Raw genomic sequence first — 144,179 nt, 5'->3', positions numbered from 1 at the left:
ACGTGGCAGACGTGCTACAGGAAGGGCTCTGGGGAAGGAGGAGCTGTGAGGAGGGAAGGCAGGTGGGTGGGTGGGTGGGGGTGGAAGGAGGGGAGGAGACTGCAAGAGCAGGGGAAATGCACAAGGAACCAATGGGGGAGGCACACCTGAGAAGAGTGTAGAGCAGGGGGGCATTCTGGGAAGCAGGGGCTGGTGACGAGAGGTCCCACCCACAGAGGATTTCATAGCTGGTCCTGAAGGGTGAGTAGGTCTCAGTGTGCAGCCATCAGGGTCATTTGTGGGTTTGTTTTGTTTTTCTCAGCTAATATTTGACCTAAGGCATAAAATCCACTCCTGGTTCCTTCATCTCCTGTTCTAGATCTTTTGTTCAGATTCAAATGAATTTGGTTACAAGAATTCTCAATAAAGCTTCTCTGGCTGCAGATCCATCACGGATGGATCACAGAGCTGCTGTGTAATGTTCACTGGGTAAAAATGAATCTCATATAAATAATATACAATATCTTGTACTAAGAAGTAGTATGTAAGCTGGCAGGCTGCTCGATGATTGCCCAGCAAGCACAAGGCTCTGACTTTGACCCCTGGCATGTGTTAAATTACACCAAATTTCATGCTGCACAACAGTTAAAATGGTAAGGTTGGCTGGGAGCTGGTGGGTGATTCACATTTGTAATACTAGCTCAGATCGCAGGAGGATGAGATCTGAAGACTGTCGTTCAAAGCCTTCCCAAGCAGGAAAGTTCTTTAGATTCTTAGCCAGCAAAAGCTGGAGATGGAACTGTGGCTCAAGTGGTAAAGCATAAACTTGAATAGAAAAAGGTAAAGGACACACTGCCAGAACCTGAGTTCAAGCCCACACAAAATGATAGTTTTGTGTTACTTTACTACAATCAAAATTTTACTGTGAAAGAATAGTGTAGTTAATGAAAAACAAATGTGTATTTAATCAGTATCCTGCATTTTAGTTATGAAATCTGGCCACTCTTTGTCCAGCAAAACAGCTAAGGCCACTGGGAGGGAGAAAAGGCCACAGAGGAGGCACAGCTTCTGCCCCAGGCGGTAGGAAGTGGCAAGGCATATCAACTGGAGTTCCCTACATTACTAGATGGGCCACATCACAACTACAGAAACACAGAGGCAAGATGTAGGAGTATTCATTTCGTCAGCAAACGATGCTTTTGAAAGGAAACCCTGTTATTACTGTGGATACTGTTGTCAAAGGTAATTCCTCCAGCCTTACTAGCTTGCCAGCTTTCAGTAGATGAGACTTTTTTGGTAAGGTGCTACTAGTTATTGGGCATCATGCTGCTTGCTATATGTTAGACTTTGTGCTTTATCCTCATCTGATCCTCACAATTGTTGCAGGCATATTTTCAGTGTAATCTGAGGGATAGGTAGTCTTAAAACTGCAGTAGGAGATTTGGCTTCACAAACCTACTCCTTAGTTACACAATCTCCAGCAAGTACCTTAACTGATTTGTGCCTATTTCTTCTCTCATAAAATGGAGATAATCATAGCATAGTCGTGGTTGGTCTCTCTCCTCCTCTTCCTCTTTCTCCTCCTCCTGCCTTCTCCTTCCTTCTTCCTCTTTCTCCATCTCTTAAAAAATAGATGATCCTACACTGTGCTAGCCACCTATTTCATTTTTGCCAGTATCAGCAAACTTAACTCAAATACCAGGTACGAGGCTCTAGAGGCATACAGTCTATGACTCTTCTGAGAGAAAAGACACACACATGAGGAAAGAGTCAAGAGTAGAAGAAAGCTGAGCCAAAAGCCATGTGTATGCCCACAGGAGTTAAGAATTAGAAGCTGGGTGCCAGTGGCTCATGCCAAACCCTAGCTACTAAGGAGGCTGATTTGATGATTGCTGTTGGAAGCCAGTCCATGCAGCAAAGTCCATGAGACTCTTATCTCCAATAAAACTACCCCAAAAAGCCACAAGTGGCACTGTGGCTCAAGTGGTAGAAAAGATTGCTTTAAACGAAGAAATTTAGAGACAGTGTATATATGTGTATGTTACTAAGGACTGAACTAGAGGCTTTGTATGTCCTAGGTAAATCCAATTTTCCATTTGAATCATGCCCCCAGTGCTTTAGCTTTTACTTTGTTGCTGTTGTCTTTTTAGCTAGAGTCTCTTGCCTGCCCACTGCAGGGTACCCAACACCAGAGATGTTTTCAACCTCTGGCTTTGGTAAAGTACTTCTGGAATCTGATCAGATCCCAGCTGAGAGATAAGACCAGGTCAAGTCAGGAATGAGTTACAACCAGGCATAGACCAAAAGGAACAGAGCCAGAGGTTAAAAACATCTCTGGCTGTAACAACACTGGATAAGATACGGAGCATCAAAGTTAAGGCTGCCATGGACGGAGAGAGACAGCAATGCAGGTTAATTCATTCAACTATGAAGGAGCTAGAAGGAACAGATAGGAGGAGTGACTTAGATGACGAGGCCTGGCTAGAAAGTTTTACTGCCTCAATCTACTTTCTCTTGATGCAGGTTCCAGCCAACACCAAAGGCTGAATCAAGAGAAGGAGGAAAGCCGGAGGGTAAAGAGGGGATAATGGGAGCATGAGTGGAGGTGGAGCAGCTGACTGGTAGATGGCTGGTGAGAGGAGAGGGAAGTGGCTGGGCCTTATGTAGGAAGCGTGCAGACAGGCTGGCCACAGGGTGGCTCACATCTGTAATCCTAGCTACTCAGGAGGCTGAGATTTGAGGATTATTCTTCAAATCCAGCCCGGGCGTGGGCATGGAAGTCCGTGAGACTCTTAGTTCCATTAACTACCAGAAAAAATGGAAATGGTGCTGTGGCTCAAGGGATAGGGTAGCAGCCTCAAACTGAAGAGCTCAGGGACAGTGCCCAGGCCCAGAGTTCAAGCCCCATGACTGACAAAAAAAAGAGGACATATGCAGGCATGTGGTTGTAGTCAGTGCAGCAGTAAGACAATCAGAGGGTGAGACAAGGTGAAACAAAGTGCCCTCTCCAGGGCACCTGTGGCCAGATCTCCAAGCTATTCTTGCAAAGAACACAACAGGTTTCTCTTTGATTTGGGGAGGCTATTGGGGGAGGTACTGGAGATCCAGGAGAGTGAACTAATTGCCACTTGGAACGTTTCAACAAATCTGTGTTTAGAGGCTGTCATAGTTCAAAGCAATAAATGGATGATGGATGTGGATGTTGCCAAAGTGAGGAATGGAGGAAATCTTTGGACTTTAATCATTTATCCCTAAGTAATATGAATGTGTTTTTCTTCCACACGTTGAAGATGAAGTTCTTACTTTGGGGAATGCACCTAAAGCCCCTGAGTCCTGAAAGCTGACCTGTTCCTGTTTACCATTTACAGGGACCCACCCGCCTTTCTCCACCACTTCCCACACTGTTTAGGACATCACAATCAACAGGAGGCTCACTCTCACTGATTATCTCTTGCTTCAGAAAGGAGTAAGGGTTAGGGATGGGGTAGAAGAAGGAATTTCCCAGGTGAAATCTCACCACAGTCACAATAACACATAGAGGTTTCTAGAAAACCCTCGGTGTTGAAGAAGCAGCCACCAAAGATAAAATGTGATAGGAGATAGAAACACACACATACACTGAAGATTGAACAGGTTACAATGTATGAAAGACTCAATAGAGAGAAATGTGTCTTTGAAAACAGTAAGACAGGAGAACCCCACACCCCAACACAGGATACAAAGATCAATCGGAATGTGCCTGGGCTTTCTCAAAAACCTATTAACATGTCAAATGTCACTTAAGAAAAATTCCAGGCATAACACAAAACACTACACTATTTTAATTTTATTTGCCCTGTAGGATTTAGAGTGAGCAAGATGGAAGTTGTCACCAAAATGGTTGTAGTCAGGTCAAGTTGGATCAATGCATGGTATATGTGTATACCATTAGTTTACTGCTTGTGGCTTCTGTAACATTTGTGAGGTGAGTAAGCCATAACCTAAAAGAAAGACTATCACGACTTCACTCTCTTTTTTTCTCCTTCTCTTTAACCCTAGTTCTCCCTTTTCCTTCTCCCTTCTTCTCTTCCTCTCTCCTCTCTCCCCCCATCCCCTCTCTCTTTGCCATTCCTGGGCTTGAGTTTAGGGCCTGAGCACTGTCCTTGAACTTTCTTCAAGGCTAGTGTTCTACCCTGAGCCTCTGCACCACTTCTGGCTTTTTCTATGTATGTGGTACCGAGGAATTGAACCTGGGTCTTTGTGCATGCTAGGCAGGCACTCTACCACTAGGCCAAACTCCTGCTCCCCCACCCTCTCTCTTTTATTAGTTGTATGGCTTGGATTCTGGGCTTGGGCTCTTCAGCTCAAGGTTACTGCCCTACCCCTTGAGCCACAGTGCTACTTTCTGTTTTCTAGTGGTTAATTGGAGATAAGAATCTCATGCACTTTAGTACCTGGGCTGGCTTTGAAGCATAATGCTCAGATCTCAGCCTCCTGAATAGCTAGGATTACAGATATAAGCCACTGTGCCCAGGTCTTCCTCTCTCTTTTTACAACAAGTTATGCATTATTAGAGAAAGGCATATTCCAATTACTTCCATGGTGTTTATTGGTTGGTTGGTACCAGGGTTTGAACTCAGAATCATCCACATACTAGGCTTGTTTGCTCAGCTGGTGCTTTATCCCTTGAAGCATGCCTGCAGCCTACTTTTTCGTTGATAATTTTAGAGATAAAGTCTTATGAACTTATCTGCCCTGGCTCACTTTGAACTGCAATTCTCTAGATCTCAGCCTGTTGAGTGGCTAAGGTATCGGGTATGAACCACCTGGCACCAGGCTTAGCTCTATCTTCTTTTGCGGAAAGATAAGTGTGATTTTCTTACTTTCCCAAAAGGAAGAACTGAAATCTGTTTGATGTATATTGATAGAAAATGCAAATTCTACTTTTTGAGCAAGATGGGAAGAAAAAGTCATTTCTTCAACGTTTCTTGAGATAAAACTTCAGGAAAGAGCTGCTTGATATGGGTAACTAGTTCCAGCCAAGTTTCTAGGGCTTGACAAGGTAGAAAAGATAGTCTAATCAACAAATATCCACATGTAAATACATGAAGTTAGAGCTTACTTTATACTCTGCACAAAAATTAATTAAAAATGAAAAAGATCTAATCATAAAAGCTGTAAAACTCTCCCTGTGTATGTATGTTGGTCAGGATATTTTTGTTTCTTCAAAAGTTACCTTTAAGTAGTTGTACCAAGAGGCTTCAATTCATTTATGTCAATTTATGTGTGCCATATATCTTGATCAGTGTTCCTCTAGCCATCTTTCAATCCCAATCCCACTTATCCCAAGTTTCCTAGTTCCAGTTTCACAGGAACTAGGAAATGTACCAATGCACATTGGTACTATGACTGTCTTCCCTCATTACTTACCTCTTTCTTCATCAGAACCCTCAATATCCACGATCTGAGACAAGACATGTTTAGCTTCCCAGTATTCTGTTAAACTGCTCATTGTTCAGAGGAATTACACCATGAAAACTCATTCCTCTGTGTACTATAGTCAGCTTGACGTATATATGTATGTGACCCTGTATGTTTTCATGTATATTTCTTTTCTTACACCTAACTTCCACGTATTAGAGAAAACATGTGCCCTTTTGTCTCTCTGAGTCAAACATATATATATATATATATATATATATATATATATATATATATATATACACACACACACACACATATATATACATACATATATATGCCTATAAAACTTTTAGAAGAAAATGGTGGAGGAATCTTTTTTTGTGTGTGGGTCATGGGGCTTGAACTCTGGGCCTGGGAGCTATTGTTGAGCTCTTCAGCTCTAAGTTACCGTCCTACCCCTGGAGCCACAGCTCAACTTCCTGGGGGAGGAATCTTTATGATAACAGATTGGATAATTTGTTAAGTATGACACTAAAAGCACAGGCAATTTAAAAACTTAGATAAAGTAGATTTCATCAAAATTAAGGGCGTGCTGAGTTGGGTGCTAGTAGCTCATGCCTATAATTCTAGCTACTCAATAACTTGAGATTTGAGAATTGTGGCTTGAAGCCAGTCCAGGCATGAAAGTTTGTGAGACTCTTATCTCTAATAAACTACTCAGAAAAAGTGGAAATGATGCTGTGGCTCAAGTGGTAGAACAGTAGCCTTGAGGCAAAGAGGCTCAGGAACAGTGCCACACACACACACACACACACACACACAAAGGGCTCATTTAATGGTTCAAGTGCTAAAGCACTTGCCTAGCACGCAATAGTTCCTAAATTCAAACCCCAGTACAGCCCCAAAATAAAAACATTTATCCACCAAAGAACACTACAAAGAAAATGAAAAGGTACGGCTTGAATGTGGTTTGTCCCTTCTGTGTAGAAATTTGCCTCCCAGTACAAGAGTAGACAGAAGTAAAGGGACTTATTACTGGTGCATTAAGACAAACTAATGTTTCCTCAGAGACATGGATTAGTTACTGCAAGAGCAGATTCTCATAAAGCCAGCCTGAATCTAATCTGTTGCCTTTCCATATGTACTGTTCTCTGCCTTTTTTTGTCTCTTCTGCCAGGCAATGGAGCAGCACAAGACCCTCACCAGATGCAGCCATCTGTTCCTGCACTTCCAGACTCCAGAACCATCAATCAAAACAAACTTTCTTTTCTTTATGAATGACCTCACCTCCACTATTCTGCTTTAATGACCAAAAATGGACCAAACAAAGATGGGAAAAAATATTTACTGAGCATATATCTGAAACAAAGTTAACATCTACATTTAATAAAGAATTCCTGGGCTGGGAGTTTGGCCTAGGGTAGAGTGCTTGCCTAGCGTGCATGAAGACCTGGGTTGGATTCCTCGGTACCACATACATAGAAAAAAGCCAGAAGTGATGTTGTGGCTCAAGTGGTAGAGCTCTAGCCTTGAGAAAAAAATCCAAGGACAGTGCTTAGGCCCTGAGTCCAAGCCCAGTACTGGCCAAAAAAAAAAAAAGAATTCCTATACGCCCCCCAACAAAAATACTCCCAAATAACTCAATGAAAAAAAAGGCAAAATGCAGCCAAGTGTTCTTGTTTTTCTAGCTATTCAGGAAGTTGAGATCTGGAGGATCACTGTGCAAAGTTAACTCAGGCAGATAAGCCTGTGGGACTCCATGGCATTTACCCAAATGTCCAGAAATAAGGCCATATTAAAGCTACTAGCACAACAATGTTCATTGCAGCATTATTTACTATAGCCAAGATATGGAACCAACTCAGATGCCCCTCAGTGGATGATTGGATCAAGAATATATGGTACTTATACATCAATGAGTTCTGTGCTGCCGTCAGAAAGAAAAACATCACCCCATTCATAAAGAAATGGAAAGACTTGGGAAAAATCTATTAAGTGAAGTAAGCCAGACCTAAAGGAACATAGGTTCAATGGTTTTCCTCATTTGTAATAATTAGTACCCTTCTGAGACTCTCAGCAGAGGATTACAATAGCTCAAAATCTAGGTACCTAAGGTCACATAGGACTGAAGAAATTCACCCCAGGCCAATGCTGCTGTTGACTTGGCTTTTCATGGTCCCAGCTCTAGCTTAGGAAGCCACTTCCAGACAAGGATGGGACTAAGGATAAGTATTTCTTCGTGTAGTCAACTATCTTGCCAGCAAGTTAACATAGCTTGGACTATGGGACTTATAGTCTAGGGTAACATGGGCTGTCAAATTCAAGGATGTAGCTAATTTATACCCTAAGAACAGAAAATTGATGTACCTTAGGGTAATGAAAAAAGTCCAGTAGTAGTCCAGGAAGGCACCAAAGGAATCTCTAGAAACAGGGAAGCCACTGTATACCTTGACAAAAATTGAAGTAGAACCTCACATGAACTGATGGCACTTGCCTGAAATACCAGCAGGGACTGGGAAGCTGAAGCTGGAGGATTATAGATTCAAGGCCAACATGAGTTCCACAGTGAAACGCTATCTCCGTAAAAGTGACTCAAGCCTGTAATCCTACCTAGTTAGCAGGTGGAGATGGGGTTGAGTCTGAGGCCTGCCTGGGGGATAAAGAAACTTTAGACACTGCAACTCAACCAATGGCTGGGGATGGCAGCACATGCTGGTTATATGATATACAGGGGAAGTACAAAGGCCGGTGACAGTGGTGTGCAACTACCAGCCCTAGCAAGGTGGAGAAGCGAAGGTTGGAGGATCATAGCCCAGACAGACCAAAGCATAAAGCAAGACCCTCCCTGCCTCAAAAATAACTCCCATAGAAAGGGGATGGAAGCTTGGCTAAAGTAGTAGAACGCCTCTCTGGCAAGTGAGAGGCCCTGAGTTTAATGCTTCATACTACCAAGACATTTTCATAGAAAACAACAACAAAAACCCTCAGTGATGTCCACTTTGAAGGGAGATGAGAATTTCTTCCCTTCTGTTGATCTGTTGGTGATACATAAAATCCTCACTAGTCAAACTGCTGGGCCCCATGTTTGATAATGACCACTCTGTTCTCCCAGGAAAGTCTGTAGGTCTATGGCCTTCTCTACAACCACCATCACCATGAAACAAATGAATGACGGTCCAAGAAAAGAATAAAGAAGTGAAAGGAAGACCCAGCCCAGCTCATGTTTTACTGATAAAAGTAATAAAATGAAGGACAAACTGGACTGGATTGTTATAATATTATAACTGTTGTTTAACTTGGTGAAGACACTTTGTTTAGCTGGGAGAAAGGGAGTGCTTAGATTGGTAATAAACAAATAAAGGTGCAAAGAAATAGCTCTTGCGTTTGAGTGATTTATAGTTCTCAAGGCTATTTGCCACGTACTTTTTTCCATAGAAGTTTGTAAACCCCTCAGGCACAAGCATGACAAACATGACTTTCTCCTTTTGATGAATAATGAAACCACAATTTAAGTAACTGAAAGAACCACAATCACATTGCTCAGAGAGGCAGAGAACAGATTTCACCCGGATTTGATCCCCAAGGCTCTGCCTGACCTATGTTTCTCCTTGTTGGGGGTGGGGTGGTCACGCTTTGGAAAAAAATAATTCCATCCATGTGTTCAGCCTGGTCTACTCGGTAGAGAGACTTCTTTTTCATTCCAGGTGTCTTGTTTTTGCCTTGTTTTCTGCAAGTTTTAAATTTTGTACAAAGCATTCGATTACATTCTAAAATGTGTAACACAAGAATTCATGTTTTGCTGGGCGCCAGTGGCTTACCCCTGTAATTCTAGCTATTCAGGAGGGTAAGAGCTGGGGACTGCCATTTGAAGCAGGCCTGGTCAGGAAAGTCTGTGAGACTCACAGTTTATCATTTGTACTTGGCCATATTTCTGTGGATTCTCCTCTCCTTAAGGCTTCCCAAGATACTTTTCCTGGGCTTTTCTTTTCCCTTTGGATTCTTGCATTTGCACATAAGTGCACACAGCACTCATATAAGATGTTCTAAGATGCCTGCATGATGCTCAGGCCCACAATGCAATTTGCAGAGCTTAAAGCAAAATGGGAAGTAGGATTCAGCAAAAGGTAGGGAAGTTGGTAACTCTTTTCTTTGAGCACACCATTTCCTGGGCCCTTGGTGGACAGGCATTCCACCAGGAATTGCAGTTGTGGTGTCAAGCCCTGGGACACTGGTAGGTGAAAAGCCCATGTTTTGTCCACTGAACAAGCTGTGACACTGAAGGTCTAGGAAGGGACAGCCACACCTTGCCCCAAGTGAAACATCTTGGGGAACACGCCCAGCTTTATCCCTGTCTGTGCCTGCACCTAAGCCAGAGGAGATTAGTATTGGAACGCAGTTCACAAGTACTGGTGAGCACAGAGGGGCTGTCATGGTGAGTGGTGTGGAGATGGGAGAAGAGAGCAGACCTGGACTGGGGGCCAGGATCCAACTCTGCCTTCAGGAAGCTGGTGGGAGGTGGTCTATAGATGATCAGTCTTCTATGCATGCTCCACGGTCTCATTCAGCATGACTTACAAACTCCCAGGTAAATCATTGCCTGGAACGATTGAATGTGTGTTAGGTAGTACACAATGACTGCATTCATTAGTCCACTTGGGCTGCTATAACAAATAGCCCAGGGTGGGATTTTAAATGATGGGATTTTTTTGTTTGTCTGGGCCTGGGTGCTTGCTGTCCTTGAACTTTTGTATTCAAGGCTAGCACTCTACCACCTGAGCCACAGCTCCACTTCTTGCTTTTCGTAGTTAATTGAAGATCGTAGACTTTTCTTCCTAAGCTAACTTCAAACTGTGATTCTCAGATCTCAGATTCCTGAGTAACTAGGATTACAGGCATGAGCCATCAGTGTTCCACAGTAGTAGAAATTTTTTTAAAGTTTTGCAGGCTGGAAATCTAAGATCAAGATTCAGCAGGAGACATCAGGTATTGTGGTGCATGCCTGTAACTGGAATTAAGTTCTTGGGAGGTGGAGATATGAGTCATGAAATTGAGGCCACTTAAGGTAAAAGTTAGCAAGACTATGTGAAAAATGATAAAGGAAAAGGACTGAGGTCGTGGCTTAAATAGTAGAGTGCTTGTCTAGCATATACACACACATACACGCATGTATATATGTCATATGAGCAGAACTGATGACTTTTTATTTGTTTGTTTTGTTGTCCCATTGAGTTTCTGACTGTGTTGGAGCTTGAACTTTCACTGGCTAGGCAGGCACTTTACCACTTGAGCCAGGCCGTCTAACTCAGAATCAGGATTGGTGAGGTTTATCTCCTTGGGTATAGATGTCTATTTTTATTTTGTGTCTTCACACTCTCTTTAAAAAAATTTAAAAAAAAATGTTTTTTGGCTTATTGAAGCAGAGTCTTGCTGTGCCAGGTTGACTTCAAGCTGCAGATTCTCCCACCTCAGCATTCTGAGTGCTGGAATTACAGACCTGCAGGACTTTATTCAAGTCTGCTGCATCCTAGTGATCTCTCTCTCTCTCTCTCTCTCTCTCTCTCTCTCTCTCTCTCTCTCTCTCTCTCTCTCTCTCTCCCCCCCCCCCTCTCTCTCTGTCTTGTCAGTTGTAGGTCTGGGCCTGGGCATTGTCCCTGAGCTCCTTACTTCAAGACTAGTCCTACTTTATCACTTGAGCCACAGCACCACTTCCGGTTTTCTGGTGGTTAATTGGAGATAAGAGTCTCACAGACTTTCGTGCCTGGGTTTGGCCTTGAACTGTAATCCTCAGATTTCAGCCTCCTGAGTAACCAGGACTACAGGCATGAGCCACTAGCATCTGGCTCCTACCTTTCTCTTCTAACAAAGACTCTAGTTTAGGATTCTCTTTTTTATTATTGTTGGTCATGAAGCTTGAACTCAAGGTCTGGGCACTGCCCCTGAGTTCTTTTACTCAAAGCTAGTGAGTTACCCCTTCGAGCTGCAGCTCCGCTTCTTGTTCTTGAATAGATAGTTGGAAATAAGAGTCTCACTGGACTTTTTGCCTGGCTTGGCTTCAAACTGTGATCCTTACATCTCAGCCTTTTGAATAGCAAGGGTTACAGTTACCAGCCATAATCACAAGATATTGAGGGAGAAACATGGTTAAAACAGTAGAGCACCTGCCTAGCAAGCCCAAAGCTACGAATCTGAGCCCTAGCAATACCAAGAGAACAAGAAGAAAAGAAGACCCTTTGAGATATGAATTTAAGGGGAAACACAATTCAGCTCCTAACAGGCCTATACTGATCTACCTCACTATCCACACTTTTCTCACCAACTCTGCTGCTCTTCTCCTCTTTCCGACATCCAGGCAGTTTCCCAGCTACTCCACCATTTTCTCCTTCTCTCTCCTTTCTGACTTCAACTGGTACTTCATCAGATAGCGCACTGTCTCCTCACCCAGCCAGCTTTGCTTGTTATGTGAGTCGATCCTGCTTTGGATCCTTCACTCAGAGCCCATGAAGCCTCCAGCCAGGCTTCTACTCTGCAGCTTGAGGCATCTTCAGCTGCTTGCTCACAGACCACATATGAAGACATTCCTCCATCTCAGATCCAGGGCATGAAACAACCAAGTTTTTCAGGCTCATATTGGATTGTGTCTGTAATGGGCATCTTTGGGTTTTCTTGTGTCTGTTTTTGATCTGTAGCTCTGCTCAGATGGAGTAAATCAATGACTATCTAAGTAGGAAAGCAAAAAACTCTAGATTCCTTAAAACATAGAGAGCAGCTTACATGGGGATGGGAGAGCAGAGAAGACAGACAGAAGATGGTGAAGAGTAAGAATGGGAAGGAGCCACACCCTAGAGTTGAGGCAGGAATCTGGGTCTTCTGTTACTTGGGACACCCATCTAACTGAACTCCCTATATGAACTGTGTAGAACCAAGCTAATTTTACCAGTAAAATGCATCTTGATCAGTGTCATCCCTTCCATTGTTATCTACACCGCTGTTACTCCTAGGCACATGTCAAGCTAGCCAAGCTCATGACCCACCAACATATCTCTTCTTATATGACCTGGTTTGAAGACAATTTGCACACACAGCCCTTGCCCTCCTTTGGGGAAACAGAGCTGTCACCTTGGCCTTGCCCTGAAATAGATTCGGGGGCCCAGAAGAGTAGCCCAGCTATCTCTATTCACACAGCAAGATGTAGAAGCATTTTTGGTAAACTGGAGTGAGCTAATCACTCTACTTGCTTCTTGTGCCTGTAACAAATGTCTGAAGCCTCAAATAGGCGGTTAGACTCCCAGCCCCCACTCATGTCCAGGTCTTACCTCTCCCCTCAGCATGCCTCCACCCTCCCCTGGTTCCTCCCTGTGTATCTCTGTGAACAAGACCCAGCAAGTCCTTCCGAGCCCACTGCTTCACTCCTGAAGAGAATAAACAGCTCCCGCCCTGGCCTGCCCAGTGGAATTTCCAGCGCTCTTTACAGAAGCCCTGACCCTTTGTACCTGAGACCTTTCCCAAACTAAATCCCCTCTCTCTGCATCTGAGGCTCAGATCACATTCCTGGCTTCTAAAACCTTGCTTAACTATCATACTAGTCTCTGACAGACAGGGTTTTCCTACATCTCCAGGCTTCTCTCTTAGAGCTGCTGTACTCTCCTTTTGGAAGGGTAACTCCCTAGAGGGCCTTTCCTTAGCAGGGCCAATTTCTCATGCTGCTGTTGCCTGGGATACAACCGTAGTGACTGAAAGGACCTATGGGTTGATGCAGAAGTCAACCTATATATCTGAAAACCTGGCCCTGTTCTGTCAATAATGCTGGGCAAGTTGTTTCCCTTAGCAGAGGCTCAGTTTTCCCATTTATAGAATGGAATGGTGTGGCAGGCTGGAAAAGACCTCCTTCCACACTGTTCATACTCCAATCTCTAGAAACTGCCCATGCTATCGGGGAGAGTCTTTGCAGATGTGATTAAGGATCTTGAGATGAAGTGATTATCCTAGTGGATCTTAAAGGCCATCACAAATATCCATTCAAGAGATTACAGATACACAGATGAGAGCAGTGATCCCAGAGGCAGAGACTAGAGTGACTGGCCACAGACAAGTCAGGAATGCCAGTAGCTACCACCATCTGCAAGAAGTGAGAACCGATTCTCCCTTAGGTCCTTAGAACGTTCTGCTGAGGCTGAGCAAGGCTCTACTGCTTGAGGCTGAATTGTCTCCACCCCAAATTCATATATCGAAGTCCCAACCCTCACAATTCAGAATACTGCCAAACTTGGAGAAAAGGCCTTTGAGAAGTGAATCAAGTCAAAGTGAGACTCATAGGGAGTGGCTCTGAGCCAAGAAATGATGTCCTTATAAGGAGAAGAAGACACACCAGGGATGTGGTGCACCTAGGAAGGGCATGTGAAGTCAAAACAATGGGACAGCAGCTGTCTGAAGGCCAAGGAAAGGAGGCCTTGGAAAAAGCTAACTCTGTTCCCATCTTGGTCTTGGTCTTGGATGTCCAGCTGAAGAAATTTCTGCTGCTTAAGTCATACAGCCTATGGCTCTGTGTTACAGCAGCTTTCACAAATACGCATACCTTCCAACACTATGATTTCAATCCTATAAAGTTGATTTTAGACCTCTGGCTTACAGACTATAGGAAAACCATGTGCTATATTCAACCTGAATTCAACTTGAAATAGTGATAGACTTTATTTCCTCTATAGAGTTCCAGAATTTTGAAGAGCAAAATAATGAAATCAGAGAAATACAATCACAACCTGATTTGAAATAAAGTCGGAAAATTTCAAAGGCAGAATGCTCTCCAAGATTAAGCAAATGTACAAGTATCCTTGTTCTGAATAGTAGATATCTGCAATTAATACATGGGAAAGAAAAAAATCACAAAACTGTAAGCTTAAGGGCAGTTAAAAACTGTATTTTTAAATAATAGATCTAAAAGTTTTAAATTATAATACATATATTTCCACATCTCACAAGATGACTGACCCTCTTAGTTTGCTTAGTTAGAAATGAGGGATTTTGTAGGATATGTGAAGTTTTAGTATATAGCATAATACACAATAACCTCAATATTATCTGAAAACTCTTCACATCAATTGTAATTTTTTTCTTTCTTCTTTCTGTTCCCTATATAGAATAAAGAGTAATGTTTTAAAAAAGAAAGCCAATTTCTGTTGTTTCCAGAAACCTAGCTATGACACTCTGCTATGCCAAATAATACAGTTTATTATAGACTCTGTCTAAGATCAAATGTCATAGATAGATTTGGCATGGGGGCATTTTTGTCAGTCCTGGGGCATGAACTTAGGGCCTGGGCACTGTCCCTGAGCTTCTTTTTTGCTCAAGGCTAGCACTCTGCCATTTGAGCCACAGTGCCACTTCCCACTTTTTTAAAAGTGTACTGAGGAATTGAACCCAGAGCTTCGTGCATGCTAGGCAAGCACTCTTTATATCTAACATTACAGAATATTCTTTCTTCACCAGTTCCTAAACATTGTTCCTAAATTATGCCATTCAATTCTATGAGAATATCTTTAGTATGGATACTACTATCCAGGCTTATAGCTAGGGAAATTGATGTACAAGAGATGAAAGAGTTTATCCAAGGACATGACAGAGCTCCAAGATAAATCCAAGGTGTTGATATTCAATCCCACCTTTAATCCCTAATAAACTCCAGAAGAAAATGAATCCACCTTTTCTCAGTTAACTTCAAACGTCCACAGTGTGTTGAGCAGAGCTTGGTGTCACTGGATAGACAGATGATGGATGGATGGCAGTTTCTGCATTCCAAAATAAAAATCAAGACAATGATCCTTCAGAACTCTTTTATCTGGCTTCCCTAGCTTGGCTCTGTTGCTATTGCTGCTACTGCAGTTCTAACCTATCCATCACACAACACAGCCTCTCTGTACTCTTCCTTTTTATGCTAGAGCAGAAAGAATCAGCAGCCTCTAATGCGTTTTGCCTTTCACACACTCAGCAGTAGCTGTGTCTCCTCCACTCATCATCTATCACTTACCAATGTGGATAGAAGAAACTGAAATGCTTAGGCACCTAGTGGGAGAGGGGTGTACCCAACCAGACTGTGGAAATTGTGTTGGACATACTAGATATTACTGTTATTCCAAAGTACACAATAGGAAACAAATCTACAGATGTTAACATACTTGCCAAAAATCAGCCCCCAAAATAGTGTTAGTTTTTACACACACACACACACACACACACACACACACACAAAACCAATCAAACAAAACCAAGAATTACTATCATAAATAAATAAATACCCCAAGTTAGTACTAAAAGAACCCAATACAAATAGAAAAAATGGGGCTAGTTGTATACTCTTAGTCATATTATGTAAATTCCCAAAGCTAGATTTCCTTTGTCAGCACAAAGAGAAGACTATCTACCCAGTCAGATCTACTGGACCACACAGAACTCCATCACTCAGAGCTTCATAGGAGAGAAGACTAGAATCCAGAACTACACGTTCCAGACATGGATGAGGGTAGATCTTGTCTCATCTCAATAGGTTCAGATCTTTCCTCGGAAGACAGTACATGTAATTCCCTTCCACAACAAGGAAGGGTCTCCATCAGAGATGGCTGATCAGCCTCCTAACCCAAACCCCTCCCCCAACTGAGTAAAACCCTATACCATTTTTTTCTTTTTCTTTCTTTCTTTTTTTTTTTTTTGCCAGTCCTGGGCTTGAGCTCAGGGCCTGAGCACTGTCCTTGGACTTTCTCAAGGCTAGAGCTCTACCACTTGAGCCTCAGCACCACTTCTGGCTTTTTGCTATGTATGTGGGGTACCGAGGAATTGAACCCGGGTTTTCGTGCATGCTAGGCAAGCACTCTACCACTAGGCCAAACTCCCGGCCCCCTATACCATTTTTTAAGGAATCAGGAGAACATTCACCTGGCAATTAAATTCTAATATATTCACTTGTCCCTCCCTTGGGATAAGAGGCCTAATCACTATGGGAAATAATCTCTTTACAAAAGTGTATATTTCATAACTTAACCCTTACTAGAAATATTCACCTATGTACTTTTGTCTTCAAAATACTCAAAACACATCTGAATAGAGTAAAACAGCACTTCAAGTAGAGATCTACAGTTACATTTTCACTGAAAGTACAACAAGCCAATCATGTGTGTCATAATCCTAGGTTTCAGAGGTTAGGTTTCCCAACCTGGCACTATGGATACTTTGGTGGATAATTCCTTATTTTAGGGGTTGTCCTATGCACTGCCTGTGTATTGTAGGGTGTTTGAACCACCCTTGTTTGTACCCAGTAATGCCAATAGTGTCTTATCTCCAAGTAAAGGCAATATACAAAATGCTACAGACTCAGGCAAAGTTCCCCTTTGGAACAAAAATCATTCCCAGCTGAAAGCCATTATTCCAGAAACAAGATTGTGGCCCATCTGAAATTAAGTCTTTTATGGTTATTTCTACTGACAATGCTAATGAATTCAAGTTAGGGGTCCCTACCTAAGGCCTTGGCTGAAAAGAAATTATATATATATATATTTATATATTTACATACACACACAATAAATCAAATACACAAAATGTACATACCTTTAAAGGAAATTTTTCAAAGTTGGTTTCTGAAATGTGATACTCAATGAATATTTTCTGCATTGCCAATATTTAGGTAAGAACTAGGATGGCACTCCAGAATGGATCCATTTGATTTCTTGTCTCTTCTTTTACAATGGTGCCTTCCAGTTTGGCATGTCTGCAATCTCAGCAGTTGAAAGGCAGAAGCAGAAGGGCTAAAAATGGGAGTTACAGAGTTGTCTTGAAAATAAAAAGAGAAAATAAGGGCATAGCTCAATGAGTAGAATATTTGCTTAATATACACAAGGCTCTAGATTTAATTCCCAGTACCATAAAAACAAAGTAAAATAATCAAAATAAAATGAGATTTTTAAAAATGCTATTTTCCAAGACATGTCACCTTCTAATGAAGTGTTTTCTGTTATTCAATTTTTGTGCAAAGAAAAAAGATCCCAATGAAGACATTCCTGACCAACTTGTTAAAGTTTATGGAGAATGAAAAGTCTGCAATGTGTATAAAATGAAGTAGGAAGCTTGGGGAAGAATGAAAAGAAGCTGGCTTCACTCAAGGCTATTTGAAGCTGAGAAAAAGCTAATTGTTGCTGTAAATAACAGGCTCAGCAGAAAAAATGATTGGATTAGAAGCCAAGAATCCATCCACTGAAACAGTTTTATGAGTCAAACTATTGTGGTTCAAGCCTATAAGCCTAGCTTAACTGGAGGCTAACATATGAGAATCATAGACAGAGGCCAGTCTGGGCAGAAAAGTTCATGAATCTCTAGCTCCTGCAAAAATATCTACTGGAGCTCTAGCTCAGCTGGTAGAGTTCCACTCCAAACAAACAAGCCCAGCAAGTACAAAGCCTTGAATGCAAACCCCAGTACCAGAAATACATACACACATACATACATTTTTTTTAAAGTTTGTGACTTTAGAGGTTGCCAATGTGTTTCCTTCCCTCTAAGAATATTTTGCCTCTGAGGATGGGCAGGTAGACAAACAAATCAGATGGGTGTGAAAACTAAAAAAAAAAATGGGGTTTGAGGAGCACAGAGCAGGAGCCTGCTGCCCTGTAGACAAGCCTGGTAGTGGGAACATGTGATAATCACTTGCACTCAGAGATGGGTGTGAAAACTAAGAAAAATGGGGTTTGAGGCCACCAGGTCTGGAGAAACTTGGGACTGGATCTGTTTTTCAGTTTTATTGCTTCACTGCAGTCTCTCCTCTTCAGCTTTCATTGTTTTCATCTATAAAATAAAGAAATCATCCACATGATTTCTAGGTTCCCATGGAATGTCTAGCTCAAATTGTTGCCTGCAGGCTACCACGGACTGGTTTTCTGAGGTTGTGTTATGTCTTTTTTTTTTTTGCCAGTCCTGGGGCTTGAACTCAGGGCCTGAGTGCTATCCTTGGGTTTGCTCAAGTCTAGAGCTCTGCGCACTTGAGCCACAGCACCACTTCTGCCTTTTTCTATGTACATGCTGGACAAGTACTCTACCACTTCAGGCCCAAGATTTTCTTTTTTTAATGCTGGTTCTGGGGTTTGAATTTAGGTCCTGAGCACTGTCCCTGAGCTCTTCAGCTGTGCTCTACCACTTGAGCTACAACACCACTTCCTTGATTTTTTTTTGAGTGCCTCCCTCTATAGGCTAGGACTAGCCTTGTACTTGTGATCTTCCTGTCTTGGCCTCCTAAGTGCATGTGCCATCATGTTTGACCTTTGGATGGATTTGAATATTCTGATGGATTCAGTAGTTTTCAAGAAAGTAATAAGTTCTAGACTCTAGAAGTTTCCTTCTGAGGTAATAATCAGCCTGTTTTAGAAAGAGTCTATAGGTTATCATTCCACCAGGAGCCTGTGGGTAGACCTCCAAACATGCAAGCACTACAAAGTGAATGTGCATTTAAAGCAAAAGCTAATTGTGACTGTGTAGTCTGAGCCAAAGAACTGACTTGCAATCCCTAAACTTGACTGAACTGGAATGAAAGTTTAGTTACTTGGGCTATCCAAAGAATTACATCGAATTTAATAAGAACTAAACTTGGAAAATGTTAATAACAATCACAATAAGAGCAATCATTGCTTACAATATGTCAGATAGTACACTAAATAAACAACAAAAATGTCCTTTAATCTGAGTAATTTGTCCCAAGTCCCTCAACTACCAATCAACAGATCTGGAATGAAATCCAGGTTGGTCAGAATCCTAGATCCTTGAGTAACTGTCCCAGTATGCCCTTAGGGTCCCGGGTGGAACCCAAAGAAAGCTTTTACTCATCATGTGTGCATCTGTGGGGCTGCTCAGAAGGATCACAATGTTCCTGATTTCAAGACCTTTGGGATAAACTTTGCAGAGTCTCTGAATTCATTACCCTCACTTCTGGCTGTGCTAATGTCCATGCCAATATTCCTCTTCCCCCATCCCTACAAGTCTCTGGGTTATGTTAACATATCTGGCTTATAAACTCACTGGATCTGCATTTTCTTTCTTTCTTTTTTTTTTCAAGTCCTGGGCTTGAGCTCAGGGCCTGAGCACTGTCCTTGAACTTTCTCAAGACTAGAGCTCTACCACTTAAGCCTCAGCACCACTTCTGGCTTTTTTCTATATATGTGATACCGAGAAATCGAACTCGGGTCTCCATGCATGCTAGGCACTAGGCCACTAGGCCAAACTCCCAAGCTCCTGGATCTGCATTTTCTAACCATTTCATTTAGTGCCCTTCATCTTCAAGACTGCAGGAGGGTGAATCAGCAAGTGGACTGAATATATAAGGCCAACAAAGACATATTACAAAAATATAATGTATAAGCTATTTATACTACCCCTGGCTTTGAAGCACACTGGGTTCTTCTAGCCCTTTTCTGAGTCTCAGCTCCCTTGCCTATCCAATGATGAGAGTAAGTCCATCATCTCAGGTTGTTTTATACTCCCAGAGGTCATGCCTCCACCAAGTTCAGCCAGTGAGCACTCCAAATGGATAGGAATAGGTATCTGTAATGCTCTCATTGACTGCAAGCTTCATTCCTTCTCACATTTACCATACTGGGCAAAGGGATACTATACTATTTCTGATAGACTCAAAACCTTGCCTGCTTCTGGAACTCTTCTGACAATGTTCCCTTCCCATTGCATGAGCAGAAACAGCTCAAGTGAACTATGCATACAACTATGTACACAACAGCAATTGAGGCACAAGGGACTATACTCCATAGAGCAGAGCATCAATTGGAGAGAGGAGACAATACTCACAGGACATGGCTATCAGAACACAGGCTCTATGTTGTATATACACAGGCAGTTATATACAGGATAGTTGTTGTGTGTTACCTGAGGATCAAAGCCAGTGCTTTATCCAAGCCCAGGACAAAGCTGCATCAGAGCCTTGAGAACCTAAGGAATCATTGGGTGTGTAAAAACACCAATAATCTTCCAATGTCAGAAGTATCTTGTTGGCACTAGAGGTAGGTGCTGTTGCCCTGGTAATGACAATGATTTGTGTGTGGGCTGCTGTTTCTACTCTCAGAGGGCAGAGCTCATGTTTGGGCTTATAGGGTGTTTCCCATTCAATAAACAAAAAGTGACCATAACAGGATTGGGGCAAAACCATCAAGAGAAAGAGCACTGACCTGGAGGTCATGAGGCCTTCATCCTGGTTCCGTCATAACCATCAGCTCCTTGCATGGCCTTGAGCAGGTCCTTTGCTCTTGTATTTGTAAACTAAGAGGAGTAAACTGCACAGGGTTTTTCAAATTGTGTTCCATGGAAGCTGGGGTTTTCTAAGTTCTGGACCATACAGACATCATTGAGTAGGACAGGGAAAGGGTGGGCTGTCATTGCAGATTATCTCTCTTTGCCTGACTTCAACCAAAGGGGCCTACTTATATCTTCTTTGCATAGACTGTGGTTCTTTTGTAGCTTCCTAGACAAATCACCTAATTTGTTATACCATGTGCCTTTTATACATAGGAAAGAGTCCACGGCAAGTGAAAGAGTTTGGTCAAGGTCACACAGTGAGGGATAGAGAGAGTCCTAATGTTTCTTTTCTCTCCTCCTCCTCTTCTTCTTCTCCTCCTCCTCCTCCTCTTCCTCTTCCTCCTCCTCCTCCTCTTCCTTCTCTTCCTCCTCCTTCTCCTCTTCCTCCTTTCTCCTCCTCCTCCTCCTCTTTCTCCTCCTTCTCCTTCTTGTCCTTCTTCTTCTCCTTCTTCTTGTGCTAAAAATCGAACCCAGGGCCTCCAGCATGACAAACTCATACTCAATCTCCAATCCCCAAAGTCTTCTTGCTGATAATGACAACAGTCACCCAGGGAGAAACTTTATCGTCATGTCTTCCAGTCTTGAAGGGGAATTATGATTTATAAATTCTTTAAAACTACAAGCTGAAAATAGGGCAAAGTAAGGGCCAAGCCCCACCTATAGTAAAGTATGCCTGCATATCAACTCTGCCAAATGCCACGAGACATCTGGGCAGTGTCCAAAGGAGACACTAGCATTGTGGTTGGGTTCTTGACAACTACACTCCCTGCTTATAAAGAGGGGTGCACACATCAAGAGAAAGGGGCCCACTGGTCACTTTGGGAATGTTCTAGAGTAGTTACCACTCACTCCACCATTAGCCACTGCCAAGAAATCATCATAACCTCGAAATCTTCTTTTCCTTCTTTTCTCTTTTATTTTTCAGTCAAAATGGACTTTATTTGAACAGAAGGTACACAGAGACACTATATACTAGCTCATCATATCTGTGTGTGAGAGTATGTATGCCAGACCTGGGGCTTGAATTCAGTGCCTGGATGCTGTCCCTAAGTTTTTGTGGGACTTTTTTGTTTTGTTTTGTTTTCCCCTCAATGTTAGCATTCTACTACTTGAGTCACAGCTCCACGTCCAGCTTTTTAGTGGTTAACTGGAAATAAGGGTCTCACAACTTTACTGCCCAGGGCTTGCTTTGAATCTCCATCGGATCTTCTTAAGGTCACAGTCTCCTACGTAGCTAGTATTACAGGCATGAGACCAAATGGTTCTTCACTTTTACATTAGGATAGCATGTTTGTTACAATGGATGAGCCAACATGGATATGTTATTACTAAGTAAAGTCCATAGTTTAAATTAGGGTTTATTTTCTCTTTTTCTGTTTTTTTTCCCTTTAAAAACTTCTGCAAGCTTTTGTTGATACTTACATTGTACAGAAATATATCTCAAATGACTTAAGTTCAACAACAAAGGGCAGAAATTATGGCATCCAGACTTTTCTTCCACTGTCATCCTAGGATTAGATTACTATTTGATATATATGTCAGTTTTTCTAGGCTTTGTTCCACATAATTTGTACAGACTTTCATCATTAGACTTCTTAAACCTATTAGGGGAGAAAAATCATACCTCAGGCTAACAAATGTCATCAAATCTACTGGGACACTGTTTGAGAACAAAGTCCAATTGAGTACTGGTCCTCAAAACAGAGGTTCTCAAAACATTAAGGGTTACGCTTATTATAAATTCAAATGATTACATTGATTGAAATCTTAATTAAGGAAAGTTTAAAATTAATAATGTGCTTAAAAGTCAAGCCAATGTTACAGACATGTGATTTCAACCCAAATAGCTTCTATGTTTAGAAGCACAAAGAAAGAAGGAGGCAGGGAAGAAGGGAAAGGGGAGAAAATAGAAGAGAGAAGAAAAGGGAAGGAAAAGGAAAGTAGAAGAAAAGGAAAGGAGAAAGAAAGGGAAAGAGAAAAAAGTTTTGCTTTTAAATACGTTAAGAACAAAGCATAACTGGGTGCCGGTGGCTCACACCTGTAATCCAATCCTAGCTACTCAGGAGGCTGAGATCTGAGGAACACAGTTCAAATCCAGCCCAGGCAGAAAAGTTGGTGAGATTCTTATCTCCAATTAACCACCAGAAAACCAGAAATAGTGCTGTGGCTCAATGTGGTAGAGAGGTAGCCTTGAGCTGAATTGCTCAGGGACAGGGACCAGGCCCTGAGTCCAAGTTCCATGAAGCCAACTTTGCTGTTCTCTGAATCCCTCAGAACTTGCAAACATAGCTTAAAAATGACAACTCTTAAAGCCTACATTTCTTTTTTTTAATTTAATTTTATTTTTTTCATATATTTTTAATTGTAATTAATAGAAGGGTTACATAATATTTGCCAGATAGATGGTGCATTAATTCCCATACATTGATACCCTTTCACATGTCCTGGTCCCCATTTCCCTCCCCCCCACCCCCACCCTTCATCTTGTTTTCCCCCATTCCCTATCCAATTTCAAATAACCAAATACAAATATATCCCATATATCAGGTAACAAAGTGAGATACTGTAACAATATGAGATAACCAAGGGACAGCAAAAGAGATGAGAGATAACATAGTACCTTAAGAACAACAATCATTCATTATATGAAAGCCTACATTTCTATTTTAGTTCTTTCCCATTGGAACTCTGTATGGTATGTTTTATGCATGCTGTTCCTAGTTATGTTTGAACAACTTGGACTGTTCTCATCCTTAACAGTTATTTGACCCTGACAATGACTTCTTTTCATTTGAAAGGACTATTGTTTCAATTATGAAGTAGGAAAAACCACTGACTGTGTTAAGAGTCACAGCTAACAGTATACATTTTATTTCTATTTGTCTACTGACACAATTTAGTTGGGAATTTTCATTATATGCATACAAACTACTCCATTAATCTCACCTCTATTACTTTCTCTTATCTCATTTCCACTCATTTTAAAACAATTCCAGATGGTTTCATTGTTCTATTTTCTGACAGGACTAGATATGCACACAATGTATCACTTTCTCTCCTTTCCTCTCTCCTTCCCAAGCCAAACTCAATGAACTTCATTTCTGTTTTCACACATGTATTTTCAGACCTCTTCACATGTTTCATTCACACTTCCCGTTCTACCAGTATTGTCCCCAAAATGTCATTAATTTTTTTTAGCTATACCAATGGGTTTCACCAGCATACTCTTAATGGAAATTAGAGGACATCTGGAATCTGGTATCATTTTTATGATAAACTTACCAGCTACCAATTTCTTGATGATTTGTATTAGCTCTCATTAGTTATACTTGGAGGGGTAAGGATTTCACTGTTACATTTCCATGTATGTTTATAATGTATTCCAATCAAGTTCACCTCCTCATGTCTAGCCAGTGGAACACTCATTAAAATTCTTCCATAATTTTTCCATATTAGTATTTCTTAGCAAGTTAGTAAAATTATACTATTTGTTAGGAGTTAATATCACTTGTTGAAGAGCATAAAATAGCACATGGTTTCTATGGAGTTTAGCTAGCACACGCTGATCTCATTCTACAGCGCTCTGTGGGTCTGTCCTCCCTGCTAATCCTCATGTTTTTCCAAAAGAGCCCATGAGAGTAAAAAGGAGAACACATTCTCTTGCTCTTCTATAAAAATAAATTAAGTCCAGGATTCATTCCTCTCTTCCTTTCCTGTGGTATGAGTATACAAAGTCAGTATAATGGTGTATCACTTTATTTGAGGGTTCCAAGAGAGATCTCATGGTAAGGGAAGAAACCAATTAAAGGACTACCAATACAGGGTCAGTAATGTATAAATAGTATTGTGTCAAATGGAATTATCTTCTGTGGAAGAAAGAAAAAAATTGATGTTGCAAAAAAAGCACCCATCTGTATGAAAAAGAACACAACATGAATGGAGAGAACATTGTGGGAAGTAGTTGCGATTGGATATGATTCTGGCAACAATTTAATAAAATAGTTACACATAGTTAGACTACATGAACACTCAATGAGGACAAAAAGCTTTGTCTGGGGGAAACTGTAGACAACATTGCACTGCACATAAACCAAATTGCATTGTTTTCCCAAATGTGAAGTTTCATACTGTGAAAGAGTTTTCCCTACATGCACTTCGATTTCACAGCAAGAATGGAATAGGAGGGAGGGAAGAAAAGGAAGGGAAGAAGAAAGGAAGGGCACAGAGAGGAGAGGGAAGATGGAGAGAGGAGAGTGTGGTAGAGTCCTAGTGTCCCTTTCAAGGGCATTGTGCCCAGTGACCTAATGATACCCCTCCCCCACAATCCACTGTTTCTAATATGCTGGTGACCAGGTATCTGCCACATGGACCTATGGGAGACACTTAAGACACAAACTCCAGCAAGCATCTAAACATAGAAGAGCACATCATGCAAGCTATCTAAGCCCTTGATGTAATAATGCATTCAATTCAAAATGATTACCCTATCATTACCTGAGCTTTTACTATTACTAGGGCTTTCTGCAACTGCAAGGTGGTGGTTATATAAAGCAGGAATCTCTGCACTAACATCTAGAAAGCAGTCACCACTTTCCATGTGTATGTTCTTTTTGCATTTTTTCTTCATTTTTCTTAATCAACTCTGCCGTTGTTTGCTGCTGCTTAGCAAGATTAGTGAAAGCAAAATTGTAGTCACGGAACATAGCACTTTGGCAATCAAGGCATTGAAAGCCTTCAATCTTTTATGGGGGGGGGGTGAAGAAAACACTGTACAACATTCAGGACTCAGATTAATAAACAAGGTGGCCACAACTTTTCCTAATGAAGATTTCTCAGTCAGATCATCATAAGAGATCTGACTTAAGTTTGTTTCAACACTACCATTTTAAAAAAATTATAAGCTTCTATCTGGCGAATATAATGTAACCCTTCTATTAATTACAATACAAATATATGAAAAAAATCATAAGAACTCAGTATGAACTAGAGATGTTAGTTCATGATGTCGGCCTCACTATGAATGGATAAGTGGTCAAGGACTCAGTGTATTCTTAAAATACCCCAAATCACTGTATACCATGGCTTCAATGACCGAAGCAGCATTGGATCATGAACCCCGTTCTCTGTTTAGAGTGTGAATGTGTGGCTCTCTTCAGGGTAAATTATGTCCTGTGAACCTAAATCTCTGAATGGTTAGAGATATCTAGTGAACTTACCTCTGGCAGTATTGCCATCTTGCTCTAAACTCCATGAACCCCATTCTCATGGGTGACATTTTTTGCAATGAAACACGATTCATGGAGAACTGGTTCGCAATGACTGAGTGAAGCTTACACTTCAGAATTTCCAGAGTTCCTTGACTGTCCCATTCAGTACCTGACATTGAGATATCCAATGTATACAAATACCAACAGCAATCATTTGTATGCCCCCCAAAACATACTGCTCCATATTGGAAAAAAATGTATTTGGAAGACTACTTCTCAGAAACCACAGTGTGGAAATCCTCCTCAGTAAGAAGCCTTATGAAATCTTTACATGAGTAAAAGGGACACTGAACAAAATCAAACCCTCTGTGGTCCCTACTGAGCAGCGAACCAGACCTCTCAGGGGGAGACAGTAGCTTAGTTCTCCTCACTGACACCCTTTCCATGAGCCCCAGAGTCCTCAGGATCAAGAGTCAGTCTGACCTTGGTTTACAAGACTGTTTCTGGTCTGACTCCTTCCTCACTTGCCAATACCATGTCTCATTGCTCATCTCTCACTTGGTGTTCCATTAAAAAAAAAAAAAAAAAGGAACAAGGTACTGTTCCTTTTATCTTTCCCTCAGCTACTCTTCCTTAAGATTGTCTCATCTCAATTATTGTTTCCTCACTGCCACATGTATGCATCATAGAACACTTACAAAGCTCTCTCACAATGACCTATCTGCATTGCATACTGGATCCTCAGTTCCAGAGGGCAGAGACTCTTGTCTCCAGTACTTAGCGTCCTTGGTACATTGTGCGTATTGACAACCTCATAGTCATCACTTAATGAAAATATTCTGAAAGTACAAGCTCTCCTTGACTCTCCCTGGACCAGATGTGTCCTCCAAGTCACAGGCCAAAGATAAAAGTTCTGGGTGAAGGATGGAATGAGTTGAGTACATACCCATCTCCTTATTCACCTGGGGCAGGCCTTTTCTAATTTACTCACAGGTCTTAGCAGATTGTGCAAATGGTGCAATTGGGCAAATGCTTCCCAATATTCCATTGGTCAGGATGCTAGAGACTACCTGAAAAAACCTGCCCTATATGTATAATCAAAATTTTCAAAGACAGGGACCGGGAGTTTGGCCTCGTGGTAGAGTGCTTGCCTAGCATGTACGAAGACCCGGGTTCAATTCTTAGCTACCACATACATAGAAAAAAAGCCGGAAGTGATGCTGAGGCTCAAGTGGTAGAGCTCTAGCCTTGAGAAAGTCCAAGGAGAGTGCTCAGGCCCTTAGCTCAAGCCCAGGACTGGCAAAAAAAATTTTTTTTCTGAGACAGGGACTGGGAGTTTGGCCTAGTGAGTGCTTGCCTAGCATGAACAAAGACAGGGGTTCGATTCCTTGGTACCACATACATAGAAAAGCCAAAAGTGGTGCTGTGGCTCAAGTAGTAGAGTATTAGGCCTTGAGACAGCCCAAGGACAGTGCTCAGGCCCTAAGTTCAAGCTCTGGGACTGGCAGAGACATTCACTGGACACACAGAATACTCATTTGGCACAGTTTAAATAAGATTAATGTAATGTGGCTGAGTACCAGAGAGTAAAGAAGAAGTGGGACAACTTACTGCATCTTTATCAGAAAATGGATGGTCCACCCGAGTCAAACCGCAAGCATTTGCTCAAAATTGACTTAACACTTTTCTCAAAACATATCAGATTATTGCAAAAGCTGTGCTATTCAATTAGAAGAAGAAAAATGTGGGGGGAGATGAGGAGGAGGGGGGGGAAGAGATAAAACAAAATAAGGCATCGATTTGGAGTTGAGAACAAAGAGTCCTGGGATTCATTTCCACATCACAGTCACTGGAAAACAACCCTTTGGAAAATTCTTTTTCCTTAACAAGTCTATTTATCTTGTCTCATTGTATTATTGCAATATAAAGTTCCGGGCAGCCTTCTATACTGTCTAAAGCCTGTGGCCAATTTTTTGTCATTGTTTTGTTCTGAGAGCTGGGGATCAAGCTTGGGAATACAAGGCAGGCAAGGGTTCTACCACTGATCTCATCTTTAGTTCTTGGTTTCTGGGATAGGGTCTCACTCTATAGCTCAGTCTCATTTTGAATTTGTTATATAGACCAGGGTAGGCCAAGCTGGCCTCATATTCTTGATCCTCCTACCTCTGCAGGAGGATCCTCCCCAGAGTACTGGGATGACAGATTATTTCACCTCTCCATGCCTCAGTGTTGTTGTTTTTTTCTGAGCAAATAGCACTGGTGATAGTACCTGACTCTAGGGGTATTATAGGAGTTACATGGACCAATATGTACAATATCACATAGTATCTGGTACTTATGGACAAGAAATAATAACCTATCATTAGTAAAGCTGAGTGCAAAAAATTTTTCCAGGAATTCCCCAAAGGGAAATGAAGATGAAGAAAGCCATTCCCCAGGTTTTTCTCTGCAGTTCCCATAAACAAGCACAGCTGGGATTAGAGCTGGTATTAGAGGATTGGGTTTTAATACTGTCCAGGGACAGGAAATAAATTCTAGATGCTGCAGGAGGTGGTGTGTTGGCAGTGAGATAGTAGCATAAAGCCAGACCTCTGGAAGGAAAACATCCTTTTAAAAATTGTAGAACATAAAAACCAATCTCTAGCATAGCAAAAGAGGGGGCAGAGAGGAAAGAGGAGGAGAAGGAAGAGGAGGAGAAGGAAGAGGAGGAGGAGGAGGAGGAGGAGGAGGAGGAGGAGGAGGAGGAGGAGGAGGAGGAGGAGGAAATAAGAAGACAAAGAAGATGAAGATGAAGAAGAAAACGACAACAATGAAGAAGAAGAGAAGAGGAGGAGGAGGAGGAGGACGAGGGAAGCAGCTCATTTATTTTGAACTGAGCTCTAGCTCAGGAGGGGAAAAAGTCTCCCTTAAGAATTCAAAACCACTGACATGAGCCTTTGGTGGGTTTTGGGGTTTGAATAAATGGTTCCTGTACAACTTGGAAATCCCTAGGCTAAGAAATAACATAAAATTTGGTTTAGGCCAATTATATTCTGTTAGAAGCAAACATTTTGATTACACTGGTTTCTCCAGATTAGAGCCACTGAAGATGAGCTCACAATCTGAAATCATACAACACACAAAGAAAAAATAAGACAAGAGTCTGCAGACCTAACAAACAACAGGATTAGGCCTTCTAGAACCATAGATAATGAAGATATCATTGGAGATTTTGAACTAGGTCTCTTAAAATGACTAATAAGATCACATAAAGCTTTAAAAAGAGACAAATCCATAAAGTAAATAAAATCAGACAGTATGTGCTAGTATTGAGCCTGTGCTCTTGCCTGGTTTTTTTTACTGCTTGAACCATACTCTACTTTGTTTTTTGCTCGTCAATTGGAAATAAGAATCCCGTGGACTTTCCTGCCCAAACTGTAGTCCTCATGTCTTAGCCTCCCCAGTGGCTAGTCTTACAAGCATTAATTACCAGCACACAACCAGACAGAGTTTTAAAAATAAAACAAACAGTACTTTTCCTTAGAAATTAAGAGAAGTTTAATAAAATACAGAGCCCCACAAACAGACTAATAATATAATTGAGGCTAACATTGCTGAAAAAGAATTAGAAAACTTGAAGATAAATCTAAGAAATTATTTGAATGGAGAAAAGAGACAAAAAGAGAAAAAATAATCTTAGGAAACAGAATAAAAAACATTCTAGATTAAAGAACAGTTTGTTAAGGCAGTGTTTGAAGAGAAAGTGGCTAGACACTGATGAAAGATAAGAATGTTTTGATTCAGAAAATCACAGTAAACCTCAAATGAGATAAATAAAACCAAACAATGTTTTAGATTTAACATAATAGAACCAAACACCAAGGGCAAAGAGAAGAGAAGAGAGAAAAGAGTGCAATCTCCTTCATGACAGAAGATGTTTTGGTTGAAGCCACGAGGGCTCAGTGAGTTGTAGGTGTTCCTAGAACTTGACACCCAGTAGTGGGGTCTGCATAGAGGAGCCTGTGGTGGACTGAACTTGCTATATGGGGACAGATACTTCAGAAGTATATGGTGGTGAGGGGAAAAAAGTCCCTCAGATTTGAGATGTGGGAAAACTGACTTCAGAGGCCATCTCCACTATCTTATTCAGGGTATTCTGGTGTTTTTCTAATGTGAAACTCATCTCCATATTGTGGTTTCACATTATCTGTTCCCATACACATACATCAAGAATATCTCCACGAACACACACGATTTCCATCAGACAACCAGTAATTATTTCTAGCCCATTCCATAGAGAAAAGGTCAGCACTTGTGAGAGATGCCAAAAACAACAACAACAACAACAAAACCAACCCCAGCCTCAGTCGTGAGCACTTTGCTGCAGGATTTTCAATCTGGACAATACTAGGACACCAGAGTCATGGAGGATTTGCAGAAAGTCTTTTTCAAAGCCAAGCATCAAAATCAACCTAAGGTATTTCTTTTAAAGTGTAGATTATGAAAGCTTAGGTGCAGTGGCTCACGCCTACAATGCTAGCTACTCAGGAGGCTGAGATCTGAGGATCATAGTTCAAAGCCAGCCTGGGCACTAAAGATCAAGAGACTCTTTTTTACATATATTTTATTGCAATTGTAATTAATAGGAGGGTTACATTATGTTCACCAGATAGAAGGTGCATTACGTCACAAACATTGATACCCTTTCTCATGTCTTGGTCCCCATTTCCCTAACCCCACCTCCGCCCCTCATCTTCTTTTCCCCCCTTCCCTATCCGATTTCAAATAACCAAAAACGCATATATACAATATATCAGATAACAAGGTGAAATACTGTAACAATATGGGATAACGAAGGGACAGCAAAAGAGATGAGACATAACATAGTACATTAAGGACAACAGTCACTCATTATATGGCTTCTTTTTTTCTATATCCTGGATGTCCTTTCCTTTAGTGTCATGCTATATGGCCTTATGTATCTAGGGTTCTTTTCCATATATTTTTATTGCAATTAATAGAAGGGTTACATTATATTCACCAGATAGAAGATGCATTACTTCACAAACATTGATACCCTTTCTCATGTCTTGGTTCCCATTTCCCTCCCCCAACCCCCATTGAGAGACTCCTATTTCCAATTAACCACCAGAAAACTACCAGAAAAGTGGCTCTGTGGCTCAAGGGGTAGGATGATAGCCTTGAGCTGAAGAGCTCAGGGACAATGCACAGGCCTAGAGTTCAAGTCCCTCAACCAACAAAATAAATAAATAAATAAAATTTAAAAATCAGAATTCCTAGAGTCTGATCCAGGAATCTTTTTATTGAGTTCAAATTGAGGACCTAGAGAACTGTTAGCTACTAAACATTAATCTAATCAAGGCAGGCAACCTTGAAAGGCAAATTCATATTAATGCAACCCCAAAGTTTCTTTTTCATGTTTCCAGTTAAAATTTTATAATGAAAGTTAAGCATGTCTTCCATCTTTATGAGAGAAGTTGAGCATGTTCAAAAGTGTTGCTAGCCAACATTTTAACCTTTCAAACATATTCTCTATGACCTTCAGCTAAGCATGCCCAGAAACATGTCCTCCATCTTTACTTTTTGAAGTCTGAGCTAAAACTGATAAGGTTAAGGCATGTACTCCCTTAACTGAGCATGCTCAGTGCTAAAGTGCTTTCCTATATATGCGAATGTAGGAAATAAAGGCCTCTTGAAACAAACTCCCTGTGCTTCCTTTGTTCCAGGAAGACATTGCTTTGTAATAATTCCACGCTTTCCTTACATCCTATAACTAACAACTCCTTCTCTACTTCTCGGCCATGCCTACTTTTGTTTTATACACACAAAGATGTGAACTTATTGCAGTGTTACAGAACCACTCACGATAGCATTCCTTTCTCAAGGTATTATCCCAACAGGCACACTGAAGCCTCCACATCATGCTCTGTATGATGTGGTACCATACACTCAATTTAACACACAGAATGCACCCCCATAGAAGAGGATCCTCTAACTGGGGTTCCACAACACCTCAGTGATTCTTATCTTGCCAGCTTCTACCCTGAGGTAGAACAAATTGTCCTCACTCTTGACTACTTTTCCATGTAGTCTGTGAAGGAAGAAAAGATTCCTTGGTCAATTCTGTGTACCTGGTGCATAGCACAGTACTTGGCAATGCTTGTGGAATGAATGGATACATTGATTTGAGCTGCTTTCAGCCACTTGCCAATCAATGGTGTTGCCAGGGCCACAACCCAGGTCTTTAATTATCACATGAAGGCTGTAAATCTCCCAACCTAGCCATTCCAGTAGTCATTTTTCCCTCCCATTCTTTTGAAGGCAGATGGAATGTCTCTTTTGCCATAAGGAAATCTGGGGTGTGGGAAGGCAATACATTCCTTCTTCCCAACTGCCACAAAAGGGTTTCTGTCTCTGCAGTCAGTGTCTAATTGGTAAGGAGTAAGGGCAGAATGTGGCTGACCATTTAGAGGCTATAAGATGGGAACCAATCAGACATGTATTAGCTTAAAGACAGTGATGTAAAGCAAAACTTACATTGTTCTAGCTCTTTCTATGTGCCAGTCTGGCTCCTCAAGGGAGGACTGAGATGAGTAGGATTTGCACCTCACCCTGACCATTTCACAAGGTAGACAGTCTCTCTCTCTCTCTCTCTCTCTCTCTCTCTCTCTCTCTCTCTCTCTCTCTCTCTCTCTCTCTCTCTCTCACACACACACACACACACACACTCACACACACACAGCCTTGCACCACTTCCAAGTACTGCTTTCTTTGGCCCTTGGGGTTTTGCTGCAGGTAGCCATCCATTCATTTTATATTCTTTCTTCCTCTTCTTCTTCCTCTTCTTCTTCTTCTTCTTCTCCTTCTTCTTCTTCTTCTTCTTCTTCTTCTTCTTCTTCTTCTTCTTCTTCTTCTTCTTCTTCTTCTCCTTCTTCTTCTTCTTTTTTTGCCAGTCTTAGGCCTTGAACTCCAGGCCTTGGTGCTGTCCCTGAGTTCCTTTTGCTCAAGGCTGCCACTCTACCACTTGAGCTACAGCACCACTTCTGGCTTTTTTCTGTGAAAAATTAGAGATAAGAGACTTGCGGACTTTGCTGCGTGGGCTGGCTACAAGTTTTAATGCTTGGGTCTCAGCCTCTTGAGTAGCTAAGCTGGCAGGCGTGAGTGACCAGCACTCAGCTGCGGTCCATTCTTAAGGCTGCTGTTTCATTGCTTCCAGGGCCTACGTGACATAGGGCACCAAGGCTCCCCCAGTGCCTGGCGTGCTTCAGTGCCGTGGCATCCCAGGAATCCCCAGAGATTTGGAATCTAGAAACAGCATCAACTTCCCACCAGCCAAAACTCCCTTCTTCCCACCCAACAGATTGGTTCCTGCCTGTCTTTCCGGGTGCTTTGTTTCCTTCTCTTTTACCTTTGGCTCGTATTGAACTCTGTCTATGTTTTCACTAATCTGGAAGCTTCTCACAATGAAAGGAAATGAGGTGTTAAGCCAGAAATAGAGTGAATATTGGCACCAAAAAAAAAAGGTCAAGAAAAATAAGTCCTAGTGACTAAAGAGGATCCAGTGACTACTCTGTTCTCACTAAGCTCCTATCCCATAGCCTCAAAGCTGCTCCTTACCCTCCCACAGATATTCTATACATATAAACACCAAATCCACCCATCCATACACACATACACATGCATGTGTATACACACACACGCACACATTTTCTTAAAAAAAAAAAAGATTATATACTATACTCCTTGCTCTTCGCCTTGTTGGTTTCTTGGAGGCTATTCTATGCATGTCTATACAAAAATAATTTCCTGGGGCCGGGAGTTTGGCCTAGTGGTTAAGGTGCTTGCCTAGCATGCATGAGGACCCGGGTTCGATTCCTCGGTACCACATACATAGAAAAAAGCCAGAAGTGGTTCTGAGGCTCAAGTGGTAGAGCTCTAGCCTTGAGAAAGTCCAAGGACAGTGCTCAGGCCCTGAGCTCAAGCCCAGGACTGGCCAAAAAAAAAAATAATTTCCATATGTTTGTTTTTGTTTTTATATATAGACATACAATGTACTTAGTTAACACCTTATTGATGGAACTTTTGGGATATCTCTAATTATTTACTATTACAAGCATTATGCTAACAACTATAATTTTGTTATAAGCAAACATTACATTATTATATTACTATAATTACATATGTGTGCTATTTTACACATAAGTAAGAATAATATGCTAGAAGTGAAATTACAGGGTGAAATAGTTCATGCTAAAATAAAGCTGTTAACAACTAATGAACAGTTTAACAAAATGAATACCCGTAAGCTGAAAAATGTTTTGTTGGTGGGAGGGGATGTGATGGGGATGGGGGTGGACAAATTAAGAGAGGAAGGATGGATGTTTACAGTCATGATATTCCATGTGCATATGTGAAAATGTAAGCATGGACCTTGTGGGTAGATAGGGAAAGTTGAGGAGAATGACAGAAGGAGCAACACCGATCAACCTGCATTGCACTTATAAATCTATTTGTTGAGTTGAACCCCTTTATATAACTACTTAAAGACAATCAAAATGAATAAAATGAAGCTTTTGTTTTTGTTTTTATGCCAGTACTAGAGTGTGAACTCAGAGCCTAAGCACTGTTTTAGCTTTTTCATTCAATGCTGGCACTCTCTCACTTGAGCCACAGTTGTACTTTTAACTTTTTGCTGGTCAATTGGAGATAAGAGTCTCATAGACTTTCTTGCTCTGGCTGGCTTTAAACCACAATCTCAGATCTCAGCTTCCTTAGTAGCTAGTTTATAGGCAAGAGTCACAGTGCCATCTAAATGAGGCTTGTAATTTCAAAATATGATATCAGAAAGACAAGATTATAGATGGATCTTGCAATGCTTCCTCATTCTTATCACCTGCATCCATGATGGTGCTTGTTTTGTTTTAGTTACCTTTAAGTAGTCATGCTACGTAGGGGTTTCAATTCAACATGTCAGTTTATGAGTTCAATGCGTCTTGCTCAGTGTCACCCCTTCCATCATTTTCTCCTCCATCTGTGATGGTACTTTATTTTTATTTCTTTCATCAGACAATAAGTAAATTTCATGGAATTAAGAATCTGTTATTTATCAGTGATCTGTATCTCTACCATGCACAGAAAATAGTAAGGACTAAAAAGTAGCAGCTAAAGAAAAGAAGGAAGTTTTGTCTTAAATGGAGGCTAGGCACTAAGTATTATAACCTAAGAAAAGATTTGTTACCCAAGCCCTCAGATTCTATGGTCTCCTAGAGTTAGAAATCCTTTGGCTCTCAAAAGTCTCCAGGGTATGCCACAAGGAAAGTGAGAGTAATCACATCTCAAGGCTAGTTTGTAAGAGGGTGAGCTTACTCTCCAACCATGTTAAATTCGCAATTCTTGTTGAGCTGGGTGGGGACCAAGTGGTGGAGGGTAGATGCTCTCTATTCGAAAAAGGAGAAAAGTTGAACTGAAAGTAGAAATAGAGTTCATGGTGGGGTGGGGAGGATAACTAACCCTGTGGCTAGAGTTTACTTTTAATTCATCCACATTTGCTCTCAAGCCTGGCAGAATGATTTTGACAAATGCCTGTCAAGATATATACCTTGGCATAAATCTACCCACAGGACCTTCAAAATATCATATCATTGAGCAGATTCAGTAAAACAAAATGCACAAGCCATTGGTACCACATGGAATCGTCTCCAAACCCAAGACTTAGGCTGGGTGTACTTTTCAAATATGGAAGCCACCAGGAGACCCTTAATAGAATGTATTGGATCTAATAATGCATGAAGGAGGAAGGTCAGAGGTATAGGAAGAATGTAAAAGGGATTGAGAACCTCTTCCTCCCCAAACCAACAAAGTCAAGTTGGGGAGAAAGCAGAAGAGAGAGAACAAGACAAGAGGAGATAAAGAGAGTAGCAAAAAGAAAATTGTTCCTAAGAGAGGTAGATGAGCCCAAGGCAAGTTTCACACCCTCTGGTTCAAGAGATGAGGAGAAAAGGAAGGGGAGAGAAGGAAAGGGAAGGGAAAAAAAGAAGGTTGGAGCATATAGAAACATGCAATGCTGCTAGGTACTTTCTCTATGGACTGGGGGGAAAGTATGCCTAAATCCTGCCCCCAACTTCCTTCATGGCAAAGAGGAATCTTCCTTGGAGAGTGTCTCAAAAGTCTACCAGAGAGGTTATGGAAACAGGATCTGTGGGTAGACAGACTGAAGAGGCCTTTGGCAATGGTTTGGCCTGGTATGTGAAAAATTTTTCCTGCTTAGATAGTTGGCAAAGATTTTAGAGGGAAAAATGGAATTTGTTAACAGAAAATATTTATCAAGCATTGCTCTCTTCTCCCCGTCTCTGATCTTTTCTCCTTTTTAAATCTTCCTCCTAGGGTGGAGGACTTCATCAATAAAGTTCTTTCATCTTTGCTTGTGATTTGCATCCTTAAGCCTAACTTGAGAGAAGAGGAAGATGGCTTTAGGGGAAATGTCATGTCCCTCTCCTTTCCTCTCCTCTCCTCGCCCCCCCCCCACCTCTCTTTCTCACACACACACAGCTTCCAAAGGCAGACACCAACTTTCTGAGCTGAGAAGAGAGGAGACTGGGTGGACAGTGCAAGAATTCCACAGGAATTCAGCGTTCAGTTGGTATAGGATTAAGTTCTTACTGTCAGATCTATGGCCTGGATTTAAATCTATAATCCATTACATATAAAAAGTGTAGCTTTCATCATTTTAAGCCACCATTTTCTTGGGAGTGAAGTGAGAAGAATAATACTGAATGCTTATCATTGTTGTGAGAAATGAGATAATTTATGTTCCGTGTGCAATACAGGATCTAAACCAGAATAAAACTTCAATGGACATCAGTTCTGGTCCTTATAATACTGGACAGAGGCCTCTCCTAGGTTGCTCAACCAAGGATTAGGATGTGGCTACTCTGCTCATCACTTAATCAAGGCGAGGAAAATGCCCAGCCTTTATGAAACCTACATTTAACCAACAGCAGCAAAGTAGATGACGTTCATTGAGGGTTTATTAAGGATCAAGTGTTCTAAATGTATTATCACTATGGACATACTTAACCTTCACAACTGGTCTAATATCCCTACTATTATACTCAGTGCTTGAGAACAACTGAACCAGTATAGGAACCCAGACCTTCTGGCTACCCAGTCAACTTTCTTCACTACAGCATCTACAGGGACCATGGAATTGGTCATTTTAGAATCCCAATAGGCAAGGAAAGAAGGAAGGAAGGAATGAAGGAGGGAAGAAAGGAGAGAAGGAAGGAAGAGAGTTGTTCTGCAGTAGAATAAAGAGTATACAGAGAGGCCTTATAACAGACAATGACAGAGTCAGCTTCTAGAATCCTGAATTGATATTGCAACAGCATGAAAGGGAGAGATGGTCAGGCAGGTGCAGGTGGCTCATGCCTATAATCCTATTCATGAGGCTGAGATATGAGGATCACAGTTCAAAGCCAGCCAGGCTCGGAAAGTCCATCAGACTCTTATCTCCAATTAACCACCAGAAAACCAGATGTGGCACTGTGGCTCAAGTGGTAGAGCACTAACCTTGAGCAAAAGTACTCAGGGACAGCGCCCAGGCCCTGAGTTCAATCCCCACAATTGACCAAAAGAAACAAAAACAAAACCTAATGTTAATAAGCCACACTGCCCTTTGGAAGCTCAGGTTGTAACTTCAATTATCAAATGGAATTTAATCCAAAGGTAACTGTTTTTCCAAGCAGATTAGACGTCTGTATTCAGTACAGTCTATAAAGGAAGCCGAAGATAACAAAGCTCTCATATTCCTAAATATATTGGCAAACTTCTGCACACCTTGGAAAATAATCACTATCTTGAATCCATTAGTGTCCTTGACCATCCACACTCTTGGCATGGTCAGACCTCAGTCAGTTCAGCAACTAGGGCCTCTGGGAGCTGGCTATAGATTCACATTGGCCTAGAACTAGACTCCTTCTTACTGTTTTAAATTGTTGAATGCTCCAGCCCCCTCCCCCACAATGAAGCTACCCACATGGAATGAAGTATCTAAATAGAGCCACACAGGGTCCATCTGGGTTGGCTCCACAGAGGACAAATCATACAAAGGAAATCAGAGGGAATAAAAGATACAATTTAGTGGTGAGGAGAGTGAGCGCTTGGCCCAAAGCTCTGATTAAGGAGCTATCCTCCTGTGGCTTACTAGGTTTTAAACACAGGGTTGAAAAGTTGCATGCATGCCTCCCCACTCCCGCCTGCCCTTGGATGCCCTCTGTGGCTCTTCCCTGACACAGGACAGGTCTAAGGACAGGTCGAGCAACAGATGGCCACATTATTAATCATCATGATCTTCTGTACTCTCTGTGATTTCCTAGATCCTCGCTTTCCCTCTCCTCATTACACACACTCGGGCCTTATACTCTTAGACAACATGTATTGGAAGAATGCTGGACAGAAGAGTCCCAACAGACTTTCCAGAAACCTACAGAATCCTCTGTCCAGCAGGCCCCTAAAGGACACCCAGACCAGGGCAACCTCAGATCTGGAAGGAGAGGCTTTGCTCAGATCAGTCATTTTGTAGGAACAGAAACAGGTTTAGTAACTTCTATGGGATGTAACAGCCCTGTTACATGCTCCTTGTCTTCATCTCAGTCATTCCTATTAAGACACATGGAAGGAAGGAGGGTAAAGGAAGGACAAAACCCATCTACCTATTGCTATGGCAAGGTCAGAGACTGTAAGGAGCTGCTCACAGGCTCTGGAGATGGGTATCCAGGTCCTACACTTGGCCTCCCCTCCTACCAGCGTCTGACACTAGACACAATACTCAACCTCTCAGATTCCAGTTCCTCAGTTACAGGAGAAAGATCATTACAACCCAGTCTTGGTGAGGATTAAATAGGGTATGTGTGGAAGGCATCTATTCATGTGACCACTATTAGCTTTTTGGTTTTTATCTTACTAAGTTGAGAGGATAAAAACAAAAGCTATCACCTCCCAACCAAGTCAAATATTCATAAGATATAAATGGAATGTGTTCTGCTACTTATATTCTCTCATATCTTTACCTGGTCTTTCCTTTCTTTGGATTCCCTAACTCTGGGTCATTTCCCGGGGAGCAGAGGGGTAAGAAATGCCCAGGTAATAAGGCAACAGACATTCAGAAGGGCTGGTTTCTGTTTTGCGGGGTTTCTTTGTGGGTTTTTTTTTTTCTTTGCCAGTCCTGGGCCTTAAACTCAGGGCCTAGGCACTGTCCTTGGATTTCTCAAGGCTAGAGCTCTACCACTTGAGCCTCGGCACCACTTCCATCTTTTTTCTATGTATGTGGTACTGAGGAATTGAACGCCCGTCTTTGTGCATGCTAGGCAAGCACTCTACCACTAGGCCAAACTCCCTGCCCCAAGTTTCTGCTTTTTTCTACTATGTATCAAGAATCAAAATAAGGCATATGAGCATGGTGGTACATGTTTGTCATCTCAGAAGGAAGGAGGATCTCACATTTGAGGCCTTCCTGGACTACATAACCAGCTCAAGACTGGCAAGACCGTGTCTCAAGAAAAGAAAAATAAAAATCAGTAAGAACATTCAAAATTCAAAGATTTAGAGGTTCATGTACAAGGACGTGAAGTTTACACACGTGTCTAGATGTATGTATATCACAATCTAAGAGTCAAAATATGCTAAAAATAAACAACACTACATACACTAGGATACTAAGGCCACTTAAATATCAGATTTAGGAAAATATTTATTGAATAATAAAATACAAAGGACAATGAAAAGCCAAGATTCAGAATCATAGTTGTGACATAATCTCAAATATGTAGCAGATGCTTGAATACAGATGAAAGGCTAGAAGGAAATCCAACTGGATGTGAACTCTAGCAAGCTGAATATTCACACTGGAAGTTAAGTTTTATTTCCATCATTCATTGCAGAAGCAATCTATGCCCAATGTACAGAAATTGGAAAATGAAGAACATTTTATCTAGAAATATGTTCGAGAAGCATGGCTGGCTTCCTAAGGATCTATCAGAAAATGAGCAACCACAACAGTGAGCTTCCTGTGACCTGTTAACACCAGCAGTGTCTGTGACACTATCCTGAGCACACACCCAGGCGTACACAAGCATCTCCACACTCTGGGATTACACCATATGGGATGCATGAGGTGCAATGAGGTCCCCATGGAGGGAGTTAAAGGTACCCAAGGCTGACAAGACATGTCTGTCAAAAGAGGGAAAAGGAAAAAGTTGGAGGGAGATGTGGAGGGCAATAGGCTTCAATAAATAAAACTCCTATGCATCATCACCTTCACCCAGAAGGAAGGACTGAGAGTTTGGGGCCAGAATAAGACAACTTCCCAGGATAGCTGGGATGGTGGTGTTTTAAGCTAGATCAGTAACCATCTGTTTGGCCTTGGGACTTGCTTCCTAGAGCCAGGTGTTCCAGATTTCCTTTATGAATAACCAATCACTCACAGGCTTCACGGTTAAAGGATAATAATCACAGCTTATGCTTTATAGGCCTGTGACATGGTCTGGGCCCAATAGAGCAGTGCATTTCTGCTCAATGCACAGCTGGGATACTTGATTAGGAACATCCAAGATGGCTATCCCCAGGGGTGGCATGCTGAGGCTGGGGTTGGCCAGGAACTTGGCCAGGACCTTTCCTCTCCACAGGCTGCACTGGCATCTTCTTAGCATGGTGGCTATGTGCCAAGAGCAAACGTCCCAAGAGACAGGAAGTACAAGCTGCCAGTTTCTGAAGGACTGGGTCCAGAAATGGACACAGCACCTCCTCCACTGAATTTATTTGTCAAGGAAACCTGATGCCAGATTCAAAGAGAGGAGAACAGCTTCCACTTCTCATTAAGATGAGGGTCAAAGAATTAGGGGGCCATATTTTAAAACTACCACCGACAAGTTCAGTGCTAGAGAGGGTGCTTTGGGTCATGTTATTCACATTGTGGTGTTCATGAAGGGAAGATTGGATGAGAAGTTGTACCCATCAGGTCAGGACCTGCTTTAACATGGGAAGGAAGCCAGGGTCTCTCTTTGGTCCTATATAGAATAGGACTTCTAAGCAGATCTGTACTTCCCTGGATCCACAATATGGCTCTATTCAGCCTCTGGGCTCCTTTCACCCTTCAGTCCCTAAACTCTGAAGAAATTCCAGTTCCTCAGGATCCTCTGGCCTGTGTGAGCAAACAGAAACTCCCACAGCTACTCACTCAGAGCCACCTCTGGCTAGAACTTCAGGAGCCAGCTCTAAAAGCCAGAGGACACCAGGAATTACTCTGGTACCCATCTTGTCCAGTTTCTTAAAACCATCTTTGGAAGGTTCACATAGGGTCAGCAAAGCTACTCTCACATAGTACTTGGGGTCTAGATTAGGATGCTTCTAGTTTGTTCTGTTTCCACTATTCATGTTACCGTCTTGGAGTTAGGCATTATCTTTCAGGGAACTGAGGCACTCTAATCTAAGCAGCTACTGTGTAGGACACATTGTCTGACTCATCATCTGATCATGACAAATGCTTACCCTCTGGTCAGCAGCCTTGTCCAAGGCAAACCACAAAGACGCTGACCAATATACTTACTTTCCCTTCTTCCCATGCTTCAAAAAGGCTGCATATTTTATGAGATACCTAAAGTCCAAAAGACAGAAGGAGAACATCTAGGTAGATCTATTAACTTACCTCCTCCAGTTCCTAGGTCTTTGATTCTCTTCCACCTCAAAAAAAAAAAAAAAAAAGAAAAGAAAAGAAAAGAAAAATATACTGAAACACAAGATACACAGGAGCCAAGTTTCAGAACAGAAAAGTGGTGCCAAATTAATGGTTATGCCCTGGAAACCTTTGTTTTCTAGAGTAAGGGTCTTTGGGATTGAGTTCAAGGGACCAGAACATTTTGCAATGGGAATAGTCTACGACATCCTCTCTCGTGCTCTGCACTGAATGGACTAAAAGACAGGCCAGATCAGTGCCACTTACAGTTCCAACATAGTGGATAGAAAGTAATAGCAAATATAACTCCCTTAACTGCCAAACCACTATGCCTGTATTCACCCTACTGCAGTGTGTGTGTGCACATATACATATATAGATAGAGACATATATATATATATATATATGTATATGGGAACTTGGGAAGGGTTAGTGGGTAAGACAAAAATCAATATCCTTGCTAATTCTTAAGATTTGAGACACGTATTCCATCCACATAATAGAGGAACTGTTACCTGGTCTTCTTCTAAACCTTCTATCCTTCTCTGTATCTTCTATCTCATCTATACTTCAGTAGTCCTCCCTACTCCCCTATCATCTCCTCCCACTTTCTCTCTTCTCCTTTTCTCTCCTTCCTCTCTTGTTTTTCTTCTCCTCCTCCTTGCTCCTTCTGCTTCTTCTTCTCTTCATCATCTTCCTCCCCCTCCTCCTCCTCCTCCTCCTCCTCCTCCTCCTCTTCTTCTTCTTCTTCTTCTTCTTCTTCTTCTTCTTCTTCTTCTTCTCTCTCTCTGTCTCTCTCTCTGTCTCTCTCTATCTCTCTCTCTGTCTCTCTCTCTGTCTCTCTCTGTCTCTCTCTCTGTCTCTGTCTCTGTCTCTCTCTCTCTCTCTCTGTCTGTCTCTGTCTCTCTGTCTCTCTCTCTCTCTGTCTCTCTCTCTCTCTCTCTGTCTCTCTCTCTCTCTCTCTCTCTCTCTCTCTCTCTCTCTCTCTCTCTCTCTCTCTCTCTCTCTCTCTCTCTCTCCTTCTCTATTTCTCAAACCACCATAAACACATACAATCTAATACCATGGGATATTTTTAGAAGCCTTTAGGAAATTCTCACATCTGGGAATTGAATGTGTAAATTTATAACATTTGTGCTCTGTCTCTGGAATCTCAGGGTCATGACCCTGTTCCGTTTATGAAAATGTAAGTCTATGCAAGGCAGGCATATTTTCTGCTGCAGCAAGGGGTTAGTTTTATGTTACTGTAACAAATGCCTGAGATAAAATCCGTTTATAAAGAGAAAAGTTTTATTTTGGGTCATAGTTTCGGAGCTTTCAGCTTGTGGTCAGATAATCTGTTGTTACAGGGCCTATTATGAGGAACTACAACAGGTTGAGAGTGTGTTGAGAGTGTATAGCCCAGGAAGGTGCTCAGCTCATAGAGACTATGAGGGAAGGGGAAAGAGGGAGAGAGAGAGAGAGAGAGAGAGAGAGAGAGAGAGAGAGAGAGAGAGAGAGAGAGAGAGAGAGAGAGAGAGAGAGAGAGAGGAGGGTTCCAATACCTACTTCCAATTACCTAACTTCCTTCCACTGCTCCTGACTCTTCTTAAGTTTCTACAACTGCCCAGTGGTGCCACAGCATGGGGACCAAGTCTTTAACACAAGGACTTCAGGGGGGACACTTACCTGAACTTGAACTTTAGCAGGCACAAGCTTTTGACAGAAGCACTGCCACCTGCACAGTGTCTTCTTTGGTGTCTAATAGACTGCTGTAAAGGGACGCTTCAGACATTGCTGGGCTTTTCCTGCCAAGTAAACATTTTAGAACTCTTCTTCCAGAAAAAATAAACAGGACATTTAAAAAGAGACATCAATCATAAAACCTGCCTTTAGCTTCTCTAGAAAAATAATGAGCATTCAAGTGCATAGGTTTAGGATACAAGCTTTCAGGTGCAATCAAAATAAACCCAGATGGGATCGATGCGAATACATTTCAAAACTCACTAGTTCAATGCATTTGTGAACCCAGCTTTGGAAGGAAGATAGGGAGTATGAAAGTGTTAATTACTAAGTAGTCCTGGTTTTCAATCCTATGTCAATCACTTAGCATCTAAGGATGTAGGGATACTTACTTCTCAGAGCTTTAGCTTCCTCTTCTATAAAACAGAGGCAAGAAAAAAAAAATCCAGCTCTGCCAGCTACCCAGAGGCTCACACCTGTAAATCCTAGCTACTAAAGAGGCTGAGATCTGAGGATCTTGGTTCAAGGCCAGACAGAGCAGGAAAGTCCATGACACTCTTATCTCCAATTAAACACCAAAAAGCAGGCCGGAAATGTGGCTTAGTGGTAGAGTACCTAGCGTGCATGAAGCCCTGAGTTGGATTCCTCAGTACCACATAAACAGAAAAAGCCATTAGTGGCTCAAATGGTCTTAGGCAAACGAAGCTCAGGGACAGTGCCTAGGCCCTGAGTTCAAGCTCTAGGACTGGCAAAATAAGAAAAAAGAGGGAAAAACACCAAAAGGCTGGAAATAGAGTTGTGACTCAGACGGTAGAACACTAGACCTCATTTTTAAAAGCTCAGGGACAGTGCCCATGCTTTCAGTTCAAACCCCAGGACCAGCACTCCTCTTCCTGACTCCCCCAACACATACTGAGGACTGAAAAGATTCAATGATATAGTGACTAAAACTCTCAAAAAATAATAAGTTTCCCTATTCCAGCATCATCGTGTCCAATATAGTAGAGGTAATAAAGATAAGTACTTTCAAAATCTTACCAACAAGAGGACATGGACATGCTGAAAGAAAGAAAAATGAAGCAGAAACTCAGCAGTGTATTAATAATAAATAAATAAAAACCATCTACTTGCTGCCAGGTTGGAATTAATCAATTCCAAACCAGGAAGGGCATGGCAGGCCATCCCTGAGATCAAAGGCTTCTGGGAAGAGATGAGACTCCAAAGACTGGGAAGTTGGAAAAGCCACATTAAGGTTGGCAGGGGTGTAGTAATGAGAAGAAAGGCCTTGGAAGAAAAGAGTCCAAAGTGGTGTTACAAGACAGGGCAGGAGCATGACATGTGGATGCCAGAAAAAAAAGGAGACGATGGCAGCCATGATTTCACTGGAATGGGGTTAGCAATAAGTTCTGATACATTGAGATTAGAGAGGTATGGAACAAAACTTTATAGGCCTCTCCACCGCCTTCTCATACAAGAGACAAGCCAGAGGAGCTAATGGGAAGATTGTTAACCCGGGGAGAATGGCTTAGAGATGGAGGATATGCAAGATCAGGAATTAGGATTGCCTCCTGACTGGAGTCAGGATAGTAAGGAAAGTATACTGACAAGGTGGGGATTGAGAAATCAGAAAGGAGTTTCTTGAAGAAAAAGCCATTTGTCAGTCTTGGACAAGTTTAGGTAAGTCACCTAAATCATAGCCCTCCATCTTGATGAGTATTTTCACCAAAGCGGGCAGAGCCTGATTCCCCTTCTGTGTAATTCTATTTTCCCTTCCCACTTTGGTCCAGCACCATCTTTCCTAAAATCTCAGCTGAACTCATAACTAGAACTGCTTGCAGGCAGAAATTTATATAATCAGTCCAGAGGAAGCCAGAAGTAGGCTCAACACTGTGCTTCCTTATGATATTATCAGGCTCCTGAAATTATCAGCCGGGCACAGTGGCTCACACCTGTAATCCTAGCTACTCAAGAGGCTGAGATCTGAGGATCAAGGTTCAAAGCCAGCCTGGGCACAAAAGGATCTGAGATTCTTAGCTTCAATTAACCTCTAGAAAATGGGAAGTGGGGCTAGGCTCAGGGTAGGGTGGTAGCCTTGAGATAAAGAGCTCATGGACAGTGCCCAGGTTGAGTTAAGCCCATGACTCACAAAAAAAGAAAAAAAAGAAAACAAAAGAATTTCATACTGAGTAAAAAAAAAAAATCTCATGCCTTTGGGAAGAGTAAATACTACAGAGAATATTAGAACTGTCGGGCCCAAAGGTAACATGAGGTGTTCATTATGCTCTTGATAATATCTTTCCTGGATTATTACATACATTCCAATAACTTGTAGTCTGCAATTTATCCTTCCACTTCCTAGAAGGTATCCTTGGGTAAATTACCAGAGGGAGCATAGATGAGTCTTCTTGTGCCTCCAGGGAAGCCCACCCCTCTCTGGTGCTGCAGTTTAGCAAGACTCTGGCTGGCAAAGCTGTGTGGGTTTCTGGGCACCAGAATAGCAAGCAAGCTCAGAGGCAGCCAGCAGCAGAAATTGAGGAAGGAAGTTCCAGATGGAAGCAGCAGAGTGTGAAGATGCTTGACTGCAGGCCAGCTCCAAGATGGGGGGAGAGAAGTAGGGGCTTGGAATGCCCTAAAAGATTCCAGACCAATGGAGAAGTTGCTAGAAAAGGCTGAGCGTAGCAGCGCGCACACCCAAAGGAACATCTGGTATTCAGCCCCCATGTTAATAAGATTTAGGGAATTACAGACTCCCCAGGATTAAAATCACACCTCACTGTAAAACCATCAAGTCTCTCATCTAGTGTTCTGCCAAGATTATCAAAGCACTGTTCTCAGAGATGGTAATCTGGTTCATTTGGAGTTCTTTGTACTTCTGCCTTCTATTCCATGTTGAGAAGGGAAAGAAGTCTCTCTCACATTCTTCTGAACAGTTGGAAGGAAATAGACAGACACAAAGGAAATGGTTACATCAATGGAAGAAATTTAAGTTAGGGAACAGAAAGAATGTCTTGGGAGTCCGAGATGGTTGGTAGATGGACTGCCTTCACAGAGAGTCTCTGTTCCTCTGGGGAAGAGACAGTCACTCTGGTTCTCCATTTTGTCAGCTGTAAACTGAAAGACCATGGTATGACTCACTTTTATTAATATTACAGAAAATAAAGTCCATGGAGATGCCAAAGATCATAGTATATTGTGGAAGTCTATGAACTACGAGGTCATCCAACATAAGAGATGGGAAAAGGGCTGTTTTTTATTGTTTTTGTTGTTGTTTTTGTCCCTAGATCATCTGCCAAAAGCACTCTATGGATGAATGGGACCAACACCATTCTAGATCATGTTACTAGACTGTATTTGTCTTTCTGACTACCAGTACATCTCTGTTTTCAGATAATAACCCATTTGCTTCCCCCAAAAGAATTGTGCTTTAAATGCTACCAGGGCTTGGTTCCAAGTACTTTTAGAGCACTTCCTACAAGCCATCATCAAAGCTCCAAGGTGCAGATGACAGACCCCTTTTAGAGGCAGGAACCAGTGAAATGCCATCTCAATTTATGAATTTCAACTGCAGTCCCAACAAATTTAGAGTCCACCGAGATGAGTTGATGGGGAATGGGAGGATACCAGGACTAGTTTGAGGTTTCCTACCCCTACATCAGCCACAGTAGCTTTCATGTTATTGGCTTTACACATTGGATACAAAATATGCTTTTATATGCAATGGGGGTTCTGTGGCACTAAACTACTTATAAAACCTTTGTCTATCCTAATAAATTTTATAATGAAACCAAAGCCTAGAGAGGAAAAATTAATCATAGTTAAAACTTCTCTGGAATCAGATATGAAATGTAACAAAAAAAATTCCACTGGGAAAATGCCCAAGCCATTAATCCAAAGTTACTGTAAGATGCACATAAATCTCATCTATTCTCCTGTTCTTACAGTTAATTCCATTTCCACATCCCTACCAGCCCTAAATACATCTAAGATAGGTAGAGATGCTGCCCTTTCAAAACAGTCCTCTGCGTATCCTACCTCTTAGCTCTTCACAGCTCTGCTTTGAGCAGGTCCCATACTTGGTACTGAGTAGTGTTGATAGGTCTAGACTGAGTATTCTGAGTAGCAGAATCAGGTCTAATTTCACCAATGCACATGCTTCATGCTGATCACAGTGCCAATAATAATTCAGAGTTCAGCAATAGTCATTTGCATAAATTAATAAATGAAAGAATGAAGGCATTATGTATCAACATTAATTCCCTGGCTTCTCTTCTTTAAGTAAATAATATTCTCTAGAGTTTTGTCCTCTAGGTCACAGAGTACTAATGCTGAAAATTCTCAGGGGAAAGCTGGGCAGATGTACTTGGGAACATTTTTTAACGAGGCTGGCATTGGAGAGGAAACAGCCAATATATTTAGCCACCCATGGCATGCCAAGGCCTTATTGAGACCAAAATAGGCACTGTAGGAGGAATCGCAATTAAATATTTTTCTAAGCAGTCAGTTCTGGGCTTTGCCTGAACATGGATACAGAGCTGAGATAAAGCACAGGAGTTCTGAATCAAACTGAGGCACAGTTCCTTGCAATGCAAACCTGACTCCAGGAAGGGCAGGTGCTGCTTTGATCTCCACGTTCAAGGAGCAAGGCATCCTTCTTATAGACACTTCGAAGGTCCCCTACATTTAAGGACCCACTTCCACACTCTCAACTGGTACCATATATTTGAAATGATCTTCTTATGAGTTCCATCCAACAATTTCTATTACTCAACATTCTGTAAGAATCTTACTGTATCCAGAAAATGTTTCTGGAATTATGTGAAGGGAAACAATGACATTCGGAGCATGGAACTCAACCATGCATCCTGACTCCCTTTCCTTTAGGAAAACATGCAGCACCTCCAGCCAGAGGCATGCGAACCATGCCCCAAACTGAAGGGGTTTCTCCAGTAGGTCCTCACACTGAGCAGGATGAGGTGAAAATGGTGATATAGTCTAGTATAGTTCATCTGCCAATATCTGCACATGAGACTAATAACAAATGACTCCCTTCTCTCATGTCTGGGCTCATACAGTTTTGAAAATAGCTTTTCTCACTTAAAAATGTATCATCAGGCTGGGAGTTTGGCCTAGTGGTAGAGTGCTTGCCTAGCATGCACGAAGACCCAAGTTCGATTCCTCGGTACCACATACATAGAAAAAAGCTGGAAGTGGTGCTGAGGCTCAAGTGGTAGAGCTCTAGCCTTGAGAAAGTCCAAGGACAATGCCCAGGCCCTGTGCCCAAGCCCAAGACTGGCAAAAAAAATATATATATCATCAACCTTTTCCCATGTCATTGGGTATTCTGTCACAAAATGAGCTTTAACATCTATATGGCATGGCCTCCTTTGGAAATCGTATTTTCTTCAGCCATCCTCCAGTTGTCAAGCATTTGGATTGCTTCCTGTTGTTATAACATTACATGGAGCACCCTCAGGGTGAGGTTTGTATTCGTTTCTAATCATTTCCAGGGGAGGACTGTCTGGTGGTCACCAAGGCCCTCGCAGCTATTCTCTCTCATCTCCATGCCAGTGTCATGTCTTGCTACTTCTTAGATCTTGCTCACATCTCTCTGTGCTTTGTCCTCTTTAGTGAAGAACTTCTTACCTTACACCATTGTATAGCCAATGTAAAGAACTAAAAACAAAGCTATCCTTAACACTGTGTTATTGGGTAGGAAAGTACTCAATAAACTTTATTACATCTTTGTAGTATGCTCTGTGAAGAATTTCTGAACCAGCAATTTTTTTTTACATTGTTAAGGTGTTTGAACATTGTCAAAGCGTCCTTCAGACACATTGTGCCAATTTACCTTCCCCAAAGCAATTCGTGAAGACACTGGTTGTCCACCATGCTCTATACCTCCTCCTTAAAAATATTCAAAATGTTTGCTCTTGCCAATGTGGACTTTAGCCAAGTGGTAGGATTTAACACTCCTAAACCCCTTCCTCTCAAATCTCTCAATGGCCTGGTATTCTGTCTTCTAAGTTCTTTTTGTACATCTCTGGTCACTCTTTCCTTTCTCTTCTGCACTCCCTTTCCTGAGACAAACTGGTATTATTGGTTCCCAAAACCAGACTTTAGCAGTCTCCTTTCCTTTGCCTACATCCCATCTCTCATCCACTCCATTATACCTCAGCTTCCTACTAGGCATCTCTGGTTTGCACATGCGACTAATGTCTTCATCCTATGCTTTTATTTACTTATTAATTACACATAAATGTCCTGTCACTTCAAATATCCAAGTCTGACACCAGAGGTCTACCATATTCCATTCCCTCTCACTTCCCTCAGACTAACTCCATGCACCTGTCACCAAAGCTTGAAATTTCAAAGGAACCTGTGCCATTTCTCCAGGATCAAAGTGGTCATCAGCTATGATACGATGTCTGCTGGGCCATCTCTCCCTTTTCATTTCTAAGTCTATCCCTATATTCATTTCAGATTTTTGTAAGACAAAAACCAGCCTGCTTAGCAAGGCATGATGGCTTATACCTGTAATCCTAGCTACTCAGGAGGTTGAGATTTTAGGATTGTGGTTCAAAGCCAGCTCCCAGCACAAAAGTTCATGAGACTCTTAGCTCCAATTAATCACTAGAAAATAGGAAATGGGGCTGTGGCTCAAGGAGTAGACGGTAGCCTTGAGCTAAAGAGCTCAGGGACAGCACCCAGGCCCAAAGTTCAAGCCCAATGACCCACAAAACACAAAACAAAACAAAACCCAGCTTGCCAACCAGCTCTCACCACACATTTCTCCCTTTTATCATCTTGAAGATTTTTTTTCCACACACCTAAACACCTAGTCACACATCTGTGAAGTTATGAAAACTTCCATACTCCTCCAATCAGCAACTTAAGAATTTCAAAGACCTGACCCCATTCATCATTTCTAGCCTTGATTTTTGAACTTGGCCTTTTACATTTTTTTGGTAGCCAAATCCTATCCATCCTGCAAATCATTTTACTCCTTGAAGATTTTTCTAACTACTTCATCTCACAATAATAACTCATGTAGTTAGGACTGTGGAACTATAGGTAATGGGCTAAAAATTTTAATTCAAAATGGCTTCAACCATAAGATTATCTGTTGGCCCACATTACAGGAAACCTACAGGGGTAGATTGTGCAAACAATCTAGATAAATACTAACCAGCATCTATTTCCCTTTCCTCTTTCCTATCAGAAGTTTAGTTTGGGGGAGGGAGTTTGGCCTACTGGTTAAAGTGCTTGCCTAGCATGCATGAAGACCCGGGTTCGATTCCTCGGTAACACATACATAGAAAAAAGCCGGAAGTGGTGCTGAGGCTCAAGTGGTAGAGCTCTAGCCTTGAGAAAGTCCAAGGCCAGTGCTCAGGCCCTGAGCTCAAGCCCAGGACTGGCAAAAATAAAAAGAAGTTTAGTTTGTTCAAGTGAATACAGCCATAGGCTTCAAGGAAGTTGACTCCTTTCCTAGCCCTAGTGAGAAGTTAAAGATGAGTTATGGAATCAGAATTTAAAACAGTTATGCAGCTTTCTAGCTGCCCTAGAAGCCCTTGGGAACTATGGTTGATTTCTCTGGCATAAAAATGAGGCTATTAGGGCTGGGAATTTGGTCTAGTGGTAGAGTGCTTGCCTAGCATGCACGAAGACCCAGATTCTATTTCTCTGTACCACATACATAGAAAAAAGCCAGAAGTGGTACTGTGGCTCAAGTGGTAGAGCTCTAGCCTTGAGAAAGCCCAAGGACAGTGCTCAAGCTCCGAGTACAAGCCCCAGGACTGGCAAAAGCAAAATGAGGCTAATAACAGCCCTCCTTACCTAGAAATTGTTAAGGAAGGGCCTTAGATGAGGTATGTGTAAAGCACTTGGAACGGTGCCTGGCACACAATCAAAGTTGTATTTATGGAGGGTGGGAGTCAGATACAACACAGCAGAGGAGCAGAATTTCCCCTTCCTTGTGGCTGTTTTTAGGAGAATTTCCCACTGGCTATTCAGCAGACTTCCATTCTTTCTAGAATTATGTCACATGGTCTTTCGTGAACCAACAGAAAAGAAGCTAGGATTCCCATGGGCTGATCAGGGTAAACCAGACACTGGGAATTTAGGCCTCATTTCTGGAAATGATATGCTTCCAGCAACTTCCTTACTGGTCTCTTTGTTCACTGACAGCATTGTCAAGATGCAGGATTTTCATAGAGGACCCAAGAGGCCTGGCTGGTTTCTGGTTGGTATTGCTACTACCTAGCTGGTTGCCCTTGAGTGGGTCAATCAATATTCCTGAGTCAGTGTAACATATTTAAAGTGACAATAGAAAAAAAAACCTCCAAGGAGCTGTGGGAAGCACTGTGTCATCTTGAAGTGGCTGTGTGAATAAACGTGTGATGAATGGTGAAGCACTGTTGTCTGCCTTCGGGAGAACCCACTCCCTTAGCCAACTCTAGAGCAAGGAACCAAGCAGGGAAATGAGTGAGGCAGCCTGTCCCCTCCCTGTAGCTCTTCAAGCTGTTTTCTCTTAAAACCCACTCCTGAATCAGCATCCTCACTGGGGGCCATCTGTCCCTCTCCAGCACCCATCTTCCACAGGCCTCTCTTGGATTAAAGAAGGCTCAGGAAGAAAAATACCCAAGCTCCCTCAGAAGCCCACCCGTATCCCATCTTCCTGTCAGGAGGGCTGGAAGGCTGCAATGTCTTTAAAAAGTTGAAGGCCATCTTCCTTTGGCTCAGTCTCTGGAGGTCTATAAGGGCATGTTTTAGAAACCAGTAGTTTTCTGAAAACTTGAGCTCCAGACTCTGTCTCTGAGTTCAGATCTGAGCCTCGTTCTCAGTGGGTGATTAATCTAAGGTAAACCATTTAGGCTTTGTATTTATTTTTTTTGCCAGTCCTGGGCCTTGAACTCAGGGTTTGAATACTGTCCTTGGGCCTTCCTCAAGGCTAGCGCTCTACCACTTGAGCCACCGCACCACTTTCAGCTTTTTCTATGTATATAGTACCAAGGAATTGAACCTGGGTCTTCATGCATGCTAGGCAAGCATTCTACCCCTAGGACAAACTCCCAGTTCCAATCATTTAGGCTTTGACCCTCAATTTCCCTGACTTTAAAATGGGGATAAAGATGTCCACCTCACAAGGCTGTTAACATTGCTCCTGACATACAGCAAGAAGCCACCAAGCAGAAGCTGTGTTCGCAGTCCTATTTATAACAATTGCTAGAGAAAATCTGAAGAGCCTAAATATAGCTCTCTTCTACCCCCTGAGAAGGCCCGGAACCTTAAGAAAAGAACAGACAGCCCTAGAGTCTAGTCCTAGTACTGCCACTATAAACTGTGTGGCTATGGGCTCCTTCTGACTTTCCATCTTCTCCTCTATAAAGTGGCAGGAACTATATGTAGTGATTCCCAAGCAGCGTCTTTGTGTTCAAGGTTCTCAAAGTTGTGGCTGTCTAGCTCATCCATAATGAGACTCCAGAGTCTCCTGATTGTCAGAAGTCACTCCCTCGGCTGTCCACGTCCAGGCATTTAGTCCAAAGAGCTCTTTGCCATTTGGGGGTATAGATACTGCATTTCCAGATCTGATTGTCATGCTTCTGCTTTCTGACTTCCATCTGGGGTTGGTCTGAGATGTCCCAGAAAGGTATCCCTTCTCCACCACGGTTTCCTGCATCCTTCCATTTTCTTGTCTCATGCCCAAATTCCTGTTTCCCTAGGCCATGTAGAAAAGCAGTTTACTTCCACCCAAGCTGGCATTCTTTCAGAACCTCCCCTGCCTCTGCCACATTCCTTGAGTTTGGGCAGGACCCAGAGGGCTGGAGAATTCCTCTCCCTCCTTAGTGTGGGTCCCCGTGTTGGCATGCCAACAGCCCCAAATATTTAAAGCAATCATGAAAATGAGCTCCAAGTCCCATGCCAGAGCCTTGAAAGGAATTAGGCTAAAAACAGGACAAAGAAAGAGGTGAGGCCAAACGGAAAATGCCATGAAAGGCCCTGCCCAGCATGGCCGGGGCCCAGAGCTCTCCTCACTGACTTCATTCATCCATAGCCAGCCACTGTGCTGAGCACCATGGAGGCAAAGCTGAATGAATCACCATCCCGGCCCTCGAGGAGCTCTCAGTCCAGCCAGTAAGCCACACAGACAATCATGGTACAGTATACTAAGTATGGATAAAAGGCCACCACAGGCACAAAGGAGCCATGGAAGAGGGAGGCAGAGGCTTGGGCATCTGGGTCAGTAATGCAGCCTTCAGCCTCAGCCCAGACCTGAGAATAAGCCTTCCTCCAAGAGCAGAGGCAGAAAACATGTTTCCAAACAGAGAGGAAGCAGCAGATACAAATGCACAGGAGCATGCAACAAGGTGGAGAAAAGGAGAAAAGTGCTCCGACGTGACTGCTTTGTAACCAGCAAAGACTCAGCCTTTCCACCGGGCATGTTTAAGCACATGTAATACACTGCATGGAGAATGGAATTAGACTCAGCCTTATGAATTAAGGTGTTTTCTTTTTTAATCTGAGAGATGGGCACTTGAAGATAGATGTAGAGTTCTGAACAGAATTTATTTTCTATCACATGATGTTCTGAGTGTAAGCTAAGCATCTGGGAGGGGGTGGTGATGATAGCACTTTGTACCTCAAACAACAGAAGGTTCTGCAATCCATCCAGAGAGACTCCCTGCTGGGGGGGAGATGGGGTTTTCCCCATCACTTGAGTGACTAAAGAGTCAGCTTGGCAGGCTGGGAGGGCTGGCAGTGCCTCAGGCATCTGGCACAGCATAGAGGAAGGTACCAAGGTGAAAAGCAGATGCCTGCCTGAAAGAACTCTGACAAAGGAAGCCCCTGAGATTCCTGGTTATCTAGAGGAGATGGGAGAGGTGGACAGGTTCAGTGTCTCCCCCTGCCAGAGCAAACACAGTCTTCATGAGAGGGGGTAGAGAGTGGCTTGGGCCCAGGTCTAGGGTACTGGGCAGCCATAGTGAAGACTTGTGGAGAAGTGAGAAAATGGGAAGTGGCACAATTCAATTACTAGGTGCTGCAGAAACCCCTTATGACCAGGACACGTAAAGCTAATGGTTGGGGTGTACCATCATCATTGCCTTCACTGCCATTAAATGCTTCAAACGTTCACTAAGTGCTTAGGAGCCAGGCTATGTTAAGCCTTACATGAATTTACTTAATCCTCCGCACAACCTGAAAAGATCAGAATTTTTACTAATCTCATTTTACAGAGGAAATGTTCTCTAGGAAGGTTAAATTAAATTCCAGCATTCAAGCTGGTTATTGGTGGCTCACACTTTTAATCCTAGGCTCTACTTAGGAGGGTGAGATCTGAGAATATGGGTCAAAGTCAGCCCATGAGATTCTTATCTACAATTAACCACTTAAAAACCACAGGTGGAGTTGTAGCTCAAAGTGGTAAGGCACTAGCCTTGAACAGAAAAGCTCAGGAACAGCACTCAGGTCCTGAATTCAAGTCCCATGACTGGCCAAAAAAAAAACAAAACCAAACCCAACCAAACAACAAAAAAAAACAGCACTTCTTATAGACAAGTAGAGAGTGCTGGGGGCCAAGTTATATTCCTTGCAAAATTCAAACATTAATGTTCTAACCTCCAGCACCTCAGAATATGATTGTCGATAAAGACTGTCTTTTAAAGAGGTGATTAAGCTAATGAGGGCACCAGGGTGAGTTCTAATCCAATCTGACTGGTGTCTGATCCACAGCAAGAGAAGATTAGGTCACTGGTTCGGAGGGGAGACCACATGTGGACATGGGGTAAGAGGTGACATCTACATACCAAGGTGACAAGCCTCAGGAGTCACTGACCCACAATGCAAACTTTGATCCTCCATAACCATGAGAAGTCAGGCGTTTTTGTTTTGTTTTGTGTTTTGTTTTGTTTGGGCTGGCACTGGGGATTGAAGTCAAGACTGCACACTCTTAGCTTTTTTGCTTGAAGCTGGTATAATTGTCCCTTGCTATGTTATGGTTCGCTCACTGAGGCTTCACTGTATCACTGTTGTTGTTTAAATAGTAAATAGTGATCCCTCACCTATTGCAGGGGTCTCCAGACTGTAACTCCTGCAATAAGGGAGGGATCAGTACTCTGCCACTTGGGCCACGCCTCCTGGCTTTTTGGTGGTTAATTGAAGATAAAAATCTCACAGATTTGTCTAAATGGGCTGAATTCAACCTATGATCCTTAGATCTCAGCCTCTTGAGTAGCTAAGGATAAAGGCATGAGATACCAGTGCCCAGCTTGTTCTGGCAAGTGAATGGGGAAGCTAACTTGGTCAAATATTCCTAGTGAGAAGAAGTTAGGCTAACCCAGCCAGAGCTAGAAACAGCAAGATTTGGAGCAAGAGAAGGGAGCCTAGCAGGTACCTTCTGTGGCATAGGAGGAGCCAGGATACAGAATTCAGATTTTTGCTCAGAAACATGGTGTCAAGTCTCCACTGAAGTGATATCCAAGGGGCTCATAGTTCTGTTTTTATCATTTCCATATTTACTTCCAGTAAGCAGAGCTTACCATCTGCACAACGTCCAGCCAAAGAAACAGAAACAAAGAGGAAATGCTCTGCTATGAAGCCTAATCAGTCTGATCCACTGGGATATTGGTGGAGACATGTGTGTCTTCACTCATCTGAGTAGTCAGTCATGTCTCTATTGATCCTCAGCAGGAAGTTTCCCATTTGGTCTGGCTGAGAGGCAATGCCAGAATGAACCATGGAGTGTGGGTTTTCCCATCTCACTGAGCTACTCTCCTCTGCTCCTAAATCCTATTCCTCTCCAGAGAGCAAATGATTCTCATGTGTTGACAGCTTCTATAGTTCAAGACAGGACATCAGCAAGAGCTCCTCCGGTTGAAGCAAGAACCAAAAAGTACAGGGAGAGGTGATGGGAGATGGATGTTAAGTGACAGGGGCAAGAGGTAACCTGCCCACTTCTCCCAGTCCTCTCTCTCCTGCCCCTGCTGACGTGTCCTCTGAAGCCCTTGAGGGCAGTGGTACAACTTAGGCTTTAGAGTCTTAGAATGCGGGGCAGGCTCAGTACTGTACACCTGGCAGAGCTTCAGGGAAGATGAATGAGTTACACAGGGAAAGCTCCTCTACAGCTCCAGACACACAAGAAACGCTTTGAGTAGAGTAATAATAATAGTAAACCCTCATACTGTGCTTCTTACATGCCATAAGGGAATTTCAGCACTTTAGATAGATTAACTAAATTAATCCTCACAAGATTACCAACCAACTTCCACAGGGACCCTCATTTTATATTCTGCAACTTGCTATTTAGCTCCAGAGACTAAATATGACTAAATAAACCTATGAAGTCAGGCACCAATTGCTCACACCTGAAATCCTAGCTATTCAGGAGGTTGAGATCTGAGGATCAAAGCCAGTCCAGGCAGACAAATTTGTGGAACTCTTCTATTCAATTAATCAGCAGAAAGCCAGCAGTGGAGGTACAGCACAAATGGCAGAATGCTAGCTTTGAGCATGCAAGAGTGAGCCCCTGAGTTTCAAGCTCCAGTACTGGCACAAAAAATGAAAATATAGAATAAATGTATGAGTCGATGTATTGTGAATGGGTGGACAAAGCACACAAATCTTTCTGCTCTTCAGCAGGAAGGTAGGTAGACAGAACACAGGTGATTGGCCTCCACGATATTTGGGGCACCATTTAATGCTTGCTACCCAGCAGCCTCACCTGGGCTAAGCTGGAGGTGAATGCTGTCTTCCTCATTCATGCAGGCTTAGCAGGCCATAATTGAGAAGTAAATGGAAAGGACTCAGAGGCCATCTAACTCCCAATTTTCACCTGAGTCAACTCAGGTGAGGGTCAGGGTCACACAATGCTTATCAGGACGCTAGGTGCCTCTGCCCAGCAGAGATCTAGACTAACCAGCCTTCCCACCTTTCCTTCATACCAGGAAACCACATCTGAAAGTTAGGGAGTCTAAATGTAAAGAACAGGCTTGAAAAGTCTAGGGCTTTATACAGCAAATTGTTTTAAAATGAGGTCTTGCTTTGTTGTGACAAGTTCCTATTTATGTGTTTGTGGTGCAATAACCAGACCTGCCTCTCCTCCACCCATGCCTGAATTAAGGCACACAGAAATCCAGACACCCAGCTAGGACAACTATGTGGAGTACATCCTATGAAAGGCCCACATGCTGTTCTTTAAACATGCCTAGTACATTCTACACTCCTGCCAAGGGATGTCTGCTAATGTTATTTCTGGGCCTGCATCCCTCCCAACCCCTAACTCTAGTCCTAATCCAACATCTGAGAAGACCTCCCCAAGACTCAGGGGACAGTTGGAAACTGTCCTCTCTGAAGCCTCCCCAGCCACCAGGGCCAGAAAGGGTTCTCTGAATTTCAGAGGCATGGTGAGCAGTAGGCCAATTTCTGGCTTTCTCATTATCCAGGCCTGTATTTTGGTTCTCTGCTCACACAGGTGTAACCTCTGGCAAGTGCCTTCTTGATCTCCAAAGCCCAGCACTATCTTCCAACTTATCATAAGAATGAGCCCTCCTTTCTGGATTTATATAAATACAATTAGCATGTGTACAGGAAGACTAGCATCATAGAGCCCGGGTTCAAAACTGGATGGCACAATTGCTTTCCTATCTGTTGGCCAGGACTATATCAAGTTCATCTTTTCATACCTCATTTCCACTGCACTTGAGCCTGTGCAAAGTGGATGCTCTGAGAGTGCGCTGAATTGATCTAGAAACAAAAAATAAAAATAAACAATAAAGATGGTTTAATTATAACAAAGAATAGAACTATAGTTTTTGTTAAAAGAGTTTAGCCTAGTAATAGAGTGTTTGCTTAGCATGCATTAGGACTGGGGTTTGATTCCTCAGCACCACATACATAGAAAAAAAGCCAGAAATGGTGTTGTGGCTCAAGTGGTAGAGCTCTGGCCTTGAGAAAGCCCAAGAACAAGTGCTCAGGTCCTGAGTTCAAGGCCCAGGGCTAACAAAAAAAAAAGACTATGGTGATTGCCTTTATAAACAAATTTCTCAGGTTTTAGATAGTAACAGAGACTAGAATAACATTAATAGGCGCTTGAGAAATATTGAGAAAAGCAATTATAACCTCTACTGCAGGGTCCCAGTAGCCCCTACTTGTATCCTCATTACTCAGGGGGCTGAGATCATGATTCAAAGCCAACACAGGCAAGAAAAGTCCCTTAGCCTCTCATCTCCAATTAACTAGTTAAATATGCCTGTGCATACACACATATACAAGCCAGAAGTATCTGTGGATAGGAAAACTGAGGTTCCAGGAGACTAAGGTACTCACTCAACAGAGGTCAGATATCAGGTGTATGGCCCAGCTGGTCTTTAGCTGAGGCCTCAGTGAGCTCCGTATCCATGCTGCATGCTTGGGGTACAACAAATGGCCTCTTGCAATCTATTGTTTTGGTATGGCTTTATTATTTTATGCCACATGGAAATTACATGAAATGGAAATGTGGGACCCAATGAAGCTTACATCATTTAATCAACCTCTGGCTGCATTTGTGTTCCCGCAGGTGAGTTAAGTATGTTTGCAGGAAAGAGTCACGGCATGTACCCAAAACATGAGATGGGTACTCTCCAGCTTTTCAAAGAAAAGTTGGTTTCTCTGCTGTCTGTCACACAGATTATTTTATAGAAACTAACTTCAAGAAATTTCCCTTTCCATAAAAGTACTTTACACAAAGGGCCCCATTCCCACAGCAGTAAATCTTCCTGTTAGGATTCTGACTTTATGCATGCTGAGCCATCCCTAGTTCTTTCTGTCACCTGGCTAGCAATATGATTTGGAAAGTGTTGCTGAGGGAAGCTGCTAGCCTCAAGGCTGACAGGCCAGAGCAGGCCTGGAAGCCAAGGAAAAGAAAGGGATTTAGGCCCACAAGCTAGCTCAGTTCCAAGAAGTCCTTCGCCCCCTTGATTCATGGTTTCCTGCCACATCTTGTTCAGCTGTGGACATGCCTCTGCCCCAAGCTGGGGTGGGCAGGAGAGAAAGAATAAACGCTTGGGGCCTCCAAGCCCTCGATCATGTATCCCGCCTCCACCCTGTGGGCCTCCACCCTAGCATAGAACAGAGGCTTCATTCTGTAGATCCCTCTCCCCAGCCCCTTTGTAGTCACCAATCTCCTATGTAAAATGAGAGGCTGGCCCACGTGCCATCTATAGCTGCCCAAATCCAAAGCAGGCCTTGTTCCCTTTAGCAAACACACTCAATAAACTTACAAATACACCCCCCCTTTTCTAGCTGTATCCCCCTCTTTCTCTCTCTATTATGTCCCTGGGGGCTAAATCCAATCAGCTTTTGCCCTGTGGCCTTCCTTCTTCCAGCAAGGATGTTTGCATCCCTGCTGTGTGCCCAGCTGTATGGAGATTCAAGACAGGAAAAGATAGAGGAGTTTCCTATTTGTCTCAGGATCCAAGTTGTACAGACAGGGAACCGAATCGAGGTTCAATTCTGAAGCAATGCTGAGTATCAGGTATAGGTGATGGGTCTACATGCTCTGGGTGCCTTTGCCACCATACTTTTCTGGCTTGAACTGGGGGCCTGGCTACTGTTTCTGAGCTTCGTTTGCTCAAGGAAAGCTCTCTTCCACTTGAACCGCAATGCCACTTCCAATTTCTGGTGATTAACTGGAGACAAGAATTTCACAGATTTTCCTGTCCAGGCAATGATCTTTGGATCATGACTTAGAGCTATGATCCTAAGATCTCAGCCTCCCGAGTATGTAAGATTTAAGCATGAGCCACCAGTGCCCAGCCTTCCTCAATACTTTTACTAAAGCCATTTGTGGAGCACATATCTTTAATCCATTTTTTTTCTTCCCAAGGTCTCAGTTTCCCACTATGTAAAACTTCAGCAGAGAGATTGGTCACAGTGGTGGCAAAGCTGTACCAATTTTCACCATTTCTCAGGACCTATTTCATAGATTCTATATGCAGGTGCAGAAGGCCTCGTTCAACTCCGGCACAAAATCATGAAGTTCAGTCCAGGACTATTTTTTTGAGGCTAGAATTCAGGATCTGAGCAACGTTGTTGGGCTTTCTCAAGGTTAGCATTCTACCACTTGAGCCACAGCACCACTTCTGGCTTTTTTTTGTGTGTGTATGTGGTACCAAGGAATTGAACCCAGGGCTTCATGCATGCTAGGAAAGCATTCTATCAACAGGCCACACTGCTGGGCCCCAGCCTAGGATTATTTAAAAACAAAAATCAGAGAAGCCCTAATAGAACTCAATAGCCAAACCATGGGTCCAACCCACAAAAATCCAGATTCAAGAAGCAATGAAAATCAAGGTTACTATGTAATACTGCCTTCCCTTCTCATTCTGCTTGATGTTTATAGAATCTGCTTTCCAAGAAACATCCTAGCTCCAGCTGTATTTGAGTTTTTGGAGCCTGCTAGAGCAGGAGACACCAAAGAAGAACCAGGTTAGGGGTGACAGAAAGAGGACAGAGAGGGTACAGTGGCTCACACTTGTAATCCTAGCTACTCAGGAGGCTGAGATCTGAAGATCACGGTTCAAAGCCTCCCAGGAACTTAAGTCTGTGAAACTCTTATCTCCAATTAACACCAGAAAACTTCAATCCTCAGTACCTAAAAAAAAAAAAAAGCATTTTGGGAAACAGTGCTTTGTTTGGGTTGGAATTATTATGGAGTTAAGGAGAATTTGGAAATGTGGATATCCTGAGTGCTATCTGTAAATGTAAATGGTGAGCTAAGTATTAATTACCAACAAATAAACCAAACAATCAGATCTTGGTTCCAAAGACTATTGCCCAGCTGAAAGAACTGAAACTCTTTAGAAAAAGGTCTGCTTCTAGCAGGATTATGGTGATAAATGATGTAAGATAAGCCTGGAGTATCTTGTAATTCTAGAAAGGAAGGAAATATTCAAAAGGTAGAAGAATACAAGAAAGCAGATAAATAACAAAAGTATGTAACCTCCAATGAATGGGGAACTGTCAAAGAGAAACAAGACCTAACCAAAAGAGCTCCATTCCCAGTGGCCAAAGCTGGAACTATTTGAGCATGAAAAATACTAAACAATTTATAACCCAAATCACAAATCGTCACTGGTACAGCACAGCATACCGATCCAAATAAATGGTTAAATAAATGAGAAAAGAGGAAAATCTCTACAAAAGCCATATAATGAGTGATTGTTGTTCTTAATGTACCATGTTATCTCTCATCTCTTTTGCTGTCCCGTGGTTATCTCATATTGTTACAGTATCTTACTTTGTTATCTGATATATTGGATATATTTGTATTTGGTTATTTGAAATTGGATAGGGAAGGGGGGAAAACAAGATGAGGGGTGGGGGTGGGGGGGAAGGAAATGGGGACCAAGACATGAGAAAGGGTATCAATGTATGTGAATTAATGCACCTCCTATCTGGCAAATATATCGTAACCCTTCTATTAATTACAATAAAAAATATAGGAAAAAAAAGAAAAACAATCTTGAATAATTTTTGAAGAACCCTGCTAGAGAGGATTGGGAGCCTAGTGTTCCCCCCGCCCCCAGCCCTAGAGTACACGTATGCAGTGATTTCCTTCCAGAGAATGGGATGGAAAGGATGAAAAAAGAGTTTATAATGGAGAATCTGTATTAACTAACAAAAACATCTTGGTACTGGCACAAGAATAGGCCTGAGGAGGTCCAACTGAATAGAAGATCCAGAAATGAACCCACAGACCTATTGCTCCTGATAAAGGATGGAAGAAACAAATGGTAAGTCTTGTTATTGTCACACACAGCAGGTCAGCCAAAGAATTTCTTTTTTTATTGTCGGGATAATGCTACAGTTACTTTCATTAGGTAGTTGATGCATTACTTTCAAAGAATTTCTTTATAGCAGGGGGAACAAAAATTCTAATTCCTATATCCTATCTGCCTTGAAGAAGGAGTGAAGAACTAGAAACTACATCACACACACACACACACACACACACACACACACACACACACACACACACACACACACACACATACCTTAATGTCACAATGACCTTGATGGTTCTTTCCTTTTTCTTTGTCAGTTAAGGGGCTTGAATTTGGTGTCTGGGTACTGTTCCTGAGTTTTTTGCTCAAGGCCAGTGCTCTACAACTTGAGCCACAGCTCGGTTTCCATCTCTTGGGAAGTTCACTAGAGATAAGAGTTTTATGGACTCTCCTGCCTCAATTGGCTTCAAACCACTATCCTCAGATCTCAGCCTACTGAGTAGCTAGGATTATAAGCATGAGCCCTGGTGCTTGGCTAGAATCCCCAGTCTATAGCTGATCAGTCAGCACACAGATCTGAAGTGAGTGGCCAGTCTTTAGGATAAACTGTTCAACCTGCAGGAACTGATATTGTCTCCAGAAGGTCAGGAATGAATTGAATTATAGGATGTGCAACTGTTGTTAGCTGCAGACTTGATTGCTTACTTACCAAATGTGGAGAGAACTCATTCTACATTTGGGATCACAGAAGTGAGTTGACTCCCCCACACCCACAATGAATCCTCAGTCATCAAAACAAAGAGAATTCAAAAGAAACTATCACAGCCAAAAGGAATTCTAAAGAAGCATGAGAAGTAAATGTAATGTGGTTTCTGGAGGGACAGTAATGATGACCGAAAAATAACCTGTAGTTCTTTGACACTTTAATGCTAGTCCTGGCTTGGAGAAATACATTTTTTTCCAGGAGAGAAGCAGTTATTTATACTTTGCTAAGCTGTATACATGTAACAATTACTAAAAGATGAAACCCATGAACAGAAGAAGAACTTAGGTATATACTAAGGAAAGCTGAATAAATTGGATTTTATCCCATGGTGATGTATCAATATTAGTTCATCAATACAGCATAGCACAAAGGCCTTAGTAATTTTTTAGTAATATTACATTAACAATAATGCTTGAAACTTGGTGTGCTTGATTTGTCTTTAAATCTAAAATTATTCTACAAAATAATTGCTTGGCATGTAGGTCCAGCAGTAGAGTGCCTGTCTAATAAACACAAAGCCCACAACCTAAATCTTACTACTTCCAGAAAATTTATTTTTTAAAATGTTGCCAGGTACTGGTGGCTCACGCCTGAAATTTTGGCTACTTAGAAAGCTGAGATGTAAGGATCACAGTTCAAAGCCAGCCTGTGTAGGAAAGTTTGTGGGATTCAATTAATTACTAAAAGGCTAGAAGTGGCACTGTGGTTCAAAGTGTTTAGCCTGAGCACAAAAACTAAGGGACAGAACTGAGGCCAACTTCAAGCCCAAGGACCACACACACCACCACCACCACCACCACACAAAACTCTACTAATATAAACTTTAAGCAAAAATGTGACTTGACTCAAGAAGCTACAACCAACAGATACTTTATCAGAAATTCAGGTTAACACTCCTGCCTAGAACTGAATTCCCTTGAGGGCAGGAGGCAGGCAGCCTTTCCTTTCTAGAAGGCCAAGCCAGTAGGTATGAGCCCTAGGACTTGCTCATAATGAGTCAGTGGGCAGGACCAAGCCCTTCTTGTACCCATCAAGACAGTGATGTTTGGAACTACTAACTAATAGCTTCCCCTGTTTTAACCTAAGCAATTCTGATCCAAAACAATCTGAACTCCTCCAAAATGCAAAACCTGTTTAGGGTCAATGCAGTGACACCAGTGAAAATGTCCCACCTGACTTCATGTGATAGATAGTAGTTAAACCATAGGTGCATCAAAAAGATCATATAAAAGTAGTCATTCTGTGTGAATAAGGTACATAGGACACGTTAGTGAACTTCACATATTTGGCCAACATCCCTCAAGATAGCTCCTCATATACAATATTCAAGAATGTCTAAATTTTCAAACCTCCAATCAGAAGCAATTCTGGCCCCAAACACTTCAGATAAGAGATACTTAACCTGTATGGTTTCAGCTACATAGCAGCTCAGGAAGGATTGTGGAATCAAGAGTATACACACCACTGTCTGACTTTCTCAACAGCAAGCTTCTTCTGATCTCTTTTTTTCTTTTTCTTTTTTTTTTTTTTTTGCCAGTCCTGGGGATTGAATTCAAGGCTTGGGCAGTGTCCTTGGGCTTTCTCAAGGCTAAAGCTCTACCACTGGAGCCACAGAACCACTTCTGGCTTTTTCTGTGTATGTCGTACCCAGGAATCAAACCCAGGGCTTCGTGCATGCTGGGCAGGCACTTTACCAATAGGCTACACTCCTGGCCCCTGATCTTTCTTCTTAACAACAAGGGCAGATCTCAGGTTCTGGCTATTCTGAAAGTAACAGAATCTAGCAGGAATTGAATAGTATTTTCTTTTTCTTATTTTTTTTTTTGGCAGTCATATTTTGAATAAAGTATTGCTAATTTTCAGTTTGCAGTAAGAATAGAATGTTCCTTAATAAATTCAATTATGAATATTAATAACTTTGGTCTGAATTTTGAGGGAGACCAAAATTTTTGATAGGTTGCTAGTAGACCAGAAGTGGGTATCCCCTTATGAAGGATTATTTGGTACTGAGCATCAAATTTGTAACTGCATATACACTGAGACCCAGTAATTCCATGTTTCTATCTCTGCACATGTAGCCTTCAAATATGCTTACTGTATTAGTCATCTCGTGCATCTACAATAAAATACCACAGTCTAGGGGCTGCAAACTATACAACAGAATTTTTCACAATTGTTATCTAGGAAAAGAAAATTAAGGTGATGGACATGACATTTAATGTTTTGTGTCAGTCTACTAAATCAAGGAGTACTTGGAGAAAAGATAAAGTGTTATCTTGGGTTTGCCCATGAGCAAACCATGTCTCCAGAAGAGACTGGCATGTGAACCCAGGGACTGCCTTGGAAGATCTGCTCTCAGTATGTGTGAGTACCATTCTGTTGGTTAAGATCTACATAAAAGACAAGAAATGAAGGATTTTCTTCTTTTCATGCAAGATCAGAAAATAGTTTTCTAAGGAAGTGACTTGCTGTGATCTGGACATTCATGTCATTTAAAAAGTCTTCTGTAACCCCCAGGGTTACATTTGGGGAAGTGATTAGATCATTAGGTTCCCTTACACTTTACAATTCCCCAAATTGTCCCTGTACTCAAAGCCAGAACATGCATGCCCCTGGGAAGAAAAACACACCAGCTCCCTGATAATTTCACATCGAGAGTATACAGGTCCTATGGTAGAAAAAGCTAAAAGATGAAGAAAAGGGGGTGGGGGAGGAGGATAGGGAGAAAGAGACAAAAGTTTGTAGAATCTATAAGGTTGCACTAGAGTTTTTTCCACATTGGCTCAATGGGCTACAGAGAAAAAGGCAGGCATCTTCTGACGTGTTTATTTGATCTTCTGGCCTGCTCCTCTCCCTGACACTCTCCAGTCTTCTTCGTCCTTACGGATCTAGTATACCAGGGGTGCCAGGAGCCAACATAGGGATCAAATGATCAAAGTAGGGTTCAGGGAGATTCTTATAAAGGAGTGCCCCTCTTACTATTCATCTAGGATCATTAAAGACAGTGGAATAGTCTCATAAAACCTTGGTTCTCAAAGACAGCCATTATTTATCAGCATAGCTCGCTTACCTACTACCTTACTTGACCTTGAGCAGATGGCCTATCCCTCCCCACTGTTTTCTCAGTTGCAAATTGAGGCTAAGATCTATCCTTAGAGTGAGAATTAGATGAAGATCAAATGAAATAATTTAAGTTGTTTGTAAACTCTAACCCAACAGAGAGGTCATTATTCACTAATCATCTTTACTCTTAATTGGCTGTCTACACAACATAGGTACCAGATTCTGCCATTAAACTATTTTATTGGAAGAGATAAAAGGAATGAAAGGCGGCACCCTTTTTTAAAGTATCATGTTGGCATCAGAAAGAAGGCTTGAAGAGATGGTCCTGAACTGAAGGAAAAATGCCATGTTCTCCAACCTTTCCCTCAAATTAAGGGCACTGGCTCCGACTCATGGCTTATACAAATTCCTTTTGCTCCAATGTATGTCCTTGTTCAATGCTCATTCTGTTTCCTATGAATCCTTTTTACATGCATTAATATTACAGAATATTACACCTACCTTTTAAGCACTGACTCCTAAACTTGAAGAGAGACAGAGAGAGATTGATTTACCTATCTATATCATATATATAGACATCTATAGCTATAGATACATATATATCTGTGTATCTATCTTTCTATCATAAGCACTTGCTTAAAATGCCAATTTCTATGTCTACATCTAAAGATTCTAGGTTGAGACCCACAAATATGCACCATAAACAAGCTCTGTGAGTGGTGAAAGTGTCTTTGGAATACATTCTGGTCTTCAAGAAAAATCCATTTGAAAACCTCTGCCCAGCTTAGTGAAGTCTCAAAGAGCACACAGTGAGTCATTTAACTTCCTGGCATATCACCAGTGCCCAACACTCAGAAAGGAATGTTGTTAATATGAGAGAAGTCAAGATGCTTCAACATTTCTTATAGATTGTAGCATAACATTTCATAACTTCAACCAACTATATAATTCCCACCCCTTCTTCAGAATGAAATTCCACAACATCTGCCAAATTAAACTTTCCTGAAAGGCCTTGCATAGGATAAGTGACCCTCCTTCATGGTTTCCTAGCCCTTAGACCACACCAGCAATTTACTTCCCATCTATATGTTGACTTTGCTGCATGACTTCTCTGACTAGAGGGGAGTTTTCTCCCTTTCCTTTTGTATTTATAGCAAACAGACCATGGATTATCAGTGAATCAGCAGTGTTCAGAATGAGCCACAGGAGGCTGGAATCACATGGGATAGACCGGAAGCTTTCTGGGATTGGGAGGGAAGGTAAACCCTCCATGATGTGCTAACCTAAATGAGCCGCAGAGTTAGGGGTTTGGCCCTCAATAACTAGAATTTTTTTTCTTGGCCATGCTTTGTGGATTTTGAGAAAATATTGCAAAGATGCATAAAAAAGACATTCCTTTTAATGCTGTTGAAGATTTTTAGAATTCATACTGATTTTGACATCTTGGAACTGGTTTTTCAAGACTAAGATCATCTTTGCTTATGCAGTAGACCATCATATCACATTACCTCCCTATGAGAAATCCAGGCTTACCCAAACGGCAGAACACACAAATGGCCATGTGGCTTTCTTTGGTCATTAAAGGGGGACAGAAGTAATCAGAGTCACTTCCTAAGGATCAGTTGTAGGTATCATTGCGATCCTGGAGTAAGGACATAATAATAATAGAGCCCACAGATGACCATCAAGGACATTTGAAATTGTTACTGAGATGTAATTTGCCTTTCTTGGCTTATTTCCAGATGTCCACATGGTCTCATATTTTATTTATGTATTTATTTAGTATTGGGCTTGAACTCAGGGCCTGGGCACTGTCCAAAGCTTATTTGTGCAAAGCTTGTACTCTATCACCAGCTTTTTTGGCCCTTAACTGGAAATAAGAACAACACAGAATTTTTTTTTCTTGCCAGTCCTAGGATTTGAACTCAGGGCCAGGGCACTGTCCTTGGGCTTTCTCAAAGCTAGAGCTCTACCACTTGAGCCACAGCACCATTTCTGGCTTTTTCTATGTATATGTGGTACCCAAGGAATCAAACCAAGAGCTTCATGCATGCTAGGCAAGGACTCTACCACTAGGCCAAACTCCTGGCTCATACAAGAATTTTTTTTAAAAATAAAATATTTGTGGGGCACCAGTAGTTGACATCGATAATCCTAGCTACTCAAGAAGCTGGTATCTGAGGATCACGGTTTGAAGCCTACCCAGGCAGAAAAGTCCATGAGACTCTTTTCTCCAGTAAGCTGTTCAGAAAAAGCCAGAAATGGTGCTGTGGCTCAAGTGGTAGAATGCTTGCCTTGAGTATAAAGAGGCTCAGGGACAGTGCCTAGGCCCAGAGTTCAAGCCTCAGAACTGGCATTTTCCTTTTTTTTTTTTTTTTTGCCAGTCCTGGGGCTTGAACTCGGAGCCTGAGTACTGTCCTTGGACTTTCTCTGACAATTTAAAAATATCAAATATTAATTGATGATAAGGGATCAGGCTGAACACTTTAGAAAAATTATCTTATTTTACCTTCTTCACTCTTTAAGTAGCCAAGTTTAGTATCCTTATATCATAGGGTAAGAAATAGTGGCCTACGTTCCGAGAGTTTGGCCTAGTGATTAGAGTGCTTGCCTAGGATGCATGAAGACCCAGGTTCGATTCCTCAGTACCACATATAGAAAAATGCCGGAAGTGGTGCTGCGGCTCAAGTGGTAGAGCTCTAGCCTTGAGAAAGTCCAAGGACAGTGCTCAGGCCCTGAGCTAAAGCCCAGGACTGGCAAAAAAAGAAAAAAGAAAAAAGAAAGAAATAGTGGCCTAGACATGTTAGGAAGTTTACCCAAAGATACTACAAATACGTAAATACTAAAAATGATCTAAGATATGAGAATTATTGAAGGCACAGGCATGACTCCAAAGCCTGGTTTCTGGCCTTTGAGCCAAACCAGATTGTCTTGAAGTTCTCATCCCCCTGGAACATGCTGAGACTCTGACATTGCCACATGGTCTCAATTGCCTCTTCAGTTTTGAAAGCAAGACCATTTTTAACACTGTCCTACTCTTGCAAGGTAAAGAAAGCCATGTATACCATGCTGTGAATGCCTTGGGAAAAGGTCCTGGAGAATAAGAGTAACTGCCCTAGGCCCATGAAGAAGGCTGGGTATCCCTATTGAGGACAAAGGTCCAGTCCAGCTAAATTCCTTTCCAAAGACATTGTGTAAGAAATGTCACCAAAGCAGAAAGTCTCCTGCTCATGTATGATCTTTTACAAGGGGTAGAACATCAGTTACTTGAGAAATAAGGGAGCCTGGGTATAGGTATGATCTCAACATGTAGCCAAATGTTCAGGTTCACAACTTCTGGTCCTAGGGGATTTAGTTCTTTATTTTATTATTTTTTTTTCGAGTCCTGGGCTTGAGCTCAGGGCCTGAGCACTACCCTTGGACTTTCTCAAGGCTAGAGCTCTACCACTTAAGCCTCAGCACCACTTCCGGCTTTTTTTCTATGTATGTGGTCCTGAGGAACTGAACCCAGGTCTTCGTGCATACGAGGCAAGCACTCTACCACTAGGCCAAACTCCCGGCCCTCTTTACCCTTTTATATCCTCACAACAGGTGCTCCTCCTCAGCCTCCTAGAAAAGGAACACAGGACCAGAGTGACCCAGGAATGGAACTCCAGCTCCTTTCTCAGAATAGTACTGGTGCAGACTTCCTCTATCTGCCCAGTGAGACCCTGAACAAGCAGACCTTCCACATCCCTCCAAGCTAGTTCCCCTTTTATGTTGGGAAGAAATCCAAGGTATTTTTTAGAGGACATTGTCACTCTCCATTGCCCTCTCCGTTGATGATCTATCACTTGGAAATGAAAAAATGACTTAAATCCAACTGACTGAAAGAAACTGCTTCCTTCAGAGAATAGAAGTGTCAACCCAAAACCTCATGCTCACCCCTGTGTCTGAAACAGCCCTGAATTCACCAGAGTCCTCTTATAGATCTGGGCCTCATTTGTGTGCTGACATATTCAGTGTCAGTGCATCATCAGTGGTATGGGTGTGATACTTCGCTTTCCAGAACCTCCATCTCCTCTTTAATATGACTAAGACCATCCTTCACCATACCCCAGGAGGTCTTGTGGACTGTAATCTCAGGGGCAACATTAGCATAGGCATCTTGACTGACTGTTGGCAAAAACAGCCTCATTGGCTTGCCTTCTCCCTAAGTAAGAAAAGTTGATGTCTCTATACTTACCTTCAAGCTATATTCAATTCTCCTCTTGCTCCTACTCACCCAAGGGTACATACAACCTGTGGATGGAGAAGTATCTCAGGATACCACCAAATACTATCAGAGTTGCTATCCTTAGCATCTCTGGCCAAAAGATCTGACTAAATCGTTACTGAGGTGTACCCAAGAGTCCTACTCATCCACCTTCGCCTTAAGATCTGGCTCCCTTTGGACATCTTCCAGAGAGTAGAGTTGGAACATAGAAAAAGCATGACTGGGACTCTTTAGCAGTATTTGAATAACGTTATATTTTCCTGTAAGAAAGTTCCACTGACACCACAGGTCAAGAAGACTATGTTACCACTGAAGTGCTTTAGCCAGCGCCCTCTCCCCAGAGGCTTCTCATCAGCCCTTCCTTGGCGCCACTAAGTTTAGCTCTCTCCCCAGTTTCCTGAAGTCCTCCCTGGACCCCCAGCTGACTTTGGCCCTGACTCCTTGGTGCTGACTCAACAAAGAAAAGCAGACCCCTCAGGCAGCTGGACAGTGGACTGGGGCCAGAGCCTGCAGGAATGGGCAAGGAGGCAGGCAGAGGCGGGGGAATCCATCAATCAGCTTGTCACCAAGTCTTTACTGAGCCCCCTGAAGACTTGGTTGCACGCCGAGCTGCACAGTGGGGGTCTCAGAGGAAGAAGGAATGAAGACAGGAGCCTTTATGTTGAGGCAACCTAAGAGTCAGAATTGGGGCTCCTTGGCTTTAGAGGTCCCAGGCACAACACAGCCTTACCAACCATGGCTCACAGGAGGGAAGGCACGTGTTGTAGCAGAGGCCAGCCTGGGGCACTTCGGGAAGATCTGAAGGAGGCAGCCTTGGAAGTGTTCTGAAGATGTGTTTGCAAGGCTTTGGAGATAGGATGGTGTCAATTGTTTCTCAAAGATGGGCGAGGAAGAATGGAAATTATGGGGAGGTTTTTGTTGTTATTGGTCATAGGGCTTGAACTCAGAGCCTGGAGCTGTCCCTGAGTGTCTTTGTGTTCAAGGCTAGCATCCTACCACTTGATCTACAGCACCACTTCTGATTTTTGATTTGGAACTAAGATTCTCATGAGGACTTTTCTACCCAGGCTGGTTTTGAATCACAATCCTCAGAGTTCAGCCTGCTGAGTAGCTGGGGTTCATCCAAATTATGGGGAGCTTTTTTAACCCCAAATCCATCCCATGGGTTCTGCGTTTCTCTCATTAGCACACATTGCTCCCTCCCAGGTGTGGAACACAGTGGCCCTGCCAAAACGAGCCTACTGCATTCCCAGGAAGTGTCCTCTACACCCCATCTGCACCTGCTCAGGCTGAGATCTGAGGATTGCCTCAAAGCCAGCCTGGGCACTAAAAAGTCTGTGAGACTCTCATCTCCAATGAATCACCAGGAAACCAGAAGTGGTGCTGTGGCTCAAGAGGTAGTATAGTAACCTTGAGCTGAAGAGCTCAGGGACAGTGTCCAGGCCCAGAGTTCAAGTCCAATAACCAAAAAAATAAAAAAGAAAGAAAGAAAGGAAAGAATTGGAATCCTGACACCACTATCTACCATTAGTAAAACAGAACTTGGCACGGTCGATTTCTTTCCTGGCTTTGTTGGCTACGTCTTATGAAGAAGGAAGCAGCAACCTCACCGGGCACAGGGAGAGGTGGGATCACTAGTCCTTCCACTATAGACAGTTCTGTTAAGGGAAACAAGTTTCTAGGTAAAGACAAGAGTCAGAAAAAAAAAGCTCTTTATCAGTGATCACCAGGGGGAAAAATCACATTCTCATTCTTCTAAGTCCATTTGACCTAACTTCGATTGAGAAACTTCTCAAATGGCTCCCTCTGCTGTCCATCTCCCGCATTCTTGCGTAAAATACAATGTCTTTTTTTTTTTATTTAATTTTTTGTTGTAATTAATAGAAGAGTTACATTATATTCGCCAGATAGAAGGGGCATTCCTTAACCATCATTGCTACCCCTTTTCATGTTTTGGGGGGAGGGAAATGAGGGTAATGTCCTTAATAATAGTTTAGAACACAAAGTAGGTATAGACCCCTGGTTAACGGGCAGAATCCTGTTTGCACTTTGTCAACATAATCCCTTGAAAACATTACTTTTTTTCCATTCTGTTGTTCTGACTCTAATTTTATGTCTTCATCACAGGTCTGGATTGGTTATACCTTTAGTCCCTTAACTGTAAAAAGAGAATAAACTTCTGATGTCAAGCTATTAAAATGACAGAGATGGAAATGGATACTGTAACTTCTAGGTTCAAAGCTCATCCTTCTCCCACATTTATCATTCCCCCTCTTAGAGGCAATCCTAGACATAACATTTAATTTTCCAGATCTTTATCTCCTCATCTCTAAAATGAGGAAAACACATTAATTACTCTCCCGAGTATGGTATAAAGGGGGAAATGAAGGAGGAGGGGAGATTTGACAATAAAAGAACTCTATAAATTCGAGCTATAATCTTAAAGCACAGAGTATTCAAGTTTAGCAGGGGTGGTGGTCATAGTGGACAAGACATGATGGTAGATGGTGTTGATGAGGTGAGCAGGAGTCAGTCATGAAGAGTTTTATGAAATACAGACCCATAGTTACCCAGTGCAAGACTGTTGTGAGGATAAACTGATCATGTAGTTCAAGCCATTAGAATAGTGCCTAGCTCATGGTGTATTTGGTAATCCTAATAAAACCCAAGGACAATAATCGAGACTAAAACAGGGAAGCATACATGCAGAACACCCCTAAGTTAATGAGATAAAAGAATAGTTGTTTGGTGGGAGAAGGAAAGAATAAAAGATTTCCAAGAAGACTGGGAGTTTGGCCTAGTGGCAGAGTGCTTGCCTAGCATGCACAAAGACCTGGGTTCGATTCCTCAGTAACAAATACCTAGAAAAAAGCTGGAAGTGGTGCTGTGGCTCAAGTAGTAGAGCTCTGGCCTTGAAAAAGTTCAAGGACAGTGCCCAGGCCTCGAGTTCAAGCCCTAGTACTGACAAAAAAAAGAAAAAAAAAAAAGAAAAAAACTTATTTTTAAAAGCCAGGCACAGTAGCTCACACCTGCAATTCTAACTACTCAGGAGGCTGAGGACTGCAGTTCAAAGCCAGCCCCAGCATTAAAGTCCATGAGACTCTTATCTCCAATTACTACTAGAAAACCAGAAGTAGTGCTATGGCTCCAGGGGTAGGGTGGTAGTGTTGAGCTGAGGAGCTCAAGGACAATGCCCAGGCCCAGAATTCAAGCTCCACAACTGACCAAAAAAATAAAAAGATTTACAAGCAAGAACATCAGGGAAGAGAAGTCAATCCTGTGGTACTGGTCCTTGAATACAGAAACTCATACCACACACACGTACACATACTCACATGTGCTCATGCACATATACACACACATTTTCATATACATCACAGAGCTCCCATTTGAGATAAACAGCTCCTTTCCTATTGGCTCCCTTGATAGGCCAATCCTGTAGAAACACTTTAAAGTAACCTCCTGTGTATTTGAATAGTATTATCACTTCATAAGTTTTGGTTATATGATTCATAAAAATAACTTAAATATTAACAAATGAAAATGTAAAATTACTATTCTCTTTTCTATCATATGTTAGAAAATATACCTGGTTTGTCTTAACTACATATTAGTAACATAGCTTTTGTTCTAGAAAAACTAGAATTATTAACTCTTAGTCTCACCTTCATTTTAGCCAGCTCGGTTATATTACAGCATTCTGGAATTTAAAAAAGCTTGCACTTACTGTATTCTTATGCTTGCTTTTACATTTTATAGATGCCCAAGGATAATCCTCTATTCCTTTAACTTCCTTCTCCCCAGGCTATGGCTCCTTTCTTTGACATTGTACTGACCCCTAGTGGTATGCATTATGTTTGCAGTCCACTAGTCATAATGCCACTTTCAGTTTTCTGGTGGTTATCTGGAGATAAGTCTCATGGACTTTCAAGCCTAGGCTCACTTTGAACCGCCATTGTTGTATCTCAGCCTCCTGAGTAGGTAGGATTACAGGCATGAGCCACCAGTATTTAGCTTTTGGCTCTTTTTAAAGTTACAGTCCCAACCTATTCTCATCTTGTTCTCTGGTAAAAGCCTTGTAGAGTTCACTATTTTTGTTTTTTCTAAGTATTTCACTAAGACCTTCAATTAACTTCTCAATTTGTACCCCAACAACCTTTTCAGACATCAATATCTATCTATGCAGTGTTTTATCAATGGCCTTGAACTCAGCTTGCTTCTGTATAACTATATATATATAGCTTTATAAAAGCCCTGTTGGGGCTGGCAGTATGGTCTAGTAGTAGAGTACTTGTCTAGCATGCATAAAGCCCTGGGTTTAATTTCCTGGTACAACATACACAGAAAAAGCCAGAAGTGGTATAGAGTTATATAGAGTACTAGCCTGAGAAAGACCAAGGACAGTGCCCAGGCTCTGAGTTCAAGGCCCAGGACTGACCAAAAGAAAAAAATACTAATGTAGTATTTCAGATGAATGTTTATATTTGGCATCATTTTGGTATTTTTCAACTTTTTGTATTTATATGATTTAGTTCTTTGTATGAAATTAAGTATGAGGCAGTAACAGACAAGTAAATAGATATGTTTAATCCACTATATTCCTGTCCTACTTGTTCCACTGCTTTCCCTCTTCTTTGTGGTGGTCTGGTGATCAAATCCATGAACCTGCAGACATGTTCAGCAAGTGCTGTGCCACTAGACTAACACTACCAGCACTCTTTTCCTCCCTCTTCTGATTAATTGGTTTTAATTCTATTTTCTGCTATATTACACGTTTCTGTATTCTTTTAATTACCAGAGGTTATAAAATATATTTTTAGTTTTAGTTTTATCTCACTACACAAATTCTCAGAGGATTTTAACAATAACCATCCCTTCCCAGTCTATGTTGCTTTAATACATTTTAATATACCTCCAAAGTCATGGTTCCTATTATAGTCTATACTCATTTGTGCTTAGCTACAAATGTCCCTTTTGTTTACTTTCACTCCTTGCATGTTCTACTGTCTGATAATTCTGCAAGACGTTAGTGAGACATTCTCATGTTTTGTTGTTGGAAACTGTCCTTATTTCATTCTCTTAAAAGATGATCACTGAGTATGATCATATAGCTCACAGAGCTATATAGATCAGGATGACCATGGAATATGAAGCAATTGGGAGATTATAGCCTAGTTTTCTAGAGTCTATCACTGGGCAAGAAGAGACCCTAACACTCTCACCTCCACGTAACCACCAGAAAACCAGAACTAGCACTGGGGCTCAAGAACTTCAGCACTAGCCTTAACAGTGCTCAGGCCCAGTGTAAGCCCCACAACTAACATTAAAGGATTGTCTCAGATTCTTTTATGATATGCTTTTTTGAGCTAATTTTTAGTGTTTAATAATACTGACATTCTCTGGTCAATTTTCTTGCTGCTCCTGAGGCTTGAACTCAGGGCCTAGGGGGTTCTTTTAGCATTTTTGTTAAAGGATAGGTAGCACCTTACCACTTAAGCCACAGTTCCACTACTGGCTACTTGTGGTCAATTAGTCTCACAAAATCTCTTGCCTGAGCTGGCTTTTAACTGAGATTCTCAGATCTCAACTTCCTAACAGGCCCGAGGTAATGGTGCCTTGGGTTTGATACAAGCTTTTGTGTAAACTTTACAGGGATTTATATTTTGTGGCTATCTTTCATTAGTTTTGGCGAATTATAAGCCACTAGTCTTTCTCCCATGTACTAGAATTCTTCAGTCATTTTAGTTGTGGGACTTGGTGCTATTTCTGAGCTCTTCAGCTCAAGGCTACCATCCTTCCCCTGGAGCCACAGCATCACTTCTGGTTTTCTAGTGATTAATTGGAGATAAGTCTCCTGCATCTTAGTGATCCCCACTCAGATCTCAGCCTCCTGAGTTAGTAAGATTATGGGCATGGCATGAGCCACAGCGCTTGGTTTTACTGCAGTTTCTATGCCCTCATATTTGTTCTTTTCCATTGCTTTGTTTACCTGGATTTCATTTTTTCTATTCTATTTGATGTTCTTAAACTGTGCCTGATCTGTTGCTAGATCCACGCACAGAATTCTAACTTTTTAATTTTTTACTTTAATGTACAGAGGGGCTCTTTTCCCCAGATAGAAGGTGCATTACCTCTCACACACTGATACCCCTTTTCATGTTTTTGTCCCCATTTCCCTCCTCCCACCCACTCCCTTAGAATTCTAATTTTCTTATCATTTTTTAAGGAATATAAGTATTAGTCCTCTGTACCATGGTAAAATAACAAGTTTCTCATACATTTCAATTTTTTCTTAAAGGCTAAGATTCCAGGCACAAAAACCTAGATGTTTATTAACAGAAATGTTAATTACTTTGACCCACCTATTTAGTGCATATGGATCAGAATATGACTACTGCCACATAAAAATGTTTTAGCAAAATCAAAGGACCTCCAGGATACAGAAACAAAAGCCATATGAGTGACTGTTGTCGATAATGTACTGTTGTTATCTCTCATATCAATGTATGTGAAATAATACATCTATCTGGTGAATATAATGTAACCCTTCTATTCATTACAATGAAAAAAATTTAACAAGTTTTAGCAAATAATGGTAGTTTTTTTAATAATGAAATTCTTAGTGGCATCTTTTCTTTCTATATTAAGCTGTTATTTTGAATTCCATGTCAGACAACTCCATTGTGGGGCTTACACTGGGCCTGAGCACTGTTCATTTTCTTACGGCTAGTGCTGAAGCTCTTGAGCCCCAGTGCTAGCTCTGGTTTTCTGGTGGTTAAGTGAAGGTGAGTGTTAGGGTCTCTTCTTGCCCAGTGATAGACTAGAAGACAACAGATTATAATCTCCCAATCGCTTCATATTCCAGTCATCCTGATCTATAATCTATAGCTCTGTGAGCTATATGATCATACTCAGTAATCATCTTTAAGAGAATGAAATAAGGACAGTTTCCAACAACAAAACATGAGAATGTCTCACTAACATCTTGCAGAATTATCAGTGAGACAGCAGAACATGCAAGGAGGAGTGAAAGTAAACAAAAGGGACATTTGTAGCTAAGCACAAGTGAGTACATGTAAACAGCAGTAGAAGTGTCTCTAGATCAGTATCTCCCATTTACTCTGGAGAACTACAGAACCCACCTACCTATGCAGGCAGGCAAGCTCCAGGACAGTGCTCAGAAAGGCATCTGTTTCTTGGTCCCATTGCACAGTAGGCTCAAAATACTCAGCCAAGGCACCATACATACCACGGTAAATACATACCATGGAAAATTACTCAGCCACAAAAAAAAAGGAAAGAAAACAGCCAGGTACCAGTGGTTTATGCTATAACCCTAGCTACTCAGGAGGCCGAGATCTTCGTGCATCAACTCTCAAGCAGCAAAGTCCATAACTTAGCTCTAATTAACCACCAAAAAGCCACAACTGAAGCTGTGGCTCAAAGTGGCATAGGACTACCCTGGGGCTGGGGGGGGGGGAGAGAGGGGGGGGTTGGAAGAGATCCAGGTCAGAAATAGAGCTCAAACCCAGAAATGAAGCCCTAGGTCCTATTAAACACCACAACCCTTATTTTCAGATGGACCGATTGGAGATCAGACAGAAGTCAGGCTCGAAAAAGACAATATTGCCAGGTGCCAGTGGTTCGGGCCTGCAATCCTAGTCACTGTATAGGCATATTGCTGTGTTTTCATAAGAATAGGCTCATAGGCTGAGTTCTTATCTATAATACTAGCTACTTAGAAGACTGGGATCTAAGAACTGCAGTTTAAAGCCAGCCAGGGCAAGAAAGTCCAGTAGAAAGCTGAAAAGTGGAGCTATACCTCAAGTGTTATATAGCACTAGCCTTGAACCAAAAAAAGTCCCAGGGAGATAGAGCCTGAGTTCAAGGCCCTTGCCCCCCAAAATTAAAAATTTAAAGATATTAAATATTCCTAACTCACACCTGTAATCCTAATACTACCCTCCTGAGTAGTAGATGACAAAAAGGCAGTCAGGGCAAAAAAGGCCCATGAAACTGCCTCAAAAAAAAAAAAATTGCCAGGCTCAGTGGCTCATGCCTGTAAATCCTAGCTACTCAGAAGGCCGAGATCTGAGGATCGCAGTTCAAAGCCAGCCGGGGCACTAAAGACCGTGAGACTTCAATAAACCACTAGAATATAGATTCCCTTCTTGAATACTTGTTTGTTAAATACGTCATTTGAAATATGATATGAAAACCAATGTTAATAAAACCTTAGCTACTGAGGAGACACAGCTCACATGGTACAGCACACCAGTACCATCAAAGTGGAATTCCTTAAAAGGAAAAATTGTACAATTTGTCTCAGAAAGTGCAACATTCAGACATATATACAACACCTAGCCTACAAAGCTTACATCTTCCTATACTCCATCACCAGACTAGAGACTGGAAATGTTTCCAATTCAAATCAGAAAGACTTCTGCTTCCCAAGTTCTATCAGTGCACAGTTGTGACTATCAGAAAATTCCAATTACTCATTAACTACAAATTAGTATAGCTAAGTCAATAACAATCACAAATAATTAACTGAAAAAGGGCAATGTTATTATATAAATTAACCCATTTATTGTAGGCTAGGGATATCTCAGATGGTAGAGCTTCTACTGGTCTTTTAATTCCTTCAGTCTTCTAATAGCAGACTTGACCGTGACCGCAGAAGTGGTGCTGTTAAGAAAAAGGCAGTTTCCAAGGTAATTAATTAAAATAACAAGAAAATCCTCACTGTAACATTACAACTTTAAGTCTGAATTTCAGTCTACCAATATCATACCAGTTAATTAAAACAATTAAGATTACTGCTCACACTGCTATATTCAGCACACATTATGCAAAAACTGAACTTGGGAGTAGGAATGGGAAAATGAAAGAAAAGTTAAAATAAAAGGTGTGACACTAATAAGAATGCACTTCGTTATAAGGGCAGAAGATGCAGTTCAGTGGTAGAATGATTGTTTAGCATATACAACACCCTGGGTTCAACCCCAGCACCCTAAGATAAGGCTTCACCACTCAAGGGACACCTGATAATCAAGTAAATCACCTCATGTGGATGTCAGGATATAAAAATGCTCATTCACTTCACATTACCCTTGTTCTCTCATTTCGCCTTAGGGCTTACATGTGTATGATCTTACTTTTCTCCCAAATTTACATTGTTAAATTAGCTAGTACTTCAATTCTTCACTTTTGATTCTTAGGCTAGGAATAGGTAGCTCTCATGGTAGAGTGCTTACTTTGCATGTCACACAGTCTCAAACCCCCAAGACCAAGAGGGTTTTGGGGGGAGGGGTCCTTAGCATCAATTTGCCACCTCTTAAATGAGGCTAGAGGTACACACAAATAAGGTAGCTTTAACTTCCCCCAAAATGGGTAAGCTTAAAAGACAAAAAAAAGAGGGCCGGGAGTTTGGCCTACTGGTAGAGTGCTTGTCTAGCATGCACGAAGACCCGGGTTCAATTCCTCAGTACCACATACATAGGAAAAAAGCTAGAAGCGGTGCTGAGGCTCAAGTGGTAGAGCTCTAGCCTTGAGAAAAACCCAGGGACAGTGCTCAGTCCCTGAGTTCAAGCCCTACAATTGGGGAAAAAAAGCAATATATCAGCAGATAATCTTAGTTAGCTCTAAGATCACCATTTTTCAAATGTCAAGGTTCAATAGTCAAAATCCACGAACTGGTGGCTCACACCTATAATCCTATCTATTCACTCAGGACAGATGTGAGGAACAAGGTTTGAAGCCAGCCTGGCAACCAAAACGCTGAAAGTGTGGCTCAAGTGGTAGAACATCAGCCTTTCGACAAAGCTAAGGGACAACATTCAAGCCCTGAGAGTCAAGCCTCAGTACTGGCACTTACACAAAGAAAAAAAAAAAATCCACTAGTGAACCTGCCCAAACAAGTAATGTTCATAATGACCCCAACTCTTTGACAAGATTCCAAATATGTAAATCAAGACTTCCCAACTTATATTACAGTAACGCTATATAAAAAAGCAAACAGCACCACTAAAGAATTTTAGGGAAAGACACCCAAAACATCTCACCTTCCTCAGGTACTATGAAATTAAAAATCAGACGAGCAGGTGCCAAAAGTGGAAAACAGCTTGTGCCTAGTCCACAAATAATGCTGAGTATCACAAGTAAATAAGACTCACTTGTAGGTCCAGGCTCCACCAGCCACTGTTTTCATGCAGGAACCACAGTGCCAGATGCCCACAGCTCGCCTCTTCATCTTGGTCTACAAAAAGAATCAATTTTCAACCTAAACTCTTCGGTTAGCCTTCCGGGAGAGTAAGTTAAGAAAAATCAACTTTTATAGACCATGAACCAAATACTTATTTACGCCCCAACTGCCAATCTGCATGAAACCACCTTTGCTGCCCCGGTAAAGCAGCTTCTGTCGCACCACCAGGGACCTGTGACCCCACCTTACCTTGCCACAGAAGGAGCAGGTGTACTTGGCATGCTGGCTGATTTCAATTTTTTTCACCATCTTCCGGAGTGAGGCACCATAGCGGGTGCCGTATTTACCGACGATGCCGACCTTCTTGGTGCGTTTGGCCTGTGCAGATGAAGGAACGTGGGGCAATTGAGAGTCAGGCCCTGCATCCCCGCACCTCACTTCACCTCACTTTCCCCATGTCCAGTGCCGCAATACCGGCGTTCCAAGCCTCCCCGCCCCTGCGCCTGCAATGAAGCCTACAAACGGCGGGAAGGGCACGGAAGCCGCGGTGGAACGCAAGACAAGACAGACAGATGGAGGACGGTGTAGGAGAAACCATCGACGGGACGGATGCGGATGGATGGAGATCTATGTCACGGAAAAACCAACACTCACCATACTGCCACAACTCAGGCCCAGGCCCAGAGAGGAAGAGCCCTCCCGCGCAGGCGCGGTTTTAGGCAGGAGACCGGAAGTGACGATGAGATCCTCTCTAGGAACTCAGCTCTATGGTCTGGAAGTTTCCTGCAGCTTGCTCCCCCTGGAGGCTGGTCTGCATATTACAATGATTTCCTCCTTGCTTGTCCACAAGGAAACAAACAGGTTTTAAGTGACTTTACTTACTGATGCTTGGCTTAAAGAAGTTCTTAAACCCTTAACACATTGCGGAATCGCATTGCTTTCTCCACTACACTATATAAAACTGCCTGATTGCTGACCACAGTGGTGACAAAAATCCAAGACAACTCCCAGAACAAGTTGTTGTAATGCTGGGCCATGTTCACTTAAGTCACATTTATGAGTGAGGGCAGTTTCAGTGATCAGAGTTCTGAAAGAACGAATATGAAAAGAGCCTGAAGTTCCCTAAGGAAAGTCTTATTTGAAAGCTGGGTAGAATTAACTGTTCTTGTAGAGTGTCACATTTTAGCTTCTCCTTGGGGTTCTCTAGTTTGGTTTGTTTTATGGGGTTTTTTTGTTGTTGTTGTGATGGTGGTGGTGGTTTTTTGTTTGTTTTTGTTTTTGTTTTGTGCTGGTCCTTGGGCTTGACTTCTGAGCTTGAGATCTGTCCTTGAGCTTCTCTTGGTCAAAGCGAATAGGCTGATGCTTTACCACTTCACTCACACTTCTACTTCTTGGTTTGTAGATGTCAACAGGAGATAAGAATCTCAGACTTTCCTGTCCCGGGCTGGCTTTAAACAGTGCCCTCCTAAGATCTTAACCTCATGAGTACTTTAGGATTACAGGCATGGCATCAGAAAGAATGACATCGCCCCATTTGTAAGGAAATGGAAAGACTTGGGAAAAATCATATTAATGAAGTAAGGCAGACTCAAAGGAACATAGGCTCAATGGTTTCCCTCATTTGTCATAATCAGTAGAAACCTTGGGCTCTCCTAGCAGAGCTTTACAATGGAACACAATCTACACACATAAGGCCATATAGTATGACTCTAAATGAAAGGACCTCTAGGATATGGAAACAAGAGATTTATCTTTGTATTTGGTTATTTGAAATTTGATAGGGAAGGGGGGAAAACCAAGACGGGGGGTGGGTGGTGGGGGGGAGGGTAATGGGTACCAAGACATGTGAAAGGGTATTAATGTATGTGAATTAATGCACTTTCTATCTGGCAAATATCATGTAACCCTTTTATTAATTACAATAAAAAATATAAAAAAAGAGATTTATCTTAAGTGATTGCTGTTCTTAATGTACTATGTTATTTCTCTTCTCTTTTGTTGCCCTTTGGTCTCATATTGTTACTGTATCTGACTTTGTTACCTGGTATACTGGATATATGGTTAATTGTTTATTTGAAATAGGAAAGGGAAGGGGGGAAACAAGATGATTGGGAGGGGTGGGGGAGGGAAATGGGGACAAAAACATGAGAAGGGGTATCAATGTGTGACAAGTAATGCACCTACTACCTGGCGAATGTAGCTGTAACTCCTCTATACATTACTCAGATAATTTAAAAAAAAAGAAAGGAAAAATAAAAATAAAAAAGGATCACAGGCATGAGCCACCAGTGCCCAGTGGCTCTCTGGTTTTGATGGCCTGTTCCAGCCTCTTGAGAATTTGCTCTCCAGGACCATACCTGAGGTATCAAGCCCAAAGCCTTAAAAACTGTCAACCTGCTCTTTAACTGCAATCATAACGGTAGCTATCCTCCCAACTGAGGTCCACAAAGGGAGTAGGATGTGCTCAAGGTGTCAGCCCATGCAGGCTCTGTCTTCTGACCATCCCCTGCCCCTGTGGATGGAAGAATGGCATGGGCCAAAGCAGTAATCCACTCTTTTCTTGAAGGAAAGGTTCTTGAGGATGATGTCAGACACTCTCCAAGAAAATGATCCCTGTTTGCTGAGCACCAGTTGCTCATACCCGTTATCCTAGCTACTCAGGAGGCTGAGATCTGAGGATCACTGTTCAAAGCCAGCTGCAGCAGGAAAGTCTGTGAGACTCATCTCCAATTAATCACCAGAACACCGGAAGTGGAGCTATGAACCAAAGTGGTACGTACAGTGCTAGTCTGAGCAAGAGTTCAGGGAGAGCGTCTAGGCCCTGAGTTCAAAGCCCTAACCACCACCACCAACAACAAAAAATGATACATTCCCAGGAACTATACATTAAGACAAAAATGCAGTCACAGTGGTGTAAACAAATGGGAAGGGTTAAGAAACTGGTGATGGTCTTCATGTTTCAATCTGAGCCTCACAGCCAAGCAGGAGTGATGCTAAGCTGTCCTAAGGTGGTTGAGCAGAAACAGAGGCCCAGTGCTGGGGCAGCCCACACTAAGTTGAGGTGAGCTCTCTGGCTCTCTCAAGCCTAATTCTGATTCCATTTAGAAAATGTGCTACCTCTCTGTGCATACTCTCCTGTCTCGGGCTTTTAGGGAAAGGGGGTGGGGCAGTGCATGAGGAAGAATGTGACAGAGAGCATCTGAAAACCAGCCATTCCATAATAGGAGGAAATTGCTCATATTCAGTGCAATTTTATCAAAACTGAACAATTCTCCCTAAATAGCAAGCCTGAGGCTGTACAAATAGCACTGTCATAAAATCAACCCTAAGTGACTTCAGAAAATTGTCTCTCTCATAAAGTCTCAATTTGTCTTATCTGTGGGGCAGTAGATCTCCTCTCCCATTAGAGGCCCATCAAGTGTGGCGGTCATTCACAGTGACGCATCCCATAAAAGTCGCAGTAAAAGTCTCTTTTCCGTCGTCAGTGCTATTTAGGAGCACTCAAAAGTGTGCTTTTCATCTGTGGAAAAATAAATACGTTAAAAGTCGCGCCCTTCCCCCCCAAAAGGAGTTCTAGCTGTGAAGGCAACTATCTCTTGTGTGAAACATGCTATTCTTGAAAGAAATCATGGGCACAAGCTCATGATTCTCAATTCTGATCATGCTGGAGATGCAAAGGGTTTTACTTGCTGATCGTCACAGAACCTGGTAACCATAGACAAAACCCAGGCCTGCACATCGTTCAGGCACAAGTTGAGCCAAAGGCTTAGCAAGAGGAAGCAAGGCCTGCATACTGAGAAAGAATCAGGGTGTCTAAAGTGGATTCAGAAGTGCAGGTTCTTTCCTTTCTTCCTTATCTCCCCAGATTCTTTTGAAAATCTGTATAGTTGTTGTCAATGGGGGTTTCCAAGGGCATTTACATGGGCAATGTGACCAACATGGAACAGTATAGAAACACTTCAGCATGAGTCATTTTCAGTGTGACAAATGTGCTAACAGTTTTTATTAGAACACATTCTGGATGCTGGAGATAAATTATCAATGGGCAGGTGCTGCTGACTCACACTGGTGACTCTCAGCTACTCAGGAGAATAAAATATGAGAATCCCAGTTTGAAGTTAGCCTGGGAAGACAAATCCAACCGACTCTTATCTCCAATTAATCAGTAAAAGCCAGAAGTGGAGGTGTAACTCACATGGCCAAATGCCAACCTTGGGCAAAAAAGCCAAGCAGGAACATGCTCTGAGTCCAAGACCCAGAAGCAGCACACACACACACACACACACACACACAAAGTACTGTCTCCAACCCCAACTCTTTTCTCCACATCTGTGTGTGTGTGTATTGGTCTTAGGGCTTTGAACCAGGGTCTGTAAGCCATACCTCCACTTCTGGTTTTGTTTTTGTGTTTATTTGGAGACCAGAATGCCATGAACTTTCCTGTCTGGGTTGGCTCTGAACTGCAATCCTCAGATCTCAGCCTCCCGAGTAGCTAGGATTATAGGCGTCAGCCACCAAGCCCAGCTTGACTACCTCTTTAGTAGCCTTTTCTCCACTTGCTTCAGCTACCCGCACATCATCACATCCCAACCTCAGCCCTGGGATTGCTGCAGGAGCTCAATAGTTTCCTGGGCAATGCCTGTTCCTCCTGCCCTGTCTTCTACATACATACAAATTGATGTGAAATCCTAGCTTTCAAAGCTAAAATCAAACCATCTCATGTCTCTGTTCAAAAGCACCGAGTGGTACAGATGTGCATGCCCAACACTGGGAAGGCAGAGACAGGAGGATGGCAAGTTGGAGGCCAGTCTGGGCTACCTGCTAAGTCTCTGTCTCAAGAGATCAAATCAAACCTAAATATACCATTTGTTGATTTCTTTTTTATTCACACTCAAAACTACACCGAGATTCTTTTTTTTTTAAGGTCATGGGGCTTGAACTATGAGCATGGGTGCTGTCCCTACACTCTTCAGCTCAAGGCTACTGCCCTACCCCTGGGCCTGGGTGTTGTCTCTGAGCTCCTCAGCTCAAGGATACTACTGCCCTACCCTTGAGCCAAGCCCCACTTCCCATTTTCTAGTGGTTAATTGGAGATAAGAGTCTCATGGTCTTTAGTACCTGGGCTGGCTTTGAACCAAGATCCTCAGATCTCAAACTCCTGAGTAACTAGAATTACAGATATGTAATCCTCTTCTTTTTAATCTGAGACTAGGACTGGAATTCAGTATCTGTCACTTTTGCTAGCAGACACCTACCACCTGAGCCATGCCTCCAACCCAGTCCAGATTCTTTACGTTGAGCTATGAGCGCCACATGACTCAGCGCTTCTGATCTAGTAATATAATTACCTATTATTCTCGGCTGTCCCTATGGCATTCTACAGAGGGAACACAAGCACCATTAACCACAGATGGCAATTAAACAATTGAAGCATGGCTAGACTAAACTAAGATGCTGTGATACACATGCACTGGAATCTCAAAGACTTACATCAAACACATTATATATAAATTTATCTTTTTTTTTTCAAGAGTTGGGCATGAACTTCGGAGGTTCAGCCCTTGCCTGGCATATGTAAGGCTCTGAATTTGATTCCCAGCATCACACACACACACACACATACACACACACACGCGCGCGCGCATGAGTTTATGTTGAAATGGTGTTTTTAACATATTGGGTTCAATGAGTTATCTTTTTGTTTATTTGTTTTGCCAGTCATGGGGACTGAACTCAAGGCCTGAGCACTGTCCTTGGGCTTTCCCCAAGGATAGTGCTTTACCACTTGAGCCACAACACCACTTTTGGCCTTTGTATGTATGTGGTAGTGAGGAATCAAACCCAGGTCTTCATGCATGCCAGGCAAGCACCCCATCACTAAGTCAGTGGCTCAGGCCTGTAATCCTAGCTACTCAGGAGGCTGAGATCAGAGGATCACAGCGCAAAGCCAACCCAGGCACTAAAGTTTGTGAGACTTTTATCTTCAATGAACCACCAGAAAACTGGAAGTGGTGCTGTAGCTCAAGTGGTAGAGTGCTAACCTTGAGCTAAAGAGTTCAGGGACAGCACGCAGGCCCAGAATTCAAGCCTCATGACTGACCAAAAGAAAAAAAAAGTGAAGGCCAGGAGTTTGGCCTAGTGGTTAAAGTGCTTGCCTAGCATGCATGAAGACCCGGGTTCAATTCCTCAGTACCACATACATAGAAAAAAGCCGGAAGTGGTGCTGAGGCTCAAGTGGTAGAGCTCTAACCTAGAGAAAGTCCAAGGACAGTGCTCAGGCCCTGAGCTCAAGCCCAGGACTGGCAAAAGAAAAAAAAAAAGAAAAAAGAAAAAGAAAAGTGAAAATCACACAGGTGGCTTGCATTACACTGTCACTCCATGATATTACTTCATATTACTCTAAGGAGGAGCCAACAGACTATGGATGATATGCCACACCAGTCCACTGCCCGGTCCCATAGACAGTGGGCTATGAATGGGTTTGCCATTAAGACAGTTAAAAGAAATGTCAAAAGAATACTTTGGAATACATGAAAATTTTAAAAAATTAAAGTTTCAGTGTACATAAAAAGAACTTTATTGGAAAAGAGGACTTACAAAGTATTGCTTCTTCTGTTGAATAAACGCCACAAAAGCATATTTTTCTTCTCTACAGTGAGTTACTATCAGCACTTAGGCACTGTCTGGCACAAATTAGGGGCTCTACACAAATAGTCGTTAAACTCTTAAGACCTAGGTATTGAAGGTTGTGTAGGGAGCATTTCATTATTTAAAGAATGTGAATTACCACAATTATAAGCCACTCTCTTTTTCTAAGGTTAATTAAGCCCCCAAGCAAGCCCCCACTTAGAAACATAAGGGTGGAAGGATAGAAATACTGGGATACCACTGGGCTTGGGGACAGACCCAGATACTGCTGTGTGACAAGAGGAACACAGGCATTCTAAACAAAGTTTCTTCTTTTCTTTGAATAAATTCCATGATTTTTAATTGTTCCCCCCACACACCTTTTTTTCCCTGGATCCTCTTAGAAAGGAGAGGTAAAACTGGACCAGTTATCAAAAAATTCAAATTTCCCTTTCTTTGGTGGACTGGCTGTCAATGTGTTTTCATCCAGAGAACCACTTTCAGAGGTGGTTGAAGTACTTCCTGGGTCAAAGGACTCTGCTGCCTCCAGGAGCTCTATGTCACTTCCATCTTCCTCAAATGACTTCTGGAATAGGTCATAGATTGTCTGCTGCTTTGGGTCCTTCATTAGAAAAACAAAAGAAAAGGTAAAAGGAAGAACGCAGGTTTCATCACTTCCCGTTCTACTGTACCCTTCAAGAGAGTTCCAAGATGACCGACAGTACATTTTATGTCATCTGGGAGCTACAAAGCAATGGACCAAGCATCTCAGTAAATGATTTATCAATAAAGCAGCCTCCCTCCTTTAGTACCTAACATCCTCTCTGCTGCTCATTGGGTTAGGAATAAAAAGGGATGGGTGTGACAGTAACAAAGGAGCTGTTCCTCCACTGTATGTTATGTTGGAGATATTTTCTCCCTTCCTCCCACTGTGGGATCTTACTTCCTCTTAGCCCACCTCTTTTGCAGAGTGGATACCTATCCCTGTGTCTGATGACGTTCAAGCCAGATAACCAAATTGCCCACTGGCTACATCTGTTCATTGTCAACAAGGGACCATCAGTGACAATTATGAGAATGATGAGCTCATATTAACCCTTCTGCTAAGCTCTCCTAGCCCATTTAAATATTTTAAACATCTCCATGGATATTCACAGTTCCATAAAACTAATCTCGGGTGTGTGTATGTAGAGCTGGAGCTTAAAGTCAGACCCTGAGCTTCTTTTACTCAAGGCTAGCACTCTACCACGTGAGCCACAGGTCCACTTCCAGCTTTTTCTGTGACTAATTGCAGATAAGAGTCTCAGAGACTTTCCTGCTGGCTCTGAATTATAACCCTCAGATCTCAGCCTCCTGAGTAGTTAGGATCGCAGGTGTGAGCCATCAGCACCTGCCTTGGAATATAGCATTTTAGCCTAGTTGTATTCATGACTGATCATATCACAGAAGGATACAATAGTGGGGAGCAGCGGACCACCTGCTAGTTGAAATACCTGCTAACTTGCATGTGATTAAGGCAATGGCAATTCTACTGCAAACTTGGAGCATGCATAATTAATTGGGAGAAAAGCCCAAGATCAGATTAATATTTCATTTCCCCTCTCAGAAGGAAAGTTATATTACTGAACCATAACCTCTTTTGCATTTGTCTCCTGTACAGGAGGTAATGTTTCTTTTCCTAGCTGTTAATGAAAATGTCTGCCCTATCTTAATAAAAATAAGCTGGTACGGCTTTAATCAAAATAAACACTGATTGTCCTTTTTATCTCTGCACTCAAGAGAACAAGGTTATGAGGAAAGGAGGACTTGGTGTCATGTGGCCAATCATCTTTGTGCCTCCGGGAGCCCTTCCCACAGCACCATGTAGATAGAGCATCTGGAGATTCACAACCTCCATTGGAAGTTGGTGGTCCATTGGAGCCACCATTGCAAGGAGGGTCTTGGGAAAGATCTGCTATTGTCCATGAAGGACAAGTGGTGGTTACTGGTTATGATGACCATGAACGTGGATCTGATTTACTGCACCATTCTTTACACTAAGACACCAACTATTTATGATATTAATGGTATTTTTAACTTGTCCATTTAACGGAGAGGAAGAATATCTGAAGAGGTATAATCTGGATATGTTTGTAAGTAGACTCATGAAATGAATTAAAAAATAAATACTGATAAATTTCCTTTACATTATTTTGCACTTGTAATTTAGGCAGAAATTATTAGCTAATTCAGAGTAACTGAGGGAAGATCAAGATGAGAAAACGAGCTCAAATGGGAATATTTCTTTTCCAGTGGCACAGGGCAACCTAGATTCCGTCAATACACAAATTCATCATTCTGCTGAATAAGCTTCAAAAGCTTAAAAATAAGATTGTTTTAAAGTTGGCTTGTAATTGTTTTTGTCTAAAAGGACAATTTATAGTTGATACTTAAAAATATGGTCAATATGATCATTATGGTCAATAATGACACAAGGAACAAAGGATTGATTTGGTAAGTGAATGTAAGCCAATATTCAAACTTTTCTTTTTTTTGTGGGTTATGGGGCATGAACTCAGCCTGAACACTGTCCCTGAGCCCTTCAGCTCAAGGCTATCACCTTACCCTTGAGCCAAGCCCCATTTTCCATTTTCTAGAGGTTAATTGGAATAAGAGTCTCAGGCCCTTTTGTGCCGGGCTGGCTCTGAACCTTGATCCTCAGATCTCAACCTCCAGAGTAGCTAGGATTACAGGCATGAGCCAGCAGTACTGGCCTCAGAGTGTTAATTTTAAAGTCACCTACAAAATCTATCCATTTAACGCAACTTCCAGTCGACAGCAATGGCAGAGGAAGGAGAAGGCACCTCAGTCCCCTGATGAGTACACTGTCACAAGGCTGCCTTCCTGAGGCCCGGACTTGCCCAAATCCTTGGCCACCTGAGCTCATTGCTGATTCTCTGCTCCGTGGTGTCCCACTTCCATGGAGCCACAGGAGGCCATGGCAGCCATTGGATCAGCATATAGCCACGGCAGGCATGGTGGGCCTAGGGTTATACTCTCCGAGATCAACTAGCTCCCTCTCTGGCTCTGACAAAGGCTATCTGGCTATGGGATGACGTATCCTGGCCTGTGATAGCCCTTCAGAATAAGGGCTGATGCTACAGACATGATGTCATGGACCAAGTTGAGAAGCCTTCCAGCTTGTGCTAGTTTCACATGCCCTGGTGGCTTTTCATTGTGTCTCAGTTTTCCCCATTATAAAATGGGTATAAAATTAAAGGACAGAAAGGACAGACTACTTCCTTGAAGTAGTACATGCTATTTCAATGTCTTCTCTGTCCTGTACTGGAGACAATTCTGTAGTAGCCCTGCTATGATTGGTGTTGCTACCGTACTTTGTGTATGGGTGACAATTCAACAGCTGTCTTGAATTTCTCACTATTTCTGATGGGCTTATGGAGAAGCAGGATTTGGAAGCCTTGGTTTCTTGAGAATCTTCTGGGGCAGGTGAGATGCATTAGGATTCACTGCTTCTGCATAAAGGGCTAGACACTGGGCTGCTCTAAGCATGACTGCAGGCCCTGTTTTTGTTGTTGTTGGTTGTGGGACTTGAACTCTGGGCCTGGGCACTGTCCCTGAGATCTTCAGCTCAAGACTACCTACCGCCTACCACTTGAGCCATAGCACCACTTCCCATTTCTAGTGGTTAAGTGGAGATAAGAGTCTCATGGACTTTAGTGCCCAGGCTGGCTTTGAACTGTGATCCTCAGATCTCAGCCTTCTGAGTAGGTAGGATTACTAGTAGGCATGAACCCCAATGCCTGGCTCTTTTTTTTTTTTTTTTTTTTTTTAAACTCCACGGTCAAGTGAAGCCCCAGGGCCAGACATAGTCTGAGGAGTGAATCACACCTTACATTCTTAGGTCCCAAGGGCTTGGCTGACAGCTTGAAGCCTTCCCTCCACTCCAAGGATGGGCAGCCAGGGGCTGGCTTTACCTTGTAGAAGTAGTCAGTGGCTTCGGTCATTTCTGAGAAATTGGCTTCGGAAAGGCCAGCTTCTCCCAGAACTTTAATCTTCTCTTGAATCATGGGCCTGTGGGGGAGAAATGAAGTATAGTGAACACAACTTGCCAGCAGTAGCAGCTGATTAGAATGAAACCACCCTGCTCATCTTTCAGGGATAGTGAGGTGGTAACTGGTTCCCATCTTTGCATCTTACAAGGCCTCAGGATCTACCCTGAAATATTTATCCTGCTCAGTTGTAACCAGCCTCCATGTCAGGGCTCATTAGACCTGGTTCACTATGCTTCTTCCTAACGTAGGATGTGCAAGAAATAAACACTGCCTCACTGTAGGAATTTTGCTAACCTGGCGATGTTATGAGCTGCACAATGAACCAGTCCTCTGAACACAGAGGGGAGTGAGTGGACTGCAGAGATAATACGCCTTAGTCATCAAGGGTGAACAAAGGCGTTAGTGGGTATTAAGGAGATGACTGAGAAACTTAACATCAGGAATGAAGAAATGGGACTGGGAAAAAGTAGTGGAGAATTTTAGCTTAGGTGATAGATGCAAAACACTGGGGTTACTAACAACAGCGCATGGTCCAGGCTGAGCCTGTCTCTCTGGGCATCCAGCAGCAGCAGATGCAGACGACTGATGCAGCGATCATCCCACACATCGTAAAAGAGAAAAGGAGGCTGCTTGTCCTAACAACTGTCGTCATGGCTGGGTACAGAGCCATCTGCAAACTAAAGCATCTGTATCGTTACAACCAGTTCCTATTGGGCTCCTCTTCATCTTGGGCCAGTGGGAAGGCAGCCACCTCCCCTTAGTCCTACAGGAGTCTCTGCTGCACCTTGCAGGTCCCCAGAGAATGACAGTGTCACAGCGGTGCCATGACTCCGAAGGCCTCGGCAAAAGTGGAAGTACTTCCGGAACACAGAAAATGGTATCCTCTGGGTCCACCCTCACTCAACTCCGCATCCATCCGTCCAGTGAGGCATACCAAAGGTAGTCATCCGCTGTGCCTTTTGCAACCAGGTAGTGAATGCCCACGGAGCTTGTCTGTCCGATGCGGTGCACCCGGTCCTCGGCCTGGATCAGTACCTGTGTGCCCAGGGATCAAGACAGCTAGGAAGAGGCCTGAAGCACACAGCCCCATGTTCTCAAGCCCCATCTCAGCCCTTCCTCCTCACAGCACTTCACTGTCTCTCAGACCTGACGTTTAACAGTAGTTAACCCTGGTGGGGGACTTAGACTCTTCTAGGATCTCTGTGGAGATGCTGAGTGCTGGAGTGAAGAAGATGCAGGCTCCATCATCAGGCTAGGTGCTGGGGGGGAAATTAGGGAAGCCTAGCACATTTCCCTCTCCCTCTCTTTTTGTCAGTTTTGGTAGTTGAACTCAGGGCCTAGACACTGTCCCTTGGGCTTTGGTGCTCAAGACTTGCAGTCTATCACTTTGATCCCAGCTCCACTTCTATTTTTCTGGAGGTTAATTGGAGAGCCTCAGATCTCAACCTCCTGAATACCTAGGATTACAGACTTGAGCCAGCTTCATCTTTTTTTTCCTTTTCTTTCCTTCCTTCCCTCCCTCCTTTCCTTCCCTCCTTTCTTCCCTTTTTCTCTTTTTATTTCTTTTGAGATAGAGGGTTGAACAAGGGCCTAATACATGCCAAGTAAGCACTTTACCATTGAGCTATATCCTTATCCCACCTCCAACACTTTATTTTTTGCAGTGTTGAGAACTTAAGCAAAGATTCAGCACATGCTAAGTATGTACTTTACCAATGAGTGGTACTACCAGTCCAGTTCAAACAAATGCCCTGCACCGGTTGTGGCAGCCTTCAGAAGGCTCAGGCACATGATATCCAGGGAACACACAGCACTGTCATTCTGTGTGAGGACCTCTTGACTGAGCAGCTCATAGAGATGGCTAATAAAAAGGAACACTGGCTGAAACCCAGTAGGCTGCAATCCAATGCTGCTTCATGTGCCCCTAAAGGTTCAGCTCTGCAGTGCAAGCTGACCATCTCAGCGCCCTGGACCCAGTTTCCTCATAGAGGAAAAGAAGCCTAGTGCTTCTTTACAACTGCTTTTTCCACTGAGAAGATGGAGCCACTGACCCTGCAGAGTATCATGAAGAACCTAAGAAGCAGCCAAACGAGTGAAACTGTCATGCAATGAAACTGGACAGGAGAAACTTTGCAGACCCATCTCCTTAACCACCCCCCCACCCGAAACAAGCATGCCCAGGGAGATTCTAGTCCTCTTTGCCCCTTACCCCTGGGTTCCAAAAGAGCTCGGCAAACACCACTAGGTCAGCTGAGGAGAAAGTGAGGCCCATGTTGGCGGCAGTGATGGACAGCACTGCTACTGAGGGTCCCTCGGACAGCTGGAACCGCTGGCACAGCTCCTCTCGGTCGGCTGAGGGGGTGGAGCCATCGATGCGGATGTGCTGCACATGCTGCAGGGACAGGGGAAACCCAGGTGGTCTGTGATGGTGCCAGGGCCAGGACTGAAGAGCAAACCCACTCGGCAGGGTCTCAGAGACTATCCAGCCCTCTGCTCTTGGGCACAACTATACTTCCATACCACCCTAAGAAATAACTCGGGGATCCATACACCATGCTCAGGTTCCCCCATGGCAACACTGTGTGAAACTACAGTATGACATCAACCTGGACACTGATCTTCTGATTTCCCCTCCTGCGTGCACGTGTGCTCTACACATTCCTGTCACTCAAGTGCATTTTCGTGTAGTCATCTCCACAGTCAAGGATCCTTCTGTATTCTTTTAGAATCACACACATCTCCCTCCTTTCTCCTCAGTCCTTAATCTCTGCCACTAACTGTTCTGTATTTCTAAAATGTTTCATTTCCAGAATGCTATGCAAATGGGATTGGGTGATACGTGATTTTTGGGTGGGGGGGACTGACTTTTTTTGCTCAGTATTATTTTGTGGGGATTTATAGAGCCACTGGGTAAATCTGTGATCTCTTTGTTATTGAGGAGGAGAATCCACTTATGTGTATGCACATAATTTACGACTCATCCACTGAAGGACATCTGAGCCAGTGTAGTTTGGGGTGCTACATATAAAGCAGCTAAGAAAGGTCATGATAGATAATTCTGTGAACATTAAGTTTTCCTTCCTATCAGATAAACGCTGAAGAATCATTGCTGGATTGTATGTGACTATATGCTTAGCTTAGCTGTGTTAAAGGGCATTTACATTCACTCTTTCAAATGAACACTATAAGGAAGACAGAAATAGTTTATTTTCTGACATTTTTTCTCAATGTTTATGGTACAAAATTTAAAATAAAATTTTTATTTCCTGTTTTCTCCAATAAATATCATATTTTGACCAGCTACTAATAGTTTCCTAGCATTTGAATTTTACTGGTTCTAATTCATTATGAGTCAATAGTTTAATTTAGCTGTTTTTTAAATTTCTGCTTATTTAAGGAGTTTCCAATTTATCCTCAAAAGGAGGTGTTGGCAGCTGTCCATCCACAGGTGAATATATTCAAAAACATACAGTACATGTATACAATGGAATACTTCTCAGGGTGAATCCCAAAATATACTGAAAAACTAGATTTCCCCCAAATAAGTATACACTCAGATTGCATATTTATATAAAACTCTAAAAAAAAATGCAACCTAACCTAGTGAATACAGATAATGGAAGCTGAAGATGACAGGGGACAGAGGAAACATGGGATTGATGGAAATGCTCCATATCCGCTTCTCAAATTGCATGCTTTACGTGCAGTGTATTACATTACAATGATGGTAGACATGGTGGTTCATTCCTGTAATCCTAGCACTGAGGAGGCTGGAACAGGAGGACTGAAAAGTTCAAGGCCTGCCTAGGCTACACAGCAAGACTTTGTTATATAAAACTCTCTCTCTCTCTCTCTCACACACACACACACACACACACACACACACACAAAATAAAACATCTCCCCACCCTAAAAAACAATCAAGTACCAAGGCAAAAAGGAAATAATTTAAGGCTCCATAATATCATTGGCCAACTTCCCAACCCTAAGGAGAGCATGTTATCGTGGTGTACCTTAATGAACAGTGAACATCTCACATTTTAAACTCTAGGCTGATTTGATAGCAGGAAAGAGTATCCTGTAGCTAGGGTGTGATGATACACACTTGTAATTCCAGCACTAGAGAGGCTGAAGTAGGACTGTGGGTTCAAGACCAGATTTGGCTATAATGTAGTAAGATGCTGTCAACCTTTTTTTTTCCCCCTTCCTGATCTTTTTCCTCCTTCTACTCCTCCTCTCCTTCATCCAGACTTTTTTTTTTCTTTTTGGTGCTAGTCCTGGGGCTTGAGCTCAGGGCCTGGGCACTGTCCCCGAGCTTTCATGCACAAGGCTAGCTCTCTGAGCCACTTCTAGCTATTTTTTGGCAGTTAAGTGAAAGTAAGAGTCTTAAAGATTTTCCTGCCAGGCTGGTGAAAAGACTGATAATGAAACCTATTGCTATTATTTTTGGAAGGAGGGGTGGAGGGAGGAAAATAATGTAGGGGTGAGACTGATTAAAAATATGTAGTGGGCCAGGAGTTTGGCCTTGCCATAGAGTGCTTGCCTAGCATGCATGAAGCCCTGGGTTCAATTCTTTGATTGACACATACACAGAAAAAGTCAGATGTGGTGCTGACATTTTTTCTCAGTGTTCATGGTACACAATTTAAATTAAAATGTTTATTTCTTTTTTTTTTGCCAGTCCTGGGCTTGGGCTCAGGGCCTGAGCACTGTCCTTGGACTTTCTCAAGGCTAGAGCTCTACCACTTGAGCCTCAGCACCACTTCCGGCTTTTTTTGTATATATGTGGTCCCAAGGAATTGAACCCGGGTCTTTATGCATGCTAGGCAAGCACTTTAACCACTAGGCCAAACTTCCGGCCTAAAATGTTTATTTCTTATTTTCTCCAATAAATATCATATTTTGACCAAGCTACCATAATAGTTTGCCAAAGTTTAAATTTTACTAGCGCTAATTCATTATGAGTCAATAGTATAATTTAGCTGTTTTTCTATTTCTGCTGATTTAGAGGGTTTCCAATTTACCCTCAAAGGGAGGGTAGAGCAATAGCTTTGAGAAAGCTCAAGGACATTTCCCAGGCTCTGAGTTCAAGCCCCAGGACTGGCAAAAAAAACAAAAAACAAAAAACAAAAGCGTATATAGCCAGGCACTGATGGCTCACACTTGTAATCCTAACTACTCAGGAAGCTGAGATCTGAGGATTGCAGTTCAAAGCCAGCCAGGGCACTAAAGTCCATGGGACTCTTATCTCGAACTAACTACCAGAAAATCAGAAGTGCTGCTGTGGCTCAAGTGGTAAAGAGCTAGCCTTGAGCTGAAGAGCTCAGGGACAACACCCAAGCCCAGAGTTCAAGCCCCCTGACCAACAAAAATAAATAAATAAATAAAGTATGTGTGTGTGTGTGTGTGTGTGTGTGTGTGTGTGTACATACATATAATAAACATGTATGGAACTATAACAATGAAATCCTTCCCCCATCACTACTGATGCAAGCTATTAAAAATAATTCAAAGGCAGAGATCTAAAAGATGATCTAAGCATGATTTTTTTTTTCTTTTAACTCATCTGTATTTGCTACCTTTTAAAGCACACTGTGGGCACACTACATCTCCACACACAAGCTCTGCTGCTGAGTGGCTGTAATGTTTTTACAATACAACATCTAGTACACTTTTCTTTGGAAAACAAGTCCTGTGGAGTTCCTCCCATCAAGCTGCGTCTGCCTAACACACTTATTTCTAGGGACAGGCACATGCAGCATTAACTACAAGGGGTGGGAAAAAAAAATTGGACCCTCTCTGTTGAAATGTGAAATTTTCTTTAAATGTCAAGGTAAATATTCCAGAACACACGTCAGTGACCAAAGATTTGGTTTACTAAAGAATCTGGCTTAATAGCTTAACACTCCAGAACAAAAACATTAGATCACAACACAGCTAACAGCAAATATCTCCACCTGTTCAAAACCAAGGTGAAACTAGAAAAAGCATTACTAACCTCTGCTTTGCCTATCTAAGCATGATTTTTTTTTTTTTTTTTTTTTTTGCCAGTCCTGGGCTTGAGCTCAGGGCCTGAGCAGCACTGTCCTTGGTCTTTCTCAAGGCTAGAGCTCTACCACTTGAGCCTCAGCACCACTTCTGGCTTTTTTCTATGTATGTGGTACCTAGGAATCGAACCCGGGTCTTCATGCATGCTAGGCAAGCACTTTAACCACTAGGCCAAACTTCAGGCCCCCTAAGCATGATTTTTTAAGTATAGAAAAACTAAATAATGCAATATAAACAACTCAGAATTAACATTAATATTTTGTATATATTATTCAGGTTTTTTTCCTCTACATGGTAAATTTTTTGTTATGACTAATAAATATGCTTCTATCTAATATCTCTAATATATCTACACATACACACACACATATATATATACATATATATGTATACATATACGCATATGGCTTAAATCCAGGGGGCATAGGTGCTATCCCTAAACTTTTTTGCTCAAGGCTAGATTTCTACCACTTGAGCCACAGCCTTTTGAGAGGTTAAATGAATATATGAGTTTCACAGACTTTCCTGTCCTGGCTAGTCTGAATTGTAAGTCTCAGATTCCAGCCTCCTGAGTAGCCAGAATTACAGGCATGAGCCATATTATTTTTTTTAACAGCATATCTTAGACCTTATTCCATTCTAATATGTGCCAGACAAACATCATGAGCTTCAACTTTAAACTTTCCTTAGATATTTAAAGATTTAATGATCTCCAAAATGTTAGGCAGGGTGATTTATGATTTTTTTATGGCTACATAGACTGCAAGTTATTTAATGGGACATCTGCTGATAAACATTTAGGTTTCTAAATATAAACAAAATGACTAATATCCTTATAGATAGATCTTTCTTCACTAGTGTGATCTCCTTAAGATAAATTCCTAAAACAGAAAGTTTGGAAAAGTGTGTTCATTAAGTTGTTGCCAAATGTACAAATATATCAAGTATACACAACAACTATGAACAAATCCTTATTTTTTACATAATTTAAATCAAGATATCCTTTATATCTTTGTTTATATGCTTAGGAAATCATTCTCCATCAATTGATCAGGTCTATGTTAGTCTAGACTATATCTTATATATAGTTTTTAAATGTCTTTAAACATTCTTTTGTACTTATTCAGACTTGCTGCATGTCCTGGGATAAGATCTATTTTAGAGACAATTCCATGGGCTGCTGAGAAGAATGTGTAATGTGCAGCTACTGAAAGGAATACTCTGTAGATGTCTGTTAGAGCCATTTAGTTTCTGGTATCATTTGACTTTGAGATTTCTTTGTTGATCTTTTATTTGGGTGACCTATGCATTGTTGAGAATAGGGTGCTAAAGTTTCTCATTATTATTGCGTTGGGATCTATTGATACTTGTAAGTCAGTGTTAGTCTAGTGTGGACATGCCACTATTTGATGCACACATGTTGACAATTGTAATTTCCTCTTCATGGATCACTCCCATTATTAATATATCTGGGCTGGGATGTGGCAGTAGTGACAAGAGGGACAGATCATCAGAGAAGGAGGAAGGAGGATAAAATCCATCATAATAATCTATATACATGTGAGAAAATATAACGAAGAAACTCACGACTGGTTTGAGAAGGGAGATGAAGGAAGAGAGAGAAGGATGGAGGGGTAACTAATAAAAATGCTCATATCCATATATGTAGATGTTAAAGTGAAACATCCTGGTACAACTAACTGATACTACTAATAAAAAAAAAAAAACAAAAGAAAAAAGGAGACATAACAAGTATAAACACATATATAATTAAAAACAAAGCCTCAAAATACATGAAGTAAAAATGGATAGAATTAGAGAGCAGAGAGATAATGGAAGGAGAGAGTAATTGAAGACTTAAATATTTCATTCATGCTAATGGTCAGAATACCTAAACAGAAGATCAACAAGGAAATGAAAGACTTGGAAAACAGTCTAAACCAACTATACAAAACAAATTTTAATGGAATTCTGAACCCCATAACAGTGGACTATGTACATATGGAATGCCACATTATTAGGCCACAAAATATGGAATAAGACATTTAAAATGATTGACAATATTAAATATATTTTCTGACTACAGTTCCTCAATAATTCAGCATGGACTTCTGTGTTACCTATCAATTCATTCTTCAGTTTTCATTGAGGGGATCAAACATATATGCTGAACATGAAAGTTCATCATTGTAACATAACAGCCAAAATATAGCAGTATTATTCATACTTATAAAGCATGGAATCAGCCCAAATGTCCTCACCTGATAAGTGGATAAATAATATTTAGTATCTCCATATCATGGTGGGAAAAAAAAAAGCCTTGAAATGAATAGAATGAAACTTGATTTATTCCGACTCTATGGAAGATACATAAGTGCTATGTATGCACCTCTTTGTGTGTTTAACGTAACATCATTGTAAAGGATGAAGACAACCGGAAATATGGTCCTAAACTTAACCCAAAATGGAAATACAATCTTAACCAACCCTCCTGGAAATCCCTGTGGATTTTCCTGTGTAGTTTGTTCTGTACACTGTTATATATACTCAAGAAAAGATAATAATGAAGAGAAACAAAAGAAAGAAGATATGGGAGACATCCATATAAACACTTGTTTCTCCCAACGAGGACAATCTTTGTTTTTCCTTTCTGGAAATTTTGTATTGTAAGTGAAGAATAGTAGAAGAGTCCCTGGTGAAGGGTCTAAAACAAGGCTCTTGGGATGTCTGAAATCAAAGTATTTCCTCACTGGGGGAAATAACTGTGCCCACTTCTCCAACAAGCAAGAACTCTACTACAGAAGGGCATCAGCTGTGGGGTCTGAGGACTATCACTTCATTTCTCAGCTTTTCCCTGACCACAGAAACTCAACAAATAAACAATAAAAAGCATCCTGGAAAAGTTTCCTCAAGAGGCTGTGGTTCAATGTCAAAGGGAGCTTACCTTTCTCTCAAGTTCATTCATAATTGCATCCAGAATGACCTTATGGTGTGCAAACACTAGAAACTTCTCTCTTCCACTTTCCAGAAGGTCCAGGATATATTCACTGCAAGGACAATGAAATGAAATGGATTAAAAATATGTTCATCTAGTTGAGGTGAGTTACTGAAAAGTTGCTCCCTGAATGGCTGACCATTTCCATATTCCCAGCACTCGCCAGCTTATCCACTCCCTTCTCTGAACCACTCTCCTCCCTCCACCAGGTCATGTGGACAGAAGCCAAATGAAGAGGTGCTGAAAAGCCATCTTTTTCCATGCACAGGAAGACACTTTTCAGTCATCTCACCTACACAAGGAGGTGGAGTGGTGAAGTACCCTTAACGTTTTATGTGTCTTTGGCATGTTATTCAAACATTCTTCTCAACTAACCAGAGCAAATCATCCACAATTCTCACTTTGGTTGCTAACATGTTAACTTTGGTTGTTAACCTGTTTTTCATACAAACTGAAGTGTCCTGGAACACACAGGCAGGATGTTAGGGGATTCTCAATAGTTCACAAATTATTAGAAGCTCAATATTAAGAAATTAGCACCAGGAGCGGTGGCTCACATCTATAATCCTAGCTACTTAGGAGACTAAGATCTGAGGATCAAGTTCCAAAGCCAGCCTGGGCACAAAAGGACCTAAGATTCTTATCACCCATTAACCTCTAGAAAATGGGAAGTGGGGCTTGGCTCAAAGGCAGGGTGGTAGCCATGAGCTGAAGAGCTCAGGGACAGCGCCCAGGCCGAGATCAAGCCCCATAACCCACAAAAAAAAGAAAAGAAATTAGCAATGCTTGGGGCAGTGGCGTAAGCCTGGAGTCCTAGCTACTTGGGAGGTGAGGATGGAAGGATTGTAGCTCAAGGTCAGCCTGGACAAAAAGCAAATTTGGGAGGCACTGTCTCAACCAGGAGCATAATGTAGTGGTGCACATCAATTAGTCCATCTTCAGGGGAAGCACAATGGCGGCACAGTAGCATACACCTGTCAAATTCAGCAGTGAGGGAAGCGCAAGCAGAAGGAATACAGCCCAGGCTGGCCGGACATAAAACAAGACCCTACTTTGAAAATAAAAATGCAAAAGGAGGCTGGAGGGATGGCACAAGAGGCATGAGGTTAGCCCCTGTGTACAATCCCCAATATCACCACCAAATATCAATAATAACAATAAATAAATAATGGTACTGAAGAGATAGTCAGGCAAGGCGCTTCAGTTCTATTTTCCCTCCCACTCAGGACTCAGAAAAAACAGAGCCCACAGTTAAGACAGTGGTAAATGAATTCTTTTCCAAGGCAAAGGAATCCGGCAGGAAGGATCTCATTTGCTTAGTCTCCCTTTATTTCTCTCCCACACTCATGGTTTTTTCTTTTTGTTTTGTGCTGGTACTGGGGCTTGAGCTTGATACTTCTTGCTCATGTTTAGCTTTTTCATTCAAGGTCAATGCTCTATCACCACTTCCAGCATTTTGCTGGTTAGTTGTAGACAGTGTCACAGACATTTTTGCCAACGCTGGCTTGTCAGGTATGCAATCAGCCAGTGTCTTGTTTCTTAACATCACACTTCTTATCTTTAAGCCTTCAAATGAAAAGTCCCACTGCTGGGGGAAACAATAATAAATAAATAAAACAATAAATAAATAAAACAAAGCAAACTGTCTGCCATTAGGGTCACCTGAAGTTCTGGCCATAGTGGGGCACTGGAACATGAGTGGGGTTTTTCTTTAAGAAAGGCAATGACTGCAAATTTCATGAAACTAGAACATCAATTATTTCTTAAGCTATAGTTATAAGGTAGAAAAGAGAATTAAATGTGAAAATAGCTCACTCTTTAAAAATTTAGGTAAATAATGGTTGAAATCTCATGTCTCTGGAGAAGGGCAGCTTCTCTCTCTCTCTCTCTCTAATTTCTTCCTTTTTTTTTTGGTCAGTCATGGGGCTTGAATTCTGGGCCTGGTTCCTGTCTCTGAACTCTTCAGCTCAATGCTAGTTCTCTACTACTTGAACCATAACACCACTTCTGGTTTTTTAGTGGTTAATTGGAAATAAGATTCTCTTAGACTTTCAATTTGGTGCCCAGGCTGGCTTTGAACCATGATCCTCAGATCTCAGCCCCTGAGTAGCCAGGATTACAGGCAGGAACCACCGGCGCCTAGCTATCTAATTTCCTTAAAGGCACGTGACCACAGTTCTACAAACCAGGGAAACTGCCTTTCTTCTGTGAGTTAAGCTTCCTCCTTTTATTTTTCCTACTTTGTTTGGTTTCATGTTTTTGCCTGGGCTGAAGAGAGACCATAACCCTCAGGCATACGCATCACACCCAACTAGCTTTTCAGATAGGGACTTTCATTGAGGCTGGACTCCAACCACAGTCCTCTTATTTTTATGTTCACTTTATGTTCATTTATATGTCAGTTGTGGGACTTGAACTCTGAGGCCTAGGCACTGTCCTTGAGACTTTTCACTCAAGGCTAGCACCCTGTTACTTTGAGACACAGCTCCTCTTGGTTTTCTGATGGTTAACTGGAGATAAGGAGTCTCATGGGGACTTTTCTGCCTCAATTGGATTCAAATCACCATCCTCAGATCTCAGCCTCCTGAATAGCTAGGATTAAAAGTGTGAGCCACCAGCATAGTCCTATTATTTTTACCTCCTAAGTAGCTGAGATTACAGGTGTTCGACATTACATCTAGCCTCTCTACCCTCTTTCTAAGTCACAGTATCCTCAACACACTTGGGTTGAGAAGGGCCTTTCATAGATTCCAAATGCAGCCCAGGAGTAGCCCCAGTAATAGGATGACCTATGGTGGATGATAAGTCCATGGAGATGAAAACTAACTTTCAAAACAGCTATAATTCTAAGCTCTAGTAAATACATTTTTTTTCCCCCAGCCAGTGCCAGAGTTTGAAATTAGGGCCCTGACATTGCTCAGCCTTTTTGCCTGGCTAGCGCTCTACCACTTAAGCCACATTTCCAGCCTTCTAGACAACTCTTAGAGCAGTAAAAATGATTCTGGAAGACGAATAGAGGTAACAGAGATAAAACAAAGAGAATGCGGTGGGTACTTGGTGAGCACTCACATGACACATTGGATTTTGGCTTCAGCCGTCCTTCTGTAGAAGATAATGAGGGCTTCTTTCTGCTGCTGCTTCTGTTGAAAAAGGAGAGGAGATCTGAAAGGTCCACTGTGAGAACTCTGTAACAAACTCACCCAACTGTGGCCACCCAGAGCTTCCCAATAGCCACCAGAATACGGGAAGATCCCAGCACTGACTCTTGACCTATCTGCTTGCTTTGCCCAAGTCTGAGGAACTGCTCTGGTTTTCCCCTTAGAGTCAACATTCCAACTCCTCAGTCATTCCCAGAACCTCTGCATGGATCTAACAAGACAAGGATCATGAATGTGCTTCTGGAAAGCATTTTATCCCCCTTGGGATCCAGAACTTACTCTTTAGAGTTTATTCATGAGCTAGAACTACATGTGCACAAATCCATCCATACATAAGCTACTTTGTCAGCCTAGGGAAGAGAGTGAAGACAACTAGAAGATCCAACTAAACATGGGTGGCAAAGTTCTAATACTGCCATGTGAGCAAAGATCAAACAATCGTCAAACACTGGGTTTGAAGAACACTTAACAACACTGACAGGTGTTCATGACAGTTTTGGCACTTGTTTCCTTGCTCACTTGATGCATATTTACACGGCCTCAACTCTTCTCTTAAAATACAGATACTGTTTACATGTATTTTACATATAATAAAATACATGGTTTTACTGAGTGGTATGTTCTGAATATAAGTATTTATACATATATAGGTATATGCAAATATGTAGGAATATTTATTATAGATATATAAGGCACATTTTATAGAGAAGTTCTTATAAACATTTTAAAGCAAGATACATATAGAAAAACACCTAACTACTATATTCTAAATTATGTGACAGCAAGGATAATCATTTTCTTTGTAGTCAAGAAATTATAATAGCTAACACTATTATCTGAGCCAGGCAGTATGTGAGCGTTATATGCTGAGTTCAAACTCAGAAATGAAGATGGCTTTAAAGAAGGTACAATGATCTCATCTCCATTTGCAAACATGGAAAAATGAGAGCAAAAAAAGACAAGTAAGCTGATATCACACTGTTCATAAAGGCAGAACTAGAATTTTTTCTCTGTGTGTGTGTGTGTGTGTGTTGTACATGTGTTGGTACTGAGGCTTGAAACTCAGGGCCTAGGCAGTCTCCATGTTTGTTGTTCAAGGCTAGTAGTCTACCACTTGAGCCATAGCTCCATGTCTGACTGATAGGTGGTTAACTAAAGATAAAAGTCTCATGGGGGCCAAGAGTTTGGCCTAGTGATAGAATGCTTGCTTAGCATGCACAAAAATCCAGGATCAATTCTTCGGAACCACATACATAGAAAAGCCAGAAGTGGTGCTGTGGCTCAAGTGGCAGAGCGCTAGCCTTAAGGAAAGCCCAAGGACAGTCCTCAGGCCCTAAGTTCAAGCCCCAGGACTGGCAAAAAGAAAAGGAAAACGTCTCAGGAATTTTCCTGACTAGGCTAGTTTTAAATCATATTCCTCAGAACTCAGCCTCCTGAGTAGCTGGGGTTACAGGCATAAGCCACCAGCACCGGACAGAACCAGAAATCATAGCACTTGTAAATGTGGGCTTGGGAGTTCAATTACATGGACATGTCCAGTGGTTACTTATTATGTGTACCTTTCATTTTTCTTAGTGGTCCTGGGACTTGGATACAAGGTCTTCTGTTTGCTGGGCAGGTGCTCTACCACTTGAGCCACACTCTCAGCCTAAATTAAAACTGTTTTCAGATAGTCTTGTGTTTTTGCCAGGGACCTTATCTATCCCTCTCCAGGATCTAGGATTACAGAGGTTCACCATCATGCCAGGCTTTGTCTGATCATGAACTTGATCCTGCCTGATCTCTCCACCTCATGAGGAGCGAAGCTTTCACAAGCATGAGCCACTGGACCAAGGACCTTCAAACTATTTATTTTTTAGATTTTATGTAATAGATTTTGACTGTACTTTTTCTTTCTCTCTGTTTTGGTGATGCTGAAAACCAAACCCAAGGTTCAAAGCCTGTGAAGCAGGTGTTCTACCACTGAGCTCCATCCCTAAACTTATGAATTTTTAATGTAGGAGAAATTAATAGTCTTATCTTAAAATGAAAAGGAAAACTTTTCAAACTGGGTAGATATCACATATTAATGATTTCCCTTATTTTTTTTTGTTAGCTGAAAACAAGGAAATTTTAAATAACCTGCATTCTAAACTTCAATTACATAAGATGTACCACAGTTTTAATTTTTTTTCTATTTTTTTTTTTTTTTTTGCCAGTCCTGGGCTTGAGCTCAGGGTCTGAGCACTGTCCTTGGACTTTCTTAAGGCTAGAGCTCTACCACTTGAGCCTCACCACCACTTCTGGCTTTTTTTTTGTATGTATGTGGTACCGAGGAAACGAACCCAGGTCTTCGTGCATGCTAGGCCAAACTCTCGACCCATTTTTTTTTTTGTCAGTCGTGGGGCTTGAACTCTGGACCTGGGCGCTGTCCCTGAGCTCTTCAGTTCAAGACTACTGCCCTACCCCTGCAGCCACAGCACCACTTCTGGTTTTCTAGTGGTTAATTGGAGATGAGTCTCACAGACTCTTCAAAGCCTGTGATCCTCAGATCTCAGCCTACTGAATAGCTAGGATTACATGAGCCACCACACATGGCTTTAAAAAAATTTTTTTTCTATGTATATGTGGTAACGAGGAATCGAACCTGAGTCTTTATGCATACTAGGCAAGCACTCTAGCACTAGGCCAAACTCCCGGCCCCCCAATTTTTTTTTTAATGGAATGGCATATGCCATGAGTGAAATTATCCTGTCACCAGGAAGCCTGGGTAGATGTAATCCTTTTCTCTGTTCCTGCCCTTGCTGATCAAAAACTGCTTTAGACAAAAAGGCAATTACAGGCAGTTTTTTCTTAGCCTTTGAACAAAGATCTTTATTTTAGCTGAAAAATGAGAAAAAGCTTTCATTATAACCTAGATTATAAACTGGCTACTGTATCTTTTATGATTTAAAGCTTTTTTCTTCCTCCTTCCCATTTCTCATTCCTGTCCCTCTCCTACAGCTTTTTTTTGGTTTTGGTTTTGGTTTTTGGTTTTTTTCTTTTTAATGTCTTTTTCTAAATGAAAAGGTACAAAGAATCATTTCTTGACAGGTAGGTCAGCAGTGCTTGGCAGAGCTGCCACAATACACAAAACAGAGAAACTAGGGCTAAAAATTTACTATTAAAACTCAGAAGGGTGTACTTCCTATAGAGAGAGGGCTTCCTTATTTGAAGAAAACCATAAAACCACAACTCTGAACTCAGGATTTCATCGCTGGTCAGAGCATGGAAAGAATGCCTACAGCTCTCTAGACCAATCCTGACATCCTGAGACTGGCTCCCTTTCCCCAAGTACATGTTAGGCAAGTATTGTGCCACTGAGCTACAGCCCCAGCCACCACGACCCCCCTTTATATGTTCTTGTCTGGTACTATTCACTAGTGGACAGAAGCCAGCAGACATTGAAGGTTTAGGAAAAGACGACGAGAAAATTTAAAATTGAGATGAAACTTTCTATTCACTGGAATTTTAGCTCCCATCAGAACAGGAGCATGGAAACTATTTTCAGGACAGCACCTTGCTTCTCCTCATGGTCCTGCTCAAGTTGAAGAAGCATGTTCTGCATGTCCACATCAGTGCTGTTGAACTTGAAATGTCTACAGCAAAGACACTGGGCTTGCCTGATTTTCTTGGACTCATCCAGGTTATTCTATGCACTATAGTATAAATTAAATACAGAGAAACAATTTATCGATGCAGTTTCTTCTTAAAAGTTACGGGCTAGTTTTATATGCCTCATGGTAAAAATGACACTAAAGATTTTAGGTATTGTGTCTCCTGTTATTTTTATTTATTTTATTTATCTCCCATGTCACTGAGGTCTTATCTGTATTTAAGCTTCTGTATGAGATAATATGAGGCTCACATAATGCTTAGTGATAATGGCAAGCATTATCAGTGATTATTTTTCTGACCAATGAGAATAACCCCAGGGCAAGCAGGTTATTACCCTAAGAGATACAAATGGAGCTGGGACAGGTTGCTTTATAGCACTTGGCACATGTAACACTGAAAATGTGCAAAATAAATGTTTTGAAATGGTAAAACTATGACAGTAGAAAGAGCCCTAAATTACAGGGACAAAAGACTTGCTTCTAAGCTTGCCTCTATTATGGGACAGACATAATACCCTAGGCACTTTGTAAGCCTTGGTTTCCTTTCCCTGTAAAATGGGCTTACCAACTTCCTGCTAGCTATGATTAGATAAATAAAGAATTTCCAAGCTTAGGAGGGTTTAAAAACTCTGCTTTCAGACACATATCCATTTGTTATCTTGACTGGTATCAATGCCCGGGTGTGCTCTGAGGGGTAACTTAAGTACCAACTACACACAACACTAATTTTCTTAACAACTGCTACCATACTGAAACAGTCTCATTATACACACAAGATAAATTTCGGAATACACCTTTCTATCACCATCTTGCTTCTGCCCTGAGGCTATTTCTTTTAATGACAATCTGTCACCAGTCATCAAGAATTAGAGATTTCCTAAACAGATTAGGAAGGGTGAAAACTCTACAGGGCTGCCTGTTCTTGCCCCCTGGGTGGAGGTGTGGGAAGGTAAGGTGTAAACCCCAGACCATTTTCACAGAGTTGCACAGAAAGGAACACCATCCGGTGTCAGTTTCCAGCCTGTCCCCAGGCCGGCACTCACGGTTTTGTCAGTGGTCATTTCCTTGGCTGCTGCATCCAGGGCAGCCCTGTCCCTGGCGCTGATCTGTCCAGGGGCGACCACTACCATCTTGCGTTGCTTGGTAGGCAGCTGGGAGAGGACGTCGGATTTGAGGCGTCGCAGCATGATGGCTTCTTCCAGCAGGAGCTTCAGCTCCCCCAGGTTGGAGGAGCCCGAGTAGTCCCAGCCCCAGGATAGCTGAGGAGAAAGAAGATGGAGTTAGACTCTTCTCCGTCGTGAGCTCCAGACACACCACTCTTCCATCACCACCCAGGCTTTACCTAATTGCAGGGGACTTTTTTAAAATTGTAATTAATAAAGAGGTTACCAGGGGGTGGGGGGAGGGAAATGGAGACAAAAACATGAGAAAGAGTATCATTGTGTGTGTATATTCTAGAGAATATAACTGTTTATTAAAAGTATAACTGTTCATTAAAAAAAGTACCACATCTTCTTGATCCAATCATCTATTGAGGGGCATCTGGGTTGGTTCCATATCTTCACTATGGTAAATAGTGATGCAGTAAACATCATTGTGCTAGTGGCTTTAGTATGTCCTTGTTTCTGGATGACTGGGTAAATGCCAAGGAGTGGAATTGCTGGGTCATAGGGGAGCTCTATGTTTAGTCTTCTGAGGAATCATCATAAAATTGCAGGGAACTTTAAAGGAGAAATTTGCCCCAGGTAAGAAAATGAGGGAAGAAAGGAGGGAAAATACAACCAGAAAAATGGCATGAAAATTGGCATCAACTTTTTCAGCTGCAAATGCAGAATGTCAGGAGATTAGGTGTTTATTTATTTTTAATGTTTTTCTTGGTCATGGGACTTGAACTCTGGGCCTGGGCATTGTCCCTGAGCTCTTCAGCTCAAGGCTACAGCCTTGCCCCTTGAGCCACAGTGCCACTTCCTGTTTTCTGGTGGTTAACTAGAGGTAAAAGTCTCATGGACTTTTACTTTTTAGTGCCTGGGCTGACTTTGAACCACAATCCTCAGATCTCAGCCCCTGAGTAGCTACGATTACAGGTGTGAGCCACCACGCCCAGCAATTAGGTGTTCATTTAAAAAAAAAAAAAAAAACTTGGTTTTAAATACTCAGCTTTCAAACTAATTACAGAAAGAAATCCTCCTCAAGGTAAATCTTATACAGCCCAGTACATTGTGTCATAAACATCAGAAATATCTTTATTTGATGGGATTTCTAGGGCTCTAAAAAAAAACTTACGAAAGCAGTGCTGCAGTTCAAGTAGTAGAGTACTAGCCTTGAGCACAAAGAGGCTCAGGGACAGTGTCTAGGCCCTGAGTTCAAGCCCCAGGACTGGCAAAACAAATAAACAAACAAACCCAAAACCTGTTATTTCTCATGGCAACCCAATCAAATGCAACTGTATTGTTACTGAGGTAAATGGTGGTTGGCATAAGCAAGAGGAGCCAGGACACAGGCTTTCACTAGTTCCAATGCATCTAGCAGGCTTCTGGAAGGCTAGCAGTCTCTCACAACCTGCTTCTTCCAATCAGTGGCTCCTGGGAAGCAGGACGTGGGAAGCCACATCTATTTCCTGCCATACAGCTACAGAAGATGCAGTTCATCGGTAGAATGTGTCTAGCAGGTGGGAGGCCCTGGGCTCTATGCAGCACCACGCTATGCAAATAAATCAAATAAATAAAAATCTTATCCTTAACCAACAAACTTATAGGAAATCTAGTTTGTCCTCCTCTCCCTATTTTTCTCCCTCTCCTTCTTTCTTCTCTTCCCCTCCCCCTCTTTCTCTTCACTCTTTGTTTTTTAATAGAAAAAATTATGTGAAGTGAAGTCAGGCTCAAAGACATAAAGGGCAAGTGTTTTCACTCATATGTGGAAGTCAGATCTAAATTATAAACATACAAGGTCATACTCACATATACATAAACATACTGCTACAGTATGGAATACTCAGAGGAGGACTCCAGTGCTCTCTTTCGGAACAAGTAAGTTACATTTTTAACCAGAAAGCTGATATATATTTTGCTAGGTGTTAGGGGCGGTGGGGGAGGGGGAATGGAGAGAGGAAGGGTGGGAGAATACAGTCCTAACGTTCCATGCACAGATGTGAAAATGGAAGCAGGTAACTTGAAGGGACAGGTGGGGTTGGGAGAGCTGGGGGAGAATGATACAAGCGGTGACACTGATCAAGTGCCTTGTACTCACAAACTGACAGGATGAATCAAAATCCCTTTGTAGGTATATTTAAAGATAATAGAAAAAATTTTAAAAGACTGAAATCAATAGGAAGTTCTCAGCAGATTCCTTTAGACAGCCACTGGGCAGCAAATGAGCTCGGCGTGGGTACTCTTTTCAGTGGCTTCCCTTAAAGCATGAAGCTAGAAACTTTTTTTTTTAAAGCATGCTGGGCACAAGAGACTATCAGAATTAATTTGGACATCAGGCTCTAAGATTAATATTGTTTCCTCTTAATCTTAAAGCCCAACAATACCAAAGATTTTTAAAATGGACTTTAGAACAATTACAATATAACAAATTATCAATTTAAATTTACTGGTCTCAGACACTGGGCTGGAGAAAAGGATGTGATGAGAAAAGTGTTTGGAAGTGGGGATGAGGGAGTGAAGAGAAGAGGGGAGAGGGAAAATTCAAGGATGATATGCTGAGTATCTAGTATGAGTCTGATACAGACAACATAGGAAGGAACAACCTAGGGAGTATTGACAACAGGGAAGGAGCAACATAGAGAGTATTGATAAATAGCCTTCAGCCCTGTTTATCACTAGCTACAGGCCAGCTAGCTGGGGGAGAAATCCTGATCAGAAATATTATTTGTAAACAAAGTCACATGAAGAAAGCATACACAAAACCTATATAAAATCAACTCCATCTAACCATTCTCCAACCACTGAGAAAATGAGTCACAGACTGTGTTAAAGAAGCATGTGGTGAGAACTGAGCATGCAGAGGCAGGAGGATCAAACATTCAGAGGTCAGTCTGGGCTACTATTGGTCCCAGGCCAGCCTGAATCATATAGCATAACTCTGTCTCAAACCTTCCTCCCTCAGAAGAGAAGTACATGACAACACAGAGACACTCCCCATCGAAAAAGAAATATAGGTTATTTATTTATTTATTTATTTATTTATTTTTTGCCAGTCCTGGGGACTGAACTTAGGGCCTGAGCACTGTCCTTGATCTATCCTCAAGGCTAGAGCTCTACCACTTGAGCCATAGCACCACTTCTGGCATTTCTATGTATGTAGTACCAAGGAATCAAACCCAGGAGGCCAAACTCCCAGCCAATATAAGTTTTTTAATGCATTTAGTAACTGAGACATTTCCTGCCTCAATAATCAGCTACAAAAGTTTGGAATTAACTTTGGAAATCACTGTAATTTGTGTTATATCCACTGTGCCTATATATACTGTTATATATACTGAATTATTTTTATCAATTAAATATGTAAATGATTTTCTTTAAGGGACAGGGAGTGTGGCCTACTGGTAGAATGCTTGCCTAGCATGCACGAAGCCCTGAGTTTGATTCCTCAACAGCACATACACAGAAAAAGGAAGAAGTGGTGCTATGGCTCAAGTGGCAGAGCTCTAGCCTTGAGCAAAAAGTGTCCAGGCCCTGAGTTCAAGCAGCAGTACTGGCAAAAAAAAAAAAAAGTATTTTAAGCCACACATCGGTGGCTCATGCTATAAACCCTAGCTATTCAGGAGGCTGAGATCTGAGGATCATGGCTTGAAGCTAGCCCAGGCAGGAAAGTCTGGGAGACTTTTATCTCCAAATAAATAAAAAATAATAAAAAAAAAAAACCAGAAGTGGACTCATGGCTCAGTGGGAAAGCACTGGCCTTGAGCAAAAGAAGCTCAGGAATAGCACCCAGGCCATGAGTTAAAGCCCCAGAAATGGCACCATAAAAAAGTATTTTAAATATACAGCAACATGGTTTTCCACAGCAGGAATTTTCCCTCAGAGATAGTGAATAATGATACCTATTTCTCCCCCATCAGATGATGCATATAATCAGTGATTTGGCTTCAAAGTAAGAACCACTCAGGTCTGGCTTTTACAATGGTGATACTGACTACAGAACATTTCCACTTACCATGGCTCCTGCTCCACTGGCAGCGTGTTCACATGAGTAACATGAGGCTCAGAGGTTTCAGGCCAGGTGGCAATACACTAGAATCACCATTAGGAGTAAAGACTACTGAAAAACCTCCATGGCAGCTCTGGATTTCACTCTCTACTCTGCCTGCTCCAAGGCTCTTTTGTCTTTTTTGTAGAGGGGACTTTTTTTTCCCCCCAATTTTACTACAGATTCCTCCAAAGCACCTCTTGCCTCCTCATCTGCTTTCCTGTCTCTGCCTAGGGCCTCCCTCTCACCACCATAGTACCTTCAAGGGGTCAGCATCTGGTATGAACTTTCCTTCTACAGTCCCAGCAGCCCTACCTGGTGTAGGAGCTGTGAGCACAGGTCAGGACTGTGACTCTCAGAGCGGGACACACCTCTGCACTGTCTGCCAATCCCCTCTGTAGACAATGCTGATCTGGAATCACCACAGACATTAATATTAGGAGGCAATGAACATATCTTGCCTTTGACAATAACTCAAAGTCGGGGTTAGGAGTAAATTGGAACTCAGTCCTATTTCCTGGCCCTTGATCCTTGGCTCATATCACAGTCAAAGAGAAAGAGCAGAAAAATAAACGTGTCAGAATCAGGGTGAGTGCTGGAGGACAGGGAGGAAAGAGAGAATACCCGTTTGGCATCACAGTAGCGAAGTCCGAAGGCATGAAACTGAGGGAAGAATGTTGGCTTGACAGCAATAATTTGCGTGTAGAGCTCTGAGGGTCGGGACATGGCAGGCGTGCCTGACAGTAAGATCACTCTCTTGGCAACCTGGAAGACAAATGACAAGACTTTCTGGAGATACAGAGATTATGCAAAATACCCCAGTGAGCAGGAGTTGTGCCCTTTGAAATAGCAAGGTTCCTTAGAATCCAGCATGTCCTCCTTCCACTTCCTGGGAGCTCTCACTGGTCATGGTTATTAAGTTAATTTACCTTAGATCTCAGGTTAGGTCTAGATTCCAAAGTTGCTAGAGACCAGCCCTTTGCCACTACTCTGTGTGGCTGATAACCTGGGATTTCTAGGCTAGGGCATCATGACTATAGGTATTTTGAGAACCTGGTGTCATTGCCCATGCCCACCATCAGTGACCTCTCTTTAGCTCTAATTGCTTCCAAGCTACTCATGGTACTAACTACAATACTCTGAATTCTCTTTCCCCTGCCTCCCTCACTAGACTACAATTTTTATTTTTTTTGGGGGGGGGGAGGGTCATGGGGCTTGAACTCAGTCAGCCTGGGGCACTGTCCCTGAGCTGAAACTCAGCTCAAGGCTACTGCCCTATCCTTGAGCCACACCCCACTTCCTGTTTTTCTAGAGGTTAACTGGAAATAAGAGTCTCAGGTCCTTTTGTGCCCACGCTGGCTTTGAACCATGTTCCTCAAATCTCAGCCTCCTGAGTAGCTAGGATTACAAGCGTGAGGCACCCCACCCGGTGACTATAAACTTTTTGAGATAAAGAACTGGGCTGTGCCCCTTATTTTCTATAGTATTCTGTGCCCAGCACAAAAACCACCAATAAATGTTCTCTATATGCTAAGAAATAAGTTGAAGGAAGCTGCTTAATATTGTTGAAAACATGGAGTGAGCTCAAAGACTCCATCACTGGAAGAAGTAGGAGAAGAGACACACAGCTGAGATGCCTACAGAATGCATACAAAAGGATTTATAGTCAGACACTGCCAGATAGCGTCAGACACTGCTAGGACCAGGAGGAAGAGAGAATGATTGCCCCGCTATAAACCTTAATTGACATTGTTTTGGTTTTTTTTAAGAAAACAAACAATTAAACAAACAAGCAAAACCCTATAATTCTAGCTACTTAGAAAGCTCAGGTCTGTAGTATCACAGTTTGAGGTCAGCCTAGAATAAAAGCTAATGAGGTTACCCTCCCCCCTCCATTTCAACAAGCTGGGCACAGTGCTGCCAGTGGTCCCTCAGCTATTCAGGAGGCCAGAGATAGGGTAACAGTCCAAGGCTGGCCTATGCAAAAACATGAGACCCTATCTGAAAAATAACTAAAGCAAAAAGACTACGGGAATGGTATGGCTCCGGTTGTACAGTCCTTGCCTAGGAGGCAGGAGGCTCTGAATTCAAACCCTACCACTATTGCTAAAAGGAAAAATGCATTTATAAATTTCATTCTGGTCAAGCCTATAGACCCTTGCTTCAAGTTAATTTGGGGGCCTTTAAATGGTAAGATCTGCTGCACTGACTCTGAACTCAGCCTAGGTATAGAGCAGCCCACTCAGCAGAGGCTAGGACCAAAATAGTTGGTCAACAGCAACTACAAATTCCACACCCTTTAATACCCTGACACCAACTGAGAGAAGATAAGACTCATTCTCTACCTCTCAGTAAGAGGGGAAAGTGAGTGAAAGATATTTCTTGCCATATGGGACCAAAAAGTCTCCACAATTGCTGGAGGTAAAATTGATTTCAGCTCTGAGCCGAACTCAGTTGTCTAGAAACGGCTTGTTAACCACTGTAACCTTGAGTTAATGACAGTAATATAAGATAGTGGCATGAAGTTAATCTCCTAGGGGAAGAAATTAGATTTTCAAATGAATACACTGTCTCATAAAAATAAATAAGTAAGATGTAACAGTAGGAAGAAAGATGATTCCTCATAAATATACAATGTATACAATTTTCAGAGTGCACTTTCACCCTCTTGGCCACTGCCGATACCTAATTCCATTATGATGGTACAGTTATGAATTTCTCTAGCTATAATTTTCCACAGTTCAATTACTCAGGTCTTCTAATTTCCTGCACGGTTTAGTGCAGACGCATTAAAATAACAATGGGCTTCTTGAATGATGTCTGTAGCATCTCTCTGCATGGTTTGAGCCCATTTCAATGAAGAGACAAAATGGAAAGTTACATCAAGAAGAGGACAATCTGTCCCATCCTTTCAAACCCACTCCCCACATCTCTGTATTTGCCTGAGGCAGGAGCCTGGGCCAAAGCAACTCCTGAACTAGGAGATGGAAATTAACTCCACCCTCTGCAGGATACGAATAAAACGCAGCTGGTACTGACTAAAATCCCCCCATGTGGTTCCCAGACTGGAGCAGTGGTAGCGGGACAAATAGCCTTGGGTAGGTATGGAAAAGCAGAAGTAGCATTATGGAAAAATAAAAAGGCTGGCTGTACAAAGAAACCAGAATAATGTCTCATCTACTGTGACTGATTTATCCCCCTTCCTGCTCAGTCCCAACATGTATATAGTGTCATCACCGCCATCTATAAGGCCTTTAATCTGTGTTCAGATGCAAATGATTTATATATCCCCACCTTTGAGAAGTTTCAATCTAAGGAAATATAAACACACAAAGCTATATATAAATCAACACTAAACCAAACACTTTACAGTTACCTCTCCTAAGGAAGGTAAGGAAAGTGGGATCCAAGAAAGCTACAATGGAACAATGTAAAAGAGAATTTATTTGATTTTGGAAGAATGATATAGTTATGAACATAACCCACAGAATAGAAGATTTTTTTTTTACTAGCTGTGCATCAGATAGGGACCTCACATCTAAAATATACTTAGAAATAAAAAAATGAACTCCTCCAAAATAAACCTTCCAAGAAAGAAGCAGAAGCTGAAGCAGAAGATAGAGGAGGAGGAGGAGGAGGAGAAGGAGGAGAAGGAGGAGGAGGAGGAGGAGGAATAGATGCCTAGACACATGAAGAAATGTTCAGGAAGTGGTGCTGTGGCTCAATGTAATAGAGTGGTAGCCTTTAGCTGAAGAGCTCAAAGACAGCGCCCGCCCAGGCCCAGAGTTCAAGCCCAACAACCGACAAAAAAAAAAAAAAAGAATTGTTCAACATCTCTGGCCATAAAAAAAAAAAAATGTAAATCAAAACAACATTGAAATTTCATCCCACCCTGGTTAGTCCTTGGGTGAGAACTGATTACCAGCATATTGATTCAAAATACCAAAATGCTGTAATTCAGCAAGTGGTCCATTTGCAACTAATTACAGTCTTATTATTCAGAGCTTTAAGGAATGCAAATCATATATGTAAAGATATTAAGATTGCCTAAAAATTACATGCAAAGGTGGGTGTTTTTATGCTGTAAAATATACTATTCTTCTTTAAGAATTAGACTTCAAGAGAAAGGGCATCAATGTATGTGAAGTAATGCACCTTCTATTTGGTGAATACAATGTAACCCTTCTATTAATTACAATAAAAAATATGTATATAAAAAAAAGAATTAGACTTCAAGCCGGGTGCTCATGACTGTAGAGGCTGAGATCTGAGGATCAAGGTTTAAAGCTAGATCAGCACAAAAGGATCTGAGACTCTTATCCCCAATTAACCTCTAGAAAATGGGAAGTGGGGCTAGCCTTCAGCTGAAGAGCTCAGGGACAGCACCCAGGCCAAGTTCAAGCCCCATGACCCACAAAAAAAAAAAAAAAAAGAATTAGACTTCAAGTCCAAGTCCTGGTGGCTCATGCCTATAACATTCCTAACGACTCAGGAGGCTGATATCTAAGGATCACAGTTTAAATCCAGTCCAGGCAGGTAAGTCTATGAGGACTTTTATCTCCAGTTAACTAGAAAAAGCCGTAAGTGGAGCTGTGGCTTAAGTAGTAGAATATCAGCCTTAAGCAAAAAAAGCTAAGGAACAGCTCTCAGGCCTCAAGTTCAAGCTTCAATATTTGCACCAAAGAGAAAGAAAGAGAGAAAGAGGGAGAGGGTAACAGAGAGCGAGTGAGAGAGAGAGAGAGAGACAGAGAGAGAGAGAGAGAGAGAGAGAGAGAGAGAGAGAGAGAGAGAGAGAGAGAGAGAGAGACAGAGAGACAGAGACAGAGAGACAGAGAGAGACAGAGACAGAGACAGAGACAGACAGAGACAGAGACAGAGAGGGGAGGAGAGACAGACAGACAGACAATTTAGATTCAACCGTTTTCTTTCTAAGTCTAGCTCTGTAATTAATGAACTTCAGGGAATAAACAAGAATAGACTGAATTTGGGAACTCCTAAAGCCTCACATGAGGGGAAAAAAACAGGACCTGCCACTGGATACCCCTCTGTCCTCTTCTTAGAGAGGCAGAGTCAGCTGTTTTGTATGCAGAGGATCTATTTTTTCATCCCTTCTGTATCATGTGGAAAGATGTTTTGGAAGTGCTATATGTAGAAGCTACCATCTAGTTACAAATTCATTAGAAGGAAACACCAGAAGCATATTTTGATGGGTTTATACAACAGAAATCTGTAAGGATGAACAGTCATTTAGAATGACATGAATTTTCAGGTGGCATGATTGGGGGAACCCTAGGTGTAAAACTCTCTGGAAAGAGGAAGGAAATGCACATTCATACTTATGGGGCTGTAGGCTATCTCACAGAGGTAAACTAGAAAACAAGGTAGGGATGGGGATTACTGGAGAGAGGAAAAGAAGAGGGATTCTGGTGTAAAAAAAAAAAAGACTTATTTTTCATGCTAGTATAGCTTTGGTATTATTTGAATTGATCATCTATTTGAACTAATAAAAAAAATTAAAAATATAAAAAGTCTGCAGCTTTTACTGCTACATGATAGAGTAAGAGAGACACTGGAACTCATAGGCACAGGCAAAAGATTCCTGAACAGAATCCCAGGGTCACAACAGATTGGAGAGAGACTCGATAAATGGGACTACCTAAAAATATCTATGATATACAAACCCTTAGTCTAATTTTGATTATGTTCTAAAAACTAAGTGCCAGTGATTGTATACAGAGATTCCCTTCTTGAATACTTGTTTGTTAAACACATCATTTGAAATAGGATGTAAAAATCAATGTTAATAACTTCTTTAAAAAAAAATCTGCAGCTTTTAGCCAAATTTTTCAAATGGCTACTCATCAGACCGAAAAGCACTCTACTTGGAGAAAAAGAGAAACAGTTTTTAATTTTATTTATTTTTGGTACTAAGGTTTGAACTCAGGTCTTATACTTGCTAGGCAAAAGCTGCAGCACTTTCTTTTCATGGGGATGGGAGGGATCCTGATACTGGGGCTTAAACTCAGGGACTTGGGCATCTGCCCAGCTTTTGCAATCAAAGCTGTCACTTTACCACTTGAGCCACACCTCTAGTGCAGAAACAGCTATGATTAGGAAGGGTAGTAGAATTCTGAGGACATTTCCTTTTTATTTTTATTTTTTATTTTTTCCATTATACTGGTTTAAGGAAAGAAAATCAGCTGAGTATAGTGATTTACACCTGTAATCCCAGTTACTCAAGAGACAGACTTGGAAGACTGTGGTTCAAGGATAGTGTAGGTAAAAGTTCAAGAGATCCCATCTCCAGCAATAAAAACCTGGGTGTAGTGGTGAGTACTGAACTCCTACCATAAGTGCAGTATAATAAATATATCCTATTACGCCATTCAAAAATTTGCTTTACAAGTGTCACTCTGAAATACAGCCAAGATGTCAAAGATGTACATGCTGCTTCCAAAGGTTTAGTCAGACGTACACGGCTCAGAGCCCACTCAGAAGCTTCATGAGAAAATCCAGTTAATGATGGCATTAACCAGTTGTTTGTTAAGAAGCATTCACATTGTAACTTTAATGACTATCTATTTATTGTGCACCTTTGTACAAACACAGGGGTGCAGATTTCATTTTAATTAAGGCCATCATATTGGTATCAAGGTTTAAGAACATTTTTCTAGAAAACATACTAACACCCACCAAAAGATGGGTCACTACCCCAAGGCAAGACATTTCACCTATGGATACCATAAATGACTACCAACATATAAATCTTTATAGGCAACACTAGCATAGAGCTTATGACATAACCCTACGTTTGAAGATATTTTATGTAACTAGTCCTCAGGGAATTAAAACTTGAAATGAGTAAACATTTTTTTAATCAATCTATTTAATCTATCACAGCTCCACTTCCAGCTTTTTTGGTGGTTAAATTGAGATAAGTGCCTCATGGACTTTCCTCCTACACTGGATTTGAACCACAATATTCAAATCTCAGCCTCCTGTGTAGGCTTATAGGCATGAGCCACTGGCACCTAGCTTTAAACTTTGCCATTATGTAGTAAATTTGCTTGCCTTAGTTTAGTCCAAACTCAAAGCTTCTTTTAAGCAATAAAAGCTGCACTATGGAACGCTCATGGGATGTAAGGCCTGCCTTAACAGCAGGAGCTCTCGACAGTCTACTTAGTCCATACCAACCAAAGTAATGCCTCTAGTCTTCTGAGAGAGACCACTGACTGGTCAAGAGAAAAGGCTACTTTCACATCCTCCCAATTTTAGAGAGGGGGAAAAAAGAGGAGAGGAAATTTCCCCTCCATGAGGGGTGAGGGCCTAAGACATAGAACACAAGCATGAGCCTGTCAAACAGAACACAGAACCTAAGCTGTATGTCAACACATGGAGAGAAAGACTGGACCCTGTTCCTCATAGGCACCTGCTCTGAATGATGCCAGAACTCACAGTAGCCCATGTGCTCAGAGACAGGTGGAAGCCCCCACAGGGTGGTAAGTAGATGGCTGGCTCTCTAGTTACCCAAAGGTTGCAGGTGGCATAGAAAAAAGGCAGGCTTACATAGCATGTCTCATCTCTACAGTGCTTCCTGCTCATGCCCACTAGCCCCAGCCTGGTTCTAGGTTTGGATAATTCATCTCCCTGGGTTTCCAGAACCTTAATAGCTTTGCCGCAATGGGTGACTCAGTTTCTCCGGAGCTATTTAGTAAACAAAGCGTTGCAGGCACTCTTGTGCTAGACAGGATTCTGGAATCCAGTCCCAATCAAGATGAAGATCTGGGCTGCTGGGTTCTTATTCCTTGCAGGATGTCCAGAAGAAAAATGGAAACCAGCATGCAATCCTAGGGAAGGATGCTGGAAGCAACAATGAACACAGCCCTCAGCTCACAGGCCTGGACAGCAGACTGTCTAATAAGAGGCCTACATGCCTGGGCCAATGACAGTGGCTCTCAAGCTCAGTGGGCACAGGGCCAAGTCTCCTCCTGGCAGCACTCACCTTTAGGATGGGCACAGCTGCTCGACAGCGCGCAGTCTTGCTGTTTTTGAGGAAGTGAGATTCATCCTGAAAGAAACAGCCATATGGGTGAATGAGAAACAATCTTGAGTTGATAGAGAGCTCACCGTAAACCTGACCTCAGCCAGGCCTAGGAAAGGACCCAAGGCTCAGGGCCTGTACAAGTCCCTTCATCTCTCTGAGGATAGGTTTCCACCTTACAAATAGGGATAGTGAGCCGCTGCCCGACAGCGCTCAGAGGCTCTCACATCTTCATGATACAAAAGTCGAGCATTACAAGGCCCATGTCAGTAATCCTAGCTACTCAGGAGACTGAGATCTGAGGATTGAGGTTCAAAGCCAACCGGAACAAGAAAATTGGTGATACTTTCATCTCCAGAAAAACTAGAAGTGGCGCTGTAGCTCAAAGTGGTAGAGTACTAGCCTTGAGTGATAATGTTCAGAGACAGTGGCCAGGCCCTGAACTCAAGCCCCATGACAGACACAAAAAGAATGCTGAAGACCTACTATGTGCCCTATACTGGTACAAAGCTCTGGGTCTAGTGCCTGCCCTTCATGCTCCAAGTACAGCAAGGTCAGGAACACTGACAACTGCTCAGATGATCAGTACTGTCACCATGACAGTGTGCACAAAGCATGGTAAGAAAATGAGAAGAGGATGTTGTGATTTCTGCCCACCAAGGTCTGACTACTATATGGAGAACATGCAATTTGACTGTTTGTAGCTCTGCATTCTCTGTGTAAGCAAGCATAGGATTTGTCATATTTTCTAAAGGCAGCTGAATAACTAATATGTTATTAGTGCCTGGGGAGAAACTTCTAGATTGGCACATTCCAATTCCTTGCTACATGACTCTGAGTCACTAAGTGACCTTTTAATGGTGCCAATCTCTTCATCTGCAAAATGGTTAGAATGCTAATTCCTAATATATCAGGTGCCTAGAAGTTTTACCAGAGATATCCCATTTCTGTCTTTGAGGGTAATCTCTAAGCCCCCCCCCCCATTCCATCCCATTTCAGTTCCAATGAACAAAAGGACTCAAAGCAAAGCAGAGGAGAGAGGAGATGATCCCTCACTATCAGACCACATGGACCCCTAAAACCTGGGGTGCTACATTCATAGTCTTATTTTACAATGAAACCTCATCACAATCACAGAAGAGGCATTTACAAAGAGAAGTCACAGGAAGTGCAAAGCATATGAAAGAGCACTTTAGACAATGGGTAAAAACACAGCATAACTGTACCAAATCACAAGCCATGGCTTAAAGCTGCAACTTCTAAGGGTGACACAGATCTGTCACTATATTGTTTCCTACAAGGAATCTCTGAAACTATAGGAGGACAGGGATTTTATTTCACTGAAGAACAAACCAGCACTCGCGGTAACTTGCCAAAATCAAATGGCAAGTAAAATAACAAACCAGAAACAGAAAAGCATGGGTTCTGAAGCCTTCATGTCTATGGGCAAAGAATTCTTACTGTCAAGCTTCATCAGTGGAGGAATGGACAGCTAACTCCCAGAATAAAGGCAAACACTGCCCAGAGGCACTGGAAAGACTCATGGTTAGCTATGAAGTTCTAATAGATGATAACACACAGGAAATGAAAGCATTGTTCTCCACATGTCCTGGAAAACTATCACCACTATCCTGGGATGCTTCTTTTAATGTTTTCATTTCACTTGAAAAATGCGGACATTTTTTTTCAAAGCCACATTTGAATCTATGCCAAGCTAGAAATGACTCTCCTAAAGACTCATTACCTCTATAGCTTTGAAAAACCCATGTTTATTTCTGTTTACTTATGCAAAAAACCAGTGGTTCTTAGGTCTAGAACATAAGAGATTTCCCAAAGGTTAGCTATTGGGTTGTTCTTCCCACCCACCTTCCCTCCGCCCGCTCCCAATCCCAATTCCAAGCTCCCACTATGTTTGCACTTGGGAACCGTTTCAACCCATTCAGTAGTGACAACTGGCTGGGTACCAAGTCAGTTCAAATGTTCCTCATGAAATGGGTGTAACTAAATGACGTGCTGTGGAATCTGGGAGCAGGGCTCCATTACAGACTTCTTTTACAAAAGCAACTCAAGTGAAAAGACAAAAATGTGGGGCTGGGAGTGCACAAAGCATGCACAAAGTCTTGGGTTTGATTCCTTGGTACCACATACACAGAAAAAGCCAGAAGTGGTACTGTGGCTCACATGGAAAAGCGCTAGCCTTGAGAAACCCCAAGGATAGTGCTCAGGCCCCGAGTTCAAGATCCAAGACTGACAAAAAAAAAAAAAAGACAAAAATTTGGTGGTCTGATGTCCAGGTGATCGCTTCTACCTAGACTCACACTACAAAAGATGGGCTAGGAACACTAGCACAGACCTGTTCTACTAGTTTAAAAAGCTCCTAGGAGATGTTAACACAAGGTCTGGTTTAATAACCGCTATCTGAGAAGAAGAATGAAATACAAGGTCCCTGCAGCAATAATGATAGTGATTTCTATTCTGCAAGAGACAGAGTAAGGCTCAGTGAGATCACACCTACCAAAGTCCTTCGGGCTTCTAAGAAATAAAAGTATTTTAAGACTTTGCCAAGTCACTTACAATGATAACAACTTTGAAAGAGATTTTCAGCTGTTTTTCCAACTTGCTAAGAAGATCAAAACTGGTGATGTTGACCAAGCCGGCTTTCAGGCGACCCTTTCCAGTCACCACCACATTGATATCCTCTGGGTTAAGAGATGGCAGCCACTGAAGGAAGGCCTGAAGTGACAGGGAAGAACAAAACAAAGGGATGATGGTGACCATAGCTGCCAGCTGTGACTACAGCCACACACCACCAACAACACTTTGTCAATGTGAACAAACTAGAATATTCCCTAAAATGAACTAGGGTCTCTCGCCCTCCACATTCTCCTACATCTGGCAGAATCCTGGCCATCTCCACCTGCACCCATGACACACCCTACCCTCCTTTGCCAACAGGTGCTTTGTATATTGCTTCATCTTTGTGACAACAAGTTTCTGCTATGGCAGAAAATGATTTTTAGAATGGGATTCCTTTTAGGAAGAATTTCATAAGGGACACAAACTGTGTTTATTGACAATGATGAAAGTATCTGTGTTGGTAATCTGGAGCCTTAGGAAAGCCCCCAGGAGCCTCCACCTCAGCCCCTGAACAGGCAGATCTCCCTCGTGTTGCCTGGATCACAGCTCTCACACTGGAGATGCTGGTCTTTTCTCTGGTCCTGGCCCCGCTCAGAAACATCTATGCAACAGTTCTCGGAAATTTCTGTTGGTGCTGAGGAATCTAACACATAGGAAAGATGCATTCAATGATTGCTTTCTATCAGCACTGGCAGAATTCAGATCACAAGGCCAGAACATGAATGAGATATTGTTTCAAAGATAGATAGAGCTCTACATGATGAGTTAGGCCTTCCTGTTTCATTGAGTTGGCTTACAATGTGCATATCAGGTCTTCCATTTGGTTATCCTGGTGGCAGTGAACATATTACCATACCACGTTCTCTCCTGGTTTGCTCCCCTTAGCCGGAGGTACAATACTCTTCCTCTGTGAAAGTCAATTTCCTCAAGTGTAAAGGAAATTGCTGTCTGTGGTGTCATGGGATTAAGAGAGATAAAGGACGTGAACATATGAAATGTGCTACAGACAGAAGGCATTATTCCCAGGGACCAGAGGTGCTGCAAATATCTGCTGAGGTACTGGCAGATGTCACTAAGCCAGTGACTTTTTGGCTTTCTTCCATGTAGGTATAACTTGACTCTAACTCAGAAAACTACCCCGAGGGACCAGTTCATTTCTCTCCCTGCCTTTCAATATCCCAAGCCTTGTGTTCAAAGTGTTATTCTGATACTCAAACTGTGAGGATTCCAAACCTAAGAGAACCTACCTGTTCCCAGGTGAAGCGCACGGAGGAAGGGACCACCACCAGGAGTGGCCACTCCTTCCGGTAAAAGGCCGCTATGCAGATGGCTTGGATGGTCTTCCCCAGGCCCATGTCATCAGCAAGCAGCAGGCGGCCTCTTTTCGCTATGGCAAAACTGCAAGCAGACAGGGAAAATGAGTAGCACAGTAAACTCTGACCCATCCATTTTAGATAGCCTGGCCTCTCGCAGAGTGAAGGGGCACCATTCAATGCTGGCTGTTACACTAGCTAGCATGGGCCCTTTTCACTGCAAAACTCTTCCTTAAAGAGGACTGGAAGGGAGCCAAGTAGGAGTGCAGAATAAAAGGAAATGAGAGACATTCAAGATAGGAAAGATATGGAATGGAAATTCCAATGCAGGGAGCTCTAGAGGGCAACTGGGTCATGAGAGTAGAGGGAGGACATTTCAGTAAGAAACATCAGCCAGAACCAAGTGCAAGCAGCCCAGGGGAACACACAGCAGGTCGTGATGAGCTGTGCATAACTGGGGCTATGGTTCACTTGAAGAATATGCCCGGGGAGAACAAAAAGAAAGCAGAGCTGGTGGTGTTAGAGGACAATATTTAGAAGATCAGAGTGCACTGTGCATACATAAAGGAATACAGCAGAGTTGGCAGAAAATGCTGGAGAAAATGGAATGATAGGAGCCCCTGTATCTAAGAGGAAGCATGGTCTTAGCTTTGAATGGATTTTTCAGGAACTGGCAGCTTCCAGGAGCCCATAGCCCTTACGTGCACTAAACCTTGCTAATAGTGTGCAGATGAGGCTGGAGCCCACTATTCTGGAACCAGACTGGTTTGGGTGGGATCCTAATTTTACCATAAAGGTACATATACCTTTCATATCCTTGGGAAATGAGATAAAAATAATAGCAATACCTACCCCACAGAGCAGTTAATGAAAACACAAAAGCACTTAAAATGGTTTGTAGTCCCTTCGTAAGTACTAGGAAGTATTTCTATTATAACAATCATCACACACAAAGTGAGAAATAACCAGGACACACACAGTAAAATGGCTTGCTTCAGTTGTAGGATATTACCACTGTGATGCTAAAACGAACCAGGGTGGCAGGCATCTGCTTCCCTGCTCCAAGAAGTGCGTCTTTTTTAACTAATTTCTGTTCAGAACCCTGGGGATAAGCCTATGGAAGAGCTCTTTTTTTTTCCTTCCAACTCAGAAAGTCAACTCTTTTAATCAGCAGCTTGTAAGGGCCTACTAGAATTCTGTTGGCCTGGAAATCTTATTTCCTAAGATGGAAAAAGAAGAGCCGAACTCTGGAGACCAGAGGCAGCACCCCCAGCACCATGCAGGCCACAGGTGTCATGTCGTAAGAGTCACAGGACATTCTTCCACCAGTCACATCAGCCACACTGAGAGAAGGCATCCTCTCCCCTGGCTGTTGTACCCTCCTCCCCAGGGAAGGCAGGAGCCTAGTAGGGAGATACTTTCCTCCTCTGAGCAAGGAGGACCCCACTGCATACCTGCCTCCAGGAACTCTTTTAGACAGTTCTACCCATAGTACAGATGAATAGGGGAGGGGAGGCAGGTATGAGAAGATTCATGGCTTTCTTTTTTTTTTTTTGGCCAATTGTGGGGCTTGAACTCTGGGTCTAGACATTGTCCCTAAGCTCTTCAGCTCAAAGATAGCACTCTATCACTGTGAGCCACAGAGCCACAGGTTTTCTGGTGGTTCATTGGAGATCAGAGTCTCATAGACTTTCGTACCCCGGCTGGCTTTGAACCGTGATCCTCAGATCTCAGCCTCCGAGTAGCTAGGGTTACAGGCATGAGCCACCAGCGCCTGGCAGATTCATGTCTTACTACACTTCCTGATATGTAGAATTGGTGACAAGGTAGGACAGGAAGCACCCAACAAAATCCATGCAAACCCCAACCCTTCGAAGTGTCCTTTCCTTTGCTGTCCATAAGTTCCAGATGGCTTGGCTCATTTGGACTTCTTAAAGGAGAATGGACCCCTGAATTTCATGTTCTTTCCCTTTTCCCTGTATTAAGGTGCCCAGCTAAGGGGGCTGGGAAAACAAAGGCAACAAAGAAAAGGTAGGAATAAAATGAACACAGTTAAGCACATTTTTCTATAGTTTGGTATGAAAGGAAAACAACGCTTCAGAAACCACAGATTTAAACCTCAATCGCCCTTATTTTGCCGAACAGAATAATTTAGCCATTAGAAGAAGCTGATGCATCTAAAAGTTCTATTCCATAGGTCTGAAAATGCATCCAATTCTTACTTTAAAAAATAGGGAATATCTCCCTTTCTTTAATACTAAGCCTCTCTACTTTCAGAAGCTAAAAGTAAACTAACTAGAGTTAATTACCAATATTAGAAGAAAGGCTATGAGAACATCAGCTACAGCTTCAGAGAGAGAAAGAGATGAAAACAGGTCGCGATGCTCTAGTCCCGCTGCTACGGCTGTAGTCATATTGGCCTGGGGTATGTCCCACACAGTGTCTTCAGTGCCGTGGGGTGAACTGGTAATACCAGCATTGACCATGTGGATCTAGCAATTTCTACCAGAGCATGAAAAGTTTGGCTACCATAGACAAGAAGTTGAAAACCAGAGTGTGAGGCTGGGCAATTGTCTCTGCTTTAGTGAAGAAGCCACAGGAAGAAAAAAAAAATTATTCACAGGAATAAATCACACTGAGCCTCAGCCTGAAGCTGAGGCCCAAAAAACATCTCAACAGGTGAAGTTCTGTAAAGTATGCTATCTGAGGAAGATGGAAGCTGGGGAAAAGGAGGAGGAAATGGTTGTATACACAAGGGTCATGAGAATGGAAAGTGTGGCAAGGCCCAAACAACACACAGAAATAAAAATCACACCACAATAGTAGCCAGACTTTTGCCACAACACTACTCTAGGCTCCAGGCAGGTCAGGAGCCCAGTCTGCCAGTCTCACTGACAACTGAAGTTCCTTGCTTAGCTTGGGGTTCTTTTTTTTTTTATTGTTGGGATAATGTATGGAGGAGTTACAGTTACATTCATCAAGTAGTAGGTGTATTACTTCTCACACACTGATACTCCTTCTCATGTTTTTGTTTCCATTTCCATTTCACTCCCCCAATCATCTTGTTTTCCCGCCTTCCCTTTCCTATTTCAAATGAACAAATAAAGGTATATACAATACACCAGGTAACGAAGTCAGATACAGTAACAATATGGAATTAAAAATAAGTAGCCTGGGGTTCGATGTCCAGCCACACTCTGCCAACAGCTCTAACTCAATATTCTGGACAGATCACCAAGACTTTCTTCCTGCTCCTTCAATTCAACTCCTATATTTTCATAACAAAGCTCAGTACACACCTGTCATTTTGCCTCTCAGCATCTCTAAGAAAAAGTAAGATAGATTAGGGCATGAATTTTATCCTTTTTCTTTCTATACTAAGAACATTCTTTTAATGAGTTATTATCAGTCTTCATAGTTTGGATGGAATGGATCCTTCCTCTGGCTCTAGTGACAGGTCTATCTCTGGGTCTCACTGACAAAACTTCAAACCTTCTAAGGCACATGACTAGCATGGCATAACCACCAGTCTTAAGCCACAGCAGGTCAGACCTGTCAGCTTGGGCTGAGTTGCTCAGCTAATGGAATGCAACCCTAACTGTTGCATGGAGGAGCACCTAGAAGACAGCAAACCAAGAAGAACACAACCCTGAAAAGGGGACAGAAAATGCTGATGAGATCTTAAAGATCCTGGATTTTCTGTTCATGTACATATCATTCCTAGCTTTTGCACACCTACAGTCCAGAGTTTAGTTGACTCATGGAAACTGAGATCAATGGCTACAATAAGATTTCAGTAAAAGGACACCTGGCAGTTTTGGAGCCTAGACACTTCTAGCCATCCATGCCAGATGAGAGTTCACAAAAGAAGCTTTGAATCCAGCCTGTGGAGTGATGAAACTCAAACAAAGGAAAGCAAAAAGAAGTTCAAGAACTTACTTAACTCCAGCTCTCTGAAAAGGCATCAGATTAGACACAAGCTTGGCATCCACTCCAGAAAGGTCAGCCTCTGGGATGTCTGCTGTGGGACGGAGAGATGTCTTCTCCAGCTGAGAGGCAAATGCCAGGGTGATGGTCTTGGGCAGAGGATCCAACTGAACTTGAGGGAGGTGGCGCACCTCTGCGACTACAAAGAACAGAGGCGTGTGAGGCAGTGGCAATGCCCAAAAGCTCTGGGATGAGGTAAATGGGTTTGGTATATACAGTTCAGGCTGTGGAAGTATTCTACACGCCTTTTCAAGAAGGCTAATCACAGTGCACACCGGGGCTGATAATGGTGACCTAGCAGAGCACATAAACCCACACAATGAGTTCTCGCTATTCCCGGGTTTCTACAAGTATGTCAAAATGATTGGCACACTACACAGATGCTGCAAAGAACTAAAAAGTGTCTCTGTGTCTAATTTTTTCTTTTTCTTTTGTCAATCATGGGGCTTGAACTCAGGTCCTAGGCACTGTCCCAGACCTCTTCAGCTCAAGGCCAGTGCTCTACCATGTTGAGCCACAGCACCACTTCCCATTTTCTGGTGGTTAACTGGAAAGAAGAGTTTCAGAGACTTTGTGACCAGACCTGGCTTTGAACCATTATTCTCAGATCTCAGCCTCCTGAGTAGCTAGGATTACAGATGTGAGCCACTAGGCCCCAAAGGTGATTGATTTTTTTTTAACCTAAAATAATACAAAAAAAAAAAATTGTAGCCAGGCACTGGTGTCTATTGCCTATAACCCTAGCTGAGGCTGAGATCTGAGGATTGCAGTTTGAAGCTAGCCTGGGCAGGAAAGTCCATCAGATTATCAATTAACCACCAAATGGAGCTGTGACTCAAGTAGTAGAGCACTAGCCTTGAGTAAGGACAGTGTCTAGGCCCTGAGTTCAAGCACCAAGACCGCAGGAAATGGTGGGCGGGGGGGTGGGGAGGGAAGGATGGGCAGAACAGTGCTACTTACAAACCGGAAGATCAAAATGCCGAGTCTGCATGAAGGCCACAAAGTTATAAGAATGTATTTTTGCGTTTTACACTAGTGCTCTCTGTGGTGAAGCAGGTCAAATATGCAATGGTCTGGAGGCAATTTAATAGCTCAAGTTTAATTTCCAAGGCAGGGATCAGCCCATGGGCCACATCAGCTTGTCCCTTATTTTTCTTTTCTTTTTTTCCCCTCATTCCTGGGGCTTGAACTCAGGGCCTGGGCACTGTCCCTGAGCTATTTTGTGCTCAACATTAATGCTCTACCACTTAAGCCACAGTGCCACTTCTAGCGTTTTGAGTAATTTACTGAAGATTTCATGGACTTTCCTGCTTGTGCTGGCTTTGAACCTTGATCCTCAGATCTCCTGAGTAACTAGGATTACAAGCATGAGCCACTGGTGCCCAGCTTGTTTTTCTTTTAAGAAAAGTCTTATTGGAACACAACCATGCCATTCATTATGATTTGTCTATGGTTACTTTCACACAACAACTGCAGAGTGGAGTAGTTGGTTCTGAGACTGCATGGTCCACAAACCTTATGTATTCACCACGTGGCCAACTATTTCACTGGACTAAGGGTTGTAGCTCAGAGGCAAGAATTAATGCTAAACAGGGCTTGGAGTTTAGCCTAGTGGTAGAGTGCTTGCCTAGCATGCACGAAGACCCGGGTTCAATTCCTTGGTACCACATACATAGAAAAAAAAAGCCAGAAGTGATGCTGAGGCTCAAGTGGTAGAGCTCTAGCCTTGAAAAAGTCCAAGGACAGTGCTCAGGCCCTGAGTTCATGGCCCAGGACTGGCAAAAAAAAAAAAAGAATTAATGCTAAACAGATATAAGATACTGAGGTTTATTCCCAAGCACTTTAAGTTAAGCTTAAAACCACTATTACTCAGAGTGACCATTACTCAGACTCCTTCTGTTTGCCACCCCCCTTTTTTTTCCTTCTAAATGATCGGGTTCGAAATCCTTATATCATACATGAAGAAATCTCTTCTAGGCAGAGCAATTTTAACCCAATAAAAAGAAAATGACACAAAAATTAAATACATAGAAATTAAAGCAAATTAATTGTAACTGAAAGAGTTGTTTCACCTGATTTCAAAATTAAAAGAAGTAGCTGGGCGCCGTGACTCATACCTGTAAACCTAGCTACTCAGGAGGCTAAGATCTGAGGATCAAGGTTCAAAGCCAGCCAGGGCACAAAAGGACCTGAGACTTTCTTCCAATTAACCTCCAGAAAAGGGAAGTGGGGCTTGGCTCAAGGGTAGGGTGGTAGCCTTGAGCTGAAGAGCTCAGGGACAGCGTCTAAGGTGAGTTCAAGCCCCATGACCCACAAAAAAAAAAAAAAAAAAAAAAAAATTAAAAGAAGAAAAAAAAAACCCACGTTTATTCAACAGAGAAACAAAATGAATCTTCTGACATTAAAACATTAGACAAACACATTAAATCACTAATCACAGCCTAGGAAATCCTATGGCGTTTCTCTTTTTATCATTTTTCTACTAAAAAAAGAAAAAAAAACTAGGGGCCGGGAGTTTGGCCTAGTGGTTAAAGTGCTTGCCTAGCATGCATGAAGACCCAGGTTTGATTCCTTGGTACCACATACATAGAAAAAAGCCAGAAGTGGTGCTGAGGCTCAAGTGGTAGAGCTCTAGCCTTGACAAAGTCCAAGGACAGTGCTCAGGCCCTGAGCTCAAGCCCTGGACTGGCAAAAAAAAAAAAAAAAAAAAAAAAAAAAAAAAAAAAAAAAAAAAAAAAACTAAGAAAAGTAAGCATTATTTACAAATATTCAATTATTTTTTTTCTTTTCCTTTTCCAAGGGGTCACAGTAACCCACCAAGAGGCTTGCTGTAACCCACCAAGGGGCTTGCTGTCCTCAGGTATCCAGAAAAGAAACCAAACAGAGAAACTAGACCTATTTCATGCCTACCTAGCATTACTTGAAATCCTTGGGTTGTTGGCTCTATTTGCTATAGTCACACATGATCATGTTTTCTTAACATCCTCTGTAGAGAGCCCAAGGGCTCTCGGCCATACCATCAGGTTGTTAGCAGGACAAATGCCAATGGGAATATGTGGGGCAACATCACCCACAGTCACCTTCAATTGCATGGTATTGGTAATATATTTAAATCTATTTCTGCCCTTCACTGAATAGAAGTACCAGTTATTTCTGGAAAGTTTCCAGGTAAGGTTGATGGCTTTAATATAAAATAGGATGTCCGTGTTATTGGAAGAATATGCTTTCATACCTCCAAATTAAATCTGAACATGAGGATGTCTGTGCATTTCAGGAGGCTGAATACTCTGTGTACTTGAAAACAACTGTGCTCATTTTAATCCTAGTCATCTTCAGAACATGAATACCCAAAGAAAGCTAAGGGATGGCGATCCCAGTGGTGTGAAATATAGTACTTTATGCCAGCCAGGTTCTTTCAGCCACTCAAAAGGGAAGAAAAATACCCACCACTTTGTCTCCTATTAGCTACTGCTTCCAAAATCCTATGCTACTAGTTTATCCACTGGGTATGTTTCTGAGACCACCACCATCCTTGGCCAATGGCTGTCTCTACAGTCCTCTCCCTGGTGGTGGGAAATGACAGGCATGTCTGGCTTCATGAGTCATTTAGAAGTCATTTCTGTAAAAAGATCTTTGGCAGAATGCTACGAGCCACACAGCTGGGAGAAGCTAATGTTTTCAAATAGCAGCTGACAAGACAAGATCACGGAGAACCCTTCTGGACTGTGACAGCCAGGAGAAAACAAAAGGCTTCATGCCAATTTTACTATAGGCAGAAGGCCTCAAGTCACTTGAAAAGAGAAGGAAGCTCTTAGATTCACTTTTCTGGAGAAAGTAACTCTCACCACATTACAGATAAGAACCCATAGTCTCAGGCCTAATTGCTATTTCTTAATTCGTTTCCAATGCACAAGCTCAGTAGCTCAGGGTCAGTAATCTAATTTCACACACAAGGAAGGGAACCTCAGCATGAGGAGAGTGCACAGTCCGCAGGCTGACAGCGTTAAAGGGAGAATCAGAACTGAATTGGGATCTGCGCTGTATTCTGCAATGCCTTCCTTTCTCAGTTTCTTAGTTCAGGATAGCTGGCTTCTCAATCTCATAATGGGTCATGTTACTAAATTTCATAATGGGTCATGTTACTAATGCAGACAGCAATGTGAGGGTCACTGATTACATTGTGGCCCTGCAATATTTCCAAAAAGGAAAGTAGCTCTTTCCTCCCCTACTCCCAGGCCCAAGCTTTTATCCATCTGCAAAAATGGGGCGGTTCCATCTTACCTTCTAGGAGACACTGTAATGAGGAAAAAGCCTGTAAAAGCTCTAAATCTAGACTCCATGGAATTATTAATGTCAAATGTAAACATAATGAGTACTCATTATGTGCATTTTTCCCTGGGTAAAGAAGCCATTGAGTTCATTAGTGATTTTACAGCCTCTGGTCTACACACTAACTAGAGACTATCACATAATACTGTGAGTCACGAATCATTGTTTTCTACCATTACAGCCATCTACTAGTTGCGCTAAGCCTTTTGTCATTCCAAAAGCCAAAGTCTTTACAATTAAAAAAAAAAAGGCAATGATGTAAATGGAAAGAACTAACTCCTATTTCTCATAAAAAATACAATTTTAGCTGGGCGCTGATGGCTCATTCCTGTAATCCCCCCAGCTACTCAGGAAGCTGAGATCTGAGGATCACAGTTCGAAGCCAGCCCTGATAGGAAAGTCAGTGAAACTCTATCTCCCAAAAAAAAGCCAGAAGCAGAGCTGTGGCTCAAGTGGTAAAGCCCTAACTTTGAGTAAAAACACCCAGGTGAAGCACCCAGGCTATGAGTTCAAGCCCCAGGACCAGTACTGGGCCCCCTACCCCCACCCGACCTCTGCCCACTGCCAAAAAAAAAACAAAACAAAACAGTTTTTACAAAAAAAATCACAAACTGCAAATAGTAGCAGCCAGGGAGCTTCAGATCAACACTAACTGTACTTTGTGTTTTGAGTCAAGCTTTTCCTGACAATAAATAGCATCACTACATTTTCAAACTTAAAAATGTAGATTATAGCAAGTCTTTTCTCAAGGAAAACTACTGGATATCACGTAGTCAGTCATATAAGCAGGAGACTAAGGCAAGGAAGCCAGCATTTCCCTTTTCCTAAAAGCCTTAGCTGGATGGGCAAGTAGGTTAGTGGCTCCTACCTCCCAGGACAAGGTCGGGTCTCTGCTGGCTGACTGGTCTCAACACACCACCCCTGCCACTGTCTGGGAGGCCTGACTAGCCCACCAGTGTCAGGTGGGGAACATGAGCTGGGCCAGGTGAACACCCACAATCACCACAGCTTAGAAGACAGGCTAAGACCATGTCTTGGAATACATTAGACACATTAGAACTTACAGTCCCATCTAAGCAGAGCACACCCAAGAAACATGATAATCTAAATCCTCCTGTAGTTAGGACCCCTGTACACACATCCTCTTCCTTTGGGCAGCCTGTAAAGCACCTGTTACAATGCTTATGTTTCTGGCCTAGACATCTGTATCTCACAGAACTGGACCCACAGTGAATCCCAGAACCACTGAGACTTGGCTACCTTCTTGATCAAGTGGTTCTACAAGTAGACAGAGAGCTTGTTCCTAGAAGTCATCTAGTTCCCCTCTGAGCTAATCAATCCCAATGTGTCTCCCATTTCCCACATCCACCTCCCACAATTCCAACCTGGAATGGTTTCCAAGGCCCTGGGATGTAATAAGCATCATTTCACCCTTGAGAACAGAGGGTTCCACATTATTACAGACCATCACAAAGCCACTCTGCATTGGGTAGCTCTGGACAATGCTGACCAAAAACCCACCTTTACATATGTACTTCTTAAGCATCTGAATGACAGCAGCAGCAGGGAGGAAACTTCAAAAACATTACAGTTAAGACAGACTCTAAAAGCATAGCAACAGCAAGATTAAAAAAAAAAAAATCAGCGAAAGGCTTCTCACTTAGTTTATTGTAATCTTCCAAGAGAAAGTTCCACTTCCTGGTCTTGACATCTGCAAAAAGAGAAGAGAGCAGTAAGCAAACAGCAGCAAGCCCTCCCACTGCATCACACACTCCTTACTTGTTCCATGACTTCCAAACCTGCAAATGCTCTGAGGGCATGGCTGGTCTTATGCTTGATGAGGATATAAAATTAAAAGACTTGTCCTCACGACATCCACAGTACACAGGGCTGATCCACAGTACATCCACAGTACACAGGGCTGATAAAAGGTGCCATAGGACCCAGGTCAGAAATGCCTGGGTGTCAACTGCAGCTCACAGGTGCTCAGCACCTACTTCAAGCCAGGCCTGGTGCATCCCTAGAGCAGAGACTTATGAGATCTGCAACTCATAGCTCTACGAGGGGCTCTCTGTTACCAGCTGCATTTCACACATAGGAAATGATCGGCACAGGGTCAAAACAGTTCAATTCACTTACTCTGAAATCCCACCTCCACTTCCTACTAGCCTGGAGACCCTGGACAGGTTAGACTGTTTTTCCGGTTGTGGGACTTGAACTCGGCCTGGATGCTGTCCCTGACCTCTTCAGCTCAAGGCTATATACTGCCCTACTCTTTGAACTCCAGGGCCACTTCTAGTTTTCTGGTGATTAATTAGAAATAAAGGTCTCACGGACTTTTTAGAGCTCTGGCTGGCTTTGAACCTCGATCCTCAGATCTCAGCCTCCTGAGTAGCTAGGATTACTGGCATGAGCCACCACTGGCCAGCTGTGAGACTCTTTTTTTTTTTTTTTAATTGTCAGGGTAATGTATAGAGGGGTTACAATTATATTCATCAGGTAGTAGGTGCATTACTTCTTGCACATTGATACCTCTTCTCCTGTTTTTGTCCTCGTCCCTGCCCCCCTCTGTAAGACTCTTATTTCCAACAAACTACTCAGAAAAAGCTAAAAGTGTTACTGTGGCTCCAAGTGGTAGAATGCTAGCCTTGAGCACAAAGAGGCTCATGGACAATGCCCAGGCTCTGAATTCAAGCCTCAGGACTGAAAAAAAAAAAAAATGGAATGAAGATGCTACCAGGTTACTGAGAGAATTACATAAAATTTAAATGTAAAATGCTTGTAACTTATGAACTACTTATACTATGATTGTGCTGTGCTAATTGGCACAGCACAACATAAATTATACATAATATTAACTAAGAAGGGTGACCATCTTACTACCCAGCAGTGGCTAGTGATTTAAGGAGAGGAGTTTTTGTACTAATCCACCCTCTCAAAATCAAGAAAGCTTGCTAACAACTTGCTAACAATTCTCTAGACCAAAAAAAAAAAAAAAAAAAAAAAAAGTGAGCTTGGCGTGGTGGCTCACACCTGTAATCCTAGCTACTCAGGAGGCTGAGATCTAAGGATCAAGGTTCAAAGCCAGCCCTGCCACAAAAGGACCTGAGACTCTTATCTCCAATTAACCTCTAGAAAATGAAAAGTAGGGGTTGGCTTAAGAGTAGGGCAGTAGTGTTGAGCTGAAGAGCTCAGAGACAGCACCCAGGCCCAGGGGTAGGGAAGCAGCATTGAGCTGAATTGCTCAGGGACAGCGCTTAGGCCAAGTTCAAGCTCCATGACCCACAAAAAAAAAAGATGTTCCCTGGAAGGTAAGGACAGCACAGGATATCTTTTTTTGACAACAACAGAGTGGCAAGAAGGAAAATCTGTGAGTCGTCACTACAGCAGAGAACCAGGTCATGGATTTTGGAAGTCTGTGGAAGGATTGGGTGTTTTAGCCATAACCACTCTCCTGATAACATGTCAGGTTGGGAGTATGATTTCACACTGCTGAGAGATGCAGAGAGATGCGCTGAAGCCAAACACTGGAGGGTGTGAGGAGCGGAGAGTCCTAGGCCTCTGGTGAACATCCATTTCCTAACCAGGGAGGCCTCGACTACCTCACCTCAACCTTGCAGAGCAGCCCACGTTCATCAGTTAAACTCACCTGGCTCAGGGGCGTCACCCACTCTCCGAAGTAGCCCAGGTTCCTAAAAAAGCCCATGAGGAGCAGTGATTCTGCAGGGACATCTCCCAAGCTGAATGGGAGCTCCTAAGGGCAGGCCATATTGATGGCTTGCTTTCTATTTACCTAAGGAAAACACTGGAATTCATTCAAGAATGGGAAAACATGGATTGATAAGTCACATCGATCCTTTTTTCATTTTCTTTCTGAGCACTGCCCTGAGCTCTTCAGCTCAAGGCTAGTGCTTGCGCTACCACTTGAGCCACAGCGCCACTTTGGTGGTGATTTTTGTTGGTCAATTGGAGATAAGAGTCTCACAGACTTTCGTGGCTTTGAACCATGATCCTCAGATCTCAGCCTCATGAACAGCTAAAATTACAGGCATGAGATACCAGCGTCCAGTCCAAACTGCTTTCACTTTTTTTTTTTTTTTTTGCCAGTCTTGGGCCTTGAATTCAGGGCCTGAGCACTGTCCTTGGGATTTCACAAGGCTAGAGCTCTACCACTTGAGCCTCGGTATTGAGGAACCAAACCCAGGGCTTCATGCATGCTAGGCAAGCACTCTACCACTAGGCCAAACTCCTGGACCACCCCTCACATCCATTTTTTAGCTGAGGACAAAATTCAGGATGAAGTTCAGAAGTTTATTCTGAACTGTTGATTCTGAAGCTGTTTCTGCCCCCTTATTCTGGCTGATTGGCTTTTGAAGAAATTCACACACACACACACACACACACTCACACACACGCACATGCACACACATACAGAAGGAAGAGTAGTTCTGGTTTGCCCACTGGCCAAATCAGAAATTTGAGGCTCAACTGAAGATTGAGTAGGAACCAGGCATCAGTGTTTTTGTAGCAGGCCAGAGAAACTAACGAAAGCAGCCAGAGTGCAGACCCCATAGCATCTCAGGCCCTGCAACTATGGTACCCAGTCAGGAGCAGCAGAAGCCACAATACCAGGGAACTTGTTTAGAAACAAAAGTTTCAGAATCAGAAAGCGGGCTCAGTAACCTATGCTTTAACAAAGACATTTCTTTCTTAAGAAAACCACTGCTTGTCTACTCTGCTAAAGCTGAGAGATTTAAACAGCCAAAGCAGTGATTACTTTTTACTAAGACAACAATGTCCAGGCACTAGGAAAAATCATGGGGCCTTCTCTTTGAGAAAAGATAAAATAGCTCTTACTACATGTTCACCCTTTGGTACGATTCAGGTGTCATGTTCCTACAATATGAGAATATTACAATATGACAAGAATCACTGAGACCACAGACCTCTCCCTACACATCCTGAGAATCACACAGAGACCAATTACTTGCCATATAGTCTGGAATTCATCTGCTGGAACAGCCTGATCAGCTCTTCTGAATACCCGATGTCTACCTCAAAGCGGGCCCGGGAAATGAGTATGCATCTTCCTTTGACAAAGGCTAGGGATGGAGCAGAAGGCAGACTGGTCTGTCCCCGAATGCTGTTGTCAACCTCTTCCAGTGGCTGAAGGGTGACTGTGGGAAGATGTTCAGCTGCTTTCACTATGGAAGAACAGAAGGACAAGAATGGCAATATGGACAACAATAGACAACTTTCACCTAGCGTGGGCTGGCATGCTCGAGCAGTCAGGCAGGCATTAGGGACAGGAGAAAAGTAAGGTAGAGACAGGGTCAAGGAGGAATTAGTCTGGCAGCTTGGTGAGAAAAGGCACTATTTGATTACAAAGGCTGGTAAACGTTCTTTAACTGGAGCTTTGTAACCTTCAATACAAACTGCATGTACTGAGAAGGGTGATATGTGCCCATAGTCCCAGCTACTTGAGAGGCTGAGGTAGGAGGATCATTTGACCCTAAAAGTTGGAGACTAGCCTGGGAAACAGTAAGAAGCTTGTCTCAAGAAAGAAAGGGGGTGGGGGGGAGGGGAGGGGGGAGGGAGAAAGAGGGATACATAAGGCCATATAAGATAAGGCTAAATGAAAGGACCTCCAGGCTATAGAAACAAGAGCCATATAATGTGTGATTGTTGTTCTTAATGTACTATGTTATTGCTCATCTCTTTTGCTGTCCCTTGGTTATCTCATATTGTTACAATATCTTACCTTGTTATCTGATACATTGTATATATATTTATTTATTTGAAATAGGATAGGGAAGGGGGAAAAACAAGATGAGGGGATAGGGTGGGGACAGGGAAATGGGGACAAAAACATGAGAAAGGGTAGCAATGTTAGTGAAGTAATGCACCTTCTATCTGGCAAATATAATGTAACCCTTCTATTAATAACAATAAAAAACATATTTAAAAAAACTTACAGAAGTTACAGCATGAAAAAAAAAAACCAATTAGACTAGTTTTGGGAACACTTGGTAATATATACCAGAGCTCTAATGCATGATGATGGTAGTTCAAATTCTGGGAATTTAAGCCAAGTAACAACTGAAAATTCAAACATCAGTTTGTGCAGAAGTGTTCCTCAGAACAGTAAAACAGGAAAATTTGGGGCAAATTAAATAGTAAGTTAATAGTTTAAATAAGTATGACCCACTCATACTGTGGGATGTCATTGACATTAATTAATATGTGCATGTGTGTGGGCATGTGTTATGTACATGTATACATTCACATACCTCTCACAAGGCTTGAGCTCAAGGCCTCGGTGCTGTCCTAGATGACTTTTTTGCTCAAGGCCAGCATTCTACCACTAGAGCCACAGCTCCACTTGTAGATTTTTGCTGATTAACTAGAGGTAAAGAATCTCGGGGCTGGGAGTTTGGCCTAGTGGTTAAAGTGCTTGCCTAGCATGCATGAAGACCCGGGTTCGATTCCTCGGTACCACATACATAGAAAAAAGCCGGAAGTGGTGCTGAGGCTCAAGTGGTAGAGCACTAGCCTTGAGAAAGTCCAAGGACAGTGCTCAGGCCCTGAGCTCAAGCCCAGGACTGGCAAAAAAAAAAAAAAAAAAAAAAAGAATCTCATAAATTTTCCTGCCTGAGCTGGCTTCAAACAGGGATCCTTAGATCTCAGTCTCTTGAAGAGCTCAAAGGAGTAGACCAGGAAATTTTGCCACAGAAATTATACTAGTGACCCCAGAGAATTCTATGATCTTTTCCGTGTGTTGAATGGGTGTAGAAAGGGCTAGGAGGATTAGTAAGGTGGAAGGTGAGAAGACACAGGCTGTTTTTAACAGAGATGTTAGGCGCCAGGACAAGGGAATTAAAATGCTGGTGAAAAAGATCTCAGAAGAGAGTGATGGACCCAGGACTGATGCTAACCACACTCAGTATAGGCTAGTTCTTAGGGCAGTTCCTCTCTGTACTCTGCAGTTTGTTTATCAAACAGTGTTGTCTGCCGAGCTGTCTGACTTCTGCAGAAGTAACAACTGCCTGGCACCATGGGAGCTGGTACAGTTCAATGGAAGCATACAGTCTGTGGTTTGCATCCCAGTTGTATAACATATTGACTATGCAATCCTGTATAAGTTATTCATCCCTTCTGGGATCCAGTTTCCCCATTTGTAAAATGGTTCTTAAAAGGAACAAGAACTTAAGGAGTTAGATTAGCCTAGTACATGTGGCAGATAACATGTAGGCCAATCATGGCACTTAAATGCTTTGCTCCTATAGTACTCTAGGTCCCTGCTCAAATGCCTCTCACTATAATATCCTGTGTATCTGCTCAACCAAGGAAAAGAGCTAGAGTGGCACAAGCACAGGTCCTCAAGCAATCAACACAATCCCAAATCACCTCATGAAGCACTAGCCTTAGTGGGAAGAAGTGCTGGATTGAAGCCCTGAAAGTTTTCACCACCTGTAAAGCCAGAGACCAGCTCAACTGCATCTCCTACTCCAGAGAAAACTTTTAATGCAGGATCTCCCACCACAGGAGCCAATGACAAATCTACTTACTCAGGGCATTGTAGTCTGTCATGCTGAAATCCCATGTTTTCGCATTAGGATCTGAAATGAAACAGAAGGTTGATGACTCTTGTTTTCATCTGTGCTTGGGCACTTAATAGAAGCTTGTTTTCTGACTGAGTGCTAGATGTCAAGATTAAAATGAGACCAGTAAGCCCCTACAATCCTTATAGAAGACAAATTGCAAATACAGATCATTCTTTTGCTGCCTTCTAGTAGAATTCAACTAAGACCCTGAAAAAAGTTATAGGCCTTATTTAACTAGGTGGGTGAGCTGAAGCAGAGTTAGGACTAGAATCTAAATTCTTCATGTTCCAGTGCAGCCAGGCACAGCATTACGAAAATGATAAACCACATCCTGCTGTTACCAGCCAAAGCATGTTACTTAACCTTTCCAAATCACTTCCATTGCTTTAAAAATCAAGCTGAGTGCTAATGACTCATGTCTGTAATCCTAGCTACTCAGGAGGCTGAGATCTGAGACAGAAGTTCAAAGCCTGCCTAGACAAGAAAGTCTGTGAGATTGTCATCTCTACTAACCAGCAAAAAGCCAAAAGTGGAGCTTGGTTCAAGTGGTAGAGTGCTACCCTTGATTAAATAAATAAATAAAGCTCAGGGGCAGCACCTTAAGTTTGAGCACCAAGACCAATACACATAGAGAAAAAACAAAGTTGGAGAAAAACTATATATTTCAAATAATTATTTTTAGGCTTGAATGCTACAGTGCAAATACCTGGTAGAGGAAATGGCTTCTCAGCAAATATTCACCTGCTCTCCCCGTGGCCAAGCAAGAGCTCCAAAATATGGCAGCTGGTGGAAGCAAGGACTATTACAAAGGGAAACACTAGCTAAAATAGAAAAGAAATTGGTAACTAGATGGACAGAATGTGCCAGTGCAGTCTCATAATATGTGTGAGAAACCACAATTAGAAGAGATTCCAAAAATAGAGACACATCTGCAGAACAAAAGCCTCATTACCATAACTTCTGCTGGGCAAACTCTTAAACACTGCTATGAGTTCTTTGTTGTAGCCAATCTTCACCATGAAGCGATCTCCATTCTTGATGCACATCCCCTTCTGACAGCTTACTGGGTTTTGGACCGAGCCTTTCAACTTCTCTTGGGATTTTCCTTCTATCCTGGACATCATACCCCCCAACTTATTATGAGTATCAAAAGTGCTCTCCCCAGAGGTGGACGGTTTCACGGTCTTGGCCTCAAATTCAGGATCCCTGGGAGGTAGTCCGGAGGAAGAAGAGGTTTCCTGGGAATTCTTTGCTTTGGCCAAAGGCTCATGAGTTGGGTTAGCCACAGGTATTGATTTGATTTTATCTGAAGCATGAGTATCACTTTGACCTAACTTATATCCCAAGAGCTGTTGGCTAGGGATGTTGGGAGGACTTTGTGCCAAGGGTGGAGAGAGCCTACCAAGAGTTGTTTGGCTTGGTGGGCTGTGGCTAGGGCAGGCTACAGATATCTCCTCTTGGCTCTTCCATGTCCTCTCAGCCTGACTGGATGTGCTGGGCTGGAAATGATGGGAATTGTGAAGTCTTTGGTCATCACGAAATGAGTTACTGACACCATGGCCCACTTGCTTATGAGGCTCCCTCAGAAGATTTTGAGAAGGGCCCTGCTTGGACTGGGAAGAGTTGGCAGCAGTGGAGGATCCTTTGCTGAGAGGCTGCTCTGCTAATAACTTCTCAGCTCTACGAGCAAGAGCCTTCTGTCGATTCTCTTCAATCTTCTTCTTCTGCTCCTCGGTAAGGGGCAAAGACATTGTAACAGGAAAATGTCTATACAGGAATGTCAACCCTTAAGTGGGAACTAGGCAGAAGCTGTAGCAGATTAAAAAAAAAAAAAAGACAAATGAAATAAACATTAAACTCATCATGCTCCTACCTTTTGTTTTGGTCAGTCATGGGGCTTGAACTAAGGATCTGGGTGCTGTCCCTGAGCTTTTCTGCTCAAGCCTTAAAGCTCTACCACTTTTAACCAATGCTCCACTTTCAGTTTTATGGTGGTTAAGTGGAGATAAGAGTCCCATGAACTAGCTGCAAACTGTGATCCTCAGATCTCATCTTCCTAAGAAGCTAGGATTACAGACACAAACCACCAGTGCTTGGCTTCTATCTTCATTTTTAACAAGCTTTTGTCTAGGAAATACATAAGGAGAATGACTAAAGGGCATATTAAATATCTTTAATACTCAAAAAGAAAGTGCACACACAGGGGTAACAGGCAGCATATGCTAAAATAATGATCCAAATTCAAAGTATAAATCAAATTCAAAGCTAAAAATAAGGTATTTCAGCTACATTATTTTTTTTCTTCCCATCTCCATGCCAAGGTAACTTATCAGATCCCAAGAAAGTTCTACAGTATAAACTAAATTCATCAGAAAAAAAATAAAATAAAAGGCAATTTTAGACTAGAAAGGATAGCTGATTAGATAGAAATAGACCAAACAACTACATACCATGGCATGATACTTGCTCAAATGGACTCCAACCTGAAAGAAAGAAAAACCATTAACCTCACACAGACTTACACCCTAATTTTTCCCCTTGCATTTAATCCTTTGATCATCCTTGGTAAGTCAATCTGCATGTGACCCAGTCTGAGAAAATTAGTCCCTGAATACGAATGCAACAGCAGAGCAACCTTTTTTTTTTTTGGAAAAAAAATAATAGTAAGGGGGACAATGCAATACGCTTTATATGAAATCCTGATGGTAACTCAGGAGGCTAAAATCTAGAGGATTTGGGTTTGAGGTCAGCCTGGGGGGGGGGGGGCGGGGGAGAGGGGATTACCTGATCCTCATCTCCAAAACAACCAGCAAGGTTGTGGATCAAGGAGTAGAGCACCACTCTAGCAAGTGCAAGTCTGCACAAAAATGTAAAGGGATAAAATTCAATTGGAAGCTCACCAGCCATCCATAACCAATTCATTCAGATTGCAACGCAGTTCTGACTCCCCCACCCCGCCATGAATTGCCACTTAGGCAATTTGGGAAATAAGAATCATTCTGCCCGACTTTTACCCCCCCACCCCTCCATGAATTTGCTCCTAGACATCTTATTATGAGCTGGACCATAGGAACAAAGGTGTCTAAGCCCAGATACCGTGGATGGGCTCAGAGTAGGGTCCTCAGCTGTTCCAGATGTCTAGGACTGTGCGGGGGGGTGGGGGGATGCAGAGTTCACAGGTTTCCTTCCCGGCTTGGGGGATCCCTGGAGGGAGAGCACCCCAACCCCTCAGAGGAGCTACGCCTTCTACCAGGGGGGCTGGGGTTATGGAAGGGCACCCAGCAGAAACTCTTTCTGGGTAAAACACTCTAGTATGTTCCCAGCCACGACTTTTCCGCCACTCCCAAACTTCCCAGGGTGGAGACCAATGGGTGAGAAGTCTCAACCCTTACAGGCTCCCCAGCCCAGACGCACATCCGGGACCTGGGCTCCGCTCCGCTTCCGCGCCCAGCTCGGCCGCCGTCGCCGCCGCCCCACTCCGCCCCCGTAGCTTCCCACTTGGGTTCTCCCAGTTCCCCACCGCCCACCCCCGCCTCCAGGCTGCATTTGGTCTGACCCACCTCCTCGGCCGCCTTTCTCCCAGTTCTTTCTCACCCGCCAAAGTCTAGAATGCAGGACGCCCTCGCAGCCTCGGCCAGGCGCTTCTCCGGAGCTCTTTACGACCAGTTTTCTCTTCCAGCTGGGAAAACTGTAACTGTAGCGCTGCTAAGGGAACTGGAATTCAGGGGCTGCCGGATCACCGGCCTAGCTACAACGGCCTGGCCAAGCGGGCTCGGTCGCCTCCGAACTACTTTTCCCAAAGGGCAATGCGACCAAAGTTCTGCTTCAAATAAATGAGAGTGATGAGACTGTTGCTGCAGAGCCTTCTGGGATTTGTAGTTTACGCGGATAGTCTGGCAAGAAATAGAAGTGACGCGATGTGGGGGAGCGGGAGTGGCATTCTGGGAGTTGTAGTTCCCAATTTCCCCCAAAGCTTTTACCCAAGCTAAAAGATCCTCAAGTAGGATATTGAAGACTCCAAAGCCGGAGTTTCATTGCCAGAGATACAATGGAAAGCAACCCTTATTTGGCAGCACTTAATAAAAGTATTTCCCAGAGCATTAATATTTAATATTGCTAACCTTGCAATGTCCCATCTTCCTGGAC

At 42.3% G+C, this 144,179-nt stretch overlaps 2 protein-coding genes and 2 long non-coding RNA genes across 7 annotated transcripts; 1 reads left to right on the top strand and 3 right to left on the bottom strand.

Annotated features, from left to right (window-relative positions):
- Positions 1-1,014: 1,014 nt before the first annotated feature.
- On the top strand, positions 1,015-6,984 carry LOC150048755 (uncharacterized). Its single transcript, XR_016539099.1, has 3 exons — positions 1,015-1,221; positions 2,503-2,600; positions 6,560-6,984. It is a non-coding gene; the product is annotated as an uncharacterized LOC150048755 (long non-coding RNA).
- A 24,509-nt stretch (positions 6,985-31,493) lies between these two features.
- Positions 31,494-43,427, bottom strand: LOC150048754 (uncharacterized). Its single transcript, XR_016539098.1, has 3 exons — positions 43,315-43,427; positions 41,620-41,654; positions 31,494-32,973 (listed from the first exon to the last, which is right to left on the bottom strand). It is a non-coding gene; the product is annotated as an uncharacterized LOC150048754 (long non-coding RNA).
- A 35,349-nt stretch (positions 43,428-78,776) lies between these two features.
- On the bottom strand, positions 78,777-81,175 carry Rpl37a (ribosomal protein L37a). The gene is made up of 4 exons (XM_090354781.1): positions 81,069-81,175; positions 80,664-80,792; positions 80,386-80,468; positions 78,777-78,898 (listed from the first exon to the last, which is right to left on the bottom strand). The coding sequence occupies exons 1-4, from the start codon at positions 81,069-81,071 to the stop codon at positions 78,835-78,837; spliced, it is 279 nt and encodes a 92-aa protein (XP_090210907.1). The 5' UTR covers positions 81,072-81,175; the 3' UTR covers positions 78,777-78,834.
- Positions 81,176-83,177: 2,002 nt separating this feature from the next.
- Smarcal1 (SNF2 related chromatin remodeling annealing helicase 1) lies at positions 83,178-143,823 on the bottom strand. 4 transcript variants are annotated; one of them, XM_090354780.1, is made up of 19 exons: positions 143,594-143,823; positions 142,484-142,516; positions 140,986-141,842; positions 139,998-140,048; positions 137,421-137,633; positions 134,090-134,140; positions 128,053-128,239; positions 124,048-124,198; positions 122,738-122,896; positions 120,125-120,190; positions 112,747-112,887; positions 107,973-108,188; positions 103,206-103,276; positions 100,086-100,188; positions 93,303-93,485; positions 92,028-92,128; positions 91,016-91,112; positions 87,422-87,663; positions 83,178-83,934 (listed from the first exon to the last, which is right to left on the bottom strand). In XM_090354780.1, exons 3-18 carry the CDS (start codon positions 141,782-141,784, stop codon positions 87,442-87,444), a joined length of 2,811 nt encoding a protein of 936 aa, XP_090210906.1. In that variant the 5' UTR covers positions 141,785-141,842; positions 142,484-142,516; positions 143,594-143,823; the 3' UTR covers positions 83,178-83,934; positions 87,422-87,441. The 4 variants fall into 4 exon arrangements, with proteins under 4 accessions (XP_090210906.1, XP_090210902.1, XP_090210904.1 ...); XM_090354776.1 differs by lacking the exon at positions 83,178-83,934 and having other exon boundaries at positions 86,968-87,663; XM_090354778.1 differs by lacking the exon at positions 83,178-83,934 and having other exon boundaries at positions 86,968-87,663; positions 143,628-143,823.
- Positions 143,824-144,179: the final 356 nt, after the last annotated feature.

This window comes from Megascapheus bottae, chromosome 21 (genome assembly GCF_031878675.1).
Source record: "Megascapheus bottae isolate mThoBot1 chromosome 21, mThoBot2.hap1, whole genome shotgun sequence".
NCBI lineage: Eukaryota > Metazoa > Chordata > Mammalia > Rodentia > Geomyidae > Megascapheus > Megascapheus bottae.
This window is presented reverse-complemented; position numbering and strand designations above follow the sequence as displayed.

Excerpts from the sequence above, each read along its gene's own strand:
- Rpl37a (XM_090354781.1), bottom strand. Across the intron at positions 80,469-80,663 it reads CCTGCTCCTTCTGTGGCAAG|ACCAAGATGAAGAGGCGAGC; the intron begins GTAAGGTGGGGT and ends TTCTTTTTGTAG. Across the intron at positions 78,899-80,385 it reads GGTGGAGCCTGGACCTACAA|CACCACTTCTGCGGTCACGG; the intron begins GTGAGTCTTATT and ends TTTTCTTAACAG.
- Smarcal1 (XM_090354780.1), bottom strand. The coding sequence starts at position 141,784 with ATGTCTTTGCCCCTTACCGAGGAGCAGAAGAAGAAGATTGAAGAGAAT. Across the intron at positions 122,897-124,047 it reads TGCGCTTCACCTGGGAACAG|GCCTTCCTTCAGTGGCTGCC; the intron begins GTAGGTTCTCTT and ends CTGTCACTTCAG. Across the intron at positions 108,189-112,746 it reads GCTACTGTGATGCCAAACGG|CTATCCTGGGGCTGGGACTA; the intron begins GTATTCTCTCTT and ends CTTTCTCCTCAG.